General features: G+C 41.5%; 1 protein-coding gene and 4 long non-coding RNA genes across 6 annotated transcripts; all 5 read right to left on the bottom strand.

Annotated features, from left to right (window-relative positions):
• Positions 1 to 42,798: 42,798 nt before the first annotated feature.
• Positions 42,799 to 44,433, bottom strand: LOC306806237. 2 transcript variants are annotated; one of them, XR_013775426.1, is made up of 3 exons: positions 44,354 to 44,433; positions 43,796 to 43,903; positions 42,799 to 43,081 (listed from the first exon to the last, which is right to left on the bottom strand). It is a non-coding gene; the product is annotated as an uncharacterized lncRNA (long non-coding RNA). The 2 variants fall into 2 exon arrangements; XR_013775427.1 differs by having other exon boundaries at positions 44,243 to 44,421.
• Positions 44,434 to 45,233: 800 nt separating this feature from the next.
• LOC306806240 lies at positions 45,234 to 47,743 on the bottom strand. Its single transcript, XR_013775431.1, has 3 exons — positions 47,708 to 47,743; positions 45,911 to 45,982; positions 45,234 to 45,345 (listed from the first exon to the last, which is right to left on the bottom strand). It is a non-coding gene; the product is annotated as an uncharacterized lncRNA (long non-coding RNA).
• A 3,633-nt stretch (positions 47,744 to 51,376) lies between these two features.
• On the bottom strand, positions 51,377 to 56,523 carry LOC306806238. Its single transcript, XR_013775428.1, has 3 exons — positions 56,403 to 56,523; positions 53,322 to 53,376; positions 51,377 to 51,562 (listed from the first exon to the last, which is right to left on the bottom strand). It is a non-coding gene; the product is annotated as an uncharacterized lncRNA (long non-coding RNA).
• A 9,698-nt stretch (positions 56,524 to 66,221) lies between these two features.
• LOC306806188 lies at positions 66,222 to 70,256 on the bottom strand. Its single transcript, XR_013775417.1, has 3 exons — positions 69,988 to 70,256; positions 68,846 to 68,901; positions 66,222 to 67,795 (listed from the first exon to the last, which is right to left on the bottom strand). It is a non-coding gene; the product is annotated as an uncharacterized lncRNA (long non-coding RNA).
• A 1,255-nt stretch (positions 70,257 to 71,511) lies between these two features.
• Positions 71,512 to 119,964, bottom strand: IRS1 (insulin receptor substrate 1). The gene is made up of 2 exons (XM_079314671.1): positions 115,395 to 119,964; positions 71,512 to 72,587 (listed from the first exon to the last, which is right to left on the bottom strand). Exon 1 carries the CDS (start codon positions 118,949 to 118,951, stop codon positions 115,418 to 115,420), a length of 3,534 nt encoding a protein of 1,177 aa, XP_079170797.1. The 5' UTR covers positions 118,952 to 119,964; the 3' UTR covers positions 71,512 to 72,587; positions 115,395 to 115,417.
• Positions 119,965 to 144,179: the final 24,215 nt, after the last annotated feature.

Genomic DNA, 144,179 nt, shown 5'->3' with positions numbered 1-144,179 from the left:
CTTCAGTACTGCCACAATGCTAATGGTTTTCCAAGCACCCAAACTAAAAAAATACTCGATTTTTTTTTCCCCCCAAAATTAACATTGCCCATTCTTTCTCACTGAGAACTATGAAACAGAGGCCTAAGTCTCCAGATTCTGCTACTAATTAGTTTTGGGCATTAAAAATAATCATTTTTAACACATGATGACACTAGGGAGGAAGAGGCATCACATTCAAAAAAATCTCCAAATACATTAAACTTAAAAAAACAGACATTAAAAATATCAGTAAGGAAGTTCAGAAGTCTAGCATATGGAGAGCAGATCCTTTTTTCCTCATTTAAGATCTTCAAAGAATATTTTATAATGCTACTTGTGCTATAAATTCTTTTAATGCCCCTCATCACATGTGTTATCTCATATATATTGTTATACCAACAGAGATAAAACCATAGTTTACAATAATCCCTGCACACCTTAGAACTGGATATGTTCAAGTAAGCAATTCTCCATGGCTTAAATATATACATAGAAAACAATCTTAGAACTCCTTCTTAATTCTGTATTAGATCTTTCTCTTTAATTCATTCAGACATCTAAGAATAGCATAAGGGATAAAGAGATTCAAATGTATGCAAATGTATATACACATATTTACACAAATACAGCTGAGGTTGAATAGATGTGATCCAGCAGAATGAATAGGAAACAAAATATAGTTGCCAGCTTCCCCTACAGTAACAGTTCCCCATGGAATGGGAAAAACACAAACTAGTGCCATCATCTCCAAATTGTGAGCATTGTTTCTGGGGATATGACCCTGAAAACTCTTTTTTCAGTGCCAGGACAATCACTGCACTGCTATCAGTATCAAGTTTTATGTTGTTTAAGGAATTTCTTGTCTTTTAGAAGAAAGATGAAATAATTTTTTTGAGTGGTATGTTTTTACAGTGTTGCTCATTAAGTTCATTCTTTTGGTTGCCAGGGGGACAAGGTACACCAACTAAGAGCACAGGAATTACCAAGGCTTGATCATGGCTTGTGTGATGACCTGCTAGCAAAGGAAAGATGCAGTTCAGAAACTGCCTAAAACCTAGGGGAAGACACCATTGCTCTCACATATCTGCCACAGGCTTATTTTCTGGCATCCCTCACAACAACAGCTTTGTTTTGTTTTCTTCTGCATTTCATTCCTTTACTGCTGCTTTTCAGATGGGCCGTCTAGGGGATCCCTTCTTTACCACTCTTATAATGCTTCCAAAGTCATTCTGAAATCAGTCATTCTGGAGTCAAAATTATTCAGATATAGTCTTTTTATTATTATTTCTAAGCTGGTTACCTAAACAGCAGACAAAAGCCCTTGCCTCTAAGACCCACTGCTCTTTGGAGTGTGTCATGCAGTATAGCTCATCCCAGATGATTATGAGAGATCTTCTCACAGGATTGGTCCATGACTGTTGAGACGCATGTGCCAATAAGCAAAATAAAGGAAATGCCAAACCACTTGCCACTTAATTTCTGAATGAAAAACCATGATTGAAAGAAGGATAAATATTTGCATCCCCTGCTTACCTTCTCCCAAACCTCAGCAAATTTTTCACAAGCAGAAACAGCGGTGACACTAATTCTGTGAGCACAAACACACTGAGTCAGCAAAACCTGGTACAAAACCTCTTTCTTTTCCATGTTGTTTAGAATCAAACAAAGGAGAAGGAGGCACTTGTCCTTTCCAAAGGACACCTTCTGTTAGCAGTAAACAAAGCTCTTAATATTAAACAAAGCTACTGAAGAACAAGAAGTAGTAACTCCTTACATACCTCTCAGCAAAGACGTAGAAGCAGGAGGCAAAAAGGTGCCATTCCCCCTTTCCCAGAAAGGGATCCTGCTCTTTCTGCCCTTTTCTAGCCAAGCCCACAGGTCTCTATTGTATGGCAGATGAAAGGCTGTCCCTGCATGTGACTTTCCAGGACACTGAAGGACTGCTCTGCCCCAATGGAATCTGTCCACAGTGCCAGGACTGACTATTGAGACTCAGCTTTGCTGAAGCACTTGAACAACACAACCCTTTGGCCATCTCAGCCAGCTGGTCACAGCCCCTCAGACCCCAGGAGCCATGAGGCAATGGTGCCTCTCAGAAGAGCAGCAGCAGCAGCACCTTCTCATTTTCTTGGCTTTACAAAGTGTCATTTTGTATTACAAAAGGGCTTTAGAGCAGGTAGACTTGCCTAGGCACATGGTGATCTCTAGAACCCGTCCTTGCTGTTACAAAGCACAGGGTCATAAATTACCATACGCAAAAAATTAAGGGAAATTTGAAGAAAAGGATGAGACTGTGCTGAAACTGGAAAAGTTGTAAATTCATTCCTTAAACTGCTTTTTCCATAAAAGCCAACAAACAGCTTCGCTCTGCTCTCAACACACCTTCTAACAGACCTGCTCACTGGCAAAAAGAAGCTGCTTTTAATCATGTGAATCCAGAGCTTTGTTGCTCCATGAGAAACAACACTAAATGACTTTCAAACCTATGAAAGAAAATTGATGCAGGAGTCACCTTTGCCTTCAAGTCCCACTACAAATTCCTGCAAGTGCAAAACTAAGTAAGGAAATTAAGGAAATTAAATTTTATTGAAAAGTTTAATTAAAAAAAAATTAGGTGACTATTAAATGGTGGAATTCAAGATCTGTGGGGAAGCTAGGAAGGCACACAACAAGCTCTCTGTCCTGGACTTCAGGAGAGCAAATTTTTCACTCTTCAGGCATCTGCCTAGTAAGAGTACCACAGAAAAAAAGCCCTGAAGGGAAGAAAGACCCAAGAAAGTTGGTTGATATTCAAGAATCACCTTTTCCAAACACAGGAGGGAAGCATCCCGACAAAGAGGGAGTCATGTAAAAATGCCAGGTCTGTGTAGATGAACAAGGAGCTACTGGACAAACTCAAACACAAAAAGGAAGCCTACAGAGGGTGGGAAAAAGGACAAAGGGCCTGGTAGGAATACAAAGAAATTGTCCAAGCAGTCAGGGACTTTTTAAAAGTATTATTCTCAATAAGTGCTTCTTGTGAGCTCCAAAGCACCAGAGAGCCATCATCAAGATTCCACCAGAAATGCAGTTCAGAATCACAGGGAAGATTAATATTTATTGTGAACCCTGTCTTGACAAAAACATTTTTCCCTGTTCTCTAATCCTTTTTACAGTCCCCTAGCACATGTCCTGACAACCTTTGGGGCACGCTAGAGCACAAGCATTTACCACTGTTACAACACCACTTTATAGCTCCCTGTTTAGACTGCAAATATAATTTTGTTGATGCTGCATGAGCTGCATTTTAAGGCTAGTGGATACTGGCACATACTTAATCACATATTAGATCAGACAGTTGCATGCTCCCATCTGTGCCACAGAAGATTCTAATCTTTCTTGGGTAGGTAACAGTTTTATCTGACAAATATTTTCAGAACAAAGCAGCTGAGCTACCATTTATTACCATTTCCCAAGAGGGATTTGACCTTAGGACCTCCTGACATTCTGCAGCAGGTCCTATTTCTACACATCCTGCTTCAGTCGTGAACAGTGTCACAGAACTGACTTCTGAGAGAAATTTACCTCGCAGTGTTTCCAAAATCATAGGAATGCTACTGGAAGATACAACTGTCAATTTTAAATCAGTGTGTTTAAGATGTTAGTTATAGTTATTATAGTACTATATATTTCCATGTAGTTCAAAGCACAACCATATGCAATAATTTTCAAGGAATAGAAATGCATCCAAGGAATCAAAAAAGCAGGCATTAAAGTCAAGTATACTACTGCTGGAGCAAGAGGAGTGGGAATCAGGAATACACCAGCCTTGATTTTTAGTGGGGTTTTTATCACTGCAGTATCAATGACCTTGATGACAGAGAAGAGCAGTTCTGGGGCATTACTACAGACACAATCTCAGGTTAACTTACATGGAAAGTCCAACATTTAATATCTTTCTCTTGGTTTCCTCAGCTGTGGAGGAAACAAAAATAGGCAAAATTTGGCAAAATAGGTATTAAATTTCTTATCTATCTCCAGAATGTGTTTAGTAATGCCAGTCTTATCAAAGACAAAGTATTTCTTTCCTCTCTCCCTGACAGATAGCTCTACCCAGTTCTGACCCTCACACTTCTGTCTCCTTACTCACTCACTGAAATCTCACCAGATTACATTTTAAAATAATTTATACTTCAACTGGACATTATTAACATTTTCTTATTGTCACCCAATGACAACCTCTTGTGCTGCAGTTCTAGTGTCTGTATGGAATTTTCTGAAATAATATATAACTGCTTTTGAGATGTAAACTGTCTACCTCCTGCTTTTTTAAGGCCAGAACTTGTAGCTTCTGGGCAGAAGGCCCACTGGAAGATTTTGCATTTCCTATGTACATTAGTTGGTTGATACCAGCTCCCATGCTGGGAATTAATAGTGCACTGAGACCGCTGGGCCTACACTCTTCACAGAGCAATCTAAGGCTCCTGTGGGTATGATAGTAGGTTCAGTTCTGCAATTTCCTGTGCTTCCTAAGTGCATCTGGGCCACAATTATATCAGGAGCTCTCTCTTTTCTAGTTTGTTTTGTTATGTTTTTCTTACACCTTGAGTTACAGCCTTAGTAAGTACAGGTTGGTGTAGATAACCAAGTCAGTGAAAAATATTCATAAAAATACAACTCAAACATTAGCACTTTTTTTTTAATTTTTGTAAAAAAAATCTTCAGCCAGAGATGGGCAGGTAGATCATTATTAACTAATATCACCTGGTCCAACCACTTCTTGTTCATGTACTATTTGATCCTTATTTTTGAGGGAGAGACAACAGTATTATTCTTACATTTCATATAAACCTTCCCTGAACAAGGGTGGAAGCTTTCAGTCACTTTTCATTCCTGATAAACTCAAAAGGCAGCACAGCACCTGACTGACTAGCTCAACAAGCCTACTTTCCAGGGATACAATTAAATGGTGTTGAAAAATCACATCAGTAGGAACTACTAGGTACATTGGAGTTCTTGAGTTTGAGCCAAAGACTGTCCTTGACTTCCATAACATTTACAGTGGATTCCTCATGAACAAGGATTCAGGACCCCAGATTTAAACATCTCTGCTCTTTAAAGTCTTGGGCTATATCTTTCCCTTAATCCATTTCTCTTTGCTTACAGAGCTGGTGTGAAAACCTTATGGCATGTCTACACTATACAATGTGGAAATCCCTGCACCAGCTGGTGTGAGTACCCAGCATAGCACCATGCTGAGCCATTAGCCTGGGTCCTGGGAGCAGTATAGATATATTAGCATGGCATTATGCCCAGGCTAATGAGCTCAGGCTAGCTCTGCATTATACTGCTTTGATCCAGAACGAGCTCCTCTGCAGCTCCCGCAGCCCCTCACTGCACAGAGCTCGCTTGTCTCTGCACTGCTGAATGTTATCAGTTCCACACATCACAGGCCTGCTCCTGCAGACCCACTGCCTCCGAGTGCCAAGGCTGCCTGAATTCTAAACACTCCAGTATGCAAAAATGTCTATTCCTAAACTGAAACTTATTTATCTATCCACACATTGCAATCTACAAATAAACAGAGCACCTGCATCTCGCCACGTTTCCTATTCAACACTGACTGCATCACGTGCTTATATTGTGACTGAAATATGGAGCTTTAAATGAATCCCAGTAATTATCTGTTAGCTTTTTTGCCTTTAGTTTTGTGTGGAGAGGAAAGAATTCTGCATTTTAGTTTCATCATCCAGGTCTAAACATCGCTTCTTAAACCAAAACTTACGTTCTCTCTCTCTGTTGGCAGAATCTCATATATTGAATATGAGATAAGAGATCACTGAAATAGAAAAAAACATCATTGGTGAGACAGGTTGACTGACAGCCATTGCAATTAACCGCAATATTTCAACTGCAAAGTATTTCTGTGTCATGGGCAACAGTAATGATTAGAAGGACCTGCACATATATGTATGTAACTGTATTTGTTACTTAGCAGTTATACCATGTCATCACTCTTAAGAGACTTCTTTCCTCCTGCTTACCTATTCAGAACGACCAAACATATGTCTTTGATCTGCCTGAAAGGATAAGTATCTTACCAAGGGTATGAGCACATGAATAGCTAAGTAAAGCTCCTGACACAGCAGAATGCATTTGCACACACCTACAACAAAGGCTAAATGCTGAAATGGAACAATCAGAATAAAAAACACTGAAAGGAGCAAACTTGTAATTACCAACACAAGCGACATCCTTTCCTCATCAATCCTCAGGCATGCTTATATTAAGCCATGAAGGGTCAGACAGTTCTGGAGGGATAGTCTTTCAGGGTTTTTTTGTTCAATGCTTTGGAGCTAAATCATGCTTTCCTTTCCCAGGGGTGCACAAGACAAAGAAGAGGCCAGATGGAGCCCAGCTCCCCTCCCCAGCACACCTGGGCAGGGGCCAGCCCCAGCGCAGCGCCCAGGGGAGCGCACGGAGCTCTGGCAGCAGCTCCCGTCAGCTCCCTCGCCCACGGGCGGGGATGGCAGCGGGTCAATGTTCGCTCTGCAGCAGGGCACCCCCGCCCTCGCTGCAGCGCTGAGCGCACCCAGGGGCCGCAATCCATGCCCCGGGAGCGCTGACACCCCTGCATGCCGCAGGCAGCCGCTGCCCGGCCCCATCCCCAGAGCCAGTCCCGCCTGCAGGCACAAGCGGCGAGCGGGCTGTGCCGAGGGAGGGCAGGAACCGGAGCTGCCGAAGCAGCAGCGCTGCCGCCGTGCTGTGCTGCCCAGGGACGGGCCGCAGCTACCCGGCAGGACACTTCAGAGCAGCAGCCAGCAGCTGGAAGCACTTCAGAGGCACACCCGTGAGACAGGGACGGCACTTGCAAGGGAAGCACACGAGACGGGCTTCAGGGCTGCACAAGAGCTCCCTGGAGCCCTAATAAACAAACCCATTCAGGTTTATTCTGCTGCGCGGCGCAGCTGCAGAAGCGGCGGCACACTGCAGGGCTGACAGGAGCAAAGGGGGCTCGGCGCCGGGGGACAGCCCGCTCCCACCACAGCCTGGCTGCAGTGACAAAGGCGCTCCCAGAGCCAGCCCTGCGCTCCTCATCGTGATGGAGCCCGTGAGGGATCGTACGTGGAAGCGACCCACGCGGGTAACAGGGTCAAACCCACGCTACTGAGGAGAGCACCCCGGAGCACAGCACAGAGCGGCACTGCCCGGGCGGGCAGGCACAGCAGCCACGACACATCACACGGCACTGGAAGGCGACACACCCGGTCCCAGGCAGAGCCAGCCAGACCCAGTGCCTGCTGCGCCTGGTGACGCCCGAGACCCCTCAGGACCACCAGAAGCACTCTGGTCAAAGCACAAATGTGAGCAGCTCTCAGGAGGAGAAAGACTTCTTACACCAATCAGACTTAGAAAGAAACCAAAATATGGAGAAGAATAAAGGAAAAGGTAGAAAGGGCTACAATATTTCATGTCATTAATTGTATTTTCTCATTTTGTTTTGTTTTCATGGCACATAACAGAGATGCTACTTTAAGCCTAGAGGAGAATCTCAGAATCAGTACTGACAGTAAGAGAATAAAGGCACCCTGTACCTTTGCCCTCATTTTGTCACTGATTTCACTAATCACATTATTCTCAGCACTGTAAAGTGGCTGAGGCAAAGTTACTTGGTGCAGCTAGTCTCTGTTGCAGAAGAGGATACAGCTACTGTCCAGATTCTTTCTCGTGGGAGTACTTCAGGAGCATTATATTTTACATCTAAAGCAGAGCAGGGCTAGCATACACTTTTCCTTGAGAGAAAAAGTCCTCTGACAGTCACTGCAGCGTGCACTAGCAAGAACCAGCACCTCACACCACAGCTATAAAATGCCCACCTGTTCCTCCTGCACTGCAGCATTGGTAGAGCCTGGAGGGTACCATCCCAGGGCTTTCATAAAGACCCTGTTCCACTGTTGATTCCTCTAGAGAAGACAACTAAACCTAAAGTACAAAACACTTCACAGGAGAGAGCCATAGATCTCCAGCTTGACACAGATTGGAAAGTTCCCATCTGTATGGCAAATTCTTAATCCTCTTCAATTGTATTCAGATATTTTGTTCACACTGCCACAGCAGGAATTTCACCTATATGGAGCTCATTACAGGTTCTGCATGGGCATACTTAACCCCCCCTCTTTCCTTTCTAGTCCTAAAACCTTCGCACCTTTAACAAAAGTTGTGTCAGCATAGCCTGTATAATCTGTGCAGACTCTAAGGACAGGAGCCCAGCACACTGCACCTCTCAGGTGTGTCACCCACACAACAACCACACTGCCTGCATTCCTACACCGCTGCAAGGCTGCAGCCCTGCTGAAGGTGAGCAAATCCCACTGCTGCCAGCCACAGCTCCTCATGCTCTGCACCTTGATCTAGGTCTGTGCTCACTGAAAGGAGTCTGACAGTCAGCCAACCCATCAGCATTTCTGAAGGCTGCCCCAAACCAGTGGCTAAGCCAGTCCCCATGAAGGGAGCTGCTCACGTGCAATTTGCAGAGGAGGAAACAATCTCAGAAGCAGTAAGTTGTGGGACAAACCTCTGCCCACTCTACCAAATCACATGCCACCCTCACATGCACAATGCAAGAACACATTTGACTGTTAAGTGTTTTTTGGGGAAGAAGATGAACATGTAAAGATGATAAAATTCTGCCCACCCAGTGTTCACTGAAGCATTTTGTTCATTGCTTTATTTATCAAAATTCAAAAATAAATGTTTTCTCAGTGGTAACAGCATCATAATAATTTCCTATCCCCCTTCCCCAAAACCCTTAATAGCAAAGGTATTTCACAGGCAAACATTTCTTTTTTAAAAAGGCACAGCTCATCTTATTTTAGAATCCAGCATCTATGCCAAGACTTCACACTGTGCTGAATGCATTACAACATCTACCAAAAGTGCAAAATACATTTTAAAAATGGCCAGGCAATACACTGAATAGTTGTGGTTTCTGAACACTTGCCAGTTTTAGTTAGAGGTTTTTTTACCATGTGTAACTTATGGGCACATTGAGAAAGATATGTGTAACATGCTTGCAATCTACCATATCACAGCAAGGAGATTTGCAAATGCTTTTGTTCACTGAAGCACAGCACATCCAGAACTACCCCTGTATTTCCCTTCCCATCATGTGGTATTACTCTTTTTCAACATGAAATACTGTATAAAGAAATTGCCTTTGGCAGTTGCAAACACCCAAAGTCTACGGTACATTCTGGCTATTTGTGGGAATAAGATGCTGATAAGATGCTGTGGCAACCAGGGTAAAAGTTACTAATTTTTTATTAAGTTGAAAACCAAGATAAGTTAGGCCCTCAAAAAAAAAAAAAAAAAAAATAGGAATCACCAGGTGCAAAATCTTAGCCTATGATGAGTCAGATAAATGAATGGTTTGCTTGCTAGAACTGCTTGTGAATATGGTACTGCAAGAACCAATCAGACAGAGGATGCAGGATTTCAGACTCATATCCAGATCTCATATGAAATCATGATCTGAAACTTTGCCAAATGTCAGCATAATCCTGATTCAAGTTTCAAATAGGCTGAGGTGATTCTTGTCCCATTACACTTTAGTTATGGATACTTCTGGGGAAAAAATGAACAGAGGAAAAAGCCAGCAAACCAGCAGGCAGCCTCTGTGAAAGACTGAAACAGGATCAGGATTCTCCCTAAAAAGAGGAAAATATCTGCAGATGAGTAAGAGAGAAAGCAGAGGGCAGCTTAAAAGTCTTTTAAAAGCAAAGCAGCAAGAACTACTGGAACCCTGATTTCATTAAGCAGGTCAGATGAGAGGGTGTGAAACCAGAATTTGTTGATCCTTTTCTGTTTTTCAAAATGTCAGTTAGTTGAAACCAAAGCTTTTGGCAGAAATATACACACTAAGTTTTGTCTGGAACATTTTCTTGGGTACAAGATGGCATTTCTGACCAGAGAAATCACATCCCAAGAGCAGCCAACAACCCTTGTCACTAGGCCAGTGCCCTGGAATAGCACTGCAATCCCTGCACCAATGGTGAGGGAATCCCAGGCTAATAGTGACCCTGGATAGTGAGTGTACCTGACCTCACACAGCAGTCTGGGCATACACCAGAGAGCTTCATTCTGCATCCAAATTAATAAACCCACCTTCTTCTGATGTAGCTGGATCACTTTCACAAAAGACTCACACCAGCTCTGTCCAGTGTCTCTGCACCTTCCAGGAGGAACTACCTTGACTGTGTCTGCACCCAAATCACACCCAAGCCACTGCCATTGTCATGGGTATTCTATAGGTCCAGAAAAATCCACACATCTTAATATCACTAATAGATTTGTTTAAATTTCATCATTTCATTTTGAGATGTAACTAAAATGCAAATATATTCATATATTCTCTTATCCACAAAAAATTCATTCAAATCCATATAAACAAAAACAAAGCTGAAGAAAACATCTTCTCACGACTGAAAAAGAAAACCAATATGAGGTTTTACTTCATTTGCTCATTCAACATTTTGTTCAAACCCATATATTCATGTAAATGCTTCTCAGGCATGGAATATAATAATTCTCTGCTCTCCAGTGGAAAGATGTCCCATCTGAGCTGTACAAGTTGAAATGTAGTCTATGGCCATGCCACAGATATGTTTTTATCTTCTCTGCATATTTTTATTTTCTGTGGTTTTCAATATCTTTTATCTTTCCTTCCAGTTGTCTGGGGAGCTCTACTAACAAATCTTATGAAGTTCCTGTGAACAGGAGACAAGACACTGCTCCTAGGAAAGAGGAGACTGCATGTTCAGTTCCAAAAATAGCTCCAGGTGCATACAAACCTCAGGAAACTCTTGGTGTATGTATAGAGAACAAACACCTGCAGATTTCTACCTTAGCTAATCAAAAGTGCCTGGCTGCCATGATTCTCCAAAAGGTAAAATTTCTGAAGATTCACGTGCCCTGAGCTAATTTTAGGTCTTGGAACAATGACTGCATCACCAACTTTCTTCAGTATAGAAATGAATACAGCTACTAATTTTGAGAACAGCATTAGTCACTCCTGAAACTGAGCATGCTAGTTATTTACAGCACAATTTACAGCTTGACCATTAGTCAGCTGTTAAATTATGCCTTGTGATAAAAGTTTAGATCTACTTCCTGAACAAATATGATCAAGCCTGCAAAAAGTGAAAGCAGATGGGAAGTTCTATTGCAAAATTACTGCAGAAACAAAAAAGGGGCGGGGGGGGGGGGGGGGGGAAGTCAATGGTGAAATATTGATGAAAATAAAATTCAGATGGAATGAGATAATGTGCAAATCACTTGGTGAAAAATACATCTCCAAATATGATTTAAGAGACATTTCAGTTCCATGGTTACACATTTAATTTTCCAAACCATGAAATGTTCCATTATTGTAATAGCTTTGATTGGCTGTGATTCTGCCAGCAAAACTACTACAGTATTGTTATAATGATAAATTTTGCTGCAAAAAAGGGCTATTATATAAGAATTACTCTTTCAGATATTTATAGAAAGAGTTTTTATTTCTTTATTTTAAGAGGCTATAACAAGAGAGGATGGACTGAAAACAAAGAAAGAAAATCAGGGCCAATCAATATAATGTTTTCAATTAGTCCAAGTTTTTCATATTTTAAATTGTTTCAAAGCTTCAGAAAACCACAGATGGAATCCACAGCTTTCAATTTTTTATTTTTTTTTTTAAGATTAGTGCTTTCACCTCTCTGTTATGACTATTCACTGATTCCTTCCTTCCTGTCTCCTGTCCCCACTTTTCACCCACACAATAGTTTGGAATTGAAAATATATTTTCCTGTTATCTTTCTATTTCTTTTCCATGACTATTCAGATAGGACAACAACTGTCCAGAAACAAATCATAAATATATTTATATTCAGCTAGCTAGCTACTCAACCATGTATACAGATAAATATTGAATAAATGTGTGAATCTGAGGCAAAATTAATGACAAAGGTCAAGAAATACCACAAAATCCCACCATAATAAGCCTCAGAAAGAGTATCCAATTATTGTAATAATACATTTGAAGTATAATAAAAATTTAATATAGGGACTCATTTTCATTTAAATTTCACAAGTGTTATGGGAAATACCTTTCATCACCACTCCTGAAACCTGAGAGCAAAACCACCATTTAGTGCTAGTAAGTTCAAGTGTAAATTTGAAAAATAAATCATCTTCTGTCCTTTGGGGGTAAACTAGATTAGCAGACAAAAGCAGGAGAAGTAAAAATACAGCTACAAGCACACTGAGCAACAAATAAAGGCAACCAACAGGAAGGTGAATGGTGCAAGCAAAAGTCTGGTAAAATTATGTTTTGGGTTTTTTTACTAATTCTGAACTTTTTGCTTGTATTTAAGTCCATTAGTGAATAAGTTAATGGATTTGTGACAATCCCAAAGAACAGTCTGCTTCTGCTGGTATTTTGTATTCTCAAAGAATGTGCCTACCTTCAATATCCAAAGGGAGACTCTACCTAGCCCAGAGCAGCAACAGAAGTCAGACATGAACCCAGCAACTCTTAGTGCTCTTCCTTTAGAGGCCAGGAAAAGAGAAACACACCCTCACAGCTTTTACTGACTTCTCCGCATTGCAAGGCCTCTCAAGGCACAGCTGAGCATACAAATACAGTGTAATTGGTGAAAGTTAAACTTGCTCTACAGACCTGTGTCTAAGTAAGTTTCCTTCTGCAGCTTTCCCATTGTGGGGTGGCATGTTAAGGAGGAAGCTGGTAAAAGGTACTGCCAGAGCAGCAACCCAAGTGGTCCTCACACCACAGGAGCCTATGCCTCAGGGATAAACCACCAATGTCTGCAGTGTACAAACACACAGCCCAAGCCTCAAGTCAGAGTCCTGGGCAAGTCCTACTGCTCCTGCTTTTTCCAAGTCACTAAGCCATTAAATTGTCACCAAACAGTCAAAGGCACAAGCCTTTTTGTCACAGCTTTGCCACATTTCACAGGGCACTCACTTCCAGACTGCAGCAAGCTCCCATTTGTGTCAGTGGGGGGATGCCCACATCTCCAGTACCAAACTCACTGGACTGAGCCCATCTGTTGTTGCCTCCATAATGTGGCTGTTGGGAGCCTGGACAGACAGCTTGTAGTGCCTCTCAAAATACTGTGTAGGCAACACCACGGTCTGCAGGGCCAGGACCAGATTTCTAACACCATCACCATATGTCTTCTGTCAGAGCATATAGCATGGATGTCAAGTCCAAGGAAGAGCTCTCTCGTTAGACATTTTCAGGCTCCTCTGAGGCCATTTGGACATGCTCTTATGGCTCCCACCAGGTATCATGCAGAGCCAGGCTCATGGCAACAAAGTCCTTGCATTCACAAGTGAATGAGCGTGGAAATTGTTTCATTAATGGCTCTGCACAAACCAAACTACCTCAACAATAATATGCTACCAGTTTTTCATCTCACAGAGGGCTTGAATAAATGAATGTGCATCCCACCTCTGTATTGTAGTCACAACCTACTTGGCTGAAGTAGTTACCTAAACTCCTCACTGAACATCTCCTACTACAACTGCACACAGAGCTGACTCAACATCACTCTCAGTGCCACACTCAGCAAGGCAGTGCCGTGGGACCTTGGAGGATGATGGTGTTCTGCACTAGAGGCTTTGAGAGTAAGATGATTCAGAATGAGTGATTCCAAAAGAGCCTCTAGATTCATTCCCATCTGCCCTACTCCCACACCACACTCCATGTGTTTCTTCCCACTCACTAATAACAGCTCTTGCCTCCTACATGCTATCAACACCTGACTGTCTTTTCTCACTGCTAGAGAGTAAAGCAGTTATAATGCATTCAAAGCACAATTTTGTCTGACACGTTTGTTTTAGCTAATTCTCTTAAGGGTTTTTTTTTCCCCTGCTAGAGCCGTTTCATTTGTAGGAGCAAATAAGCCCGAATGTCTCCTGCCACATCTGCTATCATCCCCTTATTCAATATGCTGCTAAAGGTTACACTTCACACTACTGGATTGCCTTTTCCCCACACACACTGAACCTGATGAGAAAATCATGACCAGGCAGGTATAGAAGGGATGAATGGAGAGGTACCTATCAGATATGCTGTGGCAAGCAAAAAGCTAGGAAATTATTCCTATGTGGGCAGTTCTGCCTTTTCTAGCCTTGCAAACAAAATACACCAATCCCAGGCAATGCTCCACCTTGGAATATTTCCATGTCTTTCTCTTATGCTTAAGCCTTTACAGATCTTATAGCCCCCTTATAATTTAACAGACTGGGTTCAAGTGAAAAAATAAAATTGAGAGAACACAGTTAACACTCTCCCTGACCATGCTTAACAGGACACAGCCCTGCTCCCAGATGTAGAGCATGTTTTCTTTCTCAAGTAAGATGATCGTGGTGATTGGGACTCCTGGCAGGTCACAAGGGAATCTATCTAGCCAGAAGGCTTTAATGCTGGTTTAGAACCATAATGAATCAAAATGTTCTGCCAACATTGAGTTTTTTATAAAAGAAAATAAATAAATCTAGCCAGCAACATTTATATGCTGGCTCCTCTATTTTTAAAGTGTTCACTTTTCCCACCTAATGATTAAACTCACCAAGGAAAAATGAGAGAAGATAGAGAACCTAAGTTCAAAAGATTTCAGCATATGGAATAAAAAGTTTCCAAAAGCTCAGGCTGACTAACACCATCATGCTAGAAAAATTGAGAGAGAAATACAGGCCAGCATGAACTCTAACCTTAATATTACTGCAATTTTATCCACATATTTTACCATGGTTTCCTAAAAAACTAGGCTCACACAGTCACATAAAGTCAGCTTGTCTGTGTCTGATTATAAATTCCCTCTCCTCCAGTAAATTCTGGAGCCATTGGCCAATTTTAACCAACTTTGCCAGAAAAGCAGAGGTCTAAGAAACAAACATCTCCTATTTCTAACATGAAGAGAAGAGACATCCTCTGAAGAGCGGGACCTTACTTTTCATATGTTCTGGAAATGTGGGAGCAGTTTTATATTATCTGTTTCACAGAATTCAGATGGGGGAACACAATGCTGGCACAAACAGCAGCTGCAACAGGCACTCACATGGTATCACACACAGCACCCTCAGTTACAGGGAAACCAAAGTGAGGGATAAGAGCAAGAAAGACATCCAGTCTGGTAAGGCCAGCAAAAAACTGCAATTATCTCACCAAGCTGGGTACAATGGACCTTCAGCAATACAGTGAACAACTCCATCCACTTTCCAAGGCACATCAGAGCTGCATGCTCTTGCATCAAGCTTCTCAAAGCTGCCTTAATTTGGTTCCATGCTGTTCTGCAGCACAAAGTCAGCAAGTGCACTTTCTAAGCATGACATCTGTGCTTGCAGAAAAGGGAAGACAGCACCCCAATAGACACAGGTGTTCATGTTGTAAAGCATGTGTCCAGAAAGCTGAGTGTACAAAAAGAGAAGTGTCCTTTGTGCACTCTTTTGGGAGCTGGAAGCCACATAAACAGCTGCACAATGGGAGGAGAGTAAGCAAGATCAGATAGGTCAATTAGATGCAGAAGTAAATGGGAAACCTCAGCTACAAATTTTCTGTAGAACCTAAGTTCTGCAGAAGCACAGCAACTCACCAGTCTCACTATTTATTTTGAATTATGCAGGTTTTCCACAACTAGGATTTTCCAGCTCTCCTATAACCAGTGTACTGTGCACTCTGATGAGCCAGTTGTTTCCTGCTTGGTTAAACAAGCTCACTACTTACTGTAAATCCCACATGTTTGCAACTATAATCAGCTGATCTTAACCCTGCAGAGTTTTATTAGGTGTAAGAATTAACAGGATCTACACCCCCATACACAAGGGAGAGGCAATACCGAGATGAGCACCTTCCATCCCCACCTTCTCACCACATGAAACACACTCACACACCTGTGCCAGACAGCACAGGGCATCCCAGGCCCTGCTGGGCCAGGGTCTCCTCTCCAGCACAGCCCTGGCAGGTGGGAGCAGGGCTGGCCAGGGTGCTGCCCTGCACCAGGCATGGCAGGGAACCACAGTGATGGCAGCACAAGTATTCCCCAGCATAACTTCATTTGGGCCTCTGAGCAAGGCTGAATCTCCTATGGGATAAAAACTATCCAAACTCCTTCTCAATATGTTGCAAGGCAGACTGGTATTTCTAAAACTGTTTAGAATTTTCTTCCATCCTGTACATATTTCTCTAAGCAAATAGTTACTTAACTGACTAAAGTATTAGAGATAATCACTATAATTTTATTTAAATACATAATGTCAATTTCCACTTAAAACCACTTTATTAGTTCACCATTTAAGACATACTCAGCTGAAGCATCATGTCAAATCGCTAGTGTAGAAGCAAATGTTTTATTTTAAAAATTGCCAAGTAACACTGATTCATGATCCAGATACATCAAATAAAGAGTGGAAGTTAGTAGTTTCAATGTTTTTGGCATGCTTTCTTAGCAACAAAATTGGTTTTATTCCAAAATCTAAAAATTGACAAGTATTAATCTTAGATAAAATGGGATTTTTTCATTTCTCAAACTTTTTCCATGTGTGAGAATTTTTACCTAGTATTTCAAAACAATCATGTCTCTTCCACAAATATCAATAGCACTGCACAAAAAGTCAACTTTGCCTTTGAATTTATTCACAGAAGTTATACAAACCCGGAAGAATCTCTGCTTCAATACACCTGAGTCTCAGTGGCACTTCCAGCATTTCCTAGGATAGCCACAGCTGGTACCACAGAACTAGAAGCCTCTTAATTTTCAGGAACTATTCCAGTATAAAAGACTAACATGCTGTAATTGCACTTGGTTGAAGGATTCAGAGAAGAGAGACAAATGAAGAGCAAGTGAAAGAAACTGATTCCTATCAACCCAAGAAAATGCCAATTCATTGGATATTCACAGATCTGCTCAGTGGGAGGAAAGAAAACAGCATCACAGAAACATGCATTTTCAAAAGGAATTTTAAGTCACAGAAGCCAATGATACAAGGCTCCAAAACTACAGGAGGAAAGGCAGCTGATTATACTAAGGAGTTAATTTAAAATATGACAAGTTATTTACCTGAGCTCTTTTAACTCAGTACCACAAGGAGTAGGATCATGGAGTATTACTCTGTCAGGAGATATATTAGGTCAAGAAATTTGTTAGTATTTTACACCTAAAGCCTCAGTTTGGAGGACTGCTCTCTTCAGCATCTTGTAAAGTAATGAATATAATGAAGCTCAGAATTTTACTTAAAAAATATTTTATAAAAATTACAAGAAAATCTACTATGTGATTTTAAAAAAGAGCTAAACATCTCTGCTGCAAGCATGTACTAAAGAGCAAGGTGTTGAATGGGGTCTGCTGAGATTGCAAAAGTAACAATCAAATAGTTCAAGAATCTTTTAACCTTCATTTAGCTCAAAGAAAATACAAGGCATGTCTTAACAATTTCAGTGGGCATAGGGCAGGGATTGCAAACAACAAACTTGGCCTTGTAGTAAACCTTCTTAGGAAACACTGGCCTTTTTCCCAGAAGAGCCTCATCATAGTTTAGTCCCTCAGTTTCATTCTGTTTTCCAAAGCTAAAGCAAGACCTTCAGTGAGGATCAGGTGCTTAAAAAACCAGTAAATATTCTAAGAACTGATACTTGGTTGAAAAAACAACTTTAGCAGAAAATACTTCATCCACCTCCCAGTAATACTGAAGCACTCAGTCACACTCAAAAGTTGTGCAAAACCAAGGAGAAGTTGAACTAATTACACTCAGTACAAATCCTCAGCGAGGGTCCCAAATCCTGCAGTCCCTAAAGGTGCTCTGGAGTAATAATGCCAAGACAGACTAAAATGGCACCATCACCAGTCCTTTACTAAAAGCTTTTCATGCCTTCTTTCAGGTAACTCTGAATCCTTTCCTCATTAACTGCTTCACACAGCACTGACTCCTTCTCTCCTCTCTGCAAGTTTCATTCTTCCTAACCCAATCTGTCCCTCACACAGCATCTCCTTACCTTGTCTGTCCATTACATGACCACTTATCCCTTCCTCCTCACAGCACAGCCAGCAGGCTCCATCCCAAACTGCAGCAGGCTCTGAGTCTCCAACTCCAGCTGTAACTTGTGGCCAGCTAGCCCACTCTTTTATAATACCCACCCTCATGGGGCAGGCAAGGCTGTCTCCACTTCTCGGCAATCAGTACAGCTGTAATTCATTAAGGAAAACTGCCTTCTGCATTATCCTTACAAATTATCTTCACACAGTGCTGTATATGCAGTATGAATTAAAACCACAGATTTATTTGCATTTCTAAAGTTGAGGTTGTATACACACCTTTGCCATGTGAGAGGATCACCTGGAGTAAACATGCATCCATTCCAAAAAGGTGGACTCGACAGTTGAGCCTTGAAAACATGTGAGCACAGTAAAGTGAAAAAAAGTGCTCTCCTGTCAGTGATTTTTTTTTTTTCTTAAAAAAGTTCAATAAAAGTGTTGATAACACCACCTACATCCCCAAAAAGCTCATTCAGAACTGTTGGAATAGCTGTCCATAAAACAGTACAAAATCACCCCAAGCAGAAGCAGATGGAACTTAACTGAAATGGTGGCAAGTGCATCTTACACAGCACTTACAGCACGTTTTGCCTCAGGGTTTATACATTTGCTCATACAGATCCTACCATAAACATCTGAATGGGTTGTAAAGATACAGGATGAACTAGATAATTTCATTTCAATCATACCAATCTTCCTCTGCTTAATTTTGGCTCCTTTCTCTCAAACTTGTCAAGTTTAAGCATTTTTTAATACCTATAGAATACAAACAGCCCTTTTAGGTAAGAAATATGTTCTTCAAATCCCAATCTCAGTGTTTCAACCTATACAATCCTAAGGGCTTGACCCTACAAAGGACTCCATGCTATATGCTTCAAGAATTCTACTGCTTCTTAAGGAGTCCTTAAAAATGTTTTCATTGTTTAAAATACCTTTTTCCTCAAATCCCAGCTTCTTTACCATGCTACTGCTCTCTCTGCTCCTCTGCCAGTGGTGTGGAACCTGCAACAATTAGCAGTTTATGCTTGTCTCTGCTCTGCCTTGTTCTTTACTCCCCTGCCAGTTGCTGCTTATAAATTAGATACCTGTCCAATGATTAAAACAGTTACTCAAAAATAATTAAGTGCTATTTTTTAATGGGCATTCATTTGAAGGAAGAAAAATCATTGCATTCTAACGTGTTTCATGCAAAGCAAAGCAAAAGCATTTTAATAAATAATTCATATCAACAGAACACAAAATTTACTGGCCTAATACTTCTAGAATCACAAATACAAGATAAGATGTACATACACACACACACACTCAGCTGTGCTGTAATTTCAGATTCCCATTTTTACAATAGTCCTTATCATCTCTGATACATGCAAGTTCCTGTCTGCAACAAGGTAGAAGAGAGATTTCTTGCTAATGCATGTCTCAATAAATTAGCAAGAAAAAGCAGAAGAGACCATAACATTTACCCCTCACTCAGTAACTTGGTCAGTTATGCAAATACAAGTAACATCAAAAAGTAAACACTTCAGAAGAATTATCATCAGCAGGTCTCTTTCTTTTTAATTTATGCTGAAAAAATTAGGATTCATGGAAACAGATTTGCAGCAGTCTACATTTGTATATACATGTCCAGGCAAAACCTGCAAGTTTTCTATATGGCTACAGTTCCCACACACTGTCCAAGAAAAAATGTTGAAATAGAAGCAGTCCACAAATGTTCCTAGCACAAGCAAGGGTCCTTGCAACCCACAAAATGCAGAAGCATTTTATAGCATTTAAAAATCATAGTGATAAAATGCTTTATTTGTGGAAGGATAAGTCAGTCCCTGGGCACCACTTGAATTCTGATGTTGAGCAGTAAGATAAGCAGCACCCACAGGCAAAACAAGCGTGCAGAGAAGAGTGAACATGGGCCTGGGAACAGGCTGTGCACACTGAGCATGGTGCTTTGAAATCCTCAAGATGCTGCTGAGGCGTGAAGCACATGCACTCTACTCCCTACCCCCAAAACAGACTCATTCCTAGTATTCACTTGGCCAGTGACCTCAGTGAGAAAAGCATTAAGTCCCTGTTGAAAATGCAGATTTGCTACAGAAACTCTATAAAAAGTAAATCAAATTAAAAAAAAAAATCTCTAAAAAGCAAGTGTTTCTTTCATCTGTTCCTGACTTCCTTATTATTTCAGTGTTGGATGTAGAAGAGTAAATAAATCTCATTTTATATCTGTGACACAATTCCCAGCTGTGGTTTCCTCAAGTCCTTCCAAAGCAGCTTTTTGGCAAGGAAAAATGATTTGGCACAATCACAGTCACAGAAAATATATTTTATTCCTAAAAGGATTATTCAAAGTTTAACGGGCTGTAAGAGCATCACATCCACTGAAACTCTCAGAAACCAGAGAGAACTGATTCTCTACTGCCTGGTGTACACCCCTCACACCTTATGAAAATCTCCTCCAATATCCTCTCTTACTGCCAACTTTATTTCAAAAACCAGAGATGCAGCAATAGGTATTGTGGCAATGTTCATGGGTGTTCATGGAAACTCTTCTAAAACTCTGTTTTCAAGTCTCACTTAGGCTCAACAGCCATAATTCAGCTCTGAGTTTGGACCCTCCTGTGCTGAACCCAAACCTCTGCTGTGGGGTAAAATCCATTAAAATCCTCCAACAGCTTTCCCATTGAGATTGTGACACAAAAGTGTTTCCATTTCAGTATCTCCTGAATAAGAATCATTTATTTTTACAGCGCGCCTCCAGCATTTCCCACACACTTACCAGCTGAAGAGAAAAATCCTCAACCTCATTCTGAATTTATCATCACAACACCTGCTCTCTGTCACAGCTCACTAAGGACCCCAAACAAACCATCCTCAATGGGCCTCCAATCACTCTGCAATTTCATGTTGCTTTTCAGCATGCCAGGCATATCCCAAACAGCCTAACCCACAACCAGATGGTCAATACACAGGGGAAGACACCCACAGACTTTAAAAACAAACAAACAAATAAATCAAAATTACCAGTATTTAGTGTCTGTCTGTGTTGCAGCACTTAGGCCAGGACTTTTTAAAAGTGCCTGAGAGCACATTCACAATGTAGGAACCCACTCCCAACCTAGACTTTATTTCTGCCAACAGGTTGAGTGGGGAGCAGAGGGGGGGAATAAATCTAAAAAGCACTTCCTCTCCCCCCTGTTCCACAAATGCATTATTCATAAAAGCCAGGGATTTTTTTTATTACCTGGGGATTTCACTTTTATTATGTTCAAAGGACTGTTTCAGAGAGCACTCACTCCCCTGCAGGCAAATATGCAGGTTTTTTTTACACAGCAGTATAAATTACAGTGAATATCTAAATAATACCGGCAAAACCTCAACAAAATCAAATAGCCAAAAACATTAGGGACAAATTGCCCTTGCACAATTTATTCCATTGTTTGGTGGAACTCCACAGAGAATCTGAGGCCCCTAGTATACTGGATCTAAATTGATTTATTCTTACTATCACAGGGGAAGTCAATAAACTACTTCTTTGTGTAAGTTATACCGACATTAAAAAAAATCTTAAAAGACTACAAAAATGCCTATTTTTCCATAACTCCTGAGCTTCTACAAAGAGCTGAGCAACATAAAGATATATGTTGTTATTCTAATAAACCTGATTAGTGAAGACAAGGCATAACCACAGCTTAAAACAGAGAGAGAGAAAAAGAAAAAACAATGCTTTTTTTCACTCTCAACAGAACATATTTCAGATGCTACCTCTGCTTGTTGTAATTACATTTCCAGTCTGAATCACAAATACTCCAGAAATCTATCTTGCTCTGAAGAGCCAAAATATTTATTTTTATTTGACCTCCTACTAGGTGCATTCATGGGAAAACAAATGGATTCTACTCGGGGCATGTCCATTTGTGCCTGTATCCCAGAAACCTGAAACCAAGCCAGCATTCTTCTGATTGAATAAAGCTGAGTTGTCTGGGTTAAATCTGTTGTCAATATGCCTCGCTTATACAGTGAAATAGTTTCTTGTTAAGCAAGACAGAGATTTACTGTAAGCAAGATACAGACTTCAAATGCATCAGCATGGAAGGGCAGGATAGAAATGTATTAATTCTTCAAGAAACACTGGATAAATATACTGTATACCTTAGCAGGAAGCTCTTTTTCTATGGATAATCATGGTCTTGAGTCAACAGACTTTGCCTACTTAAGCTATCTCTTGCATCAGAATCCAATTATAGCAAAGCCTACAGAAAACAGGTTTGGCACACTTTAATATTTTGGTATTGATCTAATTTAGCTCTGGTTTCAATTACAATAGGGAGCATTTTATCAAGAGATAGATTTTGTTTGTTGGACCCTAAATTGCTTTTTTTCCTTATTGTCTCTGATCTCACTATGTGGGTATTTTTTTCACGCCTATTGCTGCACTTTCAGAGGTTTCACCCATTTTATTATGAACTTTTTTACAGGAAAGAAATCAAATCCAGCTTTTCTAAGTAATAAGGAGTGAACTCAATACGTTTAAAAATTGGGCTGGGGTTTCTGTAGCAACCATTCCTCAGTGATGGGACTGAATTTGACATCAAAGAATAAATGTATCAAGTCATCCTGACAACTGAAATGCTTTAAGAAGAATGCCTACATATATCTGGAACAAAGAGGGATTATCCTAAGTAAAATAAGTATTTTATTTAGTAATATATGTTTACCGTATCATCCTACTTGAGGCATGTTTTTTTCCCATCAATGTGCATAACTGCCACAAAAACTAGCTGAAATTATCCACAGAAACAGAGAATAGACCTTTCTATTCAGTTTTCAGATGTATGGGAGAATTATCTCATTTTCCATTTAATGACATACAGAAGATATATGGAAGTAATTTTCTTTCTTCCTGCTGAATTTGGCTTTAAACTGTGCAGCTTTATGTCTCACATTCATTGAAGGGAATGTCATCTCTACAACCCAAAATAGTTACACATATTTATAAACTCCATCTAAGAAATTACCCCTGGTTAACAATGTGTACATCTCAGCAACAAAGCCCAAACCCTGACAACAGGAAAATTTTGCTGCACTGTGCTCTCCCAAAATACAAATCACATATGTTGATAATCTGGAATGTTTGCTGAATTAAAGGATTATGAAATCATATCAGTGATTAGAATCATACACTGCTGAAGGCAGATAGCTGGAGTGTTGAAATTTCTAAAAAGGAAGCTGTCAAATAGTAGGAAGCAATTTGCAATGATCCATAGCTTTGTGAATAAAATCACAAACCTAGTGCTCTCTTAAGCTCCAAGAAGTGATAAAATTTGAATTCAGAGTTTATAATTCCAAAATGAAGTCCATTTCATGGGCTGCCACAATTTCTAGAAAAACATAAGACTTCACAGAGATAAAGGAACATTAGAAACTCGCTGGAACTGAGACAGAGTTCCTAGTGTTTCTTCGAGCATGAAAAGGCATAACACTCAGGATAGACTGCTATACAAACTCCCTGTTGGTATGGCTGGATGTGAGATACAACTATTCAGCCCTAAAGAGAAACGTGCAGTCCATCCCTCTCCAGCTGAGCAGCAGCAGGAACTGTGCAATTCTTTTCCCACAAGGTAAAATGCTTCTACCTGAAACTTCCTTCTGAGATGGAAGAAGAGCACAGCTGAAAATTGCAGCTTGTGCTCCTTAGACTATTTTAGAAAGAAACCTGTTTAAAAACAATTCAGGTGCTTTTCAAGTGTCATTAAAATAAAAAATTTGTTTAGGCTGCAATATGTCAAAGGCTTTCACACCTACTCCTGTATAACCAGTGCACCTGCCCTTAAGGTTATAGTTCTTCCAAAACAAGTTCCTGTAGTTAGATGCCAGAGGATCATTACTTGAAAAGAAAAAGCTTGTTCTTAACAATGGTCGTTTGTGTACAGGCTTCTGATGAGAGACACCACTTAAAGATTCAACGTTAGTTTTAGCATTCCTGCCTCTTGAACAAGGAAACGCCTTTAATTTTGACACTGAAACTTAAGAACTCAAGCAGCAGTATTGAAAGTGCCTCAACCGCACATGCAAGGCTTCACCCAATAAGCAGTTCTTTCCCGAGAGCAGGTACAAGCTGTGGTGTGGAGAAGTAGCAAGAGGCCAGCAAACACTCTGCAGCCAAGGTTCTGACTCCGTTTTTACTATTATACACCAGCCCTGGCAGCTGCTCTTTCTCAGCTGCCCAGTTTGACTCAAGGTGGGCACTCCTGCCTCGGTGCCATTAGCGAGGGCTGGGGAGCTCCTGTGAGTCTGTCCTGGTCACAGGGAATTACCCGGCATCAGGAACGTGTCAGTGCCTGTTTGTGCCCGATTCGGCCCGCAGGCTCGGATCTGCAAGGGAAACCAGGATCCTGCAAGGTCTCAGGCAGTCCCAGAGCTGCGAAGGGGCATCCCCAGCACCCGGCTGGCTCCGTTACAATTGGTGCGGTTGTATCTGTACAAGGAGGGATTTGCCAAGTTTCCTTGTGTTCACGTTTATTGCTGCTGTGCCCCGGGTAATGCGAACGGCAGATAATTTGAGCATTTCTGTCCTTATTAGTTTGTGTTCCATAGGATTTCCTCGGCACGGCTGACATCTTGGGCAGGCCTGCTTCATGCACAGACTTTACAGCCAGCGCAGCACCGCGGTGAGGGCATTTAGATATCCCCGAACATCCCCAGCGCGGCGGGGGCCGGTGGCAGGCCCGCAGGCTGCGCTGGCCGGCGCCGCCGGAACGGGAAAGCCCTCATCGCTCCCGATTGTTTTCCTGAATGCCTCTGCGAACAAGGGCGAGAGGAAACATCAGGGCCTGGCCGGCGGCCAGCTCGCGGCGGCGGCCGAGCCAAGCACGCTCCGCCTGCGCCGCCTCAGCCGCGGGTGCCGGCCCGGGGGAACTCCTCGCCCCTCAGAGCACTGTTCCGCTTGGAACCAAACCTGCCCGCAGCCCCGGAGCAGAGAAATCAAAGCGGTTTCCTCCCGCACAGGTGTGGTGGGGCTATGAGGAACACCGGGCCTCCCCGGCGGAGCCACCATGAGCCCTATTGCCCAGCTCCGCCAGGCTCCGAGCCTGGGAAAGGCTCCACAGCAGCCTAGAGGGCGGGGAGAGGAGATGAGGGGCGGCCAGAGGTGCGCGGTGAGCCGCCGCTCTCACACGCCCTGTGCCCGTGCAGGCGCTCGAGGCTGCAGGCTGCCCCGCGGCTCCCCAAGAGCCGGGTCCTGCTCTCCGCCCAGCTGCCCGAGCGGCCGCGCCAGGCTAGGATTTCTCCTTTTGAGATGGGAGCACATGTGAAAGCAGTTAACTGTGCAGTTACTTGGTCACAGGAATTTACATGCTCAGCTGCTGAAGCAGGAGGCTCTATGGTTAACGGGAGATGTTTAATAGATTTGTAGCAATGGGTGGTGGGGCTTTCAAGTCCAGCAATCTGTTCAGCCCTAGACCATGAAACAGACCAAGTTCGTACCTCTAAACTCATTCCCTTCAGAGCAAGGACAGAGGGGTGAAATCCAACACAGAGCAGAGACAGGACCAGCCATGCTTTACTCTCAAATCGTCATCTGTGGGATCAGAACAGCACGTGGGACCACAGCTGACATGCTGCCGGGAGATCACTTCCTCCCACTTTCCAGGCTCCACAGGCAAAGTTTGGGAATCACCATTTTACAAGTATCAATAACTTGAAAGAAATTTTTTAAGCTCTACCAACAACATGTTTTGAGTTTGCAAGAAGCTCCATTACAGAGAGCTCTTTAAAATATAAAAATTAGTGAGATCAAGATAAGAAAATAAATACTGCTGACCTAACATTCCTTTGCTGGGGTGAAACACGAGGCAAATCGGGCATTTCCTACAGCTCTTTGCAAACATTGCTGCTTTGGCAGCGGGATGGAGCAGTGGTCTAGGGCTCAGGACACCTGGGCTTCATTTCCAGCTGTGTCACTTATCTGCTGAGTAACCTTGGGATATTGCTGTAAAATGACACTCAAAGAATCTATGAATGAGAAGTGCTGCACAGGATCCTGGATCTTCTGCCATCTTCCCACAGCACTGACACACAATCCTATGTCACAGCTGGCATTTCTGTCACAGCTTGCTTACAGTCCTAATCCTACAAAGAGTTCTCTGTGGAAGGAGCTTCTAATGGAGCAGTTCTGTTTGCAAGAAATGAGTCCAAAAGAGTTATGTGAAGCCAGAAGGACACTTCTACCTGTATTTTAAATAGAGTTAAAATCCAGGTTACAAAATAAAGTCCACGGACAAAGAGAACATTTCAATTTCAGGTATGTACTCTGTGACAATGGCATTATTGCCTGTATTTTTTTGTCCCATTCACAACTGCAGCAATAGAAAAAAAAAAAACCAATAATGGTAGGTGATAACTAGATCTGTTCAGTCAGACAAAAGTACTAGTCAGATTCAGTTTTTGTAGACCACTAGGATTTTATGCCATTTGGAACAGTATCCATATGGCTGTAACAGTTTTGCATACTCTCTGGTAAAAGCTTCACAGAAACCAAAATAAGGTGGAATCTGTTTTAATCCTGCCCTGTTTACACACTAGAGGACACCTGTTTTCAAGTAAATCCTTAGTAGAACCCACTGAATCAGTGTGCCTTATCCTGTAGACTGAGGCCTACGTTTTAAAATCTTTACAGGATACTTAACTGAGCTTTATCATCAGGAGAGGATCAGTTTAATGTCTGAATCTCCCAGGAGCCATATACATGATTTATCTGTCTGAAGGTTGAGAATCTCATCCAACCTAGGAAACAGAACCTTGGACAGACCACCAGACATTTATTTTACCTTAAGGTTTAGATACCCAATGCCAAGCTGAATATTGAGCTTCAAACAGATTAGTCAGGAAAACCTAAGAATCACTCTTATCTGATCCAGTAATATCAAATCCTTCATGATATCTACCAGAGTGAAATAAACAAACTCTCTTGTAATAAAACCTTTTTATTTTCTATTCTGAAACAAATTCAAGTTTTTCATAGGTTTGGAAAGTGTGGTTCTGGCCAAGGCAGATAAGTGACTAAAACAGCAATGAGTGGTTAAAAATACAAATATATTGCTTTGTAGATAATTTTATCTATTTGCACCAAGTTACTTATTAGCTGAACATCACTGGCATGTACAAATTGGCTCCAACCAAATCATTTGACTCTTTATTCTGTGTTTGCCATTGTCCACACATTGCAAAATTCTCAGATGTACCATGAAAGACCTTACAGGCCTACACCTCAAACAGCAAAAAGTCAAAATTATATCAGATATGTGTCTTCAGGTGCAGCTTCTTCACTGTAAGAGACAATGGTTGCACTCGCATTGGGTTGGTAAGTTAAACAAGCCTTTCATTCAAAAACAAACATGATGACTAATATGGCTCACAGAACACAAATTCTAAAATATATGCATTCACTGGTAAAATTCCAAGTCACAATTACTCTTTATATAAATGTCTGTCCTGGTGGAATCTGAAGAACCAAGCACAAAGAAGGTAGGTAGTCCTGTAGGAGTAGAAACGTGCTCAGTTCCTTGAGCATGACTCTGACAAAGAATATACTCACACATGAGGCTGAGTTTCTGGATTCTGAGACACCTGTCTCCAAAGCTGGAAAAGGCACCAAACACAAGGAACCCCTCCCAGAACACATTGCCTGGGTGGGCTCTGTGGAGTTCTCAAAGTCTCCTGATGCAGGGCAGGCCACTGTCAGTCAGCCTGAGATCTGAGACTCCAAGAGGCATTGGGATCACGTTTCCAAGGCAGCCATATGCCAGATGCAAGATTATATTCTCTAGCAAGGCTGCAGCAATTCAGCAAAAATGCATGTAATTCCAAATATTTCAGCCTCAACAGATCTATGTTTGCAGACCTTGGCATCACTGGAACATTTCCAGACAGTTGCACTCCCATCAGCTCCATTTGTCCTGAATGTCTGGATGGTGCTACACCTCAGACACACAGGTACACACGAGATAAAGAGAACACTTTGGAATGAGATTCCTACCCAAAGCTTCAGGGGCATAAAAAATGGGTGTAAATTATTAGATCAGACTTGGATCCACCTATGATGTTCAACAGGTCCTGGCTGACAGATTCTGCTGGGAAATGATAATAGGCAAAAGCAAAGGGAATGGAAGGAGAAGAAGAAATTAACAGACTCCTTAATAAATTCATCCCTGTTGAGGTCATGGACAAATCACCAAGCCCCACCCTGTTTGTGGCATATCTAGAGACATCTAAAACAAGATGATATGGAAAAGGCTAAGATAGAAAGAGTTTGTATTTTATTTGGAGAGTAGTTACTTATAAAAACAGAATAAACAGACAAAGGGCCTTGTGCATCTGCTGATCAGCTCTGCCTGTCAAATTAAAAAGGAGTTGTGGGTATTTCCAGAGGAGTTTAAGAAACAACTTTACCTTGAGGCATCAGTGTTTAGCCCCAACAGGGCATTTCAAGTGCTCCTTATTCGCCAGTATGAAAAGGAAAAGATAATGTTGAGAACAGATGGGGGGTTGGTTTTACATCCCATTATGGAGCAAACTATATAATCCTTACTCAGGTGGGAGCACAGGCTTTAATTCTGTACATTACAGTAGAATGTGGTGCAGTAAAGTAGGACATTCCTGCATTATTTTGAAATCACAGTCTGGACCCCATTTGATATAAGAGGAAAGGATGATTAAATAAACAAATTTTAAAAGATTGTGAAGTAACTCTACCACTTGTCTACTAGAAGATAAAAAGGCTGCATATTACACTGTAAGTAGTACTGCATCTAATAAGAAGCTGTGCTGTTAGCCCACAAATACAGAGGACAGCATGGAGAAACAATTTGTTTGACTTGCCAGAGTAAGTAACAAGGAATAGAAAGGAGAGCATTCTCAACAACTGTTTCCTTCTGTCAGTGCAGGAGAGGAAGAATTACCCAAGGCAGGGATATTTCCTGGTATGGCATAGGGACTTTGATAGCCAGCTGGTAATACATTTACCAGCTATCTAGTTTTCCCAGAAGTGTCTTGACCTGAGCTGACTCATCTGTGTCCCAGGAGGCCGACTAATCATTCTGATTTATTATGCTGTGGCCTGCTAGCCATTTCAGCTCTGTTTACATTGGTGCCAGTACAAAATTTTATACAGGGCAAACTAGGTTCTATATAGGCATAGTTATTTAAACTAGATTCAAAACCCAAGAAGAATTTATCACCAAGCATCCACAAAATTAAAGTAAGTACAAAATGACCCTCTGCTGAGCAACATCTGGGAAAAAAAAGCTGAAAATGTAAAGGGCAGGCAGAGTTACAAGGCAAGCTAATAAGCCAATTAAGCCTGAAGTTAACTGGTAATTGTAGGCATCTTCCAATGAAATTACAAAATCCTGAGGACTGCTTGTAATCTACAAAAAACCCACATGATTATTTTTAACAAGGAAGCAATGGGGTACTGTGTTATGGGAAACAATCTTAATCCTATTGAATTAATAGCTCTTGGTGGTGAGCATGTATAAACCATGGTGTGGAAACCAGCAAAAAAGCCTCTTGGAAAAGCCAGTATGGACCCATATGTCTTCATTTGCACCAAAAACTTGTTCTAAATTAAGCTCTACCCCAAAAAAACATACTTGGAATGGGCATAACTGGGCTTTGTGTGATACTATCACCTGAAGACAGCAGTCAAGGAAACTTCCGCTCATGAGATCTAAAGTAGATTCAGCAGAAGACTCAGCAAAGCATGAAGAAAAAAAGAGAAGGATAGCACAGCTGGCAAAGAGTATTTTCCAAAAGCAATCTCAAACCCCCATGCTCAGACACACAGTAGTACCTCACTAGTACAGTAGTTTGCCTATTCCCACCAGTATTGCATTTGAGATTCCACACTGCTTGTATCTTACTGATTTGCATATAAATTGTGCTCAATTTGTTTTATTTTGCTTGCTTTGGAAGCTCAGCTTGGGCTCTGAGATTCACTCTGACAAACAGCTTTCTCCATCTCAACCCATACTAACACATTGTGGGACAAATAAAGGCACTTATAGGTTCTCTGCCCCATAATTTTGTATTGGGATCAAATGGAGAAGAAGTGAATACTACACTGTTTCTCAAAGCCAGGCTCTGAACACTTCCTATAGAAATGTCACCATCTTGAGTTTCATAAAATTTAAAATACAAAGATGGGATACTGGATTATTGAAAAAAGAAGGTGTATGCCCAGTGGAAACAAGGTCTTATTTTCTTAGCAGATCTCTTGTTTATAAATTAGTGTTTAAAGAGAAAAATCATTTATTTAAAGTGCCCAAAACTTTTAATTACACTCATTTCTGTGAGAAGTGTATTGCTTACAGTGGCCTTCGCTTAAAAAAATACTGATGCCAACAAATGCCTGCCAGGTGTGCATGATAAACACTCTTAATTACACTGAACTTTGTAATATTAGTGATGTTTCCAATAGACATCCTCAGCCACTGATAAAAAATAGGTTGTATTTTTCAACTCACATGAAATGGTTGTTTGAAGTGGATCTGTCATTGTAGTTTCCTGGATTTCTTCAGTCTTGTCAGAAAGCTTGTAAATTCCCATGGCTGATAGCAAGCTAAGGAAGGAAATAAAAAATAGTAAATACCACTTCAGTGGTGTAAGTCCTTTTCTGCTCTTTTTTGGCTGAGAGTTCATTTCAGGAGATTATTATCTGCTTTTACACAAACTTCAAAACAGTTCCATCTGGGAATCCATCTCTATGTCCATTTTGCACCCTCAATTGAACTCCCTTCCACCAAATCAGGCTTCACTACACATATATACTGGTAGATTAGTATTTGGCTGAATTAAGTGAGTCTGGGTTGCTAATTTATTTTACAGGACCACTTGACAGTATCAATGCAATAAATGGATGAAGCAACTGGATGAAAAATTACTCTTTAATATCATATTACTTCCTACAGCTACAGAGGAAAATATGTGAAAGAAACAGTAAGATAAATCAGATTATCTTTTTCAATGTGCAGTCACTGGATATTTAATATCTGCTAATTTTTAATTATATTTCTGAAAATGAAGATGTTTTAAACTGAAAACAAAATGCATATAGAATATATTTACCAGAGAGGAATGTCAGCAGATCAGCTTTCTGAAGTTACAGCTCTTTTTGCACTCAGATCATGTACTAAAATTGCTTGTGCTGCTTACTGCTTATATTGTTGCAGATGAGACCAGAATGCAGCCCAGCACAGCTGCAGAGAGCATGAAATACACAGCAAGGATTATTAGTTACCGACTCCAGTTTACTTTTCAGAAAACATCTAACTGTCCCATATGATGTAAACAATCCCATGACTCCTGGAGAACATGAATAATAGTGAAAGAATCACGCCTTCTCAACAGAAGATTGCAGATTTTCCTGCTGTTGTTCCAAGAGAAGACATAGAAAGAAATTCTGAGTAGCATAATGCTGTTAGAGGAATATTGACACTGCCTTGACCCAGTGACAGCACTCAGAGCTGATGAAGATATTTAAATGGTGCATTCTGGTGAGGGGTTCAAAAGTCAGAAGTCATAACCCAAAATAATTGTGTATACCGGAAATTCAAACTATTTCACTCAGGGTCAGAATAATGAACTCATGGAATTAGTTGCCAACTAAGAACATGGAAACACTGCAGTCTAAGTGGTTTGGAGATATCTTGGCACTTTTATGGAGAGAGAAAGGATTAAAGGATCTAGTGACAAAACAGAAAAGTGGGGGTTAAGAAAAACTTATGGATGGACAAGCCTCTGAGGTCAAGTGGCATTTTCCTCCCCAGACGTCATTTCCTCTCTTTTATGTCACTCTTCCCAAAGACATCATGTCACAATCACTAAAGCTTAGATGAGGAATGGACTCCTACTGGATAGAAACAGGGATGAAGCACCACTATCTTTTCCTCTGCTCCATAATAGAAGCTGTTAACCAACAGACTTCTTTATCTATATCCAATGCCATGCCTTTGATCCACTCAATCTAATATAGCACATGAGGTTTTTCTCATATCAGCCTCTTCTGTAACCTTATCTTCCCCAGTCCCATCAGAATGCTACAACTGACCAGATAACAGAATTAAACTGCAATAGCCTAATGTCACAACAGAACACAAGGCAACACAACACAACACAACTGGCTAATGTTGGCTAATTGGTGACACACTTCTTCATCTGTACTGCACAAAACATTTGCAGTATTAGCATGGGCATACCATTTGCAATTGCAAGATGTATATGGAGCTACTTATCAATGTTTTAAGCATTAATTAAATTACAAAGAACTCATAAAGGCACTATTTTAGACATTTTTTTTCTTCTTGCCTTCACTCGTCTTGTTTTAGAAGGAAACCTGTTCCCATGAAGAGGTTGCATCAGATAGAAAAACATTTCCATTGGAAACTACAAACTTACATAAGAAGCATATTCAAAAGAAGGAGCATTTTTAATTTGTCAGGTAATAAACCAATACTGTATTAAAATTTCTTACTGTTTGACTCTTCCAGAAATGGTTCCTACAGGTTAACTTTTACACTGCAGCTGCTTTTCTTTGCCTCTTCTGTGATTTGGCACCTACTGTACCATTTGAGGCCCACAGGGCTTCTCCAACCAGCTTGGTCCTGATCTGTCCCCAGGACATGTGGGATACTCAGATATTCTAGAACTAGCTCACTGCATTGTGCTATATCCTACTTTGTTGAGTTAGGCTCCAATCTCTTGGTCTCCAATGTACCTGTAAAAACAAGATCTAAGAAGGAGAGTAGGTAGATTATGCCAGGGGTGATGCTCATAGAATTATGAATACACTGATAAAACTTGAAACCTGACTTTTCTCAACAGCATAAACCAAATCACATTTTCCAGAGCCAGGATATATATCAGCATAAAATCACCCAGGTGTTTCTTTTTCAAAAGGTGGGGGAGGGGATCCGTTTTGTGGAGCATGCAGCTGTGTCTCAGCAGATTCAGTAATGCTTACCTGGGTTGTCTCTGAATCTTGCTTGCTGATGGGCTTCCTCACAGGGAGAGGCACTGAACAGATTTTCTACCTTTCTAATCCTAAGGAAAGTCCCTGGGTGTGCCTGATCCATTGCAGCAGCCTGCCAGGCCAGCCAGCCAGAGATCCTCCAAGCACTACAGGAGAGCTGGAGTGGAGCTGATTCAGATCAGCAATAAGCCAAAGCAAGAGAGCATGGGGCAGGCCTGCATTCAGGCAAGGGGATTTGTCCAGAGATAAAAAAGAAAATTTTCAATAGTTTTCTGAATTGCAGGGGGCCTAAATGGAGCTAATTTTTGAACATTTGGAACATTTACCAGTGGCTCAGTTATTTTTTACATACAGCAGAAAAAAAGCTTGTGTCTTATGCATTTTACATAGGAAGCAGCTTTGTCAGCTCACATCCTGAGATGTGGCATTAAAGAACATTCCTCTGATTCTACCCACACAGACAGCTCAATTTTCCCAAATCCCTCAGCTTTCAGTTACCACTAAAAACAGATGTCAAAATCTTTGCAGACTGTATTATTAAAACAGGTAAACATTTGTTTGGTTTTTTTTATCTCTCATCTTCTTAAAAATTCTGTAGAATCACACTTTCTTAAAGCATCTCTGAGGTACCCTAGAATTTCAGCTAACCTACATTTGCTTCTATCCAGTGTCAGTCTGACACCTCTACCTGTCTCTGCAGAATTCCACAGTACTATGTAATATGCCTCCAAAACTTATCTAGGTTTCATGTAATAGAGATATTTTATACTTGGGGACTGAGAAAAGGATAATTCAAATTATAATTATAACAATTTTCTCCATGTAACACTTACTCCTTATAGCATAAAGCCATTTTTTCAAATTTGAATTTGATTTTGTTAAACCTAACAAGTGGCTTCTAATTTAATCTGCAATTAATTACTTTCAAAATTAGGAGATCTGAAAGCATTGAAGCTCCCTCTTAGCTAAAAAGAACAATTAATTATAGCTTAGTAATCAATTAGAAGCTATGCATTAGTAATATTTTGCATTCTGAGATAGAGCAGTTACACAGACAGAAATGCATTTGTAGCTGGATACCTTAGAAAAGTAGATGTAAGTCAGAGTTCACCTGTCTAGAGCTCTACAGCCCTGATTCTAAAACAAAATTAGACAGGGACTCAGCAGGTTGAAAAAGGCCAAGTAAGATCTTGATCTCCTTCTGCTTTTCTTTTTACCTTTCCTACTTGCTCCATTTTGCCATTTTGGCCCACGATTCTGTTTGCCATGTAAAGATTTGTCTTTAACAGAACAATTCTCACGAGCATTTGTATGTGTAGAGATTAGTGCTTAAACAAAACAAGTCACCATCTCCTCTGAATCCTCTCATGCCATTGTGATGTTAAAGTGATTTATAACAAAGAATTTATACCTCATTATTCAATAATGGGTGTCGTTCAGATTTTAGATTCTATCTGGCTCCATTAATTACATGTCAACAATTCCCTCCTTTTCCAACAGAAAAATAAGGTGCTGCCAGAGCAGTCTGCCTGCAAGGTTCGAATGTCAGGGCAGCAGTTTTGAATCAAATGGCTCTGACTCAACCAATGTGAGAATGAAAACAGCTATTAGAGATTCCCTGACAAGTTGCTGTGACAGGGAAAAGCCTAGAAGTGCTTTTCACCCACTTGCCTCTATGACTTTGGCTCTGTCCTGAATGGTACAGGACAAAATGCAACACCAGGAGAATAAATAACCTGTCCTGAAACCTCTGTGGCTTTTCCTAAGGCTGGCACTAAGGGTTCCTCCTTTCCCTTCTCAGATAAGGGAATGACAAGGGCAGTTTTGCAGTTTAGAGGGCAGTACTGCAAGTTACACTGCAGCAGGGCATGGGGGCCAGAACAGGGCTCAAGCTTCCTCTGAGCAAGTTTTAAACTTGTTTAAAACTTTCTAGCTTCTGACAACCCAGCCTTTTATCTGATTTCAGTACCATTTTATATTTATCTTCTACATGAGTTCTACCCGGACAGGCTTTTTCTTGTCCTGGTTACATAAAATTAAATTTCAAACACAGGAATGATTTTGCTCTGCATAGTTAAGGCCACTTCTGGTTTGCTACTTTTGGCTATCAATAAAGGTCTGAGGAAGAATTCCTTCTTATCCCTCCTGGAGGCTCAGGGACATACCAGGAAAGCAAGCAGAAATGGGAAAAAAATAGAAGAAGACCCCCTCCAGGAAAAAAAAAAAAACAAAAAAAAAAAACCCACCAACAAAAAAACAAAACCACCAAACATGCTGGAAATAGAGAGAGCAAAGTCTTTAAATTCAATTCAATAACATAAAACTTCAAGCCATACAACTTTTCCCATACATTAAATAAGTGTCCCATAGCATTTTATTTACAACATTTCAGGAAAGTACAATAGAGGAAGTATCTCCTGGGGGGCCAATTCACCTCTTAAACATGTTCATCTTTTTCAGCATCACTTTTATCTGCAAATTTATGAGAATATGTACCTGACCTGCCTCCAGAGACCACAATTTGCAAAATATGAGGTGGCTACTTTTGATGGGTAGGAGAGAAGGGGTGAGGCACAACTCCTCTGGTACAACAAGCAGCCTCTAAAGGATTCCTAGAGAAACTTCTGTTCAGGTAGAGCAAATAGCACAGAGTGATTGGGACTTTAAAATTCTTGGAGAAGTCTGCCCCAGAAGAGGGATATTTAAAATAAGGGCGTCTGTATTCTCTCCCTCCTCTCTCAGGGACAATGACATCAGCAGGTAGGAAAGAGGCTGATTCTTCTTCAGATCTATGTGTGTCTTCACTATAGCAACTGGTAACTAAATATTCTTGAATTAAAACCAGAGCTGGAGAGGTTAGGTCCTAATAAACACAACACAGTTTGCTGTTTAGCAATTTTGTCAGCCACTTCATATTTCCTCAATACCTCACTCACAGGCTAAGCACCAAAAAATAAATATGAATCATTCAAATTGCTTAAAGGTTTCCTGGGGAAAGTATCTGACTGCATGAGACCAGCTCATGTGTCCAGAACTGCCACATGTATAAAGAAGGTCCTTTAAACATTGAAAGGCTGCATCCTGTCCTCCCTTTGCATTTTCCTGATCTTAGAGGAAGTTGCCTTCCTCTATTCGTATGCATCTGTTTGCCATTTGCCATTACCAAAATTCTTTCTCCAACAATGTTTGCAGTTCTCCTGAAATCTTTCAAGACTTTTGCTCTGGCCAAGCTGTCACGTTAACCTGGCCCCTCTGAAGGCGCTGCTGGCTGCTAAATCCGTGCAGAAAAGCCACCAGCCTGGAGAAACAGCAGGGGAGGTTCAATTAAAGACAGCACAGGAGATAAGTTTCCGGTGTGACCTCTCTCCTGCTCTCGAATGACACATCAGTCTCCTTGATCATTCCTACAGATAACAGCAAAAACAACAAATGACACAAGAGAAAAGGACTTGTCAAAGTAGGTGGTGAACTGTGCCACCACTTTCTCTATTAAAGGGGTGGTTTTGTTTCTTATTGGCACTTGTTTTCTGCTGGAGATGTATCAAGCCTTGGAATTTTCAATCTATTTCTGTTGTCAGTCACTAGATCACTCTTTAAACATCTATTTCTGTGGTGGGATAAAAGATTAAACATAAAATTAATCACCAAATACTTTTGCCACTTGAAAGGACAAAATTTCCTATTGAATATATAAGATCTTTGATTTACACCTCATGATCACAAATGTGTTTTCTGCTTATCTCATTTGGGTATCTTCAGGCTTTTCCAGGTTCTTTTTTCCCTGTTCTTTTTTATCCTATATTTACACAAGGAGAGCAACTTAACACTGTTGCCATAAAGATGAAAGCCCTAAAAGAGTGGCACATTTAACACCTTTCAACCAATGGAAAGAGTGTGAGAAGATGAAGAGAGAACTCATTATCAACGCTTTTTCTTGGTGTGTAAGGAAAATCACCTAATGACTGTCAGCCTTTAGGCTTATTTGCTTTGGTTGCAGGCTTATGCCACTGCTAAGTCAATGTGGTCTGAATTAAATTCCAGGTAAAACAGTCAGAATCTTTCTGCATCCTTACATGGTCTGACTGTCCCAAAGGGGACAGCCTCTATCTGCTCACCCAAACAGATTCCCGGCACTTGGCTCTGTACCCAGAGTCGTAAGAAAGTCATTTCAGGAACTGTGTTCTAGGTTTCCTAAACAAACAATATACATTGGAATACTTACTGCCAAGGATTAAAATAATGCCTAAGTGATTTTTTCCAGGCACTCCACAATACAGTAATTTTTTCATCCAACAGCCTTTCATGTGACATTTTTATATAAAAATGTTTAGAGGAAATAGCAAACTTTCCTTTCGTTCTTTAGGTTACATATACCCCCATAAAATGCAAATGCTGAGTGAAGTCATTGAACTACCTGACACTTAAAAATGAACACATCTAAGTATCCTGCTTAAGATCAAATGATGGCTCCCAGCAGCTAAACGAGTATTTCAAACACTGGATAACTGATTCTTTCCTGGCCTCCAACTGCCACTTTTAATGGGGAGCTACACAGTGAATCTTTATTAGCAAAGACGGTGGGCCTTAGGGGGTCAAGCAAAGGCAGTTTCCATTTGCACTTTGTGCAGTGTGATGCTCAAGCCTTTACCATTGTGCAGACTTCTAAAATTCTAAATGAGGACTGAGGTCTGTCACAGAGACAAAACATCCAGGAAGACACAGTCTCGCAGCACACCAGAGTCTATGCACTTTGTAGCAGACCTGTAGGAAAGCTGGCAACAGCTGCTGGGAAATGCCAGCCAAAATCCCAGAATACACTTCTGCAAAGACTTTTCCAAAGAAATGGAAATGTTTCAAATCACTTAAAAACTTCCAGTATTCTCTTTCATCAGAATAGTTCAATAATGATACAAAAATGTCAGTTGAATGCAGTTTTTCTTTTCTCCTATCCTTCCCCCAAAGTTTTAGCGGGAGTGTTTTACCACAAAAGTGAAAGCCAAAAAGCCTCAAAACCAATTAATGCCTTTACCAGTAGCACAGACAGAGAGAGGCACACTGAGCTTCTGGCACAACAAACATGAAGTTCCCAAAGCTGAACTCAATGGACATGGGCTTGTGACTCCTACAATTTCAGTGGGAGATGCTTTGGCTATTCCCCTGCTGGGCAAAAGACAACAATTCAGCCTCCAGCTGAATGGGAGTGACTCATAGGAAGCAGCAAAGCTTTCCTAAAATGGACCTTCCTCTTTCATTCTTCTGGAGAGATGTCAAGGCCTTTCATCTCTTCCCTCTGTCCTTCCTTGCATATATTTCAATCAAATTATTATGTCACAGTCTTCTTTCCTCTCTAAAGAGAAGCATCCCAATTCAGCATTCCAATTTCAATCACCTGCAAAAACAATGAACAAGAGCAACACAGCACGTGTGGTGCTGCTTGGCCAACAGGTGGGAAGGATCCCTTCCCATGGGCTGCATTGGCTGCCCAGGGTGTGTGCTGTGAGTGGGGCTTTATGCTCATGGCTGCTCCACCAGCAGCTCACCATGCCAGGGACACAGGTGCAGCTGCTTGTGAGGCAGTGTGTCCTGGCTCTGTGACATGCCAGCTCAAAACCCAGGAACAATCTGTTGGAGCAGGAATTTCTTACATGTCCTTTGCTAGTAGAAGAAGTCAATCACAAAGATATACACTGGGTAAAAAGGAGCTTCAGGCTCTCTTCATATCTTCTCCCTCACTGCCAGCTTTGGGAAGAGAGCAGTTGCTACTAAAGAAAAAGGGCTTCATATTTTGCTATGTTCGTTGTCATGGGTTTTTTCCCCCTAAGGCCTTATCCCAGTTATTACAGAAGTAAATTGGCAGACAAGAAATGCTGGCAGTTAGGAGTCCTATTGCCACGGGGCTGCTTTGTCTCTCAGTGTGAATAGTCAGTGTATTTCTAGTTTATGTTTACCATCAGAGCTGCACTCAGTCACAGAAGATGCAGTTCCAGCCTTGCAGCTGCAAGGGGAGATACCACAGTCTGCACAGAGGTGACTTTCTGGAGGGGATGCTCTTGTGTCTCCATGAGCACACCCAGGGACAATCCAAGGGTTTTGGGCAGCTAGGACAGAGTCTGGTTCTTCTGCACAACAAATCCAATTGACCAGCAGTATTAGCATTTTAAATTGTCAGAATTTACTCAAAGAAAATGCTGTTTATTTGAAACATCTTGTTTCAAACCTTCTGCAGGTCAGAATCTGGACCCAGCCTGGATTACCACTTCAAAGCTGATGATCCTAAAAATTTAAATTCAAAACCAAATTAAAAACCACCAACAATGAAATTTTCTACAACTAAGGATCTGTTTTACACCCACCTTGGAATATGTTTCGTTGAATGCAAAAAGGAGAATCTTGGCAAAGATAGCAGAATTTTATCACTTGCTTTTTCCAAAGGATTTACTACCTGCATGGGATGAGCATAATGGAACTTATTGTAATGCTCCATACAGAAGAGAGTTCATGAAAAATAAGAACATGTCTTTTAATGAGTGGAACCGCGAGAAAGGTGACTGAGACTTGGCCAGTTCAACTTTTTTAAAAGCTTATCCCTTTGCAGTCATTGTAAACTTCATTTCCTCACACTCAGGACACACACCTGACAATCTGACCACACAACTCCACTGGACTTTGATGTGAGGGTGAGCCTGCAGGCAAACAAACAAATTGCTTCAGCTCACATCTCTCTTTCTGGCATTTTTGTCTTTCTTCAAGAATCAACTTGGATAAAAGCAAATCTCTTGAGAGGAAAAATATGCTTCCATTTAGTGAGGGGCCATCCTTTATCCATCCTCAGACTGAGAAAGGAGTAGCATTGAGCTGTAGGACAAGAAAAGGAATGCACATATGTTGGACTAGCTGATGAGCAGCATTTCTGTCGGAACAAAGGAAGAGGAGAGTTTCAAAGAAACATTTTGGTTTATTTGAAAAGGTGTACACATTTTGGGTGTACAACAGGAAAATTATAACTGTTTGGAGATGATTCCCAAGAAAACTTACAGCTGTTTAGAGGCAGAAGTATCACTGGGGGAAGAAGCACCGTGGGTTATAGGAGAGATTCAGAGAAGGCAGCCAGGCTCCCCGGATTCACGGAGGCACTGTCACATAAAGTCACATATAGAAAACTGGCCTCCCAGCCTCCACTCCCAGATAGAAATAGACCTCTGGGATGTAACAGGGGAGGGGGCAAACCAAAAAGGAGGAATTACCCTCCCCCTGGCCTCTGCTAGATTTGTCTGCAGGCACAAGCAGTCACGGGGGCTGTGAAGCAATAAGATAACGTGACATGGCAGAGCTTAAAAATAACATTGCTGATTGGAAAACATCAGTGTCTATTACATGAGACAAACTCCTGGGGCTACATGCAAAAAATGTTTTCCAAAGTTCTCTGTGATAGGAGTCCAGATCTTGAAAGGTAGATAACAACAGCAAATAACTTGTGGGGAAAAGACAACTCCCAGGTTTATTCAGTCATCCAGAGGTTACTCTGAAACCTCCTGTTACATCAGGCTCCAAAGCAAGGAAACTCTGCATTTCTACAGGTAATAAGACTTTACTAAAGTACTTCTCTATATAACAAAGGAGATCAGGAGAGTCTGGGTGTTAGGGATTAAACGTGTTTCAGGTATGGATATAGCTGAAAGTTATAGCTGAAGGAAAAGCTGTTTCTACACAACCCACAATAAGTTGTAATAAAATAGTATAGGGTTGCTTTGCATGCACTGAATAATGGGTAATTTCACATCTTCCAATACCCATACTTTAAACAAGCTTTTACAAACCAGATTCAATGAGTTCTGCTCAAGGGACTCTTGCAACACTGTGGAGCCTGCAATATTCACAGGTATTGCAACATCTAATTGCAAAATAAAGGTTGTTTGCTTCCAAATCTCCTCATCTCTCCTTCCAGCCAATGGTGACAATGTTACATGGGGATAATTTTCTTTTGGGTTTGTGAGCTGAATCAGTAGTCATCTGACAGCCCCCAACACACCCAAGTCAAGGAAGGTAGCAGAACTGCAAGGCCAGGAGCTAAGAAGGGGAGCAAGACCTCCCCTGCCTGTAATGCTTAACTATTAGCACAGCTGCTTCTGGCACTGCAGTGCTGCTCACAAGCTGTTCAGCTGTCCCCTAGGTTAGAGGCAAGAGTTCTGCAAGTCACTTCTGTGCCAGGGTGCTCCAATCTGGACAGGAAATCAATGCTGCACCCTCCACATATTGTGGCTACACCTCGACAGAATCAGGGAGAAGCAAAGTTGTCATGAACATTTATTGGTGCAGAAAAAACATCCCAATTATCTGTGGCTGACAAGCTAACAAAGGGAGGTTTTAAATACTCAGATTCAGAAATCAAGTACAGCAGTACCACTGACCACAGAACAGTGGGTATCTTGAAACAAGTCAGACAATGCCAGGTTTGCTGGTACCTCTTTCCTTTCCTTTTTGTTCTTAACTGATCCCTATACTCTGACCATGTTGCACTGTTCACTCCCTGTTTTTCCTCTATATATCCTAGCCAACTTCTGCTTTTCCCTCAAACTTCCAGACCAGAATTATTGGGAGGAGAACATCACTGTGCCTTCTTATAGAGAGTAAAAACACAGCACCGAACCAATTCATGTGACGAAATGAACACAGCTTCTGGTGATTGAAAGAGAAAACCAGTATCTTCAAGAAGTGTTCAGAGTGTGACCCAGCTGAAGGACAGAGAGCTCTGGAGGAGCCCTGAGTGTGGCTCAGTGACACAGCCAGACTGACCTGCTGGCTGGGAGCTGCACATGGAGGACTTCTGTTCCTAAATAATGTTATTCCTCTCTCCCCTGTGCCTCCTGCTCCAGGTGCCACCTGTGCAGCCCCACTCCTTCAGCACTGCTAACTATCCAGTTCAGCTCCTGGGCATGGCAGAGCACTTAATTTCAGTTGTGAAATCTTACAAATTAAATAAATAGGTCTGCTACAAATGGAACAAGACATGATGGACCAGAGCTGATGTGGGGAAAGCAGTGGGGAACAGGAAGGTGGAAGGAACAGGATTGGTCTCTCTCACCTGAAAAACTGAGAATCATCAAACTGTGTGACTTCTGGTGGAGACTATACTGGGTCTGTCTTTGAATCTCTGCATGATTCTGTCATTGGGCACTCAGACACTCTCAAGAATGACTGAGAGGAAGAGGTTACCTGATCAATCAAGTATTTCCTTCAGCTGCAGCTCTTTTTCCTACAGGAAGCCCTGGCTTGTATAAACCACTCAAGAAGGAAACATCAAAGGACTCCTCTATCACTTAGTCAGGATAATAGACTGTACTTGAACTCTACTCAGTGAAGTGAAACTTCTTAAACTGAGAGCTGGAGTTTAATTTGTTATTCCTGGCAAACTGCCCAAGAGGAAATGGATCCAGGGCAGAAGTTTGTTTGTTAGATAGCAGTGAGAGATTGACACTTTTATAATAAGCCACAAAAACAGAGAGAATAGAAAGAGCTGCTGAAACTACTGATTATTCTAAGATCTGCTCTTGATGCTGCATCAGTAACAAATCTCCTTTTAGTAATTTTCAAATAATGGAAATAAGAGACCATGAAACATCAGTAAGAAGGATTTTGAGCAGACATACTACACATGAAGCTGATTCAAAAGTAAGTAGCAGACTGGAATCCTCCCCTAAAGACACAAGATACTGACTGCCAGTCCTGTCCACACTTTCAGTGTATTGTATGTCCATAGCATGTCCACCAGTGTCAAAAATGTGATGCAAGCCGCTCTCAGTTGTTTGATAAGGTAGGCTCAGCCCAGCCAGGATCCCACTCCAGTGTGTTGTCCTGCAGCTCTGTTGCCTCTGTGCCTCAAGATACAGAAGCTCATGGACCCTCTGCCTTACTGTGGCACAGCCTCAGTCACACCAAGCCCCAGAAAGCCAACAGAAAAGATGGCCTGTGGTGAGCAGACAGCAAAATGGTTTCACTGCACTGAAATTCTTTAGTATGTTTTTCAAAACAACCAACTGCACCTGACAGACACACCTTAGCAAAAACATCACATGAACTTTACCCAGTGATCTCTCAGGTGATCTCAATTAAGATATCATCTTCTAAATAAGAAATCTGAAGTTGCTTTCTCACTTCAGGATATATGAGAGTTACCTCTTTATTATAAATTAATAGTAAAAGTGTTCCATGGTAACACAAGCCATTTTGGAATCTCCTTTACTGTCAGTAATTTACAAGCTACATTAAGACAGACAACTCAAACTAATAAAGGCTCCTAATAAGAGCAAAGCAGTGCATTTACCATAAATACTGAGAGACTTCATCCCTTCAGGCAATTTTTTTAATATTTCTTTCCACTTTACTATGCCTGGAGCACAGTTTAAGGAGCTGATTAGGTATATAGATTTAAGAACAACTACAAATATTAAAAAATGCTACTGGGCACATGTGGTAGTAACTCTCTGAAGTTCCTTGCACAGATTTTGCAATGTGGAAGAATTCTAAATATTGTTATACCCATTTCCTTGACTTTTTTTCCTTTGGTAAAGCATTTTATTTGGAAAGGCTTTGCCTAAAGGTTAAACAATCCCTATGCAGTCTCTGAATGAAGCAGAAAAGCATGTTTGGATGTCTGGTCCCAACTGCCAGTGTCCCATACCTATCAAAACTTCCAGTCTGTGTGGACAGTGGCAGCTCCCAGAGTATCTTTGCCACCAAATCCTGTCCTTCCACGTGGACAAGGCAGATGTGGATCCAGCCTCAGACCCTGCAGAGATACAGCAGAGAGTTTTCAGCTGTGTGGGCCATGAATGCTATTACAGACATTCCACATTGTTCAAATAACAAATAGTAACACACATGGAAGCATCCTGTGGATCAATCTGAGGCCATGAGCTGCCAAGCTGACCCATAATGGGTCTGCCATACACCACAACAAAAAATACAATGTGAACATTGTCCAAATACATTTCCTGTAGTTTCTGCCTGGGTCTTGGTGAGATTGTCTCTTGGGAAGGAAAAATTCATCAATAAGCATTCATCCATAATGAAGCAAACAGGCTATAGAAAAAACTTTATAGCAAATAACTAATAATGATTTTCATACCATAAGAAGACAAAAGGAGGAACAGGAAAGCATGAAATCATATTCTGGCTTTCTGCACAAGAACCACAGAATAAATCATATGCTGTTGATACATTGCTTTCAGATTCTCACCCAATAGCTATTATGACCAAATCTACAGCAACTTTGTATGTAAAAACAGAGGAATGAGGCTGGTGGAAACTGTTGGGTTCTCAAAGCAATATAGCTGTAAACAGGTAACATCTTTACCTTTAAATTAACAGTTTTAGCTAATTGGTCTGACACTTTCCCATCTGCAAACCACTAAGTATTTGCCTCCTGAGCTTAGTGAAAAGTCCTCCAGAGACTGTGAGTCAGTGAATGAAAACTGTTTTGGGTCCCATGGCAAAGAAAGTCCTTTGCTCTCAAAAATAGATACATTTCTTGTGGGAAAAACAGCCCAGCTCCTTCCTCTCCCATAGATAACAATGTAAAATGTCAGACACCTCCCAGGCTCTGTTCCCAGGAGATCAATAGCATTGCAGTCATTACTTTGGTGGGTTTTTTTCCTTAAAGGTTAATTCATATCTAACCTAAAATTGTGACCCAACAGTTCACTGTGTATGGGAGCATGAGGTGTGGAATGTCAGGCTGCCAGTAGTGTTGAACTGCTACAGCTGTGAAAAGCTACAGCAGGATTTGGCCACTTGGAGACACAAAACTGGGGTGGGAGACAGGTAAAGATGGGATGCAGGGGATTAGGCAGGGCCTAAGGGTAAAAATAAGGGTAAAATAAGGGTAAAAATTGTTCCATGTGCACCTTTTTAATGCAAAGGCAGAGGGTTCGGTGACTGCAGCACTGGATAAATTCAACACCAAAAAGCCAGGAAAAAAAAAAGAAAAAACTCCCAGACAGGCAGTTAAAGTGACCCCCAGGCTGTGCAGTACCACAGCCGGCTCCACAAAGCTCGTGCAGTCCCAGGGGAGTAAGAAAAGGGGGAGGAAACATCACAAGAGATGGCTTTGCTTACTCACATCATTGGTGCAGACACACTTGTTTACATTTGATTGGCCTCATCTAAACTTTGCTGGAGGTTGACCATAATATTTACAAGCTGAAAGAACAATTATGTAGCTGAGAGCAGCTAAATGGAACAAAACAAAACCAGAGACACAGAAATCATGTCATTAGCTGAAGTCAAAAAAACAAACTAAGCCATCAGACCACACATCTGCCTCATGCTATATAAATTTACACCATGGTACTGTTTGTGCAGCTTTACTGCAATATGGATGTTCTTTGAGTTTATAAACACTTACAGTGCTTATGTGCTCCATGTACTTATTTGTACCATAAAAATTTATGTGGAAGGATATTTCCTATGCCTCGTCTGTTTGTTTACAGAGTCCACCTTTAAAAGACCAATATTCTTCCCTCTGGGGCCTGTTTACAGTCTGCACCTGTGATGGTTTCTTCAGTTTCAACCTCATGGGCTGTATTTCTTACATAACTGTTTTCCTTCTTTCAGACACCATTAATCATCCCTCTGTCAAGATCTTCTTCCCACACCAGGCTTTACTGTACATTCCTTGCGTTTTCGTACCATGATGTCAGTCCAGAATGGAACAAAGATAAGAATTGCTCAAGATTTTCCTTCAAATGATCCCATTTCTACAAAGCTATATATAAAATAAAACTGTCACACTCACCATGGAATTTGGAAAGGGCCAGACTTGGGGAGTTGTGATTTTCTCATATTCCATATCCTTATTTCTTGAAAACTAAATGCAAAATTATTTTGTAAAAATTATTGCAGAAGTATGGGGACCAAAGCAAGCACTACACAGCTTTGTAATCAATGGTAGAGCAACTAGGAAAGTATGTAAATTACACTGCAAATGTTTTGAAAATAGTTTGTCAGTCATGCTTGAAAAATTATGATTTTTTTTAACACTTTTCAATGTTAGGGAAAGTGAGATTGTTGCATGCATTTAACACCTTTTCACCACTGCAAATGATTTAGAATAGCAAGAAAAAAAATGTACTGAGATGCTACTTCCATTCATTTGCATGTTTCAGAGGTAGGATGGACTCCAAGTTTTTAATTATCATTTCCCTTGTATGAAAGAAAGCAAACTATTAATCTGTCAGATTCTGGGTAAACATTCACCCTGCCTTGGTTTTATTGGACTCAAGAGTAGGTGGCTCCAAATAAGTAAAGATCTCTGCCTTATTTTGTTGTAACACCAGCACTGTAAAGAGTAAAGATTCCATGTAACATCACAGCAAAGCATCAAAGGAGCAGTGTTGTAACATATCTGGCTGTCAACCATCAGCCTATAAAAATACCCAGGCAGCTCTGTTCTCTTAGTGAAGAAGAGAGCTGTTCAGGCAGAACAATATTTGTTTTATTGACAGATTTTACTGTTATCTGTTACCCACCAGTGGGCTCCATTTGCAGTTTTCATCATGGAGTAATTGCTTATTAGAGACATTAGCAGGTTGTTTATTTGAAAACTATTATGCTAATAAGGAACAATAATATTAGCAAGGTGTGCTCTTTACAACTTTATTTGTTTATCCTCAGGGACTGAACTTCTGAAACCTCAAATCTTTTGTTACATGCTGAAAGATTTGGAAGTAAAATATCTGAAGTTTTTTCATGTCTGAGAAATTTGTCCAATAATAATCAGTAGTTTTATTGCTATCATAAATAACAGGAGCTGCCTCTAACAGAAGGATGCTCACAGGATTGAAGGCTATTCTGTACACGACCATTTACTTGCTAAGCAGTCTGGAAAAATTGTGTTGTAGCATATTTTCTTATTATAAATGTTACCATAGCTATAACATACCAACTTTAGTATATTATTAAGGCCAAAGGGAAGGAAGAAACAGCAGCATAGCTTTCAAGTAAAGCATCTGTTTCCCTTATCCCAATAAACTCCCTTCATGATAGGATCATAGATAGGATCAGTTATATTTACAGATCCCAAGATTTCTAACAAACCAACAAGTACTTACAGCACAATTTCACTCCTGTAAGAAATGCTTTCACCATTGGCACAGCTGTATTTTTTGCTATGCTGCTGCTGTTCATTGTTTTGCAGTGCTGGAGGTATTTGCATTAAACCCAGTATCACTTTCAGGCAAAAATTAAGAAAAGCAGTCATGCAATGGGTAGAGCCCACAAGCAGAGTAGAGTTGCAGATTCTAGCCTGACTGCATACCAAAACAACAAGGCATTATTATGTATATTCCAGTAGCACACAGACCCAAATTTGGGATCACAGCCCAACATGATTAGGTGCAATGTAAACACGTAGGTAAAGAACACCCCAAACCGAGAGGATCATATGTAAAATGATGACCAAAAAAACAAAACAAACAAAACAAAACAAAAATCAGGGAAAAAGACCAAACTAAACAAGCAAACCACAGAGTAGGAGAAGAAAAAAAGGAAAGAACAACTTGCATGGGGACTGACTAAACACAACTCAGCTCACCTCTCGCCTGTGGCTCACTTTGGCAGCCATCAAGTGGAGGATGTGGCTTTGGATTAAGTAATCAGACAAGTCTGTGTAAAAATGGAAACAGAACAGACTGGATTTTGTTATGCAAATATATAGATACTAAGCACTCTAAATATCCTAGTGTATTTCCCTTCTCCCTGTTTCTATGTACATACAGACCTGCATGCGTGCTCATATAATAAAGTTAATTTAACCTTATTGCAGTGAAAGTGAAATGCTGAAAGAGGAGGTAACAATGCAGGGAGTCAGACATGTTATACCAAAATTTCATGTGTCTGTGGGCTGGAGTCCAAAGCCAGCAATGCTGGTACATTTCGGAAACTTGTACTCTTGAAACTGAATGAACAATTCAATTTCAAGATACACCCAGATAACTACCTGAACTTTCACTTCACTGACTTCATATGTGTAAACAAGGGCAGAAGGAGATGAACTCTTATACCAAAACTAAAACTTCTTGCAGTAGTGTCTATAACTCTGTAGAGACAAACTGTAATAGCAAAGGAAAGAGAAATACATAAAAGGCACAATGTTTTGAAGCCTCGGCCACTCCTCAGGAAGGAGACCTATCACTTTACACGATACTTTACAAATCAGTGCTTCCTTCAAAACATGGGAAATCTTGCTTCAGTGCTGGCTTTATGCCAGAAAATCTGAGTAAGGGCTGCTTCACTTCATAGCATGTGCAGAGTTCCTAGGGCTGAAATCTCAGCTCAGTGTCTGTGACTGGGTGCCCTTCCAGCCAAGCCCCTGCTCTGCCTGGTACTCAGCCCCTGCTCAGTGATGCCAGAGGATCCCATCTGTGCCAAAGGACTCCCCTGCATTTGGAGTGGCAGGATAAAAGCAGGTCTTAGACAGCTGACAGCACACTAAACTATGTGATGTAGTTCCATAGTTGAAGAGATCATTTCAGCAACTCCTTTAAACAGGCCTGTGCCCAGTAAGGCTCACCCTGGAAGTCTTCAGTGTAAATTGCAGTGTGCACTGTTCTCATGTGTGCCTCAGCAGAATGCCAGGCTCACAACACCTGATCCAGCAGAGCCAGGAGTGGCACAGTCCCTTCTGCTTACCTTTGCCTGCCCTGGATTTCACAGGCTGCTCCTTTTACCCTGCCAACACACAAGGATGGCAGCCTTGGGGTGACAGCTTTCCAACCTCTTCCTCAGCTACTTACAGCAGCTGGCAGAAATTCTTCAGAGATGGCAAGAGGGCTAGATATTTACAAGTGGTGTTTATTTTTCTGGAATAACATATGCAGCCAGCTGCATGTTCTCTTCATCAAAAAAAGTCCTGTGATCTGAATACCCTTAAGCCACTCTCCTGTGTCTCTTGTCCCTCTTGATCAGCTTTTAAAAATAAAAAAAGAACACTCTGCCACTTCATGGTGTACTCTTACAAGCACGGTCTTGTTTGTTAGCACATAGAGTATGGAATGGCTTTGAGAAGAGCTCTCTGTTCCAGCAGGTTTATATTTGAAGGTGACAGTAATGAATGGGATCAGCCTGTTTCTCTCTTGCAGGGGCTGAGCCTCAGGCTGGATGGGCAGTGCAGCAAGGCAGATTTGTGTCCAGCTGTGCTCGAGCACCACAGCTTTAAGGCCCTTCTCTCAGACTCACCTTCACTCCAGGTCGTTGGGAAAGGAACTTGCATGTGAGCTTTGTCTTGGTTTCCAGTCTAAAATCTACTGACTGTAGCTCTGGTCACAGTCTAGCTTAGGAAGAGAATCCTGTGCTGGCTTCACACACAAGTGACTACAAGTGAAAAAATATCAGCGAAGCCACAGTAGACAGGAACAGATGAGCTGAGACCTCATAATGCCCAGGAACACCTGAGGGAAGTGGAGCCAGGATCAGGCAGCTCCAAAGCCCCACTCTGCACTCCTGTCACTCCCCATGCAGCTGCACTGCCTGGGCCCTGCTGCTTCTGCACAGGATGTGACAGGAGGGGACACCCTCCAGCTCACAGGCAGGGTGACAGCACCTCCTCACTCCTCTGCCTCAGCCCTGTGCAGCTGCTGGATGGGGAGGCAGAGGCACTGCCAGCCCGACTGGGAGGTTCCAGGTGTAGAGGGGAATGAGAGCACCACATCTCTAACTGCAATGAGCCATCATGGCTCAAAATTGCCATTTCAATTCTTGCCCAGCAAAGCAACGCTTGAACAGAATGCATTGCTGAAAATAACTTTTTTTTCCTCTGCTCTTTCCAATCTCTTTTTTAATCCCAGTTTTGTTTGATTTCATTTTTAGGCTGGTTTTAGTGTCCAGCAAGAACACTAGAGGAGCAGAGAAGGTGGGGATTTTTCTCTCTGTTCAATGGGACTGAGCAGCCACAAACCTCTCAACTACAGCTTTGCATTACTGCCCCTTCCTCTTGGGGATCAATTCAGCAGCACTGTTTGGGTTTGTGCTGGATATAGACTTAGTTTTCCTGAATCCTGCTGTTCCTGCAACTCCATTAAATTTCCACTGAGTATTTGAAAACAACATTATATATGTATATACACACATACACACAGACACATAAAACAGAGCTCTTAAAAAGAGTTTACATCCTGGGAGGAAGCCAGCATTGATTTCTTTAAATTCAGAATAACTCCTGACTTCTGAAGGAGTTCATGTGTCTGAGAAGCAGCAGTGGAAATTTGTCTTTCAGTGTTTCTGCTTATCATTCATCAGGGTTCTGGAGTACATTCAGATCTTTGCAAGAGCCTGAAGAAGCTTCACTAAAAAGCCTTGTTGCCATTAGCAAATCTGTGAAATTGTCTGAGGAACTGACATGTGGGGCTACAGATAGCTGTACCACAGCTCCCCAGCTGCAGCACTCAGCTCCCATACAGCACCACTGCTGCAAAAGCCTCAGTATTTTATCCACTCGTTCGCTTGTCACAAGGCAGAATAGGTCTGGGAAGTATTAATATTTTTATGCAAACACAGGAGCTCCCAGGATTAAGGAGGAATCCAGCATAGATGAGACAAGACAGTTTGGGTGATGACCTGAGTGGTGAGAAGCTCAGGTAGTGAACACACTGCAAACCTGCAAACATGCTGCTAATGTCACAGGAGAAAAGGCTGCTGCTATAAATCATCTTGTCTGTAAAAATATCCGGAAATTACAGCATCAGCCTCTATATTTGAGGGATAAACTATCCAGTTTCTTTAGCCTCTCTCAAACTTTATCACAGACACAAAGAAAAGGGAAAGATAACAAAGCCATTTATTTTTATCAGCCTGGACCTCTGGGACACAGTTCATGCAATTTCTCCTCTGCACCATTCCCCTTCTTGGAGTCATCACACTTATCTAATTTTAGTAATTGGCAAAAAATTGGCAACTTCTGTATTTCTGAAAGAGTCAAATACGGTATTAGGCTAAGGCACAATCTGGCACCCAGGTCAAGTTGGGATTTTTTTCAGGATCAGAATTGCCTAAAGACAGCCCTCAGAGATGGAGCACAGATACTTGACTTGAATAAACTAGCTATGGAAGAAATATATTCAAAATGAATGAGGTGGTTGATAAACTCCCAGGACAGAAATGTCCTTTGCTCTTTGCATTAAGAACAAAAAGGCAGGAACACAAAGACATTTATATACAGTGGGTGATGAGACACAAAAGCAATTAGAAAGTTGGGATTTACCTTTACTTTTTTCTATTGTTGCCTATAATTATCAGAGTTTCAGAGGAGGGGGGATCCTTGTTCTGTTGTCTCAAATATCTGGAGGCTCATGACTAAGAACTCTGCATGTTGTGCTCAGCACCAGGGTGGTTTTCCATGCTCCACACTGAAGTCTTCCCCAGGGCAACCTCTGGCCACCATTTCTGCTTCCACCTGCCAGGAAAGTATCAGCCCTGCAGAAACTTCTGCAAACAAACTCTCTCAAACAGCCACAAGTGAGAGTATTATAAATGGTAAAGGAGCACTGAAAAGTTCTTTTCTAACCCAAAAAAGGCTGCTGTCAAGTGATTTCATTTCCCTGCTAAATTGTATAGTAAAAAAGAAATTGCATGTAAAGACCATGTGACTGGGAACGAAAAGCCTCTCATTGAAAGCTTTCATTTGCCCTTTATCACACTGTTTTGCTTCATATTCTATAAATAGCTCATGTGCACTGTTTTTCCTTTTGGCCTCATAACTATGAACTGGTTCCTCGCTGGCTTCAGAGAGTCTGAAGAAAATCTCTGGAGAATGCTGTAAGCATATTTGATAGGAGCTTGCAAGTGGATTAATTTCAAAACAGGGCTCAGTTGGCACATTTAAAAATATATAATTATCAGACCTTTGTGTAATAGATTCATCTCCTTCTGTAGCAGAAATCAGGAATCAGAGTAGCTTGGTTTCTGCAATCTGATTTTAGTTACAGTTAGGCTGCAATTTATTTTTAGTAACAAACTGTTTCCCGAGACAGATTCGGCTGCTCATTAGCATTGGAGTCTTCTCTACAAAAAATACATTGTGAAATTTCCTTTTAGCTTTGACTAGACCCACCTATTTAAACATAAACTCCATTCTTCAAAGACAGAGAAGATTTGATTATCCATCTTGTCATTGACAGATGATAAAAATAGTGAAAATAAATTGTCCCTCTTCCTTAAATTGTTTACTTAGTATCACCACATAGTTTCCCTTTAAAAAGGCAGGGAAATCTGTTAATCTGCATTATGAGCTTAATGAAAAGAAGCATAATTGAAAAATTGTTGTAGAGAATAAAATACCAGTTGTGTTCGATTTGTTATTTTATACCACTTAACTGCTTCATCAAAACATTGGCTGGGGGAATCCTCCACAATGACTCCTCTAGAGGGGTTAATTGGCAGGTTGGGATCCAAATCATTGCCTTCACCAACTGATCTTTCCAGAGAATTTAATCTGCTTTGCTTCCCATTTTGCCACTGGTGTCAGCCCATGCTGCTGCAGTAGCAGCCTGGTTTTACTCATTAATCAGTATTTTCCAAGCCATTTTTTCTGCTACACCCACCCAGGTAACCTCCAGGCACACAGACCCCTAACATTCCCATTTCCAGCATCAGAAGTGCCAGCTTTGGTCAGGCCAAGGGGCCCTCCAGCTTCCCTGCAGCAGAAGGAGAGTTTTAACCTTTTAACCATCCTTTTAACCATCTGAGGCTGTAGTGATGGCTATGAATGCCTGTTCTCCAGATGTGCTTAGCTGGGCTTATTGAGGGTTACCCACAGCAAGCAGATTTACTTCAGCTCACCCCCATGGATGATGAAAACACCTCCCCTGCAGCACACCACACACCAGGAGATGGTGAATCTGACACAGAACAACCTCTCAGTCTTGCTCCTGCAAAGCACAGCTCCCTGCTGCACCCCACATCCTGGGGTGAAAGTAAACTTGCTTCTGCAAAATATTGGCTTTTCTAGAGATGAACTCTGCCAGGTGCTCAAAGGAGCTAATTCCAAAACTATCAATGTCAGAGTTCAGATGTGCCATATGGCAGATTTGGAGCACTGTGGGTTTGGGGTTTTTTATTTCTTTAGCTCCTTTAGCTGCTATTAATGAGGTGTTATGGTTCATTTAAATTATTTTCAAAATAGACAAGCAACTGGAGTGGATTGCAATCAGTACCTCCCTAAAGCTTCAATCACTGCGATGTCCTGACGGTTCAAATGTTACACAGAACCTGTAAAATTAAAAGATCACTTATTTCAACTTCTTTGAATTACCAAAGGACATAGTACATTTCCATACAATTTTCCAGAAAAATAAACCTTTTCTGTAAGAACACTGTTTATTAATGTTATTTCAACCAATATTTTCATATCTAATTAACAAGAAATAAACCCCACTTTAAAAATATGAATACAGTCTTAGCAGTTAATTGTCATGGCATTACAAAAATACCACTGAAATGGGTCTGAAAATTGCTCAGAGCAACTGATAGAGCCTTCTCATAAGCCAGGGAGTGCAACAACTCCTCCAATTCATACATGTTTACACACAGAGCTTTCACATACTTACTTGATTTTAGAAATTATGTCAACTGGAGAAACATAATTTCCTGATGTAAATTACTCAGACTTCATAGATTTTTTTTTTTTTACTGAAATCACAGCAGCTGATTCAAAAATTCTTAACTCCCTTCTTGTCACTAACCTTGACCGTTTGACCCCGAGAGGTTTAACAGCTAATTGCCTCTTTGAGGGAGGGGTCTGAAACCGGTGGATTTCAAAGAAAAACAGGGCCCATTTTCTCTTTGACATTAGCGGTCACGCAGGCAGGGCAGCCGTGTGCTCTGGGCTCCCGTTTGAGCGGCTGTTGTTGGAGCAGCAGCGCGGTGCTGCCCGGCCGGTGATGGGATCCGCAGCGCCACAAACGGCCCCGCATTCTTGGCATATTTGGTGGCCTGCATCAGCCCCGCTCGGAACAAAAGCTCTTGTTTTGGACACATCACTGCAGACTGCTGCCTGATCCAAACTGTCTGCTTCCTTCTGAACTTCTAAGCAGAAATGACAGATCCGTTTGTAGTTTTTTAACAGATCTAGCCTCAGAAAACCTATTTGACACTGTCTAAAGTGGAGCTGCCTTTTGCATCCAGGTTTGTTTTCAATTTACAGCACGTTCTCCAGCTTAATACCCAAAAGACAAAGACAATTTAGACATAAACTCTGGCTATGTGAGGATTTTACTTGAAACAAAATTCAAATATGCAGTGAACTCAGGTGTAAGCCCTATTTGAAGGACCATTGCAAATGCTAATTAGGAAGCTGCATTCAGAAGCGCACACAGCAGTTTTGCTGGCATGTCTGGATATTCAGAAGAGCCCTAGCATCTCCTGCAAAGAAAGAACATCTCTGTCTCCCCATCCACAAACTGCAGTGGGGTGAAGGTTAGCTCCCACGGATCCCCTGTCACAGGCAAAAGGGAACAGAAAGGTGAAAACCTCAGATGCAGGGCTGGCTCTTTCCCTGCTTGCTAGACAGACAGTTTTGGTAGGAACAGAGTAGCAATTCTATTTTGAGCAGTAAATGAATAAATTTAATCTGCAACTATCAAGGCAAAGCATTCCTTCTCAGGAGAAAAAAAGATCTTTGAAGAAATCAGATAGGGACATTGCAAGGTCCCAAAGTAATAACAACCATCTCCATGTCCTTTCTGAGAGGTATTTCCCTCACCTGCCCTTTAACATCATCACAGATGTCATAATCATCCAAGCAAACTTTTCCAGTACTTGGTATCCCTGATTTGGATAGTTGTTGTTTTGGGTTTTTTTCCCTTTATTTCAATGCCTTTGGATATTTTCTGCTGCAATTTACTTCACTAATTCCTGTTCCATCTTCTGCAGGGATTGAACTCTCTTAGCATCATACTGCTCTTCTTTACAGCAGCCTTTTCTGTATTTGAAGACTTTTGTAATTTTTCTTCTGGTCTTTTATTCCCTACACTATCCAAATTGTTTCAGGCTGCCTTCTAGGTTTGTTTCCTATTTGTTTGATCATTCCCACTTTGGAATCTCTCCAATCAGCCCACATCATTCTCAAACCAACCAATCATCTTGGGATGTCCTCTTGGGACATTATTACCACATATGAAACCACATTTTCCCAGACAGGTTTTAAAATGACATCTATTAAGCTGAGAGTTGTGTCTTCAGTGCACAGTTAACTTGAGTTATTTGCACTTGAGTTAATACCTCCCCAGTCAGCCTCATATCAGAGTCCCAGGAACAGAGAAACAAAAGAAATCACAGGAAATCATCATCCATATCCCACCTCTGAGGCACAATCAGGTACAATACATCTCCAGTCTTTTTGAAACACCCCAGCAGCAACGTTATCATGACCTCCCTGAGCATCTCCACATGAAAAATTCTAAATCCCCATTTACCCCTTTCTAAATCCCAAAATACCAATTTACCCACAACTGCCTCAGTCAGTTGTGTGCCCACCTTACCACATAAACCCAGCAGAGTTTGCCTTCAGGAATGTCATATGGGATGGTGTCCTGGCTTATTTTTGCAACCAGGTTCTACCAAATCTCCTATGCACAAATACAGAGTGGCACCATGATAATTATTTATTTGTAAGGACAAGAAATATTTTTAAAGTATCAACTAATGCTTTATGCCATTATTAATTTTTAATCCTAAATAAGCATTAAGGTTCTTTAAATTCTCTATGGCTTCCTCCCTCTCAGCTGCCCTTGCATTTTCAAAACACAGGTAATGCATTTGTCTTCTTGACATCACCAGGAGACTCCACATTTCTTACAGAGAATGGCAGATAAGTAGGCATTTGCAAATTTTTCATATTTTAGGATATTGTATCGAGTCCTGCTGACTTGCATAATCTTTCTTATCTATCAAGTACACCTGACCTGTTCCTTTTTAGTCCTGCTTTTATTAAAATTAACTGACTTAAGCATCTGGTCATAATTCACCTTTTCTGTGGTGGTTGGAAGAAGAAAGACATCAAAGAGATGACCTATTATTTGCTCATTTCCATATTAAGCAATAAACTTCTACTTTCCTCCCCTTTGGTAACTTAAGTATTTTCTTGCTACTCTTTCTTCTTCAGCAGTTGCAGTTCAGTTTTAGCCTGAGCTTTCCAGCTCTCCCTTATTGATCTGCTTTACAAATGGAAAATACTGAGAAGCTAATGTGAATAGGAACAAGTTGCAAGAAATGTTCTGTAACCTTAAATTAAGTACCTAAGAGCATGGCAGGCATCTTGCTGGTAGTTCTGCATAGCTCCTACAGTCATACAATCCTAGCAGCTTCAGTGGGAAGGAAAATGAAATCCTCCAGTCCTTAGGGAAAAGTCACAGTTTATCTCTAGAAAGCATGAAGCTGCAAATCTGAAAAGATGCCAAAGTTGACAGTTAACTGCCACATACTACTGAAGTCTTTTTTTCCGCCTTCTTCTTAAGCTCTTTCTTCCATTCCCAGGCCAGACTCGAGTTTGGAAGTCAGTGAATGAATTCCACAAGTACTACAGTTTGTACTTTCCCCAACAGCTCAAAAGCGGAGGTATCAGATTTCACAGCCCTGTGAGGAGGCTGGCACGGCTTCAAAGCATTCTGAAATACCTCTCACTTTATCCCGAGGAGACAATGGGCTCTCGGCAGGGAGCTGCGACAGCCCTTCCCTCCCAGGGCCATGCCACAGCCGCGGCTCCTGCCGAGAAACACCTGCAGGAACTCGCCTGTGCCGAGGCACAACTTACCTGTGCAGTCTGAACCGAATCCTGCATGCGACCTCAACATTTGTAAAGATGGCTTGGGCCTGTCATGATTCAAAAATGGGCAGGATTCAGGTCCCATATTGGCTTCAATGTGCTAGTCCTGGTGGAAAGCAAGTGCTTTCGACAAGCTCTTTTAGTTACCAAATATAGCTTTGTACTACATTATCAAAACGACACAGTCTTTAATCTTTCTCTTGACTGCAGTTAAATTTTAAAGAGACAAATGGATCAATTCCAGAATTTATAAAGACAGGTTTCATAAAATCTTCCTGTCCTGAATTATTTCAGAGACAGCCATTTTTGAAAGCCATCATTTTCTCCTTTCTCCTTTGATATTGAGAAAAGTCAACTTTCCCTAGTTCTCTGCATAGATAGAACGTGCAGGATTTTGTATAGTTTTGCCAATCCATTTACAAGCAAAAACTTTCACTCCATCTCAGGAATGGTTGCAAATATCACCTCAATAGAGACAAGGGCATGCCAGAGAAATGGATTTTTACTAGGAATAGCAAAATGAAATAAGAAATAGGAACATAAGAAGAAATACAAATAGATACATAAAAGATAAATAGATATAAATATATAAAGATCTGCAAAACTAAGTAAATACTGCACTGAAAATATCCTTCTAAGCTCCAGGTCAATGGAAAATTTTAATTTATAACTGTATCATGTGCAACAGAGCTGCAATTCCAAACATGACAACTGGATGATATATGGCATTTCCCGTGTACTTATACATCCTAGTATTTCAGTTATTAAATGACAAGCTGAGAAACAGTAACACAGAGACAAGAGACAATAAAGCTGGTGAAAAGATTAGTCAAAATTTGTCAAAGTGTGAAAGAAAATATGGGAAGAACAAAACACGAGCAGCATTGGTGCTTGGAAAAAAACAAAAGTCAAGCCACCTGAGAATTTGAGCCAAGGTCAAAATGAAACACTAGACACATTCATGAGGCAAGATGGGACATATTTGGATGATCCTGAATAGAAAAGCTTGGAAAGGGAAAGGGAAAGAGAAAGGGAAAGGGAAAGGGAAAGGGAAAGGGAAAGGGAAAGGGAAAGGGAAAGGGAAAGGGAAAGGGAAAGGGAAAGGGAAAGGGAAAGGGAAAGGCCAGCTGAAAGCACGGCAGTCGAGTGCCCCATTCATCCCCTCTCCCTCTTCAGAACCTGCTGGAACAAACTCTGTACAGGCAAGAAACAATCTCAGCATTGCTACTCAGCCATGGGTCTCCTCACTAAATTGCAAGGAGAAACAACTGCCAAGTTTCCAGGTTTTCCAGGAAAAAGAATTTACTCTGATTACTTAATCCCCTTTCATCCTGTTAATCTGGTGCTCTGCCCCTGCACTAGTTCAGTCCAGCCCCTGGGTGATGAACAGTTCTCATGGCTTTGCTGCTGCACTGTCCTCACAGCACTGCCTCACTGGGTGATCCATGCTGGTAAATCCAACATCCAGTGCATCTCCTTCCACTTCCTTTCCAATAATCTCATTTTGAAACCTTTATGTTTTTCTAACTTCCAATGCCACAATGCTGTTTCAAGCCAAAACACCCAAACACTGTAAAGTCAAAAATCAGCTGCATGTTCCTTGAGGCAGAACAGTCACAAAATTCAAAGGCAAAATGAAAGAAGAATCTTTGAGGATACAGTTTGCTTTCTCTAATGAGTCCTCAAAAACAGCAATGGGGAAGGCAAGGTTAAAAAAGAAATTATTTTGAGATAACATTTTAAAAGCATAAAAAAGTAGAATTTGAAAGCAGCATGTAACAAAGATCAGCCACAAGCCATAGTACTGGCTGCAGTTTCAACTTACTTAAACTAAAGTATGCTGTCTCTTTTCCAACATAGGCTCTATGAGCCCATATATTGTTGAGTAAACTTTTTCCCATGAAACCATTCCCACTCCAGTTCAGAGATAGGCATTATGGTCAAGCCATGTTTTTAACAATAATGTTTGGTTTGGCAAGGTGTAGTGTGGTTATCTTGGCAAACAGATGCTTTAGCCTATGCCGTTTATTTGGTCCCAGTACATTCCAAATTATTTTGATGAAGCTTCAAGTGCGATATGAAGGGAAAGTCATAGCTAGTAAATCACCTGGAAAGACCCATAAAGGACAGGTCTTGATGGTCTCACCCTGCCAAAGAAACACTGGAATTCCGATCTGTTACAAATTGGAAATGTTTACAGTAAAAGCAGGGGTTCTTTTTACTGCAAGAAGTCAAGGAAATATATGCAGCACAAAGAATAGTAATATGACCCTCCAGCAATGCTCACCCTACAACAGAAGGATCATAACTCTGAAGAGCAGTCAGCACTTAAGTTCATAAAGTTACTGAGGCAGTTGTCACAGAATTCTCCCATCTTTGTAAATTGTTATTTATGTGCATACACATGCATGTGCACAGAAACACACTTTTAAATATGTGGATTATTAACTTAAAGGTGAGAGTTCACATCAAGCAGGAGAAGGAAAGAGTTGTTTCTTTATCAGCACAATCTCACTTCAACAGAACAGAACAGAAAAAACACTACAAATGACAATAAAACAAAAAAAAAAAGATATTGAAGTCCTGAAATGATGCATGATAGTTCATGCAAACATGTTTTCCTTGTGGTGTTCTTGATAGGTTTGATGCTCTTGCTTTGCTCTTGCTTTGATGCTGAAACAATTGCTTTTCCCTCAAATAAAACTTTTTTTTCCAAACAATTTACAGTATTTGCAAATTATATAATTACTTTTTATAGACCTGAATACCTTAAGAAGCTAGTTTCAGAAGTAGGAGCAAATGGCTTCGTTTTCAGAAATGTGCCATAATCTCAGAGCCCAATGTAAAAGACAGCATCTGTCAGTGTCTTGCACTTGTGGAAACCAGGCCAAGTCCAAAAGCTGCAAATAAAGATACTTCCCGTGTCTGACCCATTAAAGTAATTTCCAACGACTTTATAAAAATCTCACTTGCTTTTGAAACAAGAAATAGAAAAAAATCATAGTGCTTAGTTCCAATTTCTATTCACACAGTTCTTCCCTACAAATGTTCAGATTCACCTCTGCACCTTTAAGCTGTCCTTAATAAGAAACACAGACAACAGAATTGAAATCCCAACTTCCCATCTTCCCCCAACCCAAATGCTGACTGCTCAGGAGTTAAGAATAGCAGCAGCAAGCTGATGGAAAACTGGGAAAAGGAGAGCATTTGAAAATTAATGCTGGGATTCACAGCATTATCAGGATAGGCTGACTGACAGCTAATCTTAGATACATCTATAGGAAATTTCATTATTTAATTTCTTTCATTGCACATGGAACAGGAAGTATTACACAATGACTACAGCTAAATGTAAATATACGGCCTCTTAATTTCACAGACATTCCTCAGATATCATCTAAACAGGTAGGCAGATTTATATGTATTTGTCTTTCCCAGAAGACATCCCTCAAATCAAACATTAAGAAGAGGATTACCTAATTTCCTGAGCAGCCTGCTACAGAAACAAAAACCATACACAGACCTCTCTCACAAGGACAGAGGTCCAGGTGAGCTTTCACCTGCAGGAAAGCAACTCCAAAGTTACCTTGGTCCAACAGAAACTGTGGAACTGTAGCCCACCTCACAGGGGTGGGCTATTGAGTCCTGGGTGAATATTCAACATCCTCTGAAACACAAACAGTTCAATAGATGAATATCCACAGGACACGTGCATCTTAACAGAAATCAAACCATAACTTGAAGCCCACAGAAAACCCATCCCATCATGTAATGCACTAATGAATAAATACCTACAAAATATAGATGTTAACACTGTTGTGGGATAAAAATAGAACTGACTTTTGGTAAGTTGCAGTTGGTGCTGTTGGAGCATTTACTGGTTTTACACATATACTTTCATACACACAGACTTTCTCAGAAAGTCACTCTGATGCTTTCCCAATTTCCTCTTTCCTTATCTTCTACAGTTTCACCTAATTCCCTTCTTTCTTCTTTTTCTCTTGAATCAGAACACACCTATACAATAATGTATTTTAGGTCCTTCAAGAAAGAATAAATAAACACAAATAATTTGCACTACTCTCCACACAGACAAACACACTGCTATGGACACCGTCTTTTCCTTCCAGCACATCAATTTCCTTCAACAATCTACACTCCAGCAAAGGTCTGGAAAATCACATCTTAAAAGCAAATTAATTAGCTTCCTACAAATTAATTTTTTCCTTTCTGTATCCCTAAAGCTTTTATCTACGATTTCCTCTTTTACTCTTAACAATAAAATTGATTAAAGGCAAATTTCATTTCTGCAGGCATTGATTTGCTAAAGCTTTTGATAGAGCCCATTCCGGATGCATTATCCGATCCACGGATCCTGCCTGGGAAGCTGCCACGGACTCCAGGCAGCGTTTGAAGCGCAGTTATGCAGTGGATGCCACAATGCCCGAGCAGGCAAATGACGGTGCTTCAGCAGGGAGCCTTCGGTGCTGAGCCGCTCCCGGGCTCCGAGCCGGGCTCTGTGCGGAGCCTGCAGCTCAGGGTGTGCTCAGAGCTGCTGCACAGCCACCGCTAAAGTGGTCATTGGGAGTGGTTCAAAACGCTTCACAGGAATGCTTTGATGCTATCCAGAGCAGTGCTACTGGCCGGTAGCTAAACTATAATTATGCTGGCTGGATCAGAAAGTCAGGGTTGAGTTGCAAGAATTCCCTTCTCGGCTCACCCGTTCCAGACCTTGATCAAGGCCAATGTAGTTTTGGGAAAGTTTAGTTCCAGTGAAAATGTAAGCCTGCAGCCGAAAACCTCCTGGGTTCAGTTTTTGTTTTAAAATCTAGGTCAAGTCATTCTCGTAGCAGTGGCAGACTTTCCATGCAGGTGGGGATACTCTGTACACAAGAAGGTACAAACAAAGAAATGTTTACAAAAATCTAACAGTCTTAGAAAAAACCCAAATTAGCATCAGTTCACTATAAGCTTTGTCTCTGGCCTGACTACCAGCTGTGATGGGGATTTTGTTATGCAGTGAAACAAGAGCAAGATAGAGCTTTAAACAATTGCCTCGAACACACAAGTCCTATGTTTATTCCTAGGTACATATTCATAAATCATAAAACTGAAGGAGCACCACTTTGACTGTGTGGACTGCAGGAAATTACTTCATCATGGCATGTTCTGACTGCTCTGTGACCAGCCTAATTCCCACTTGTTTTGTTCAGATCCATAGTCACTCTGCACCTGAGCAGTGGCACTGAGCTCGGTGTGTCAGGGATGAGTGATCATCAGCACTGAGATTTCCCAGCACTGCCTGGGTCTGAAATGTGCTCCTGCTCCAGAGGCAGGGCCATGGGCAGGGGCAGGACAGCACTGACCCCTGGCTGAGCCCTCCTCTGAGGTCACTTCTGCTTAGCAGACACCAGGTAAGGCCAGAACCACTGAGTGAAGTTAAATTCAGCATCCACGCTTCTCTTGGATCATACCAATTCCCTGGGCAAAGGCTGCAGCTGTGGACTTTGTTAGGCTTTCCCCAAACCTTGTTGTGTGTTTTTTACCCCACTGCATCCCTCCATACACACGTGTCCAAGCTTGAGCCTAGCACCCAGCTTTCACCTCCTTCAAATTCTGCTGGTGGGAGGAAGGGTGACATCTGCTTTCTAAACTGGATCTAAAACAGGGCACCAACTAAACAATAATTACAACCACCAATGTGTTTATTTGCTGTGTGCCTCAGGACACTGGTTTATGGAAGCCTGTGCACAACATACTCTCACACCAACCCCATTTTCAGACAAAAAACCTGGCAGGTAATCACAAATTTTTTCCCCTCACCCCCAAAGAATCTTTATGATAGTGAACTTCCTTTAAGCAGCCTCATTTTAAGTCTTACCATTAAAAGAAACACAGCACAAAACAATACACTAATATCTTATGGACTGCTTCATATGGTAAAGAATTATTTTGTTAATTCAGCCACCTCTCAGAAATTAATACTTTTTTTTCTTGTCTTAGGAAGTCAGGGTACCTTATTGTGTTCGTGTATTTCAGTTCACTCGGCCATACATTACCCTGATTAATTCTGGCAGTGACAAAGCTGGAGAAGTAATTTAAAATCATGATCATAAAGAGGCATTGCACTTTCCTGCAGCAAAATCAGCATTCCTATTTAACTCTCCTGACCCTTCATTTCCTATGAAGGAGCACAGGAGGTAAAACCTGTTTCTGAAGGCACTGCCTTAAGAGTTCTCACAAGTTTGTTTTTGAATTATTTTTCCTCACAACCAATGAAAATGCATTCAGTATTATACCTAGAGAGACCACAGTACTGCAATGACACCAAACAGCAACACCACAGGTGGAATTAGGCTAAAACACCAAGGCTATTCAACCAAGCAAAGTCAATCTAAATTTATCTTTGTCAACCTTTGAGAACAACAGAGAAGAAACCATGAAATGCAAATGTTAGGGATAAGAAATCTGACTTGTTTGCTGGGTAGTTTGCTTTGAATGAATATGTGGAAATACTGAAAACAACAAAACATGCAAAGATGACAAAGGGAGAATTTAAGCACGTTGGACTTGTAATTTGTTTCCTTTGAGTTTCACTTCTTGTTTCCTTCTAATTATAGCTCCTGAAATATTTTTAGGGAATAATTATAATATAATGACAGTTATCTATGTCAATTGTAAGTCATAGATAGCTTAACTCCTCTTTTTAAGAATTGGCCTTAACTACTTTCAGACCAAGCACGTACTTCCTGTAACTGCTCAAAATAACATTTGGCAATCACTGGAACTAGAAGAGCTGCTGCTTGCTGGAAAGGGACACTTGCAATGTCTACACAAAGATCGAATGTAAATTTATCAGAAAGCACCTATCTGAATGTCTGTAACGATGCTGGCAGTCATTGATTCTTCACTGACAAGCTACTGAAAAGCACTTCTCTGCACACACACAAACCTAATAAGCAGCAAAAGAATCTCAAGTAAACAAAGAAAAAACACCTCAAAAAGCCATTAAATTCTTATAGGTTTGAGCACAGCTCCTCTCAAAAAATCTCACCTATTCAGCATCAATTTATATTACTGTTAAGCATGCCAAACATCCTGCTTAAAATAACAAGGCTGTTATTTTAAGCAAATGGACTGATAAACCCACATCACAGTTACGACATTATCTGCTTAGCAATGATATGTAATTATTTTACAGTGATGGAAGTTTCATCAATGGAAGTTTTCCATTGCACTGTCAGACAGCAAGGTGTGTAACACATACTGTGAGAAAGAGACTATGATCTGCACACCAAGTTCATTTGGGAACCCACCAAAAAGAAAGTCACATATTCTCTGAGTTTAATAGGATGCTACCTCACACTGGAAAGTTATGCTTTTTGAGTAATGCTATTACCTGTGCAACCATGTTCTAAATTGTATTTATTTAATGATGTTTAAATAAAAACAAACAGCGAGTTCATTTTTATTTCAAGTGAAATCATTCCACATATCTAGTCAGGAAAAAAATTACTCAAATAGGTAAAACCCTCCCAGTATTCTATCAGGCCTTCATTTCCAGCTGGAGATACCAGAGAAGACCAAATCTTTTAAAATCAAAATAATTCTATTATGTGGAAAAATAATCTTATTTCCCCCCCCTCCCTCCATATTTATGCTATAAGTCATTTACTCACAGTAAAACTGATGAGCCTGTGGTTTCAGGACCCACTGCCCACTATGGCAATTTCAAGTAAAGGATTTCACACTTTTCTCTGTTCTTGGGTCATTTAAGTCCAAGCCATTGCTGCTCCCAGGATGTCTCCAGAAAGTTCTGCTGGCTTGCTGTTTTACTAAAACAGCACTGTCCTCAGTCAGCATATGGCAGCCAAAGAACATTCAGATGCTAAAAGTGCTTCACAGAAAAGAGGAAAGCAAAGGAAAAGTTTAAAAGGCACCAGGACCTCACTGGTAAGGTGAAGAGGTGAGGAGCTCAACAATAAGAAGTTCCCTCCTTGAAGCATCCAAGGGAAGAGGTACTAGGAGCAGGAAAATTTGCTGACTGTGACCTTAAAAGAGATTTCTGTTTTGACAGGGAGAATCATAGGCATCATATCTTCAAGGAAGCTTTGAAGATCTGCATTTCATAGAGCTCCATCTCTCACATTGAGACTGCTGGAATAACAAACCCAGGCTCCCCAAAGCACTTATGTATCTGTAGAGCCATTCTTAATTTAAGGATACACTTGCTTTAAGCTTCTGTATTTAGTTTGCAGGCTTTGTTTAGTAGAGATCACTTTGATGAACCTTTAGCAGGCATTGGACTGGTCTTCCTGAATAGCAGCAGCCTTCTGAGTCAGGGATAAGTTTGACTTCCACTAACAGATTAAAATAAGGGGGTTGAGAACTGCAGGCCAGGCTTGAACTGCTTCTCTTCTGGTGAGAACACCTTGGCTGCGCAAGAGTTAGAATGAAACTCAAGAGTGGAAGGGACTAAACACAGAAGGAACCTTCCAGAACCTGAGCTTTCTGAGCAAGATGGCATTAAACAGAACAGAGAAGCACTGAAGTGGACACTGAAATCTGGAGAGACAAAAAGGGCTGGACAGTACTACAGATCTGCAAGGACACAGCTTACACAGCTCCCTTACCAGCATTTCTTTGTTAGCCAACACTACAGGAGTTAAGTACTTCTTACTCATTACTTAATCCTCCATGAAGAAGGTAAAAACCAGTTTTGCTTTGCATAGACAAAACTAATGTAATAATACCAAATTATTTATTCACATTCATATAATGCTTTGGAAGAGGCAAAACTAAGCTCACTCATATCTCATTGTTAGCTCTAATTTTAAAAAGAACACAGCAGGCAGCAGTCTCTCGATCTTTCTCGTCCATGTGTCACGTTCAGGCTCTTATCTTTCACCTCAGGTGACAGGCCTCAGGAGTACCCACATGACTGGAGGCTGGTGACGAGCCAACACATTACCAGGCCACTTCACACAGGGGAGGAATCCAGGCATTTTGCCTCCTGGCAGATTTAGGAAAGAGAATTTCAGCTTACCTTTCCCTGATCCCGCAGAGGTGGCAGCAGGCTGGAATGAACGCAGAGGATGGCAGTGGTGACATGGCAGGAGGAGGCACGGCGCTGCCAGGAGCCTGAGGAAAGGCAGACCTTGAGGGAAAAGGGCAGCGAGTGCTCGGGAGGAGGAGCGGGCCCGCGGCCCGTGCACAGGGCAGCTCCCGAGGAACCAGAACCAAACCCTACTGCCGAAACCACACCGTGTCCCAGCACACCATTTACTGCTAGAAGACAAGCTTCTCTCTGAAATTAGTCATTTGAAGGACAAAAGATGACTTTTTAGCCCTGCATGTTTTGGACTGAGACCGCAACCACAGGAGCTGGAACTCACCTTATTTGCATCAGCCTTTTAAAAACAAAAGCCAACCTGGCCTGACTTCAAAAGAAACAGCCTGAGCAAGAAACAGTGACAAGTCTGCCTTGCACCCAGCTCAGCTGACTGCAGAATCAGGATGTGCCAGAAATTTGGGGTTGTTTTGCTCTCAAACTCCTGCCTTAATCAAATTTCTAAACAGGTTAAAGAAACACAAACTGCTGTTTTAAATTCACAAGCTGAAAGTGAAACAGTAAATTGAAAGATTGTTAAAATTACAATTTCTTCTTTCAGTACATCTTCCAAAAGGTGGAAAAATAAAGACCTACCACTGCAGTGATAAAATTGAGCAGGACAGTAGCCGTGTCCACAATAACCTGAGGAAAAAAACCCTGACATTTCAGCTTTATTGTACTTAATATTGACAGTGAGTAATTCACAATGAAACTGACATTTTATTCAATCTTATAATTAGTTATTACAATTAAAAAAAAAAAAACAAACACAAGCAAATAAGAGGAAAAAGAGCTCTTACTTCCTAGTCTGAGAGTTGGACCCTGGGAAAAGCCCCATGAGCAGAGCCATGTGCAGCAGGAGGGACTTTCTCCCTGTTGATATTCCAGGAGGGTTCAGCCACAACATCCAACAGCCAAATGGTGCCAGACTGGTTTTGAAATTAAAAAAGTAAAAAAGAAAGGCACATATTGTGACAGCCATATACAACGCCACAAGGCTTTGGATGGATAGACAGGAGAAGAGCTGGTAGTCACAACTTTTCCTCTTCAAAAAAAATTACTGGTAAAAATATAAAAGACATCTGATTGTTTTAGCTTTCATCAGTTCTGGAGCAGCATTGCTGCTCTAATGGTTTTTCCTTGCAATGCTCTATCCTCTACAAACACTGTTGGCGAGTTCTCCACTCAGCCAATTTTCCTCAAATTAACCAGCACTTCAATTTCTAGACAGAAGTAGAGTCCAAGACTGGTTGAAAAAGCAGAACCATTTTATCAGGCCGTGACACAGCATAGCTCCACTTTCACCTGTTCTGATTCAATACAGTTTATCTGCCTACAGACACTGATTGCTCTGAGAGGTATTCAACATCTACAGAAGGCAAATTGGTTTTATTTTACTGGTGTCCATCTCCAAAGACAATTGTCAAGTATCCTAATACAGCAGAAATATGAGTTTTGGGGATCCTACCAAGCAGAGCCTTTCCATAGGCTGTAGAGTGTTAGGGGGACTTCCCACCACTTTCTTTTCTGTGCCCCTTCAGTAATGTTAAGTTCCAATTTTCAAACCATCCATCAATTCAGATCAGGAATCCAGAATGGCACAGAACCTTTTACCAAAAACCTGTCCCCAGCAAGCTTCACAAGGCAGAGAGTGAGCTCTCCCTCCATCCTTCCCTCTTGAGGCCTCGCACCCAGCCTAACTCTGTCTACAGCAGACATGCAGAGTTCTTGGGCTGTTTCTGAGACATCCAAGCCTGGCCAGTGCAGGCACACATTAACATTATCCTGTTACTGCTATTCCAAATGCTTCCAGCATGAAAATATTTAGATGAAGAAGTCAGCATAACAACTGCTTCCTCAAGTAGTCCTTGACTGGCCTCCACTTTCTCCTCTTACATATAAATGTTCTTTCAACATACATCTGGAAATCAGAGATTCCACATTTCATCTTTTTTGAGATTAGCATCACCTTAAAGATGCAAAAACAAAATAAAAGTTTTTCTTCAAAGTCTTGAGCTTTTTTCTGCTTTCATTCTTTTTCTTTTTTTATGGGGATCTGCTAAGTTTACAATTATATTACAGTATCTTCAAAGTCACATCTCAATGAAAATACCGATAGGCATATAAATACAAGGTGAACTGGACAAAGGTGAATACTGTCACTTTGCAGTATTTACACTTCCCTGTCACCAGTGAACTAGCCTCAAAGTTTGCAGGCTGAAAAAATCAGACAAACAAAATATCAACCCAAAAAACCCCAAAATCATCTGCACCCAAAGATGGCTTGTAAGCCACACAGGAGAGATGGGCAAAAATTTGCTGTAACTTCTTTATTTTCAGTATTGTTTCTTTAAACTGAACTAGCCCAGGTGAATGAAACTGCAGAACAAGTGCTCCAGGTTGATTCAATGCTGGACTCACGCTGCTCCCAAGCACTGGAGGCAGAGCAGGATAAGCACTGCAGGAGCAGGATAAGCACTGCACTGGAGGCAGAGCAGGATAAGCACTGCAGGAGCAGGATAAGCACTGCACTGGAGGCAGAGCAGGATAAGCACTGCAGGAGCAGGATAAGCACTGCACTGGAGGCAGAGCAGGATAAGCACTGCAGGAGCAGGATAAGCACTGCACTGGAGGCAGAGCAGGATAAGCACTGCAGGAGCAGGATAAGCACTGCACTGGAGGCAGAGCAGGATAAGCACTGCAGGAGCAGGATAAGCACTGCACTGGAGGCAGAGCAGGATAAGCACTGCAGGAAGAGCTGGAGGCTGCTCCAGCTGCTGCACTCAGCTGTGCTGTGCTCACACAGCTCAATCCAGGCACAGCCAGGGCACCACTCAGGAACACTGCTCATGACCCGGCCCTGCAGTGAAACTGAGGGCATGAAAACAGCTTCAGCTCAAAGTCAGCTGGGAGGAGCAAGATGGACAGGGCTTGGTTCTTACAAAAGCACAAAGTAAGGCGACAGCACCAGAACATGCCTGAGTTCTCTTTTTGCTTTCTGAATTTGTACTTTTACTGAAAAAAAACCCCAAACAACACTATGGAAGACATGATATTTTAAATTCTAAGTAAAGAGGTTAATATCAAATACCAGAAGGACAAAAATTTATTTAGAGTTTCACAATATACACATCAACTCAGAATCAAACTGAGCTTGAACACAGCAATCTTTGCCAAAACCCAAGTGTGTAAATGCTTGTGCTCCTGGAGACTGCTTCAAATGGTTTTTCCAAGCTCTCTCATTTTCAACCAATAGCACTAATAAAATGCATTCAGTACAGAGTTTTTGAACACTGAAGCTGTGCCAGTAACAGAGTCAGAAATGAAGTCAAATAATAACCAGAAACTTCCACTTGAAAAAAATTAAAAGCAAAATAAACTGCCGAGCATCTGAGTTTTACCAGCTGATCTAGGACTGATCCCATGTGCTCATTTCAAACTTAGAGAAAGGACAATCTGTCCTGTGGCAGACAGCGCAAAATAATTCATAAAAGGATAAGATAGCACAGCACTGTATTTTTGAGGCATTTATGCTTTAATTTAAAAGGGTTTAGTTCATAATCGTCTATTTATTAAAGTTTGTAATTCATAAGAATAAAAATCTATGCAATAATCAAGAGTTTTAAGTTTAGTTATGAATGCACTTTGTTGCAAAAATCTTTTCAAAACATTTGCTGAACAGGCATCTTTAATTTTACTTAGGAAAAAATAATGATTAACATAAGCCCCATGCACATTAATATCTTTAACCAGCTCCTTCTCCACCTATGTGTTATCATTAAGATGAATGGAAACCCACCAGATGAGTTCTATCCCCCTGCCATCCCTAATGACCACTGTCAATTCCCACATTTTTGTAGAATTCATTTTGTTTTATGAACAAAATTTGCTCACAGAGGTGTAACTGTGAAATATTCCTACCAACATTAAATGAACTCACTGGTACCTTTTAAACCTTAACAGTAGCTTCCAGCACCTCCAAACTTGTGATTTTAATAACTGCCAGATTCTGCAAATTACCTGGAACAATGCAAAGCACAATGGACATTAAATGCTTTTCTATGCAAGGCACTTAAACATCAACACAGGTTAATATTTAGCAACCAAATCAATACAGTGAACATTTAATTTAATTGACTAAGATGACTGGGCAAAGGAGTTAAGGGTGAGTTGTTCTTATGTTTTTACATCAGTATATATGCAAGCTTACATTGCAAATAAGAAAGGCTTAAGACAAAATGGGTACATTGGAAATTTAAATACTGGTCTGATGTATGTGGCTTCCTTGTTAAAGCAAGTGCTGCCTTCTTAGGTATTAATGGTTCTTTGGAAAAATCCACATCACTGCTCATCAAGGGTAACAGATGACCTAGTCCAGATCCATTTGCCCCTTCCTACATAAAAAAGCAGCAAAGCCTCTGGTCTGCTACTGCTCAGTATCAGAACCTTTGGGAGGAGACTGATCTGTCAGCAAAGGCCAAGATTTCCCAAGGCAGCACTTGGGCAGGCATAGGCCTCTCAGGCTGCAGCCTCCTCGTGCACCAGCACCCTCACTCTGCCAGCACCACCACTGCTGCAGTTGTTCCCAGTAAATCTGGAATGATTTAAGCATTCTTAAGCTAGAAGTCCTTTCTTAAGTGAATATTCTGACTTCACAGAGTCAAAGCAGAGCTAAGGGCCTGGTAAGCCTCCAGCAAAAGCAGAGGTGAAGAGCAGCTGTGCAATGGCCCCTTCATCTACACTGCAGTCAGAAGTGGACACTGCACTAACCACAGTCTAATCCCAGACATCATAAACATCTCAAGGAGAAGAAACCCCTTCTTTGAGGGCTGACAGCCTTCCTGCAGGGAGAGCTGCTGCTGTGCCTGCCTGCTTTTCCCTGATAACAAGAATTCTTTTGAATGTGCACTAGTCCATGGAGTTGCTTCGTGGAAGCAGGAGGCACCAACAGGGACCTGACATGGCTTCAAATTCAATTATCGCAACACCACTTTACTTGAAAATCCATGATCTCAGTATTTTTCCAGTCCCCAAAAGAATAAAGACTCTGCAAATGCTATACACAAAATTTTCATCTGCATAGAATCAGCAGACGAGTCACAGAAGAATTTTTCCTTCGTGCCTCTTGCACTGATTTCCAGACAATCATCTGAGCTGTGCTTTTTAAATTTTATGCTGAAGTCTTGCTGTGGCTTCCAAGTGATTTTGCATGCTGTGAACCCTTCCCCTGAATTCAGTGGAAGGAAAACTGTATCCTGAAAAGTCCAGAAAACTGAAACAAGGGCTTTAGTGAAATAATGCAAGGAAGCATACTCCCTGCTCCACCTAATTACACTTCATTCTTAAGATACAGTGGTCCACAGCCATTCTCAATGATGAACCATGGAAACATCACAGGAACCTGGTAGGACAATTTCAGATATTTGAGACAGCTTACCAAGAAAATAAAAGAGATCCAAAACCCACTACAGCAGATAAAACAGTATCTAGTTTATTACATATAGAAAGAGATTTCCAGAATTTACAAACACCCACATTTTCATTCCAGGGAAAGAGTAAATTTAAAAAGTTCACCCTTTTTTGTTTCCATTTTGCTTTGTGGCTTCCCGTTGGTTGGTTGTTGTTTTTTTTTTTGTTTTTCTTCTTTACAATATATACAATGGAAGACTTTGATTTCTTTTTTCTGATTTTTTTTGTCAGTTACTGTGCAATTGATGAATTCAAGTTGACACTTGTAAATAGCCATGAACGGTAATGTTTGTCTTCATTGCAGTTAATACAGACTATTATTTTACAAGGAGTACAAAATTATTTTTCTTTTGGAAAGAATTCAGCTCAACATCAGGGTTATCTTACAACTGATAGTATCAGTAAATATGACTGTACAATCAAGGCCCAGGGACCAATGACTCGTATTATATTATTTTCTGAATTACAATCTTAAAACAAGAATAGTACCCTACTCTATTCTTAGAAGCCTTGTTTTAAGCAGGTTCCCCACTCTGTTTACAACAGAATATAGTATACCTCAGTTCCACATCAAAAAAGATGTGCTGTAGGAAAAGTTACATTTTAATTAAAAAAGTACATGTATAAATCAAAACCTATGTTAAATATTTAATACTCTTCAACCAACATTAAGTTTTGTATGTAATAATTTACAATGATGATTTGTCATACAGGTTTTCAGCAGCAAATGAAGTTGTGTAAATGTGCTAGTAAAATACCCATTCTCACCATGATGTAGTGGTGGGCACATCAGTTCATGTGGCCAGCTAAGTCCTTATGGTAGAGGATGAAGTAAGAGAGACTTGTTGTCCAGGTGTCACAGTGCTTCTGCTTGGCACAACACAGGATGTGCAGCTCAGTCAACAACTCCTGAGGATTGTGTAAAGTAAACAAACTGAACTGGATGCATCGTACCCATTTACAGAGGAAGAGGAGGAGGAGGAGGTGAGGTCCTAGTTGTGATAGCATGAAACATACATAGTCTTGATACCCATGAGTTTAAAAGAAGGATTTGTTGAGGTTGTGTAGGTCATCATTCTGAAATTGAAAGAGAAAGAAAATCAGCATCATGAGCACTTCAAAACTTTTCTGCAAATATTTCCCACCCCCTCATTTTTTTTCTTCTCTTTGAAAGAGTTATCATTCAAACTGAAAGTGTTAGCACCCTGAAAAATTATGGCACAGTTGAACTGTACTCAGGCATGTGAATCCCAAAAGCATTTAAAACAGATGTTGGCAATAAAATTCAAAGCACTCAGAAACACATTTAAAACTTGCAAGAGATTCACCTAAGCAGAAACAATTTAAGTGTCCATACTGATTAACTCTGACAAGCTTCTGTAACAAGAGAAAGGAAAGCTCTAAACACCAGCCTGCTGTTGGCATTTTTACCAGCTTCAAGGAAAGATCCACTGCATGTCAGGCACTACAAGAGGCTTTCTGGGCCACCTGCAAACACCATGGCTGGCCTGGGAAGGATGACCAAGGAATGGAGCATTCAGGGTGCAGCATTACCACTCCCTATTTGACATGTAAGTTCTAAAAAAAAAAACATTGTAGAAAATCCTGGTGAAGTCCATAAATTTATCTACATTATGCTACCCTCTGAGAGAGGGCTGGGTGAATAAGAAGGTCCTGCAACCCCAAAAATGCACAGCTCAGGTTTAGAGAGGAGTGAATGCCAAGAGCTGCCTTTGACCCTGTCCCCCACTCCTCCTCATCTGCTGCAGCCTCCCTGACCCAGCACACAGCACACCAGTCTGGGTCAGCAAGTCCTCTGGACTCTGCCTTTCTGCTGGCTGACCCCAGGCAGGCTGTCACTCCCAGCCCTGGTCAGGAGCAGGGCAGTGCCAGCAGGATGCACTCGGGGCTGGATGGCCTCGTGTCCTGCTGGCAGCTGCTCCAGCCCCTGTGGGGAGCACGGTCCCTGCTGGGGGACACAGAGCTGAGGTCACACACACAGGCCTGGTGTCTCTCACTGCCCACCACCCCTGGGCCTCCCACCCCCCAGCCCTGCTGCTCTCTGCACAACACTGACATGCAGCCAGATCCACTGGGGACTGAACCATGCAGCACTGAAACGAATACAGTTTGACTTTAACTGGGGTTAGAGGACTACCAGCATTTACATTTCAGTAGTTTCACTAAAATCTGCTGAAGCAAAACTCACATTTTACATAAAAGTGTGTCTATTTCCATGTTCAATATTAACTGTGCTCCTGAAAAGACAGGTAAACAGTACATTTTCCTCAGTACAAATAAAGGCTTCCCATAGACACGTTGAAGTGAAAAAACTGAAAAGACCTCCTGTCCTACATTCTTTAATTGCACAAGAAACAAAATTTACTTTGTGTGGTCCTTCAAGTGAAAGGAAAGCCTATCCCTGTAAATGATGTGTGGTATGCTGTGAAAACTCCCTGGAGAATTATCTCACAGATCTCTTATTTACTTTCAACTTTCTTCTGCACTCACATTGCAATCTACTGGAATGTTCCTACCCAAGTATCTATACACAGCTTCATATAAGATATGCAGCTTTCAATTACATTTGACCTAAAATTAGCCAGTAATACCATACTTTATTAATAAAGACAAGCAACAAAGGAGAAATGGCTTCATTTCAATGAAGGAGCAAAGTGTGCATGATGTGTGTGCTGCATATCCAAGGTGGGTGTTCCACACCCAGATCCCATCCAGGAGGCCAGAGGAACAGCTGGGTGCCCCCAGCAGGCCCCAAAGGTCTGACCTGCCCTGCACCAACAGGGCAAGGGCAAGGACAGCAAGAAACTGCTTTTCTACATGGCCAGACTTGATTCTGCTAAGAGATTTTAAGAGCATAAATAATACATGATTTGCAGTATCAGGGTCAAGTTCTATGCCTCTTCACCAGTATTCAGGTCACCTAAACTCCAATACATCATGTATTGAACAAAATGGCCTGTCCCATCCAATTCCATCAATACAGCCAAGAAGTTATCTCAACCACTACTGGAGGCCCTTTATTCCTGGATTCCAAAGTGAGAAGAGCAGAGGAAGAAAGAGAATAACAAGTCAATTGGAAAAACAAAACACTTTGTAGAGTAATTCACTTAGAAAAGAAAACCAAAGAGACCCACAGTTACAGACACCCAAACACTTGTACCTTATAGTCCTGCACATGTGTAAAAAGAGTGAAAAATCACAGAAGCCTGAAATATCCAAGAGTTGGAGACAGGATGAAGAGCCAGAATCATGCAGGAATAACCTGGCATATGCTGAATTTCATACAAACATCAGCTGCAGGTACGACAGGATACAGGGGAATGGAGCAGTTTCAAGCCTGTACTTAACATCTCCAGATCTTCAGCAGTACAGCATGGAAATCTGTCTGTCACCCTTTCCTAAAGATATATTGATAGCTTTTGTTTTCTTTTAATTTTGGGAAGGGAAAAAAAATCAACTAGGATCTTTGCTAAGGGCCAGCTGAAGCTATTGATTGCAATTACTGGCTTTCATACCCAACTCCTCTGACCAATCTCTTTCAACAAAACATGAATTGAGTAACCAAGAATGACAGTCCACACTACTGTTACAGTACAGTGGTGCCTTTTCTGTCTGAATACACAAAGATGTGTAGGAAACAGACAATCTGAGGGCAAAGCTGCTCCTCTGAGGTCACTGAAAATATATTCAACCTATAAATCTTGAATCCATTATTTGTGCCTCATGCACAGCTAAAAGAACTGTCCTCAGTTTTAGCATTCAAACATTCTTTGCTGGACTTCAAAAAGAGTATTTCCCAAATTTTTGACAAAACAATCTGAATCTCCTCTCTCCTCAGTGAGCTATAGCAATGTGCTTTAAGGTGAAAGAACCTTATTTGGAAATGAAGTAATGGGCTGGATACTTCCAGCCATCAGCATTTCCTTAACAACACACAAAACAGTGCAGAAGACAAGTGTTTTAATAGAGAGTGCGAGGACAGCAGCGAGCTGAGGTAAGGACCATTAAAACTACTGACATCACTGTTGGCAACCAGAGAAAAGGGAAAACCTGTGTTTAATCTATTTCCTATTCACCACAAGTTTCAGCCGGAGTCCCCAATAATGCAGTTTGTGGTTGACTTTATGGAAAAAGTCAGCGATGCAAGAAAAATGTACTGGAACAAACAAGAATCTTTAAAAGTTCCTACAAGGCACCTCTGACAAGTAGTCTGCTCAACATCTGTTACAACACACATGCAGATAACACTGACACACATTCCAGCTGGCAAGGCTTCCTTCTCAAATCTCTCAGTCCTGGATGGATACAGCACAGCTAGCTGCAGTTCCTATTACAGCTGAAATCCCATTCTTAAATCCAGTAACTAAAAATAAGATGATATTTCATTTTATTTCCATTATTGGGGAGCTGGAGAAGAAGAGTACTTAAATTTTGAACTAAAGAGCAGAGTGTCTAGACAGTTTAATATATCTTTTCTGAGGTTAAACAGAATTTTCATCCATAACATAGATGTGTTGCTAAACTACACTTAAAGTGTAATCCTTACTCCTTCCTTACCCTCCATTCTCTTTGAAAGTAACCAAGGAGGAAAAAAAAACCCAAAGCAAACAAAAGTGAAAACTCAAGCAATGTTCCAGCAAAAGGCTTTCCAGTAGCCAATTTAAACTTCCATTTGCTATTAAGGGCCAATAATATGTCTTGTCCCTAAAACACCAGTAGAAATGCCCTTCCAAAGAGTCATTTAATTTCGAAACAGTCCAATAACATGAAGTTGCTGTTGAAGTTCCACCATCATGTCAGCAAATAAATGCAACTCCTTTGTCACTGATTAACACAGAAGGGCAAAACACAGCTCCCTAACATCAGACCTGCTCAATACACTGTGACACCTTTCCATGTCAGCTGGCATCTGTTTAGGAAACAACTCCACAGGTGACAGAGCCAGGTCAATGAAAAGATTTTCTTTTTGACTGAAGAAAATGCAGTTTTTTTCTGAATCTACCAAATGAAGCTATTTTGCAGCTCTGCCATTAACCTTGTTAATCCAAACACATTCTCCAGAACTGCGCATATCCCATCAAGGCCTCATTTGAAACCATGAGCAAGGACTAGCTGAACACTCCCTGCCACAGTTACTAGTTATAAATAAAAGGTTTTATAAGTGCATTTGTTGTTTACTTTAGGATCATATCGATCACCTTATCCTGTGTAGATTAAACAGCGGCTTCCCGCATAATAGACAAATGTAGCTCATAAAAAATGAAAAGCTCATGAACAAAACTGAAGGAGAGCCATTATGAACATTCTCGGAGGACTCAGGCAGGATCCCACCAGCCGAGGTCTCCGCGCAGCCTGTCCTTTGCCCGGACAGGTAAAACGGGGTGTCTTTAGAGAGCCCATACAAAGTAAACACATTAAGAAGTCTTGAAAAACTCATTAACAGCTCGTCTTGGTGACATGTGCATGAGTCACCAGCTAATTATAACCAAACGGTGCGCGCCTGCCCACGAACCGAATCCATCCCCGTTTCCGCGCTCCGCACACGGATGAGCACAAGCAGCGCCTGTTTACATTTTTCCCGGCATTACTAACGTGCACACAGGCACGGGAAGCATCTCCTTCGGATAAATTAAAATATCGACCAAAATTAAAGCTAGCTCAAGTAACTCCTTTTCAAAGAGATGCAAATGAGCTGCAGAGCTCCCCCACTCCCAGCGACGCCGAAGGAGCCAAGGAATGCAGGCAGGAACAATGGCTGCTCCAGTGTGTTAATTGCAGCCCGGGTCTAACAAAAGCAATTCCAAACAGAACCAAACAAAGTAATTACAACATTGCTATTTAACTTGACAGGCTGTAATCTACATTTAATAGATAAGCTTTTCTTCCTTGTACCCCAAAATGTCTATTTCAGCTTTCCCGTGGATGTCCTGAATGGGGAATTACTGAAGATTCTGTTTCACCAATATAAGGCAGAATACTGAATTTGGTGTTTTCCTATAAAGCAGAATAATGAATTTGGTGTTTTCATCCGGTTTTGTCTTTATAGAGGTCATTCACTGCTGGAGCAAGGAACCTAAAGACCACGTACAGATGATACCGTCCTTCTGCTGTTGGTTCAGAATAAGTTCATGCACAGCACTGGGAAAAAAAAAACAACAAAAAACCCCAAAAAAACCCCCAACAAAACAAAACAAAACAAAACAAAACCCAAAAAAACAAACAAACAAAAAAAACAAACAAAAAAACCAAAAAAAGCCATCCACACTACAGCAGAAAATTGAGTATTTTCCTATTTTCTCCAGAAAGAGAAGATGGTGAATAAACAACAACTGTGAGACTTTAAAAATGAGATGAAGAGTATAACCAGGTTTTTACATTTAAGAACCCATTTCCTGGGATGAAAGTACAGTGGGAAAGCACAAACTAAAAACCACACACATTCTTTGGATGAGCTTCTGCCCAGCAAAGAATTTGTATGTTTGATTTCAGCTTCACAGCACGTCAATCTGATTTAAACTCATTGAAGAGAAAACTCAACCCATCACTGAGGTCAGCGAGAAAGGCTGCCACAGACACAGAGCCATGCCCCGAGCACCTGGCATGGGAGAGAGTGAAGCTGCTGGAGGTCAGATTTGCCTGGTTCCACCAATAAAGAGGACATCAGCCAGCTCTCTGCACTGGTATAAAACATCCAGGAAAAAGGAAATCACAGATTTTCTATGTAGAAAAAGTACTGAAGGGACCTCCTGCTCTATTATACAAAATCAGTAGCAGTTAAGGGTTTGAACAAGACTGATGACCCAAATACTGAATTTCTGATTAAATATTTAACCTTTTCAATTTTGGAGAAAAAAGTTATGGAGTTTTTGGGCTTTTTGAAGACTAAAAGAAACAAAATACAATTAAATTTAGAAAGAAAGTGCTTAAATTCAATACGCTTTGTAAACAAATTCTACAACTTTTCTTGTGGTGGCACAGCTAAGCAAGCCATAGAACAAAACAAGTGTCCAGCAGTTGCAAGTTACAAAAATCCAAGATGCAGCCTGTACATTTGTGGTTGGTTGGTTTCTATTAAATGAAAAATATGGGCAGAGACTTTCTCATTAAAAGGCGTGATCTTATAAATGGGATTCTCATGTTTGTGTCTTCCAATTTTGTAAAGACTGAAGATCTGGATCTTTCCCTTCCTTTACTAATAAATCTGAGTAAACAGCTAAAGGTTGAGTCTGGCTTACAATGGAAAGAAAAAATACCTTTGTTTCAGGACTGAAAATAATGATGTTACTATGAAGCCAGGGATCTCAGGAGATCAATACTTCCAAGTTCATCCCAAATCTTCTCATAATGCTCTTCTAATATACTTGGCAGCACTGTTTGTGTTTGATATCCTTCAGATTAACCCACTGCTGGCCCAAGGTCTTCTCCACAGAATGCAATAATGAGAGCAAACCCTAAATGTGCACCACGTAGTTAAGAGCTTCAGTCCTCACAGGGCAACACTGCTTGTGTCTTTAAGATTCAAATAAACTTGCAAATTCAACAACTGGGATTGTTCATAATTTTGGAATTTGTACTGTTCAGCTCACCAAGTCTGCAGAGTCTAACCTTGAAGAATTTGTGGCATTCATGCCTCTCATGATGACCCAATAATCCACACCCAGTTCAAGAAAGCACTGGTTAAATACACTTTTTATGGCTGTATCCTTCAAAAGAAAACACTGCTCAGTTTCTATCTTTATCAAAGATATAACCATGTATCAACAATATTAACAAGGGGAACCCAGAAACAACTTCATTATGTAATTTGTTCTTCAAAGGAGCTTTCTTAGAACTTTTAGTTTTCAAATTAAATTACTTTCATGGCAGTTTCGAATTCAACAAACTCATCAATGCTGGGAATCATTTCAGCTGCTCTGACTGTAGGGAAGCAGATGACCTGGGTGCCTTCAGATGTACTCACACCCCTTCAGCTCGTCAGCAATTTAAACACACACAATTAATTTTGATCAAAATTGAGTGCACTGAAGCTGTGCTCATATTATATCAACTAAATTACATCAGCAGTGGAGCTCAGCAACACATAACACCCAGGGTAGCTACCACAGAATCAGAATATATCCCAGCTGCTGAATATTCATTCACATGCCTTTCTGGCACTCTGGGCTCCAAACCAGAAACCAAACCTCACCACTTTCTCCTGTGACTTTTTGACACAACTTTATAATGCTCTTTTTCTGACAGATTTACTTTTTTCTGACAACATGTTAAAACTCCTAAATAAATAGTCTAAACTGCCTTGAAACTGTTTTCATGATACATGCTAAATTGTGAGAGTTACAGCTTAAAGCAAAGAAGGAGTCACACCATTCAACTCTGCTGGAGTCATTTTCCTCCCAATGGACAAGTAAGTGGAAAATGCAGAACAGACAGAAGAAAAATGGCATTTAGGAAGGGATACAGAAGCCCCATGTGGGGATAACCTGGCCAGCTGACCTTCACTTTGAAATTTTGCCAGTGCAAATTAAGTAGCTAGTCTGCAGCACGTCTGGGCAGCAGCGTGGGAAGGAAGTTCTGCAGTGAATTTGGATGAAACACTTCCTCAATTCAAAACAACAGTGCATTAAATATCAAAAAAGGTTAATAAGGAGGTACTGGAAAACACATTGTGAGAAGCATGCCAAGAAAACAAAGCAGGGAAGGGATAAGAACAAATGAAATATCATAAAGCTGACAAAATTGTACCAAAGAGTTTGGAAAGCCAAGGTAGAATGAAAGAATCCATTATTTTGAAACCATCTGCTACTCCATAATATAAAAACTACCATACAGCAGAAACAGCTCAAAACAAATTAAGAGATTGTGCTTTAAAAAAGGGAAAGGAGAAGGCCTTTAGTAAACAGCAAAAAGCAACAGCCAAGTTTGGACTAGGAAACAATAGTTTAACCACAGATTGTTTTTCACCAAGATACCACCATCAGTCTGACATTAAATGAATTACATTAACTGCTTTGACACGTTGTTTTCTGCTTTGTAGACCAAGATAAGAAATCCTAGAAAACTACTGGCATAACATAATTTGTTTCACTATAATTGCATTTTTCATGTACATCCACATACACTCACAATTTATTTCTAGTAATTTGCACTCATTTGACCTGACCTTTTTACTTCCCCTCTCCGCCATAAATTGCAAAACTTCTCTAAGAGTAACATGGCATCTTCCTCTTCCCAGCACCTCAAACCCAGTGTCCAGATTCCTTTGACACTCAAGCTAGTAACTGAAATTCAAAGCATCAGCCATATTCAAAAGCTGCCAGCAGTAAAGTGCTGTGGTTGAGGTATATATAGTGTAGGTTGGTAGGTCCAACCTACAGCCAGTTGGACAAGCACACAACCACATGCAGAAAGACCTGAAATCTAATTCTGTCCTTGGTTTGATTTGCTTTGTAGTTACTCTGTCTTACTCTCAAGGAAAATATAAAACCCCATATATTTTCTACATGAAGTTTATCGTGAGGAGGAGGAAGTCATGAAGTCTCAAACATGCACAGTCACTAGAATATCTAGGGAATCATTTTTCTGCCCTGATCTTCCTGTGTCTCAGTGTGTTGCCTGTGAGCTGAGAACTGCTGCCTTGCAGCAGAGTTCAGACTGTGCCAGGGGCAGACTGCAGGGTGAGAATGTCTTGACAGTGCCCACATGAAGACAGACGCAGGGCAGCATCTGGACAAGGTGCTATAAATAAAACGTTGGGCAGCCACACGCTGCCGAGAATAAAAAGAACTGAAAAAATGCCTCATTCCTGGATCACTCCTACAAACTGAAGAATCCATTCTATGTGGGAAATGTACGTTTTTTGCTACGTAGTCTGAAACTACAACAACCCATATGCACGAGGGTGGGAGGCAAAAGTATCAATGCTTACAAAAATAAATAACATTTGAGTGTGACCACATACAGTCAAGCATTATTCCACATTAAAACAGATTTATAAAATTAAGCAAACTCTACATGCAACAGAATTATTAGCTCGAGAGAAAAAAAAAAAAAGAAAGACAACAAAATTCCAATATCAGAAACAAGCCTTTACTGGTAAAGCAAGAGCTGTACCCTTCTCCTCCCACTGAATTAGCAATCAGTGTACCCAGGACTGCAATGGGATTAACCTCAATAACAATGCTGAGCACTTTAATGAGCTCTGAGATAGTCCACAGCTAAAGTCTTCATTGCACCATTTAAACACTGAAAAACTTGTTTGTATATAGATTAGGTTTTCAAAACAACTGTCATCTAATTTATTTCCTGAAACCATGGTAACAAGAAAATAGTAAATACAGGGTGATGAAAGGGCACAAAGGAAATACAATCTCATTCAAAACAATGAAGGTATCTCAAGTTTGAAGTACAAGAGCAGAGGAGGCAGCACCTGGCAGGCACTTAGGGAGGGGGGAGCCCTATTTGGATACAGCTGTGAATTAAATCTAAATTATAAAGACCAATTAGACAAATCAAGTACTTTACTGCTGTTTCTTTTGAGTTTCATTCAGCAAACTCTTAAAAGCCTGAATAACTGTCAATATTGTATTTTAAAGCTGCTAACAGCCTAAAAGGACTAACCTTCACTTGTTCGGTTGCCACAATTTCAAATGGGAAACCAATCAATAGTCACATTAGCTATTTAATTGCAACACCAATCTAACATTATGAAAATGCATAATTACACAAGCAAAAGTCAAACTAGGTGAAAGTTTTTCTCATCTCAGAATTTTCAGTCAGATATTTTAAACGTTTTAAAACAAAATGTCACATTAATTTCTTTCCATATAATGAAAGTTGTTCACAAGAATATCAGTAAGAATCTCACTAGATGATAGACACTGTATTATTGTCACATGTAAATCTTCCATGAGTTGTCAAATCCAGCATTAAGGATAACCCTTTAGAAGCTATTAGTATAAGTCAATTGAAAATTAAAAGCATATAGCAGCACAGATTAAAGGCTTAGCATACACACTAAAGGATCTGTACATAATACCACATATTATTAAGATGTCTTAGTTAATCAGTGACTGAAAACATCCTCTAGAGATTAACCTTGACAAAATATATGAAAATCCAGCCTTATCATGCTGTATCACTGCACTTAATAATCTCATAAAACTGTAAATTCTCTATTCTTAAAACCTACCACACAAACTTGTACCACTGGCCACCCAGTCCTCTTAACCATGAGAATATGTACCTAACTTGGCCAGTTGATAGTGATCTCAGTGATTACAAAAGTAACTGATGGTACAATTGAAACTCTCCCCAAAATGAAGAGGAGAGCAGGGTGGTCAGACCAATGCTCAGCCCTGCACCCATCCCCTTATCAGCCCAGCACTGCTGGTCAGATATTCCAGAGAAGCTGCAGAGGGGAAATAGCCAGTTAATATATGAGAAAAATCTATAGGAAACACAGCTTCATTAGCTCCACTGCTCACAGATCAGCTGTTTGTATAAGCAGTTTTGCTTGGAGCAGTGTTTTGTCAGTATTATTACTGTTATGTTATGCAAAGAATGTATTAAATTCTTAAATATTACATGAGATTTAATGGATTGTGCATCGCATGTGGGAGGTCAAACAAGGAGGGTAATGTTCCATTCAGCCTTATAGATGTAACTTAAAAAACAGAAGCTTGCATTATACTTCAGGGAGCAAGTGCAACTCAAAGATATGGCTGAGATGGAAGAAGGCAGTCTGAAATGTAGAGGGAAATTATAAACTAAAATTTTAAATATAATTTTTAAAATAATGGCTTGTGACAAGCAGTAGTGCAGTTTTCAAGAAATTGTACAGCTCAGTCCCTTTTAAAACAATTTCTGCTTTCAGAGGGTACCTATAAATTCTTCCTGCATTCCCCCCTTATACAACAGAATATTGCATTGTTTTTTTTAAGTTTTGCATACCTTTGGAAACTCCCTGTACCTTCAGTGGTAAAGATTGTAAATGATCAAGCTATAGTAAAGAGGACACATGAAGAATGGCACAGTATTCCAGTTTCTACTTTCCATCTGTATCTTCATGCCAGACCGAAAAATACCCTAATTTAAGGTCCAGTTCTCTTAAGTGAAGGTTTTAATTAGGATAAAGCTAGTATTTTTGTTATAAAACCTCAACTTTCATGGTCTTTTGGGGTACAAAAAGTATACAGCACAACAACTAAAGAGATCTCAGTCAGTATTATTTTGTACATCTCTTTCCAGCAACAGAACATTTTTCATATTATTAAAGCTTTTCTGAAGTTATGTTTCATCATTTAAAACACTTAAGGAACAAAAGAAAACTCTGCAAATATCTTATACGAAACATAAATTTTGCAGTTTAAAATTCTATCAGAAGGTATGCTGCCTATCACATTGTTCCATAACATGTATTTTCTATTTATCACATGTACAAAAGCTACGAGTGTAACACCACTGCCTGTAAATGTGTGTATAAACAGAAAGGAGCTAAAATAGGCTATGGTAGCATGAAAAAAGTAGTTCAATTGCATTACTGGACAAAAAAAGCTCTCCAAAACCAGGACAGTTCCCTGCCTCAAAAAAAAAAAAAAAAAAACCTGCTCCCCCAAACCCCTGCATTGTCAGACAAAATTTATGATTCCCAGTTCAAATTCTGAGGACTGTTAGAAATAAGAATTATCATAGAAGGAGAAGGGAAAAACTAACTACAATTATTTTCTACAGATAAATACATCCTATATTGGTAACAACTGTTTTTCTATTACATGTTCTCCATTCTCAATAATTGCATATTCATGTCTCTCTATTACCAACTATGCATAAGGTTTAATGCAATGTTTAATTTGAATTAAGAATCATGACAACTAAAAGTCAGGAGTTTCTGTAGCATCAGTAGGCATTTGTTCTACAGAGACAATATGATGAAATACAAACACAGGAACCTTTTCTTTCACTCGAAGTCCTGGTATTTCAGCAAGATTCCTTTCAAACTCATTTCTGTCTGTGATTCTCTCCCAGTTTGCAGTCTTGGTTGCTAAGAGAAAAGCACCATCAGGGTCTGTGGAAAGGTAGGACATGGTAGGAGCCACAGGTTTTCCAAATAATACCTGAAGGTGTAGCAAGTTCTACTGTAAGTGCAACTTGGTATTTCTCAGCTACTCAGAATATTGACATAACAAAGTATGGCTTTAAGGCAAATACACCCCCTGAAATGGAGGAATTGTTTCCTTCCAAACTTCAAGGTCACTTAAAAATCTGCAAAACATCAGTACTGTCTGAAGCAGTGGTTGGAAGGGATGAAAAAGGAATGGTGTTCTCACTCACTGAAGATGGTTAAGCTTTTTCAGCTAAAGCTTTCCAGCAAATTTCAACTGGAGGGAGACTAGTAACAAGCATGGGAAATTTCTGCCTGAAGCACTGAAAGTTGTCAAAAATAGGAGCAAATTAGATGTTCTGCTATTTTACCATGCAAAATATAGACAAAACAGACATTCATATGACTTTTTAAGTGAAAAATCTTTTTGTAATATACATTTTCAAAAGAATAAGCAATTTAACTAAAATATCCTGAACTTCCTTGTAGGGCAAATGAAACAATTATTTTAAAGTTAACTCATCTCAAACCATCAGATTTTTGCATAATTGTAAACACAGACTTTTTAATAAAAAGATCCATGAACCTCCCATTTTTTCTACTTTTTTATTTGTCAGGTTTCTTCCACATGGGCTTAGGAATGATATTCATGCTTCCATACTCTTATTTTCACTTCTGCTCAGATGACTCCTTTACTGCTGCTTGAAGTGTACTGCCAGCTTAGACATTCAAGAGAGGACTAAATAACCAAATTCTTCTGCATCATTCTTGCAGTCAGAGCAATCATATATCAACTAACAGTAAAAATACATGTGGTAAGATTTAAAAGCTGTGGATTTTACATGTTTAAGTGGCCACTACATTTACATGATGTATTTGAGATTCAGAAAATAATAAACCAATTCATTCAACAAAGCTGTGCTTCATTGAAAAGAATGGAAATGTAAGAAAGGGAAACAGGAGTTTGGAAATATCCCACAGCTGCAATTTAGATGTAGTATTAAACCAGGGAAGTACACAGATGTCTACTGACATTTTACTTTAAAACACTTAAAGAAGAAGACTTTCTCTTAAGGGTTTGCAAATCAGATTCAGTTAAAGGAAAACAATGCTGTAATCTTCATTTATAACAAATCTTAAACTTAGTAGGCAGAAATCATTAGTAGTAGCAAACAGATTTGAGCATAAAGAGAGGCAATATCTGAGCTATGGGAAAGGCACTGCAGAAAGTAGAGGCTTTCCATTCCCACTTCTGGATACCAGCTGCATCTTTGGACTTCCAGGACTGTCTCAGTGCAATCATTTCTACAAACCACTATTGCTTTTCTTTATTTTATTTAGGAAACCAATATGCAACTATAAACTATGTTTATAAAATTATAATCTATATTCTGTAATATGTAAACAAGTGTCCATTACTTAGAAGCCACAGATGAGCATAATATTAGATTGTAATAGAAAACAGATGCATTTTCCTTTTCCAATTGTTTATATTGCCAAAGCATCCAGTCTTTAAGATACTCTCCATACAAATCAAAACATGTGCCTTACTGAAGGACAAAACAACAGTAGCTTTAAAGCACTGCATTCCCTGTAATACTTTGCCAACTCAACTGCAGCCCGAGCAGACGGGGCACTCCAAAGGGTGCAGCAACTACAGAGCTTCTGCTGCCAGGTGGCCGGGACAAAAAAAGGACATTTTACTTTATTGCACATCACCCCTTCCACCACTAATATTGCAGTCATTTAGATCTGTGTTCTTATGTGACTTATCCCACTTTTTGCCTCCATTTGCCCAAACTGGTTTTATCTCCCCCTCCCTTCACATACACAGGTACACACAGACTGATACACATAAGTATCTATATTTATGCACACAACACATTCAAGCACTCTTAGTTGGTTGATACAAGTAAGCATAAAGCAAAATTTATTTCAGCATTTCCTTCAAATGTCTACACCATGTGCTATGGTTCAGCTCCAGGTAAAAATTATGTGCAGATTTATCAATTGTTAGAAAACTATGAGCTCAAAACATGACCCAGAAGCTTGTGAAGGTCACATCACTCTTTGTCCTGAAGCTGCCTGCAGGTTCAGCTTTTGAAAGGCAAAACAGGAACACTGGAGTCAGTTCACAGTTAAGGGACAGCCTTTCAGTGTTTCAGTACTTTGAGCAGGAAGTATTTTAAAGTACCACCTTTTGCCTTCACCTGCAACAAAGCAGTTCAAGTACAGTTGTAACCTGAATTACAGCCATAGCCAAAAGAAGCTAGGCTAGGCAAGGAGCTAAGAGGGGGAAACGGCTTACAGAGAGGCTTGGGTGTCTTGTGAGAATATACCTTCATTTTTATTTTCACTGATTTGAACATTTACCAGAAAAAAAGCTTGCAAAGGGTCTGGTATACACAATACAGAAATCAAACTATGTTAACAAGCAATGTTTAGCCTTCCTATGGTTTTAAACCACTCTCTGCACTTGGTGGTGGTTGTTTCCGTGAAGATTCCGTGAAGATCAAATAAAATATTAGCACCCATATATGCACACGTAAAATAAAATACAAATTAATATTGTGTCTATACACCTAAATAACTCCCAAAGTTTCAAGTCCCTCCATCTTACAGGCTGTAAAGACAACATGAAAACAGAAGTATTTTATAAATCAGTACACCACTGGTTTACCAAGAGGAAACTCATTACTTGGTTTGACTTAGAAAAGAATTTATCTGTTCTTCAGATTAAGTTACAGCAGGAGAGGCCTCCCCCAGCCCCTCTTCACCTAAGGATTTGGCCCCTTTTTGGCTCAGGAAATTAACTGTACTCCCTGCCCCACAACGTGCAGCTCCTTCTGCAGCTGGTACTTCATTTTTAAACCTCTCAGCTGGGTGGTGGGAAGGCAAAAATATAGGAATGGATTGTTTCATTTTGAATTATATTATCATTTATGAAAACTACTAACTATCATTTTGAAAAGCCACTACTAAGCACTTTCTATTCACGGAGAAGAGCATCTCTGACAGGCCCTGTGTCTGCTTTTTCCTTTAATTTCATGCATACCTTTCTTTTGGCAAAAGCAGAATCTCAGGTTCAAGCCCCAGGCTATAATAATACCAAGTTAAAGGGGGTGGGTGTGCACATGTGCCTGGCACAGATTCCAGCAGCTGCAAACAGCTGGACACATCAACCCTGCACAGCAGCTGCAGCACATGCAATTCAGAAACCTTGCTGCACCTCCTGCACGGTGTGCTATGCACTAACAAGTATTTCTACACTCCAAGTGAACAAGCATCACGTAGGGAGTGCAGCTAAGCCAGACAGCTCTTCAAAGGAAGAATTACATCAATACTAGACACCCATAGCACTGGGGTTTCTAACATAGTGTGCCATGATAAATGTGGGAGGGTTCTTTGGGAAAGAAAGTGAAAAGATGGTGTTCATTTTGTTTCATGTACAGCGAGATATCCATAGTACCCACATGTAATAACAGCAAGCAAGAGTATCATACATGTCACTAATATTATAATTATGCTGCAATTTTTCTGGTTACCACAAGTATGCAAACATTTGCATGAAGTGCACTAAGAGCTCTGAGTTCTATTAAGATAAAATGTTCACATCACAATGAAACAAAGCATCAAGTAATCCACACCAGATAAGTACCTGATGCCCAAGTATCTTAACTCTCATTTTACTCAAAAAGTCTAAGGCAATTACACTGTCATTATTACTATGTCATTACACTGCTTTCTTCTATAATTAGAAGGTACAATATAGGAGGAACAGACGACCCCAAGGCAGGCTGTGGCCACAGCACAGGATGTGTGTGCTCTTCAGCACAGCTGTGTGGGTCCCTCTCAGCAGAGCTCCCAGGACAGCCACCACCACCTCCAGGTTTCACTGCCACCTGGCTGTGTGAAACCAAAGCCAGAGCCAAGCTGAGCACCATCAGCAGTGGGCTGAGGTGTCAAGACAAGTGTGTGGCCAAGTGAGAAGATGCAGAGAGAGCTTCATACCATTCTCACAGAAGTAAGGAAATAAAGGAAGTCAATTGAAGAGTTATGCCAACAAATCTTACTCTGCACAGCAGATTCTGAGATGACAGAAAGACAGACGCATGTTTTTAAGAAACATGAAATGCAGGCGTGTTTCCTGAGCAGTCAGCTACCCTTCTATAAGCAGCCCCAAAGCCAATTATAGCAGACAATTTGAGCTAAATATAAAACCCCACAAATTTCACAGTTTTAGATAACATCCAAGAAGGTGTTAAAGTTAACTTTGAAACTATGCAACAAGACTTCAGCTTTCTCATAACGAACATGGCAACCACATCCGTCAAAGCACCCCGTGATTTGTGGGAACAGAGGCTGAAGAGATTATGTGGATACTTCACATATTTCTCCAAGAGTAACAGATGGAATTTTTCTGCTCACAGAACTTCAGAGATGAGAAGTTGACTGTGCAAAATATCAATGGCCAGACTTCAGTTTGTAGCTTCAGTAATCTCCACATGTGATCAGGCTACAGTGAGTCCTAACTGCAGCAGTTGGATTAGTGAGGCTGTCATGGGAATACCAAGATAGCTGACATCCTGCAACAGGGAGAAAACAGGGATCCAGCCTGCACATGGACCTGTAGCCTCAAAAACTTCATCTTTTTACTAAAATAATTCCTCCATTCTCACCTCAAATGCAAAAGTAGGCTGCCACCCCTGCACCAGCCAGAACTCAGGACCTGGCTTATTTGACAGATTATCAAATGTCTTTTCCCTTCCTAGGAAGGCTGCTCCTCCCTAAGATACAACCAAACTGCATCTTTTCTGTTCATAGTACCAGTGCAGCTGTCCACTCTTTCCAGCTGGTTTGAACCTGAATGTTTTCCACTGCCTCTCCTCCATCTCTAGCTGCCCAGGAAGCTTTTCCCACACGCTGTGATATGGTCATTTACCTCATCATCAGGGAAGAGTGTTTCACACAGCCTTTGTCAACCTCTTCAAGGCTAAATAGCCAAGGAAAGCTTCAAATACAGCTGCCAACAAAAATACATATAGATTAGGAAGTTGATTGAATTTCAGTTTCTGCTCTGCAAGCATAGTTGTAGAAAAAAACCAACTTCCATAGAAACAGAGAAACTGAAGAAAGTTGTGACAGTTTTCTAGGCTGTGCTTCAGCTCTCTTCCTTCAGTGGCCATCAGGCTGTAATACTATCCGTACTCATCCATCTGCAGAACAGCACTATGCATGCTTTAAGGAGCAAAGTCACTTGAATGGACACTGAGAGCACCAAATTCAAGATTGCTGGTATGCAGCTCACAGCTTTATTCAGCCACAGAGGGAACCTCAGCATCTTGCAACTCCTCTTCTGCAGCATTTGTTAAATTCTCCCTCAGCAGACTCAGACACACTTCTCAAAAAAGACACCGACGTTCATCCCTGAGTACCTGTACACAAAACAGTGTGTCAGCTGGCCCCTGCACACTTCCCTGTGCTGGAGGTGGCTCCATGTGTCCCTCAGAGCTTGGCCAGCCAGCACCAGTACCCTGTCTCTGCATAGACCAAGTTGCAGCAATTATGTATTTCAAGGAGTGGAGGACTACCCAATGGATCAGCAAAGCAATCTAAGGAGCTTTACACTGTGGCTTTGCATAAAACAACCAAACAGGTTTGAGGCAGACTTCATTATCTACCACTTCCTTCACTCTTTACAGCTGATGATTTGTAGGAAGCAAAAAGAAGTCACCATCCTCCTCCTCCTCCTCCCACCATTAGAGCACTAAGATGGTCAGAAGGTGGGAAGATCAATTTCTAGAGTGTCCTAGGGTGGCTTTATGATGCTTGTATCCCAAATCATCTGCTCTGTTTATACTGGACATTGAGTTCTTCACCTTCAAGACTGGTTCTGAGAGCAAAGGGGGAGAAGAAGAGCAGTTTGTTACCAGAGACTGCCCTTGCTCCCCACATTTCTGCTCCTGGACTGGGCTGTCTGCAGCAGGGACAGCAGGAGAGAGCTCTCCTTTGCTTTGAGTTAGTTTTTTTTTTAGCTAGCTGAGGCCCAGAAGTTCCCTGGACTGTGGCTGTTCTTTTTCTTGGAACTGTTCAGCCCTGCTCTGGACTGGAAACCCAGAAGAACATCGGGAGCTCACACCTGTGGCCCACCAGGGCTGGGATGTGGCACTTTCCAGCAGGAGGGACTGATAAGGGACTGAGCAAGCCGAGCTACACCCCATGACAAGGACTCTCTGAATTTGCCATCTCTTCAAAACAAGAGGTTCCATTGTTTAATATTATTCATTTTGCCATGTTTGTGAATACTTTGCTTGTTAAAGAAAAAGTTTTTTCCACTTTTCTTGAAGGAGATTTGTATCTCCCAAACTCTTTTTGTATTCTTCCAGTGCTTTTTTTTTCCAGCCACCAGGAATGCCTTTTAGATCACCTCACCAAACCCATTTAATGCAAATTAGAAGATTATTTTGATGACTAAATACAGTGTTAACATTTAATATATTCAGTGTATTGAGTAGAAACACTAGGCACTCTCAAAACTGAACAAAAAAAAAAAAAAAGCTACAGAGCTGCTTCAAATAGTAAATGTTTAAGACTGTTCACGTAATAGTAAATATTGACACTTTTGATGTATTTCATAACAGTAAGAAAGCATTCTCTTGATCAAAGAAGAAAAGCTGGGGAGGTTTTTGGCTGGTTGGTTCTGAACTTATTGAGGAAGCTTTACTTTATACACTTCTGTTCAGTATTTAGAAAAAAAATAAAAAGAAGTCCCCTTTCTTCCATAAACAGAGGCACCCTTTCTGTATTCTAAGAAGTGTATTGCTGAGATTTACAGTCTCATTCAAGGAAGGACTGCTATAACTCAGGATTAATTTACACTTTGAGCTATCAAATTTTACTGCAATTGTGGAAAGAGAAAGTGGGGACGAGGAAGGAAGGAGGAAGAAAGCAGGACAAGCTCTCAAAGGGCTGACAGTCTTCTTCCAAGACAACTGTGCCCCAGCAAGGAGAAGTCATATTTATATATCCACATGAATACTCCTGCTCACACAGCCTTCAGTGATGGATTCTACAGCAGCTTGACATTAGGCTGTGATGAAGCTTGACAGTGTCCAGATTTAGACATAATCTAGCTCTTTCCATTAATTAAGTTTTCCTCCAGGATAAAAACCATTGTAGAGCATTACATTCAAAATGGGGCATTTATTTCCCTGTTGTAAGACATTGATGGTAAAAGTAAAACAAAATGCCACCACCTTTGAAAGGAATGCCCTCACGTTTTTCAGCTTTGCAGTCTCTCCACTATTAACATTATGCAAAAACCTCCAAATTCTTTTTATTAACCTCTTTTATGTTAAGTCTATCCAAGTTAAATCTAAAAATACGGACAGTAGGACTAGGCTCACTGTCTTCTAGTTACCAATGGTTACCACCCTACAAGGCACTGCTGAAGTCAACTTTGTTAAGGAGGATTTTTTAAAAATTACTTGAAAATATTGTAATATTCTATCCTACTCTCTAGCAAAAGAATTACTCACATCCTTCAGATTCAATGAGTTCTAGGTGAGGGTTTTACTCTAGCTCCTGAGCATTGAAAACTGTGGGATGAGGCAGGGACTGAGTAACTCCCAATTCTCAGAGCACACTGGGTCATAAACAAATACCAGGGAGTGTGTCCCTCTAATGGAGTAATAAAAAGTGTGTTTAGAGTCTTGTTGCATAAACACCAGTGTAGCTGCTCACCACTACAACTGAAAGCTATGTCTAAATCTTATCACTAGTATCTGAGTACTATCCCAAACCTCTCCTTGGAATCTGAGGGGAAAATTATGACTGTGACCTGGATGAATCACATTCCCAGATGGACTTCCCAGAACTTTTTCCTGGCTAGAAAGAAGGAAACTTTTTCCAGCTTATTAAGAAGCAACAGCCATATCAGCTTGTAGCACTGATGAATTTAACAATTAGATCCAAGAGTCTCCCTTGGAGGTGCAGCTTACTTAACATACAAAATAAGAAAATAAAAGAGAGGCTTCATGCCTTCCATCTAAAGATCCTACTCAGCCTGAGAGCTCAGGAAGGCTAGAAACACCCAGCTGGGTCAGACTGATGGTTCATCTAGTCCAGAATTCATCTCCAACAAGGCAGAAAAGGTGCTATTTAGAGAGAACCAATAGCCCATGTCCTGTGGTCTACTCCCCTCACACTCTCTTCGCTGACCATGAACTCTTCTAACCCTGCTTTGAACCTGCCTACTCAGCCTGTTTTCAAAACATCCTCTGGCTGCAAGTTGCATAAATTCACTACCTGCTATGTAAACATTTTCTTCTTTCATCTGTCTTAAACTGATTCCCAACCAGTTTCATCAAGTGTCCTGGCACTGCAAGCTTTCTGTCAACAAGAGCTTGGCGTTCACCCTTCCACCAGCTCATGATTTTGTAAACCTTGAACCCTCTGCCCCTCTCAGCTGCCCACCTTCCAAATCAAACCTTTTAAATTATGCAACTCCACATGAAGCAGCAATACCACCCCCCTGGACTGAGGGCTGCCCTCCTCTGTACCTTCCCTGAGCTAAAGGCACTAATTCTACCTTCTTTAGGTGTGGGCACAAAAACCAGACCCCCTGCACAAAATGTGGTGAGCACACCAGGGTTTTAAATATCAACAAAAGGTATTTTCTTGTCCTCAGTACCGTTTCCTGATGATGCAAGAGGCACACACTGCCCAGGTTTTTCTGGATTGTTTTGGCTGCTGCTACTCCACATTGCTGACAATTGTCCTGGAAAACTGTCAATGACAACCACAAAACCTCTTTTCCAAGTTGCAACCGTCAGTTCTGAGTTCAGCACCACACAAACATGGTTGAGAATAATTTTTTCCTAACTGGAAAAAAATTCTGTTTAAAAACCTATGTTTACCTATGCTGGCATTAGTCTACCATATTCTTGCCCACTGAAGTTATGGGATGGCCTTCTGGAATTCCTCTGCACTTAGACAGCATCTAGCTACCCAAAAGTAACAGTACTATTATTTTTCATTAAAACTGGAATTATTCTGAGGATGGTGCAAGGTAACAAATCAAGCTGTTGGTTTGAGTGATGTCTAGAAGCCACAGGGAAGGCAAGTGAGATCAATCAAGATACCAGAGCTAGTTTTATCATTGTGAGAAAATTACCAGATACAGGAGATTTATTGAACAGGACAGAAATTGGGTGCAAAACAACAAAACTGAAAAAAGACCCCCAACCCACACATTGCACCTCCATGGCTGATGATGGCAAACACAACCTGCAATGGATTGTCCACAGAATTGTAGACTATCCATGGATGCAACAACTTGAACATTACTGTGGAGGAAATGAGATCTTGTAACACCAACTCTGGTGATACTCTAGCATGACAGACAGATACCAGGCTTCCCAATGTCATTTTATATCTGCCAGCTATCAGTCCTCACTTTTATCTTGCAAAGAAAAATGACTGTCAAGAAGAATCTTCAAAACTACTTTTAAAGAAGTTAATGTAAAATCCAAGTAATGTTGGAGAAAAAAAAATCTAATTAAAAAACATACTGAGGACTGAAGCAAGATTCTTCTGCTAAAGAATTCTGATTTTGGGCAAGCTGAATCACCACAGTACTAACAGAAATTATATAAAAACTTACCCAAATTACAGGGCTACAGCAGCTTATCGCACAAGAAAACTAACCAGCAACTGTAAACAAATGCCTTAAGAACTTCTCTGATTAATGTGAGATCTTAAGAAAACAGATATCTTGGCTCTCACCAGCATCCTGAGCACTGTTAAACCACCATAGAAATCATCATTTATCATGTGCAGAATTGCCAAGAGCTGCCCCCTAATATGTACTACAGGAACTTCATGTAGTAGAAGTAGCAGATCCAAAGTTTAAAAAAAATACTGGTAATTTCCATTTTTGGATATGATTGCAGTTTGCTCTGTGAAAGAAAATAAAAAAACCCAAATGCACAATACCTTTATTCAAACTCAAAAGTTAATTTAAATTTAAATTTAAATTAACTATCAAAGCTCCATTCCCCTTTTTCTCAGCAAAAGCAATCAGAGAATTCTGTTCTCTTGAACATCAAGTAATTTCAGACAAAAAAAATCCCCAATTTTAATGGGACTCTGTTGCAGGTTTGTGGGCACAGGCTGCTTCTTAACAAATACAAACGTCATATTCATTTTGAATTTTTCATCTGCAAAGATGATTATACATTGCAAGTAATAATTAGCATATCATACTTACTGAAAAAAATGCCATAACTCACTGACCCCCCCAAAAAAGAGCCCCACTAACTTCCAGATTCCAGAGTACAAATTAATTCAACATATTTGAAATCTATTTGCACTGTCTTCCCCCAAATGTGTGCTGGGATTTTCTGAATGCTTGTTCAGTGTATCTGTTTTCAGAAGCCCCTACTCTCTAAAAATAAATTCTATTTGGGATCTGCTGATGGACAGGTACTGACTTTCTTGTCCTGAAATTCTGATTACTAAGGCACTTGGTAGCAGCCTAGAGTAAGTCCATTCTAGTAATCCATGTAATTTATAATCTGTTTAAAACAGGGCAAGGCTACGTGTCAAACATTACAGGTCATCTCCCTCCTCTTAACAACTCCCTCTCTATGCATTAGATCCCATGTTTTGGTTTTTCTAATCTGCATTCACCATTAAAAAATTCATTTTTTAAATCTCTCTAAATCACAGAAAACTTAACAGGAAAAAACTGAGGTGCTGACAAATGAAATTAAGATACTGCCTTAAAGCTGCAGTTATAAATTTGATAATTTTTGTTTTATACCGCTAACTTCAGTGGGAAAGAAACAGTCACAGTCATTTTAAAGGCTTTAAAAAGGTTGTCCCAGTAGCATTTGAGCTGAACACCATCCTCCTGCCCATCTTCAGAGGTCACTTTTCAGCAGTCAAACTAGCTTCAAATCACAGACTAAACATCAGAATGAAAGGCTGATTTACCCTCAGCTGACTAGTAGTGTTTATGTGTTTTCACTTTCATGGCTGCTCTATTCCCTTGGACCAACTATTATTGAGGTTCCCTGGATTGGAACTTTCATCTTGTAAGATACCAAGTTAAGGAAGATGAAGCACATGATGACAGGTTAGCGCATCTTACAATGATTATCTGTTATCCTGCATCCTCTTTGAATTGGTCATGGGTGATTACAAGGTGATAGACACATTACAGAGGAGGAAACTTAATATTTATTCATTCAAGATTTTAACAAGACCAAACTCCACCATTCAGTCAATTCTTTAGGAGTATCTCTAACGTAATTCATAATGGTTTTACTGATAGATCAATTTCTTTCTGAAATTCTATGCTAATTTTACTCTCTGAACTTCTTTCCCAAGGCAAAGACACGCAGCAAACTTCCACTGGAAAACTACCCTGTCTCTTCTGCATGGCAGAGCACAGCTGTGGAATAAAAGGGTGTGCTCTCTTTGAAGTTTCATTATTAGCACTTGTATCTAGTAAATTTAGCTCTCCCTCCTGCACAGCTCGAGTGATCATGCTGTGTGTTCGATGCCTCTTGCTTGTCTGTACCAGTTGTCTGGCTGGTGCTCTCTCTCATGTGCCCCAAAGGAGGAACCTCCCAAGCTATCTGGTTTCATCAACCCTGAAATCACAGAAGATTTAAATTTAGATGACTGTGGTCATAAAATTAAAGGCTTGGAAGCTGTTTCTCTCCTCTCCAAAGTGCTCCAGTTCCAAGCTGTTTCACAGGGAGTGACCCCGTTGGTCTCACCTCTGCTGCACATAGCAGCAGCCACACGTGCAGCTCACTCCAGGCACACAGAGCCTTCCACACAAGCTACCCAACAACTGTGGGCAGGGAAGAAGACACATCACCTGTCATCTGTTTTCCAACCAAGTATCACTTGATATTAAAAAGGATCCAATTCCTATTAAAAAATACAAGATGTGCCTTTTAAGACTGCCATTATTCCCAAAAGCTAATCAGCCAAGTAGAAACAGCAAGACAGATTACAGAGCAATGAAAGCAATCACACATAGGACTCAATGTTAAAAACAATTAACAGGAAAGGAAGCTGGTGTACACATCAAATTCCTGGTTACAGCCTTAATGAGGCAGGCTTGAAAAACATCCCACTGCACTTCTGGACAGAAACAGCCGCCAGCATGGAGGAAGGGGAGTAAGTTTAACAACTCAAGTTTTGTGAACAAGGTGAGGATTATTGATTTGGGGTTTATGAAGACTTTGAAACTCGACATGTTACACATTTAGCCAGGGCCCAGCCTGTGCAGAACTGCAGGGATAAGGAGTGATAAGCAGTGGTAATGATCACTGGCATCGTCTGCACTGCGACCACGCACAGCAGCTCCAGCCACAGCTCACAGCCTTGCTTTCCTGGCTGCTGCACAAACACAGTAAAATTACAGTCCCTGCCCCAGCAGATCCACATGGAAAGAAAAAAGAGACCAATAGATACATCAGGGCACAGGGAAGTGACATCAGAGTGCTTCTCAACGTGTGGTGACACTCGTACAACTCACCAAAGGCCACAGACATGCCACTCCTCATTAATGAATGAACATATGGCTGCAATTGCACAACTATTCAACATCCTCTCTACACCCACATCTGAGAACTTCCATCCAAAGGGTGAGACTTCTTACTTTTAGCAGACTAGTGCAGGACACTCAACATTAAAAGAGAGAGTGCTGTTCATCTCAAGGAATACATCCTCACTATTATGACTCACTATATTATCATTTGGATGGTGAGAAGATGAGCAGCAGGTTACAGTGGTGTGGCTTCTATCAATTCCTTCATGGCCAGAGGCCTCAGATTACAAATTTATTTCTTTCAAACTCAGCCCACTGAGCCCACAGCAAAGGTCATCCATCATGTATTCCACACATGAATTTTTAGGTTTCTTCTTTTTAAGTAAAAATTTCATTAACTAATTTTGGTCTTTGAGTTCTGCTTTTAATTTGGCATTTCATGAAAAGATGCAGAAAGTTTTTCTTTGAAGCTCATTAGTGTCCCTCTCCTTTATCTTTCTAGTTCTGAAATATGAGGGAAAAAAAAAAAAAATCCTTATTTCTCCTTCTTTGGAAGAATGTCTTAAGCTTTAATCATTTAATCATTGTTGGAAAAAAAAAAAAAAAAAAGCTCACATCTGTTCCTAATTTTCAAACAAACAGTAAGATGGCAAAGATTTCAAATCAAAATGCTTGCAAATCTGAGGAACAAAACCTAAAACCTACCTTGTAGCACAAAATGCATTCTCTTCTAGCACTTAACAGCTCAGTCAACTACTGATCTATGCTTGCACATCCAAGTGAAATAGTGGGTAAGGTAAACTCTCAGTTCACCTGCTGTTGGTACTCTGACTCTCAGTCACCGTGTTTTTTCTCTTGCCTAACTGCTACAGAGAGTTCCCAGTGACACATTTCCCAAGGAGCAAGAGCTTGTATGGTTCCATAAGCACAGAGAGAGCACACAGAAAGCCTTTCAGGAAAGCTATTCAAGAGTAAACAAACCAAAACAAGAACAAACCCCTCACTTCACTACATTCAGCACAATTACTCCCATTTCTATTAAGAACTGGAAATCTTATTTTTAAAAATCCAGAAAATTCTGCGTAGCTGAAGGACAGAAAAAATTATTGTAGTAATTAACACTCCTAAGAAGACATTCAGGTTTTTAACAAGAGGTGTTCAGTGCTGGTTTGGTATCCCTGACTTAGCAGGTATGAGACAAGTCCATGTAAGGAGATGCAGCCTTCTGCAGCTGGGGCTGAAAGCTAAACAAGGAGTGCAGTAGCTTCTAAAAAAACGCATTAGACTAACCATAAAGGATGAGATTTGGCTGCTTAACATCAAATGGGTTTATACAAAAACAAAACAAAAGAACCTTTGTGCATAAGGCTCACTTCCAGCCATTAGACTTAGAAAGTTTCTATGAACCTAATGTAGGAAAAAGGACAAGTCCCTTCTGCTTCATTATTGCCCTGGCCAATGAAATAAACACTTTGGAAAATGAATGAAAATGTTGTGAGGAGATGATGATCACTGTTTCGTGTCTACCTGAAGCCTGTACAAGCCTGTCCTCTTGTTGCCATAAATGTTCCCACACATAGCATCCTCTCCCTTGCCCTGTCACCAGGGTCTATAGCAGTACAATGAAATTAATCTGAATTCTGATGTCTGCCCTTCCTAAACCAGGTTACTTTTAGCCTGGATTAGGTCCCTGAGGTAGCTCCCTGGCTGAGCTAATGACAGGAATCCATAGGCAAGGAGGTGTCAGCATGGGAGCCAGGGTAAGAATCCTTCTTCAATATGACAGTCTAAAAAGCAGCAGTGAAAGCATGCCCAAAGCTTCCCTCGTGCAGCCACTCGTGTACAAGTCCCATTCATGCTCTGAACTGACAGAGCACAAACTCTCCCTTGTCCAGAGGCTGTTCAGAGGCACGGCTGTAACCACACCTGCCCCAGTAACCCCCCTTCTTCTTCCTGGGAAGAGGAGGCCCAAATGAGACAGCAACTTCAGCTCAGCAGCCTGATTGAACACAGGAATACAGTCATACACTGCATCCAAGACATAAGGGACTCACAGCAAGCGGGGAAATCTGCTTTAGTCAATTGGAAGTTGAGCTGATGACTGAACCTTGAATAGCCACGCATACCTGTGGTCCACATGAGCAAACAAAGTCACTGAACTTACCCTGGTTAAAATTATACCCAGCTGTAAAACAAAAACCTTAAATAACCCTGATCTGGTATGAAATGTCTCTATGTCTACCCCAAAGGTCTAAATGAATCTTTCACTCTATGCTGTCGCATTCATTTGCCCAGAGGAGCCACTACTGTGCATGGTATTGAAACACTTGTATTAAAATACTGTGTTCCTTAATTCACACTTTTTGTAACTCTCTGTAAGTTTGTATGTAGGCCAGCCTTTAGTAATTTTTTTCATGCTTAATCAAAGCCTTGTGTGTGAGGACACTGCCACACAATAACTTGGTACTATTCAGCCAAATCAGAACACCCTGTGTTCAGCAAACAGAAGTATATGAAACAGATTTTACAAATCTATGACATACACGTCAGAAATATTTCACAAGTGATTTTAATTTCAAATTTTTGATTATCCTTTTTCTCTGGAAAACAATGCTCTTGACCAGATTGAATTCAACAGCCCAGAGCACAGAATTCACTGTAATGCACAGAAACACTTCCGCAGGAAAGAAAGAATTAGAGTTCAATAGCATTCACTATCAGCTTTTACATACTGATAAAGAGCCCTTGGAAAAGAACATTTCCGCACATACAGCAGTTCTACCGCACTGCAAACCCTACACCCCCAAGTGCTCTGAGGAAACTTCACTCTCACGAAGTCAATGGATGTTTTGTTACCTATTGTTAAATGACAAAATACCTCCAACAGGCATTGCTCTCTTCCATTTTTTTTAAACATCCAAGACACACCTCTGTATTTGAAAAGAGGGGAAAGAATTAAAGTTCTCTCACTTCCTCACTCAGAAAATACTCACTGCTTGGATTAGCCACTAAATTAACTTCAGCTGTAGAGAAAATGACTCATTAAACAGAACAATCAAAAATTTCACTGGAGAGAAAGGGAGGAGGTAAGGAGAACTTTAACCTTCCTCCTCTCTTGCCAAATAAATGACACAGTAGTTTGAAAAAATAAGCAGAATGTAGTAACACTTCTCAATAAATAAGGCACAAAAGAAATAGTTAGAAAACTGAAGCAAAGGAAAAAACCAAAGCCAAGCTACAGACAACTGTAGTAGCTTTTGAAGCACTTTAAAGTTATAAGTGTGCCCAAATACATCTAGAAATTTTGCATAGAGCAGCAGAAAGGCTGAGTTGTCTTTAAGAGGTTACTTCTTAATGCAGATCACAATGTCAGAAGTCGAACAAATAGTTACACAAAGTTTTGTTTGTACAATCACACATCTGCCGGACAACAGACATCCAGTTTTGTAATACACCACTGGGGAAAAACATGCAAGAGATGTTTTAATAAAAGAACAAAAGTCTTCTTCCACAAACTCATCTGAATTTCTGTGAGACCAATAGGAAATGTTTTAGGGAAGCTGATGTTTCCTTCTATCACAGCCACTTACTTACTGAACGTTGGAGTCAGTTACCTATTGAATCCTCCTATAATCACTAAATTTGACCAAGAATTGGGGGCAGAAAGGTGGGAATCCTGCCTGTTTCCCATATGACACCTTGATTAACTATACCAGAAGGTCTGTAAGACAGCTGTATGAAGTAATTACATATATTTTTCATTTTCACCTGAAAATATTTTCCACATATATATGACCTTATCTAAAATTGATTTGTCAGTGTGGATTTGGGTTTTGGCAGAAAATGCTTGTTTGACAACATGACTAACATTGACAGCTAAACTACCATGAATACTAAAGCAGCAAGCACAGGTTTGGCAGTATAAGATGTCTCAGACACAGACTATCTAAACCAAAACAAGCCATAATTGAGAAGCGGGGTTTTTTTTCTAAGAGCATAAATACACTTATCCTACACTCCTACTTCAAAGTAGCAGCTCCAGGGTGAGTGAAGAAGCAAACTCACTTCCATAAACCCTCTGAGACTCTCACCCAGCACACCTGCAAAGACTCCCTGGGCTGAAGGACTGGTGCCGCAGCTGGTCAGGATCCCAACTCACTAAAGGCACAGTTTCACAGCAGCCCTGTGGACAATCTCAGCCACAGCTCCTGCAGCAGGCAGGAGCAGCAGTACTGCAGGCCAAGACAAGTGTGGTTTCAAGGGCAGTGTAAGGCACTAATCACATAAGGTATTCTTCTTGAAGATGTACTGCCTGAAAGAATATAGCAGAGGTTTCGCAGTTGGTTTTAACTAAACTAGGAGCTAGCTGTTGTGTAGAGAAATAGTTCCAAATTTCCACCTAAATATGTTCCTAAGTGTTCCCCAGGTGATGCCAAACTCTCCAGAGGAATACATGTCCAAGGAGACCGAAACAACAGCATGATCTTCCATTTCCTTAAAATGATGGTAAACCTGTGTCCTGCATTCTGCTTCTGAAGGGCAGTGATTGCCTGTACTTACTGCAGCTCTTACTGGCCTTAATTCTGTCAGATGTACCTGCATGAACTAAGCCTAAGGAATCAGAACAGAGAAAGTCACAATAATGGTAAAAGCTGCAAGTATCAGCCAAGGATATGCAGATAAAGCCAAGGACAGTGACAGTAACTTGTATCACCCTTTTGACTTCCTGAAACCAAAGCAAAACATTTAAAAAAGTTACAGTGAAGAACAGTAAACTACTACAAGAGTGCATCAGTTAAAAACACAGATTGAAAAGTCCTAAAAATAACAGGAGTCCTGTAATGCAAAGGCTACCATTACATGTTCCGTATTCCTCTTTTTTTCCCTATATATAAAGCAATCCTGTTAATAGTCTTTTCTGCTTACTTGTTCCTTCAACCCAAAAGCAAATGTTGAAATGTGACCCAAATCTATGATTAACATCACATGAGTTATTTGATAAAGGAATAAAAGTTGATGAGCTACTCTAAGAAACACAGACGTAAACAAGCTTGAATCAAGACAGATCAAACATCTCACCAATCTTCAGGAGAACTAGTTTTGGAAAAGATGAAATAACTGAGGTAGGAGATAAACTACACGTTGAATTACAGGTAATTTTGTAGCCCTTTTGAGCTAACTCATTACTATAGCTAATTAAAATTAATAGGTTTTCAGTATTAATTCAAAGAGAACAGTGTAGTAGTAACAGCTTCCAGAAAAAGAAGGAAAGAAAGAACAACCGTTAAAGGGACACATTCTCAATTGAGGCATGCTGCCCTAATCCCACCAAGCCCAAGTAGGTACAGAAATTTAAATTAATTGGAGATTCCTCCCCTTCCACACCTAGGTGAAGAATAATTCATAACCCATTCGTGCAGAAGGATCATTCAAACCTTCCTCCAAAATATGTCTACACAAAACTTACAAACACATTACATGTTAAGAGGAATTTTTTCCTCTAACAATTCTTGGCACATCAACACTTTCCATTGCTGCAATCCCACAATGTTATCAGCACAGGGCTTCATTCATACCTATGTTTAAAATTTTATAACAGCCTATCAAGCTAAGAGATTATGAATCATTCAAGCCATTAAAGTCCAATTACATCAACTGAAATCTGAGCTTCCCGGCATTATTCCAATTTCTCTTTCTGCTCACTCAGCCCCTTCCTACACAACTTTCCCTTCTCTAACCCTGTGAAACTTCTCTTACAGAAGACCAGGAGCTGGCCAACTTACACAGCATGCCTGTCACTCTTACCCTTCAATACATTTAACCACCACTCTTCTGGACTTGTGGTTTTGTCCTCTCCTCTCCCCCATGCAGCTTCCTATCATTTCACGGACTGCTCCTCTGGGTCAGACTATATCCTGTATCCAGGTCCTTTCTGCGCCTACCCTTCATTTCTGCAGCATTATATCAGTTCAAATAAGTTTAATTATCGTGTTCATACTGACACTTAGCTTCACGGTGGATTAATTCAAATTAAAGTGATTAAAATAATCAAATTTAGATTAGCAAATGAGGAAACTTTTTTTTTTTAATGTCCTTAATGGTCATTCTCAAACACCAATAACCACTAAATCATGATGATCTGCAATATAACCTTTTAATTTAGCATTTAATATAGTCCCTGGTTAGACAATAGTATTAGTGTCTATTTATGCAGATTCTTGACATGAAATTAATGACCAACACATGTCACTATTTAGTAGCTGGTTAAATTTTATATTATGACTTTTCAAGCTCTGATTGAATAAACAAAAGGATGAAAATCCCTGAACACCTAATGAAGTTACTTAACAAAATAAATGCTGCATTAAAAAACTTTTTTTTTTTCTTTTCTTTAAGCCTCATCTCTCTTCAGAAGGTAAAATTAAATGAACTGGTCTACTGCAAAATTTTGTAGAGTTCTTTGGGTTTTTTACTAAAAAACTTAAGAAATGAAAGCTGTTCCCCCATCTTTTCTGTTGATCTCATTCAGTTTTGAAAAACATTAGGCTACTTACACTAGAATGAAAATAAATTTATCTGGGTATCTACTGAAGCAGCTGCTGTTCTCAGAAATGAGGTTATAGCACTTCAAACCCCACTCATGTTTACTAGAGCAACGGGTTTATTTCCTCTAAACATTTGGTAGTGGCATTGAGTGAAAGTTCTGTCTTAACTTAGATAGCATTAATATATTACAGCATACTTAATCCTGAATACAGGTTCATTTTTGAGACAGCAAGACAAAAATTACTTCAACCTGAACCACCCCACTTTCTCAACCTCAGCTTGCCTTCCCCAGGGTTGTGCTACCACCACCTCAGGGTCAAAAGAGAATTTAAAAGAAATATAAATATTTGCTTTCTTCCTGGGAAAGCACTACATAGGGAAGAGGGGAAAAAGAGGGGATGTTCATATGGGGAATTGCATCAGTATAATTAGAGAGTTTTAGCAAGCTGGTAAATGTCTATGTAGGCAATCCCTTCACTCTAAAGGGTTATTTCCTAATTAAAAATATGCACCCCATTTTCCAGAGCCTTCCTACTGAAGAAATGTCTCACCACTGCTGCCCAATTAGATCAAATTGGGTGGCTGGCTCTTTTTGTTGTGTGCATGATAATACAAAGACTCTCCAAGTTCCTGCTCAACAAAAGCTTGTGTGAAACAGGCTTTGAAGACACAATAACATTCCTCTTGCGAGTTTCAAGCCCGGAGGCTAAAAGCACCAAGTAACTATTCATTCTTCCATCTTGAGACACATTCCTAACCTAGTTCAAAGGCCTGAAAAAACATGCCCTAGCTACATGCCTGCACACCTTCAGCAGGGCTTTTCCCTTTTCTATCAGAGCTTGCTGGAGAAAAATTTCATACAGAAACAATTAAGTATATTTGAGAGTTTTGGTTCACTTTTAAGAACTCTTAAATTGTTTAAAGGATTCAAAACTGCCTTGCATATGAATTGATCAGCTATATTAATCCATTAAAGAGTAATGTTCACCATTTACATGTTTAAAGTACAATGTTCCTGCACAGTGCACCCGTTCTTCAATTTCTGCTCCCAAGAAGCAGCTGTGGGAGCAGAGTGAGCACAGCAGCTGGAAAAAGGATGATGTTGAGCTGTTTGGTTTCTATCACTGCTCTTCTGGTTTCATCTGCCTCTGTTTTGATGTCAGATTGGTAAGATAGATGTAAATCACACATGGCTATCCACCCAAATCAAGATATCCAAGGCATTCAAGAACATTATGCATCATGTTCAGAAGATGATGATAAAGTCAACAAAATACAAGATTATTTCCAAAATTCTGACAACTAGAACAAATATTAACCTTCAATAAGAAATAATATTTACAGTTTTCAACATACAGCTTCCTAAACAAACTAAATTCCTCTTTATACATTTTGTTTTGCTGTTTCTCAGAAATCTGAATGCCATTATGTGTGAAACGAGGAAATATAAACACTTACTAAAGAATGGGCTAACCTAACTACAGTTACCATTTCATGGTAGGGGAACCAGCAGACAGAACAGTGGAGCAGGCAGATGGGAGTGAAGGCAGCCTTTGCAGGAAAGCAAGCTGATCACATCTGCCCAAAGCTCCTGCAGGACCCTGCCCCAGATGTGCCAGCCAGCCTGCATTTTGGAATTACTGAACCACAACAGTTTTCAGCACACCTAAACTAAGGTTTCCTTACTTGTATTTCATTTTGTATCTGCAATCAAGCAATTAACTATCCCATGAAGGGATGGTACAGCGTGTCCATGCTTTGCAAGCAAAGAAGTCAAAAAGAGAAACAGGGTAAATGTAACAGGTTAAAGAGAGGTGTTTTTTTAAAATTTTAACAATGCTGTTTCCACATGTCCAAAATATATTTTGGTTCTTCTAAAGATTTCAATTAGTCAAATTACCTTTCCCCAAATGAAAATGGTTCCGTTTGAATTTACCATCACTGCAAAAAGCTGAGTATTGCTCATTTTCCCCTTCATGTAGCCATGGTACAGATCTTCATTCTCATCAAAACAAGGAATGCATTACCTTACTGACATCTAAGAGTCATTTTGAATCCTGTGGCAAGCTGAGCTGCCCTACCTCTTTCAAGGACAGCACAGCTGAGCTATCTACTGTTGGTCAATTCCAGAAAATATAACTGTACTATGAAAGGAAAATGTTTGTGGATAAATTCCAAAATAGAAAAAAAAGTAAGATAATATTGTCTTAGCCTCAACTAAGTAAACAACTTGTTAGTTTATGTCCTCATTATTATATAACATTCTGCTCCATAAATGGCCCATTTGCTATTTTGAAGTAACAAGCAATTCAGAAATTGTGATCAGGAATTGCAGGAGAGGAATCACGAATTACGACAGCACAAACTTTCTTGAGAAAATGAGAATCAATTCAGTTTTCCAGAGATCACTCAGCCAATGCCACCATCGCTTACCTACAGTGCCTGCACGAGTCAGAAGTGGAACAAGCACCATGGTTTCAGCAAAGCACCCAACCTTTATTTCTCTGGATATCCCCACAGAGACTAAGCACCATGAAAAAGCACACTGTACCATGCAGGGAAGGCTGCAGACTTCACAGCCCTATGAGATGGCAGGCACAGCAAAGGACATTCTGTTACATATGTGCCTTCTCCAGTAAAGAGAGAAGTTCTGTATATCTCCTATTTTAATATCTATGTGAAGCCTCTAGGATCACAGCTGACAGTGAATGCCCAAACACCTTGTCAATCACTTGCACAGGAACCATCAAACCAAACTGGGAATTACTGGAACACCACTGTCTCCCTGCTCTAGCAATTTCCAAGGTATTTCAGCAAAGTGCCTAAGCATCACTTACTTGGACATGCATGCCCCAGCAGCACATGCAGAAGGCTTCCAAGCTCAGAGTTTGTCTCTGAAGACAAAACGTCTCCGCTGTAACTCATTTCCTGTTCTCTAGGGGTTAAAATTCTCTTTTCTAACACAGCAATCTTCTCTTCACAAAGAAGGCCTGCTGGCTGAAGATTAATTACCATCCAGTGTTTTAATCTGAAAGATTCCCTCACTGACACACATCAGCTGTCACTTGAGGTGTCTTTAAATCTCTCACTTAGCTCAGGGCATGGGAAGCTCAGGTCAGACCTGAGACAAGTCACAGCACCAGCCATAATGTTTCAAGCTCCCCACCTCCTTTCCATTCCTTTGCCAGTCACTTACAAATTGATAAGCAGAAGACCCCAGCTGAGATGTGCTGCAAGAGGAGAAACAAACTCAATCTATCTCCCATGTGCTCTTCTTGAGGTTCTTTTACTCTCCCAATGAAGACATACACAATTCTCTGCACAGCATTTACATGAATATTACTGGTGATGTACAGACATGCAGTGTCTTGTGAAGAGGATGATGGGAGGGTTTGTTTTGGTTTGGTTTTAATTCCACAGCTCAGTGAAGTAAGGACAGAAGGAACCCATACAATCTGAGTGGCTTAGACTCCTCCACTCCAGCTTCAAGCTCTTTATTACTTCATGGAACTGTGCCACTGAAGGAAAGCTCCTGTGCACAAACTAGTTAAGCATTTTACTGACTGGCAAATCCAGCTTATGGAGTTCCTACCCTATAGTTATGTCTTAAACATTTGTGCACCACACTGAAAGCCGGACTGCTGAAACTAGACAGGAACCAAGGCTGCTAGTTAATTCCCACTTTTTCTATTCACACAGATTCTGTGTTTCAAAGGAAGCATATGCAATCTTTAGGTGCCTTAGTGGTTAAAAATGTCCCAACCTATACAGGCTGGAGGGGATGGGCTGAGGCAGAAGAAACACAGTCAATTAAAACTGTAGATGTTCCCAGACTCTACATCCCTCCATTATATAATGCATATCACCAGAGAGTTCAAATGTGCAAGTACACTTCAACAGCTCTACTAGCTGTAAAGTGCACCACGTTCTCCCAAAGCACATCTTACTTGAAAATTTAACAGGTCATTTCTTCCACATTCCCAGTTTCCAAAAAAAAAATAGAATTTTACAACAGTTGACAAAATCTATACAGGTAAATCTTCTGTGATACACCACAGAACAGTACATTTCACCTTCCAGCTGAGGTGGCTGACACCAGATCTTCTAACTAGACTGCCAAATTATTACAGGCACTTGAACACACACAAACTTCCATTGTCTCATCTACCTGATCAAAAATTACTCTGAAGAAAATACACTTCACAATTACCCAAGGTTAAATCTCTAATAATAGTCTTCAGAGAACATGACCTAGATATGTCAAACAGGATCAGAGAGACATATATCAAGACATCCTTCAGATAGTTAAGAGTTCCAGGCTTATTTAAATCTGCTTTATCTGTTCACACCTTGGCTTTTGTTAAATTTTGCATCATTTCTGCAAGCAGAGAGTAAAGCTGTTAAACTTGTGAATCTTTTTTTTAAGTTACCAATGTCTCTCCTTTACTATCTCTATTTCATGTAGTCAAAATAATAATCACCATTTATCAAAGCCACAGAAATATGCAAAAATAGAATAATGCTATTCACTTTTATGAGCAGGTACTCTTAACACATCAGATCATGTACAGATGACCAAAAGCCAGCTTCTACCACTCCGACAAGTTGGGAATTTAGACATATTTGTCAGTGATAATATATTTGTGTTGCAGCTCTTACCACAAAATGAAAACCACATCTGCTGTAACAAGCCACAACAGCTTTGTCATTTGAAATTTTCCTCTATAATATATTCTTTAAATTTAAAAAAACAAGAGAATCTATACTTACTAATCCAAAAGGCAAATTATTAAATAATTAACCCAAATCAGATTTGTAACTATCCAAGCAGTAGAGTGAAAAGAAGAAAAATGCTGCAGTTAAAAAACCTGTGTGACTATAGTCCTCCTTTTATTGTATGCCTTTTATAAAATCTAGTGATTTGAATGTTAAAATTCACTCATTCTTACTTATCTTGTACGTAATTCAGATTTGTATCTGTGCTTTACTGCTGTGGTTGTGCCAGGAATACTACAAGACAGAGAATTCAGGAAAGAAGAGCTGGAGGTAAATTCTGCTTGCATTATTAAGCAAATCATCCTGTTAAGGTCAGCAGAATATTCAAATACTATTAAAAATTTTAAAAATCCAATAACAAATAAGGAATACATGTACTTCCTAAGTAGAGTGTCCATCCCTGTAATAAAGGTCTAAAAGAAAAAAAAAAAAAAATAGAAAGAAAAACACCTTCAGAAAACTGCACTGCCATGCAAAATGAGCACCTCTAGAACAAACCCTTTGAGTATATCCAGACTCTCCACATTTCTCTGTACTCATCCTCAAACTTTCAAGTATCACCATCCCAGTTGCCTTCAGATCACAAACACCTTGCAATTCCCTCTATTTAGATCATCCTGCCATGGTTTCTGTGTCCCCCAAGTAACTTCTCTCTCGTTTCCATCTCCTTCCCATACAGTGTTCCTCAGCCTATACCTCAAGTTCCCCATTCTTATGTCACCATCCCTCAGTCTTCTCCTAGTCACAGCACAGGTCATATGAACAGCTTTCCCCTCCTTTTTCCTCTGTCTCTTAAAAGTATTTCATAATTCTGTCAATCCAACACAACAATTAGCTTTCATTGAAACTTGGCACAGAGGTTAAACCTAAAATCAAATTCATTTCAGAAAATAATATCTATTTCTCTTCCATATCATTGGACACCAAAATTATTTTTAAAGCTTATGTGACTTTATTCACATAATAATCAGTACTGAACAGATTCATTTTCAGAGCTTCAATAAACTGGGAAAAAACCTCCACTTTTTTCATAAACAAGCTATTATACAGTTACTTGTTCAAAAGAATATTCAAGTACATTTACTTTCAGTACTTGTATTTAGTACTCATGTATTTAGGAAGTCATGAAAATTGTACAGTCCTAATGAATATAAAATTTTAACCATCATAAAGTAATCCTAAAACAATGCAATATACTGAAGATATTGGTCAAATAACATTCTCATCCCACAGCTGCTTGCTGCATTTTATTTAAGAGATGTAATTCTCTATTTACAAGTCTTATCTAAGGAAATTTATGATCTCCTTACAGCTGCTATCAAAAATCAGCATTGTCCTCACCCTGCAATGTCCTGTTTCATTTTCAAATTTAAAGCACATTCAAAAACCAGTTTAAACATTAACTGAACATGAAAGGCATGTGCTAAAGATGTCCAGGTAGTACCTCATAATCATATGAATTTGTTTATAAATCATTCTGTTTCAGTTTTTAAGCCAGGAAAACAAAAGAGAAACACCTAAACCCATTAATTGTAAGCTTGTGGTCTTGTTAAACAGGAGAACAGCAAATATGCAAGTATGTGGAGACACAGGCTCAATTTTGGCAAATAATTAGGTATGGGGAAAAACTGGTGTGTGCATACAGCAAGAAATGTACTGTTTTGTCTACAGTAATAACCATAAAGCATGAAAAACTTTCATAACATGCTGGTATTTACCTTGGTGCTGACCCAAAACTACAGAAACTTCTGTTCTTCAGTCTGGAAAACACACCCCTAGAAACATACCCTTAATTTAACTGTACAAGTCTTGTTTTGGCACCCTTGTGGGTCTCTTCTAACTCAGGATATTCTATGATTTTATGAATTGCTGCGTTTCTGTTGTCCCACCTTCAGTTTCAACTTGAGAAAAAGAACACAACTACTGAAAACTATGAAAGAAATTAATTTAAAGGGCAAGCAGTGTCCCAATAAATATAAAACCCAGGTATATACTATAAGAATGACATAGTAATTTTCTGTTTACTATCGTGTATTTTCATGAGAACCGCACAAAAGTTTAGTTCTACCCTTGGAAGCGTTTTGCTTCAACTGAATACAGGCAGGTTAATAACCCTATAGATGCCCTTGTGCTGAATTCTCATTGTACTGTTTTCCATTTTCTTACATCACCAAAAAACCCCAAACCACCCATGCAGTGGGTGAAACAGTCAGCATCAAAGCTAGAGTGAGCCAAGTTACCACTTGCTTATACTACACATATTCTATTCTGTGTTATTAGCACTTACACATTCAGGAGTTCTCAGAGTCATCAACAAAATGGAAATGAAGCTTTGAAGCTTTGGAGATCAAAGCAAGATAGCTGGATTCATTCTACTATCCTGCTACAGCATTTCCTGTTTCTCCAGAGCCTAAATCTAATGGTTTCCTTTTTGGAATACTTTTTGACTATATACTCAGAACACAAGCTACCAGCAATTCATCTTCAAAACCCCTGCTCACTTGAGGAGCCTCCTCACAGCAACCCCAAAAGCAGGATCCACAGCAAATCCACAGCATCTGCTCACCTGCTGTCCTGGGTTTGTGTGCAGGGTTTTGGAAGCAGGGGGCCACAGGGGGGGTTCCTCTGAGAAGCTGCTGGAAGCTTCCCCCATGTGCGACAGAGGCAGAGCCAGTGAGCTCCAACATGGACCTGCTGCTGGCCAAGGCCAAGCAGTGCCACTGACAGCAGCAGACCTCCAGGATACAGGAAAAAAACCTGCACAACTGCAGTCAGAGAGAGAGTGAGGATATCTGAGGCCACTGTGGATATAGGAAACTAATCTGCAGAGGAAGCAGCAGCAGGGACAACATGCAGTGAGAGCTGGCCAAAACTCCCATTCTCATACTCCTGTGCTGCTGTGGGGAAGAGGCAGAGAAATGGGGAGTAAAGCTAAGCTCAGGAAGAAGGGAGGGGTGGGGGGAAAGTGTTTTAAGATTTAGTTTTATTTCTTGTTATCCTACTGTGATTTGACTGGTAATAAATGAAACTGATCTGTCCAAGTTGAGTCTGTTTTGCCCATGACAGTAACAGGTGAGTGATCTCTCCCTGCCCTTATCTTGACTCATGAGCCTTTTGTTATACTTCTTTCTCCCCTATCCATCTGAGGAGGAGAGTGATAGAGTAGATCTGGTGGGCACTTGGTGTCTAACCAGAACTAACCCACCACAAATGTCTATGCAAAACTCCAAACAGGAGCAAAATGCCTTAGGGCACCCTCAATTTTTCCATGTCATGGGCTGGTGTTTCCCAGCACAACTTGGCAACTGCAGCAATGTGGCCTTCCAGCTACAGAATAAAAGGCCACTCATCAGAGGATCCAAGCACCAAAGAGTCACTGGACACACACAAAAGTACCCAGTTCTCTAAAGCAGAGGCAAAAGTTTGGGCAGGAGAGCATACAGCACTGCACCAAAACTACAGCACTTCCAAACAGGAAAAAAGAAGAGAGCCAGGGCAGGGCCAGCTGTTTGGAAACAGCCAAGAACATATGACAAGGAAGGCAATGGGATTGGAGAGTACAGAGGAATGCTGTGGGTGAGAGAGAAATGTTTTTCAATTAAATTTGGAAAATAGCATGTTTTTTTTCAGACAGTATCGTTAATGCTAGAAGAAATAATTACATTTGAAAGAGATGAAAAATACTAAAGAATCTAATGCCTGAATTACTTGGAGGCAGCTGGCAGAGAAGGACAGGGGAGCAGGGAAAAGGACAGGAGCTAGTTTGCATCAAAGCATCAACAATCATTTTACCCAGTAAGAGATGAATAGCCAGCATTTGGGGTCATTTTCTTGATGGCAACAAGAAAATTCCAGAATGGATAAAACAAGCATTATCCAGATAGTTTTGGCCTTTCAGATGGGGTGGAATATTGTTCTATGGAGAAAAAAAAAAAAGAAAAAAGCATGTGCAGTCCCTTTGCCACTTCTGAGATTAAAAGTGTAAATAATAACCCATGAAAGAGAGGGAGAGTAAAGAAAGAGTACTTAGTGCAGCCTTCCCTAGCTCTTGTTCTGATACCTGCAGCTTCACTTTTCCCTTCCCAGCTCCACATGTTTTCTCCTCTCTGCAGTACCTGCAAACACACTGAGTAGCTTTTCCTTCACCTTTCACTTGCTCAGACACCAAGAGGAGAAACCACAACCACAACCTCCCCACTCTCAGCTGCAGCCTGAACAGGCTCCTTGGCCAGAAGGAGCACAGGGAAAGCTGGCCAAGGAGGCACAGCCCACTCTGCTGCTCACAGCAAAGTCACACAAAGCTTTGGGGAACTGGAGCACCCTTACTGCATGTAGTTTTCAGGTGAATGGTTTGGCTGAAGGTGCTCAACACCTTTTTCAGGCATGTGCAAACACTCCCATAAATCACTCAGTTCCAGGCAGGTTTTCTTAGGAATGGAATAAGGTACAACCTACATGGAACAAGTCTCCTGCCAAACCTAAGTTTTACCTTTAAAGTAAAAAAAGTACAAGCACGTATCAAAAAATAGCTATAAAAACGGTTTAGTATGAACGAAACACTGTTTGATTTCTTTCCTTAGCACTCTCAAGAGATGAGTCAGGCTGAATTTTGCAAGGGAAGCTTCAGTTGATAGCAAGAAATCTATCCTGGGAAATAAAGAGTCCTGAGGGTTAACGTCTGAGAAGGCTACAAGCAACCAACAAAGCTTTATAGTGGGAAGGGAGAAGGAACAGTCATGGTTCAAACTCCCCATATAATTACAACCCGATTCTTCCCTTGACTCCCAGAAGAAGCTGTGCCTCCTCAATCCAATCCCAATTCTGGGAAATAAGAACCAACTTCAAACAATTACTCTATGACATTGTATTTTACACAATGCTGCCCTTAAAAACATCTGCATAGTATTTTTCAGCCAGTTCTTATACCAGGTCTTCCACATCCTAATCTTTCACTTAACAGCATAATCACAGCAGGTATCTACCTAAACCACCATGGGCAGCATTGGCACAGCTTTTATGTTAAAGATGACACACAGTTCAATTAAACAAGTTGTCCACAACCAAAAGAAAGCAGTGCATTTGAAAAAAAAAATGTGTAAGGAAACAGTTATGACATTGCTCCTCACCAGATCTGCCTTCTCATACCCTTCACATATTCTTTATTTACCCACACACTGACCAAGAATCTTCTCTCACAGTTACTCCCCAGTCTCAGCACCTCACAGGTGGGAGGGAACAGTTATGCTCCCAATAAAGTGAGTTAACTGCAGAACATGTTGCATCCTCTGGCACAAATCCCCTCCTGAAGAATTCACAACACCAACACTGTCCTAAGCAGATAAGGATTCCAGGGTAACAAGAGCCATCTGCAAAAACAGGGCCCTTGCACATGCCAAAACTGAGAAAACGTGTGGCTGTGTAAATTTGTGTACATTTAGTCACAAATAATGTATGGTGACACTCAGCACAGTCCTGTCAGCCACAAAAATTGCCATTTCCTACCAGATACCACTTGAACCAGACTGGTAATGTTTGCACTGATCTTATGTCCTACCTCGAACTTTCAAATTAACCTGATATTCATTGGTCACATAAGACTAAGACTTAATATTGCTTTGCTCTAATGGGCAACAGCAGCAAGTGCCAAGCAGCAAACGTGACAAGACTGTTTTGCTTTTGCTCAGGTTATAAGGATGCAAAACATCTAAAAATGAAAAACATACGATCCCAGGCATCACACCAACACCAGCCCTCAATGTTCCCTTCAGCACAGCCAACAGGCGACACAAATACTGAGATGATGTAAACAGCAGGATGAGATTCACCCCCCCAAGTCATTGTATATATTCATAGTAACTGTTTAAACTACTGTGACTGCTGCTGCTCAGGTATGTAGGAAACTCTTAAAATCGAGTGATAAAATTTACTAGATAACTATCTGCCAGTACTTGCCTGCACCAAAACAAAACACTCTTCACCTTCCATGAGAGGACTTACACAGGTGCGCTGTACTTTGTGAGCTCTTAACAAGATCCATTGTTCCATGCTGCATGAAGTTCCCACTCAACAGAAACATCACACCGCTTCCAATAAGACTCCTACTCATCTTACATGTCTGTAATCAACATGCAACAGCTTGGCACAAGTTTCTCCCTAATTAAAAATTAAAGGCTTCAGGAAGAAACAGAGCACATTAGTCAACGCCAAAAACACAGTTCATAGGGCTCATTGTGCTGCCCTTGTGCTGTTTGTAACACAGGTGAGGGACAGCCACACACTATCAATACAGTATCAACACGTGTGATAGATATAATACTCTAAAGGCTTCGACGTCAGTTTTCAAACTGAAAGCTCCTTCCAACAAAATTGAATTAACAGTGGTCACAGCCCCGTGAGGTAGATGCCCTTTAGGCGTACACGTGTTAGCACAGATCACTGCTCTACTCCTGGCCACAAGCGTGATGATTACTGACCCAACCAGGATTACACGGGGAGTTTCCTGTTTCCAGCCCAATGCTAGAAGCGACTCTCTTTCACACCCCTCTCCCACACACTTCTGAAGCACAGCTAATTCTGGAAAGCAAAAAAAAAACCGTAGCAACACGGTAAGCACAACACTGTAACCCCGGCTGAACAGGAGCGTCCAAAGCTGCTTTGGAAACACTTCCCAGCCCGTGCAGGTGCGGGCCAGCGGCGGGACACCCGCAGGGATTCAGCACTCCTGGACGCTTCTGCCACTAAAAGATGCTGCAGTGAGACCAAAAGGCGCCAAGAAAACCAATCCAAGACGTGGCTGCCCCGCGTTAAGGCCTCGACCCCCGGCCCAGCCCCCTCCCCGAGCGGAGCCGCGCCCCGTCCCGCCCCGGCTCACCTTCCCCGACGGGCGCCCGGCTCCTACATCTCCTCCCGCTTCTGGAAGCTGATGCTGGCGTACGCGCTCAGATCCTCGCCACAGTGGCCACTCCCGCGCTGCTGGCCCGGGGGCTTCGGCGGCAGCGGCTGCTTCGCCTCGGCGGGGGCGTGCGGATGGTGGTGGCGGCGGTGGCCGCAGTCCCTCACCAAGTCCAGGTCAATGTAGTTGAGCCCGTTCTCCAGGGCGGGCGCGGTCCCCGGGTCCCGGCGGGCGGCCGCCTCCCCCGCGCCGGGCCGCAGCCACACGTTCTCGAAGGATGCCGAGCTGTGCCGCTTCACCTCCTCGGCGCCCCCCGCGCCGCCGCACGGGAAGGGGGCCCCGAGCCCACCCGCCGCTCCGCGGGCCGCGCTCGGCGTGGAGGAGAAGGTCTCGGAGCTGTGCCGCCGCCGGCCGCCCTGCGGGTCGGCGCGGATCACCTTGGCGCTCTGGTTGCGGCCGGGGCTGAGGCTGACCCGGGTGAAGGCGCTGCCCGCGCCCAGGCCCCCCAGGAGGGAGGAGGAGCGCGGCGGCGCCGCCGACAGCTCGGTCGGCGGCCGCGGCAGCTCCGGGGACGCAGCGGTAGCGGCCGCCGGCGGGGGCTTTTCGGGGCCCGCGCGGCCCCCCCGCACCTCGGCGTAGCTGAGCAGGCGGGCGGGCGAGCCGGGGGAAGGGCTGTCCGCGTAGTCCGAGCAGGAGCCCCCGCCGGCCGCGGCGCCCCCCCGCTGCATCGCCACGTAGTCCCGGCCGAGCCGGGCCGCCCGCGCGGTGGCGAAGCCGGGCGGGCAGGGGGCCCGCGGCGGGCCCGGCTCCATGTTCATGTACTCCTCGGCGGCCTCGCTGCCCGGCGGCGGCAGGGCCATGCTCAGGGCAGCCGAGGGGAAGGGCGGCTTGTCGCCGGCGATGAATTCGATATTCACGTACTCGCCGGGGCTCTTTGGCTCCGGAGGCAGCAGCACCGGGGGCTGCTCCCGGGCTCGCGGCAGGGTGCTGGCCTTGGGGCCACCCAGCGACAGCCGCGTGGGGCGCGCCAGGCGGCCCTTGGTCTGCACGGCCGTGTCCACCTTGCGCGGGGGCTGCGCCTGAGGCGGGGGGCCGCCCTCGGGGCCGCCGCCGCCGCCCAGGCTGTCGCTGCTGGTGGAGGAGGACGAGTCCTCGGCCGCGTACAGGAGGCGGCTGGAGCCGAGCGCGATGCGGGGCTGAGGGCTGCCCTCCTCGGCTGCCCCCGCCGGCCTGCTGCCGCCCCGCCGGTGCACGTGCTTGAAGGAGCGTGGCAGCGAGAAGTAGGAGTAGATGGGTTTGTGGTGCGCTACGGTGGCCGCCTCCTCGCCCCCCGGCTGTCCCGCAGCCCCGAAGTAGCAGTCGGGCGGAGTGCTGGTGGTGGAGCCGCTGGCTGGGGACATGTTGATATAGTCGCTGCCGCCGCAGGGGAGCTTCCCTTCGTTGCTCTCCACTGACAGTTTCGGGTGGTGGCCGGCACCATTTGTCCAGATCTTGCCGTAGCCCGCAGAGCTGCTGTCGGGGGAGTAGCTGCCACTGGGGGACATCATCATGTAGCCATTAGAGTCCACTGTGGCTGGAGGGTGGCGGCCACCCCTGCCAGGGTTGATGATCTGCTGTGGGGCCGACACACTCTTAGGACTCATGGGCATATAGTCACCACCCTTAGGGGGCCCCCCACCGCTGGGCACAGGGGCGACACCAGGTGACATGGGCATGTAGCCATCATCCGTGTGTGGGGCGGAGTTGGTCCGATGATGGCCACTGTCCATGTGGTGCATCTCCAGGCACTCCTCTGGGTAGGAGTGAGTGGGCACAAAGGCTGAGTGGCGGTAGGAGGGCAGCCTGCTGCTGCCACAGGGGTAAGAAGGCAGCATCTCCGTGTACTCCTCAATAGAAGCCACCGAAGACTGTGAGGGTGTCTTCTGGTGGGAGATGGTGGGCGAAGTGCCTGCAGAGTGAGTCCGCTTTCTGAATGCCTTCTCCAAGTCAGCAACATCCTCACTACCACCTCGAGGACAGCAGGGTGTACTAGGATAACGGGGCTGCTGCTGAGGATGGCAGGTGCGTGGGATGAAATGGCCATTGGGAGCTGCCAGGCTGCAGCAGGAAGAGGTAGCCTTCCCTCCCATGCAGATGTAATTGAGGTCTTCATCGCCCCGGGCAGGGGGGGTGTGTCCCAATGAATCAGGGGTTACACTGCGAAAAGAGCTGCGAAAGTCACACGGGCTTGAACCATACTCATCAGAAGAAATAAATCCACCATCACTAGGGGAGCCAGAAACTGAAGCACTAGACCTTCGTGGAAACAGGCAGTCTGAGGTGGAGCCGTGGCCACTAGTGCTGCTGGATGACAGGCTGACTGGGCTGGTGGCTGAAGGAGAGCAGCGTGAGGAAGGCATTGGGATGGACCGGCTGTGGTTGAGTGGAGGATGGAGCCTGGAATTGCCACGGTGTCTGTGTGAATGAGTCCGGTTAGCACTGGGACTAACTGGGCTACCATCCACAGAGGCAGGTCTTGACATTGTGCCTTCCCCATCACTCGATGCTCGAACCCGGAAAGAGCTGGGTTTGCCACCTGTACCTCCACCACCAGCAGGAGAGGTGGCGGTGACACTCTCAGTCCTGGAGCGCCGGCTGAGCCCCACTTGGCTCGGTGGAGGGTTGTTGACGTGGTGCCTGCGAAGGGGCACAGAGATTGGGTTGGAACAGTTTGAGGAGGACTGGCTCTTGCTGCGGGGCCGGAATTCCTCACTCATGGCTCGCATGGCCTCCAGGATAGTTTCATGCATGTTCTGTGCCACCACTGAGTCATCCACTTGCATCCAGAACTCACCGGGTCCGGTGACAGCTGAGCGTCCCACCTCAATGAAGAAGAAGTTTTCAGAGTGACCACAGCGGCGGATATTGAGCAGCTGCAGCACCACAGCAGCCGCATCTGAATTCAGCTTTACAAAGCTGATGGTCTTGTTAGTCAGGCACAGGCGGTAGATGCCAATCAGGTTCTTTGTCTGGCCTAGGCCCTTAGGCTTCAGAATTACTTGCCAAACTTCCTTAAAAGCTGGACCAGGGGCTACCTCACCATAGCTGTCCTCACCTGCTTCCCCCAGTCCTGTGCTGCTGCCTCCAAAAGTGACATCACTGTGGTGATGGTGGTGGTGGTGATGGAGGTGGTGGTGGCTCTTGGCCCTGTTGTGCAACTGCAGCAGTGCTTGGTACCAGCTCTCCTGCTCAGGTTCGCTGTCAGCTGCAATGGCAAAGTGCTCGTCCTTAGTGTAGAGGGCCACCAGGTGCTTGTTCTTGGAGTCAGCCCGTTTGTTGATGTTGAAGCAGCTTTCTAGTGGGATGGAGCGCTTGGGGGCCCCTGACTTGTGTCTCCATTTCTTCTCATTCTCGTAATACTCTAGCCGGGCGGGTCCAGACTCACTGGCTGCCCTCAGCACAAAAAATCGTTTATGCATGCTCTTGGGTTTGCGCAAGTAACCCACCTTTCTGACATCTGAGAAAAAGCCCTCGTTATTATCCGTGGGGCTGGCCATGATGAGAAGTGGTGGAGCTGTTACTGCAGCTCACAGTCTGCAAGACCCCAAAACTGCCAAGCCAGCCAGGAAAGGCAACCACCTAAAATAAAATTCATAAAAAAAAAAAAAAAAAAAAAAATAGATCAGGATCCTCTTTTGAGAACGGGACGGGGAGGTACAGAAGCAGGGTGAGAGCAGCTGTTCAGAGGCAGAGGCAGCTTCCAGCACCAAATCAGAGTTTGTGTTGCTGTTTATGCCCAAATCGCGCTTAGACGGGTAAGCTCGTCCTTAAAAAGTCCAATCCCGATCAGTCCAGACGAGTCTCGTCCCAAAATGAGCCGCCGAGAATGAAAAATGCATCTTCCCTTGCAGGGGTCGGGCTCCGACGGAGCCGGGAGCGGGGCGGGGGTCCCTTTCCTCCGCTCCCTGCACCCCTTCCCCGGCTCAAGTTTGCCTCCGCGAGCAGCGATCTCTGTTGCAGATTAAATATCCTTTCGGGGGCGGAGATTGTTTTGCAAAGTCCGGGGTTTGCACCCAAAAATACACGCTGCTTTCCCCTCTCTCGTCCTTCCCCCAAAACAGAGAAAATTTAAAAAAAAAATGCCGCCCACAATACAATCCCCCTTCCCCAAATATCAGCGCCGAGGCTGCTGCTCCCGCTCGTGCGTGCGGAGGAGGCTGGCGACCCCATTCAGTCCCATCTCGTTAGGCAGAGAAAGTGCCATTTCCACACGCGGCGCAGCCCGGCAGCGGCGGGAGGGGAGGCAAGCCCGAGTGCCGAAGGAACATCCTCTCTTCCTCCTCCTCTTCATTCCAGGCGGCAGCGCCTCAGCGGCCGGCGGCGCGGCCCCCTCCCGTGCCCCAGCCCGCCGGGGGAGCGGGCACCGCCGCGGCGGCTCCTTCTCCGCCGGCTTCTCCTCGGAGTTTCCCGGCGCCCCGCACCAAAACAGGCGGCGGGGGCCGCGCTCGCCAGTCCAGCCCCCTCCGCCCGCCGCCGCGGCTCAGGCTCACTCCAAGGAGAACAACACGTGACAGCGCCAGTGCGTGGACCATCCCCGGAGCCGCCGCCGGGCTCCCGGCCAGCGCCGCCGCTCCGCCCTCCGCCCTGCCCTCATTCAGCGCGGCCGCGGGGCCGCCGCCGCCGCGCCCCCATTGGTCCCGCCGCCCGTCCGTCACGGCGGCGGCGGCGCCCGGCCGGGCTGGGGCGCGGCGCGTAGTAAAGAGGCGTAGACGCCATTCAGCGCCGTGTTATTTATACCCGCCGCCGGCGGCCTCTGCAGTGTGGCGGCTCCCGAGCCCGGCTGGGAGGGGAACTGCTCCCGCCTACCCGCAGCCCTTGCCGCCGGCCTCGTGGGGAGGGGAGCGGGGAGCGCCGTGGCTGCGGCCGTGGCTGTGCCCGCGGCTGTGCCCGCCCCGCCCGCAGCTCGTTTCGCTCCTCGGGCTCAGACGCGGCCCCGGCGCTGCCAGCGCGGCCGGTCCCCAACAGGGCCCTGGCGGGAGCGGGGGCTCGGCACGGCGCCGCCTCCACGTCGGGCTCGGCCGGGCCGCAGCAGCGCTCCCGGCTGTGCAGCGGGTCCCCCGTCTCCCCGCGTCACTCCGTGCTGAATTAAACAGAGCGTGCAGCGGGAGCGGCCGTGCCGGGGCTGGACGCGCCGCGCCCGCAGCTCTGCCCTGGGCCGGGAACAAGTGCGGGAGCGCTGCGGCCGCATCCGCTGCTCAATGCTGCCCTCTGCGGGACAGCGGCCGCGCGGGGGGCGGGCTGTGGCGGGGGGATTCGGGGGTGCTTTGGTGTTCCCTGCTGCCAGTCGCGATGGGTGACCCCGGACACCCTGGGAGGGCAGCGCGGCTCCAATCGCCCTGAGCTGGCACTGCCCAACCCGAACAGACTGACTGCTGCTGGGCAGATGTGAAAGCGCCACAGCACGGCTCTCATTTACTCTTCAGGTTGAAATGAAATACAAAATTACACTCTCGTTTGGATTTGTGTAGGTTCCAAACACGGGATAAATAAGTTGGAGGCTTTTCTAATGCATTTGCATTACAAAGTTTTCTGCTGCACAGATCATGGCCGCACAGTTATTTGAGAGGAGCAGTTACTTGGTCAAAAGGTGAAAGATTCCCCTGAAACACTTAAAACATAAGGAGAACCCAGAAAGGACAATAGGTAGCAGCATAAACCATCCTTGCATATTATCCTGTAGAAAGCACCATAAAGCACAGAATTAAGGGTATTTGCCAAACACAAGATGACCATTTCTAATGCAAGAGCAGAGTCTAGCTGGTAAGGAGTGAGAAAAAAAGACAATCCATGCTGTAACAATAAGCCATGTCATCACCTCATTCTTTTGTCTGCAGTGTAACTCATCATGACAAACCCAGATATTTGTATTGAAAATAAATCTGTTATACATACCTGGAGATCAAGATGAAAACAAATCAAGTGTATTTCTGTCTTCCAACAAGTAGGACAGGAAATTGCTTCCCCCAGCCCACACCATGGAGCTGTGGGATAGAATTGCAGCCCCAAGGCATATTAAGATCAGCTATCATGGCTGTCATTAATGACGAGGTATGTTTTGTGAGAAGAGGACACCATCCTCATACATCTATGGCTAAAAGGTCCTGTGGCAGGAGGATAACTCCTAAACCTCCCTGCCCCTTCACAAGCATTGGAATGCATGTTTGTGCACAGAATATATGTGCTACTTTTTAAATTAAACAATTTGCACATAGTAGGTAAGGTTATTAATATTAAGTCATAACTTTTATTTGCTCTGGCCCATTCTTTCTCTTGGCAGGTGTTCCACTGTTGTGCACATGTAAGTGGAACGATCTCATGATGGAGAACCACCATCTGACTTGTGTTGCACCAGGGAACATGGATTTGAGAGTTAAAGCAGGAGAGAGTCCTCTAATCATGGAATTTCTTGATCAAGGCCAAGTCCCTACTCCTCACAGGACTACCCAAAACTAAACCATATGATGAAGAGCATTGTCCAGACTCTCCTTGAACTCAGACTTGGTGTCCTGACCACTTCCCTGGGGAGCATGTTCCAGTGACTGAGCCTTTTCCTAACATCCAATCAACTTTCCTTAACAGTTTCATTCAGTTCATACCATGTCCTCCTAGCCACAGCTTGTGGGCAGACAGTATATTTAAATGTGCTCCATTCATCCTGGGAACATTCTCTTCAATAATAGCTGATTTTGCAAATAAAATAAAATCTGGTTGTTCTTATCTTGTTATCAAGGGGATTCATTAAATGTCCCAGAAGTGTTTTCAAACTTTATTTATAGATTCATGTCCTTTGCCCAGCAGAAATAACAGGCAATAATATACTTCCAGCATATTCTGAAAACTATTTTTTAAAGTCAGTTTGCATCGTGCCAGACCACATTTTAGTATTGTTTTCTTGCTCTTTGTGTTCCAAAACTCTGAAGTACTGTGGTTCTCTGTGAGGTACTTAAATGTGCACACCAGAGAGAAGAATATACCCTTACTCTTTCTATTTAAACACTCCCCCTGCCTTGACCATGAGTGACTGAGAATTCAGACTTTTTAACTAATTCCAAAGGGATTCAAACCAAGACATTTAATTCCCTGCATAAATACCTATAGCTATCACATTACACCATCTCTCTATACAAGAAATTCAGCTTCAATAAACAAGAACAAAATTGAGGTTGCTTTTTTAGCACCCATGTCCAAATCCTAAATTTCATTTCTGCAGTACCCTTTGAGCATCCCCTATTCTGATCACACACCTCAGAATACATATACACGCATATATATTTATGCATACATGTATATCCATATCCAATCTCTTGGAGACAACATGATTATTTAATACAGAGAAGGGAAAGGAGTATAATAGAACAGATAAGGATCAAAGTTTCTAACTTTTATCTGCCCTAGTAAGTGGCTGAAAGATTAATTTAGCACAGGGTAATCTCACGAGGCATAAAGTGCTTGAGACAATTAGTTCTCACAGTGAACTGTTCTCTCTGCTGAACCTAGCAGAGCAGACCAGCAAGGACTGGGAGATAATCAAGAACTTGTTCTTTGGTAATGGTCTGTTGGTGAAATGGCATCCCAGGAAGAAAACTGGAAGGGTCCAAACAGTAACTGAAGAGGTAGTGCTGCTCTAAATTACAATGAAGAGTGGCTTCTCTTGAAGTCACCTTTACCTGTTCACATATCAATTATCAGCTATCTGCAAAAATGAGTAAAAGTAGAAGACTCAACATGCAGTAAAGAAATAAAACATTGCTCAAAAAAATCTCTCAAGGATGCAAGCCAAACTAAAACATTCCCCAAAGGTAAAGATACATCACTGTAAGTCTCTAAGAAGAGCAGAAAGACCCTTGTTCACCATCTCCCCCCAATCACCTTGCAGACACAATTGACCTACAAGTCAATTCTAACCCCAACTCTAACCCCAACTCCCAGTTGCTCCTAAAATGCTTGTTTTAATTTTCCACACCCAACTCTTTAGTTTAAACAAAACTATTTCTATGCAGAATATCATGGCAGAAAAAAAAAAAACAGATCAGGAGATCAAAACTTTCTGAACATTATTTTATTTCGTTTCCTACTGAGTTGGAATCAAGTTCTCCAGGAACAGGAAGAATGAGCTGCTCTCCCAGGGAAGGGGAGCCAGGTGCCAAGGGGCAGTGACCCCCCAGTTGCAGCCCATTCCTATTTTATCTATATAAGGTGAGCAGGGAACCCTAGTGCTTTTTTAATGTAAAGTTTCTCTTCCATATAAATCAAATTTCCTATATTTCAGTTTGTGGCCGTTGCCTTTCATCCTGACACTGGGCACTACAGAGAAGAGCCCAGCTCTGTGTCCATCACACTAACACATATATGCTCTGGGCCTCATCCCAGGGTTGAGATTATTTATTGTAAACTCATTTGTAGTATTTATTTTTCTACAATCAGCAGTAAGGGTGACATTTGCATAACTCCTCCTTCAAATATAGTGTGGCTGTCTCTAAACTAGTTAAATCATTACTTAAGTAAACAAGATGTTTAATTCTTTGTTAAAGGAATGGTAGTAATATCATGATTTTGTATTCTGTATTCCTGACTTTTACTGTCATCTCTTTGAAGCAAACCAAGAACATATGGAATGACTAATTAGAATCTTCAAGTGTATTTTATTAAATTGTTGACAGCTATATTCCATTGCATCACAATAACAAGAACTAGAAAAGTTCAGGACATCTTTTCTATATTTCACTTATTTGGAATTTTTCTATCCTGTATTTTCCAGTTCATGTGTAAAACAGCATTTAGAGCACATTAATGATATGAAATATTTATGTTCTAGTGATCAAAATTAATTAATAAGATTATTTTTTTTGTACATTAGTACCTCCCTATATGGCTTCATGTGTCTTTGTTTAAAGAAGCCAGAAAAGATAAAACATCATTCCTAGGCTTTCCACTGGGGAGTATGAATATCTCAACTGAAGTATCACTAAACTAACAGGAAGCTCAGTAAGACTTTTGGACAATCCCCAGACTACCTTGATCAACCTTCAGCTCTGCATCTATTATCTTTATATTTCCATGCTGTAATAGGTTAAAAAACTGTAGTGATGCTTCACAGATTTTTTTTTTTTTTTTGTGCTTTAATTCTGTCTCCTTCACCACAGACAAAATTGCCTGGAGCATGAATTTCAAAGGGCAAGTTACAGAATCTTCTATCTAATTTATAATAAGTTTTGTCTGTGCATAGCTTAAAGCAATGGTCTCAAGCAGTTTTTCACTGAGAAAGGGAGTTTCATAGGTCCACAGGGGTTTGGTTTGGGTTTTTTACCACTGTGGAAAAGTCCACAGAGGTATGAAAATTAAAGCCAAATACAAGGTTTTACCCATGGTTACTTGGTGACAGCAGCAGTCTGGGTCTTGCTCAGTCAGCTGTATTTCATCTAGGAGGTGTCAGTGTTTAACCCTGAATGACAGATAAAGCAGAAGGTAATGTGCCTGCTGCTGCCCACAGTGCCATTTAACAGCTACAGAGGAAAAGGAGGAAACAAATCCCTCCAGGACCCCACGGGGGAGATGCTTGTGAGGCAAGAAGCAGTTGCTGGAGAGGAGTGGAGGGAGCTGGGCTGTGCTGAACCCCTGCTCCAGCCACACTGCAGAGGTGGGCTGGGTGGGCTCTGGGCTCCCCTGGCAGAAGCACTGGTAGCTCATGGCCTGGAGTGCCAGCCCTGCCCTGGCCACCAGGACACTGCTGGCACCAGCTGCCTTTGCTGCTGGCCTTGCACTCAGGCTGGCCTCTGGGCTGGTTACTTCTAAGCAGGATGCACTGCAGGTGTTTGAACATGACTGATTCCTCAGTTGTGTTTGTCAGGGGTGAGAGACTGAAAAATGGGATAACAGAGCAAAAGACTAAGCAATGGTTTCTACAGAAAAAGGAGGTTTACTCTGGTTTTCTTCAAAGAGTTAAGCAGTGGAGCTTTTCTAAAGACCTGACTTATGTCCAGTGATAGTGGACAAAATTTATTGATTTTTATCAGCCTGAGAAGACATGGACTCATTTCACAGTCTCCAGCTGTGATTCAAAATTCCTTGAGCTTTCCCTTGTTGATATGATCAAGCTTAATCATGGCCTGCTGATTGTAAATGGAACATACTTCCTTGGTCTCTGCTCTTTCAAAGAATTACTGAAGGTTCAAAGAGTTGCAGAAAAGCCTCCTTGCTCAATCTGATGCTGGGCAATAAAATATTGAGCTTAAATGCATGCAGGAAAAAGCAATTCTGACTTTACATATTTAGTGACGTGCTCCAAGTTAGTTACAGCTACTTTTGAAGATCATCTTGGAATTTTAAGAGTTAGCTCTTTACAAACATCAGCTCAACACTTTTGCAGTCAAAAAGCAAACAGAAGATTAGAAATTATCTTGTAAAGGAAGAGAAAATAGAGAACTCTTTTTTTTTTTTTTTTAACATGTGCAACCTATTGTGCATCTTATCCTTGCCTACTGTGGAAAAATTCTACCTTCTGGACTTGAAAACAATAATAAAGAATTGGAAAAAGATAATAGTAAATGGTTAAAGGCAGTGAAAGCTGAGCTAGCAGAAGATTTTTCAGCCTGAATAAAGAGTGTCTGAAAACAGATGTGATAGATACCTAGAAATATCATTACTGGCATGGCGAAGGTGAAAAGGATTGATTGTTCCAATACAAAAGATAAAGAACATGGACTCAAACTAGAAGGTTCAAAACAAAGTTACTTTGTTAATGTCAATGAACCTGTGAAATCATTGCCACAGGGTGCTGTGGCTTGAAAAATCAGTGGGCAAGTACTTGGGAAGATCTGTCCATGCAGTAGAAAGACACAACAGCCAGCTCCAGGACTGCAGAAGATACAGAAACTGGGAGTATTCCAAGGGAAGTGCCACTGTTTATGGATCTTACTCCTGTATGTGTCTTTGACACCAAGGAGCACCTAGATGGACCTTGGTATGATGCAGCACACATGCTTATGCTTTTAAGATTAATTTCACTTAGTCCTGTAAAAGTTCTTTGATAACTCTTGATACTTTCTGTGTTTGAATCCATAGCCTGGGCAATTCTATTTAAGAAACAAGGCTCTACACAATGATGTTAGTTCAGCATTATTTAAACAGGAATATTTAGGTACCTGCCAACTATCCTATTCAGTTACTGCAGTAAGAATTTCAATGATTTTTCTTTAAAAAGGCTGTTGGACAGAGAATGATTCAATGACTTGCTTAGAGTCCCACACCTCTCCTAAACTATAATACCACAGCAGTTTCTGGGACAAGGCCCAGAGAATATCCATATGCTCATGTTTGATGCAAGCAGCACTGGGTAGTAGTTTCCCTATTTATACACTGGTTTTCATTACACCTTTCACACAAAATGCCTTTGCATGTTGGAATAAATCTCCCAGAGAAGGTAATTGGGACATCCTCCATAGCAAAGGACTTTTCTGGGATGGTCTAAACTGGACTCATCTTTAAATCACCTTAACTTGAAGTAGTTGTTACCAGACTTCCTCTGTCATCACTTCCATTTTGCAGATTTCTGCTGAACATTTTTAACCACTACCCCCACGGGGAGGCCGTATGAAGGTGTATGGTAAAATACTCAGGGACAAGTTACCATCCAAAGCTTGTTTTCCCTTGATTTCTAGATGCACCTGCAGCTGATTCAAGAGCAGGTCATCAGATGCAGGTTTTCAGAGAGCCCCTTTAAATTTTAAATATAAAAATATGGCATAATCACACTTAGGATAAGTGCTTTATGTTTTAGTTCTCCTCAGTTGCCAGAAGGTTTTATCTGCATTTGGGGAGGATTTGCAGGGTGGATGGAAGGGGGGTGTGTATGAAACACTAAAAATATTTACTTTCATATATGCCCACTGATGAGTAAGTATTCCAGCAAGTTCATACATTTTGATATGCAAAGGAAGGCACTAAGATGATTTAAAACTCATTTTCGTATTATTTAATTTTCTTCATACTTTCAAGATTCAACATTTTCTTGACTGATGTCAGACAAAAAACAAATTTAGCAAATCTTGGACAAAATCATATCAATTTTGTTTTGAGTTCTGTCGGCACAAAAGAGCAACCCAATTTTTTTAACACTATTCAAATTTTTCCCTTTTCTAGCCTGTTCTGAATTGTCTAGTCAAAATCCATTAATTTCTCTCAATTTCTACCTCTACTTACTGCAGGTTTGCTATTTAAAATTAAAGGCACTCTATGCATTTAAAATGTTACCACAGCAATTACTACTCAAACAATACATGCCATATTAGAATAGTCATTTTTAGCGACATCACTGAAAAAATTGTTTTCAGCCTAATGGAAGTTAATAACTGCTACTGACCTGGAACATCATTACTATTGTTGATTAAATAAGGTCACATTTAATTAGTAAGTCATGAGCAAGAATATTCTTCAAAATGCCTGATCCTGGCTGCTGTGACTATCTTATAGACTCAGTTGAAGGTGCAAACCAGCAGAAGGAGGGAGGTCTTTCATGGGCTGGGGATGCTTCCCACTGGTCCTGTGCAAACCCTTCAGATGTGTGGGCACCTCAAAGGGCTGCAGTCACTCAGAGCTGCCCACCTGCTCCATAACATTTGAATGTCTTGGTCACTCCAAAGAGCTGAGAAATTAACACTGATTTCTCAGATTAGAAATACCAACCTGATTCAAGGGACAGAACAGCTGATTGTATATTAAGTATTGAGTTTTAAGGTTTTGAAGATCAGGAAGGCCAAACAATGTGGATTGTGTTTCCATAAATATATGTATTAATGCAGCTGAAACCAATGGGGATCTGCTCTTTTCAGTGGAAGATTTAGTAATGGTAGTAGCAACTTCAAAAAACAATGAGGAAGAAAACACCACATGAAGAAATCTTAAGCTTTTCTGCCTTCTTAAAACATTATTTGTCTATTTTTAATAGGTCAGATAACTTAGAATTGAGCAAGACACTAGTCCCAGAAAGCCAGTGGTTTGGCCCTGTAAGCTACAATTTACTTATGGGGTTTGTTAGGGTGTTTTGTTTTGTTTTTTTCCAATTAGTGTAGAATTTTACATAGATTAAATTACTGAAATATGCAGAGTTTGGTTTACTATGTCTAATATGTGCCTGGCTCTAACCAGACTGTGATAAAATAATGGGGTTTGGTTTTCATCTTCTTTCCTCCATCTGATGTGATTTGAATTAGAAATTACTTTAGGACTACCATAAAAAGGTCCAATTTTTGTCTTCTAGGAGCAAAGCAAACAACTTGAATGTAAGCAACTAAAAGCTGTTTACCAAACCAGTATGTGTGTTTATCCCTAAATAAATCTGTCACAGGGCTGTTAGATAATTTGTTTCTAGTGAGTACTTTGAAAAATTGCTATTTAACAGATACTGGAACTTCCTTCCAAAAATTATCTCAACAAAAATTGTTGAGATTTTTGTGAACTTAATAGAGAAATATCTCCTGTCTGAATATGAGAAATAAGAAGATAGGAAACAGTCTGCCATCCCAGTACAATGTTTATCTGGCCACAAAACAGTTATTCAGCTAATTTTTAATTTTTTTTTAAATAATATCAGTCAAAATTCTGTTTCATTAGTAAACTGGAGAGATCTGAGTTAATTCCAGGGACAAGGTAAACTGTTCCTGTTCACAGTGAAAATATGCCAGCAGAAAGAAAAGAGTATACATAGAAAGAAAAGGAAATACTAATGTATGCATATACACTTATATAGAAAATCTGTTTTAGTTGAAATAAGGAAATCTCCTTGAGTGGAATGAGACAAAAACCACTGAGAACAAACATTACAAATGAAACATTCAGCCAGGAGTTTAATTTTTTCAATTCTGATAGCTCCTTCAGAAGACATTGACCATGCCATGTCCAATTGACACAGCCTCTGAAGTTACCTAACAGGGATCAAGGGCTCTGCTCTTTCTGTGTGGGAGTCCTCTGGCTCTTCTGCTTCTCAGCCAGGATCTGTACCCACCCCAAGAACTGCATCTTTGCAGACCCTACACCTACAAATAAAAAACCATCTGACTAGCTGTTAGCATTGCCAATCAGAGCCACTTCTCTCTAAAATTAAGCCAAATTATGGAAATTACATGACATCTGGTCTCCTTCATGTGTATGCTAATACTAGAAAAAAACTATTTGCTGCTCCAGTACTGCACAGAGAATGACACAGGTAATAGAAACAGAGCAGGATTTCCATCTCTTTCAGACTGCTCCTATCTATTGAAATTTTAAAAATGATCTGCCACAATTTGTCTTAAAATTGTATTTTTTGTCAATTTTGGACATCAAAAATCAGACTTTTAAAGAAATGCAGGTATCTATCTTCAAGTTCATAGAGAACAAAGAAAGTTTGTTTCCAGAAAGATCGTCCATAAAAATGCTAATATTCATTAAAGAATAATTAATTTTGCTATGTACTTACATGCCAGCACACCCAAGTATTAATAATATTCATACATTTGTATTAAATACAACATATTACTTGAGTTACTGCTATCAAGTGGTTTTCTAGTACTGACAATTATTTTGTATCTACTTGGCATGCACAGAGCTACAGCAGCTCCAGCCATTTCCCAGTCTCTGCTGACAAACAGGAGAAGGTCTCCACACCTATTATTCACTGCTGACTTTCCTAACCACTTTAATGCATTAATTCTTGAGGATGTTTTAGCTGATTTACATAAATACATCCTCCCCTCCTATTATGTTATTAAATGCATTAGATTATTTTTTACAAAGCATTACTGGGGATTATTTGCAGCCAGCAAATGCTGTCCTTGCCACACAGTCCAGAAAAACAGAGTTGTCAACCACCCTGTTTCCATGGTCTCCCTGTACAGACTGACACGTTGATGTTCACAAAGTACAGGATGCTTCTCAAAGGGGAGAGAGAAAGTGGTAAAATAGATTGCTTATACTTGTTTGATTTTCAGGGTTTCCCTTCATGTAACCCCAGTGTGATCAGATGTGCTGCTCAGCCAACTGCAGAGATGGCAGGGCCACACTCTTGACTTCCCAACCTGTATTTGCAGAAATCTTTAGAGCTAAAGCCCCAAATCTCAAGAACTGAGTTGCAGAACACAAAGCTGAGGTTTCCTCATTCTATTGAGGTTTTTACATATGAAGCTGCAGCAGTCTTATCTTTGCTCTTTTCTTTAAGGACCAGATTTCAAGTAGTAAATTTGGAGTAGTTTCACTTATTTTCACACCCAAGATCTCCCCAGGTTTGCAGCAATTAGATTTATCTAGCTGTTTGGATCACTTCTGTATTTATTGTTAGATGTTACAAGTACAAAACTAGTGTAAATACCATGAAGTAAAAAAATTGGCTTTATTTGGTATGTTTTGCACTCTCTCATTTCCTTGTTGTTACTGTCAGCATTCAGAGACTGTTTCCAGACACCCATTCTGTGCCCATTTACGGTTCCTCTGCCTCTCAGAGAGAAATCTTTAAGGATCACACAACTTTCCAATTCTAATGTTTTCACCAAAAAGAAAATGTGAACATGCTACTAAGCATATTCTAGTTCGTACAGATTGCTACAATTGCCTTACTTATCCCCCTTTCATAGGATTAAACTATAAATATTAATATAGTTACTAGAATGATTTGTCTGGTTTTTCTGCTATTTCCAAAAATAGCACCCAGGAGATAGGAACAAATGAATTTGGTATTTCATCCAGGGACAGGATACCTCTTGGGCTTTTTAAGTCTTTAAAAATTATTTAGCAGTGATGACAGATGCAAGACTGACATCTTAGTACAATGAAAACTTCAATTTATCCATGCTATCAGCAAGGCTCCAGTTATTGCACGATTCTATAGCTACACAGTTTGTTACTGAATTAAATCCTTCCTATAGGATAGTGATTAATAATCCCTGCTTTTGTTGTTTAAAACAGATGTTTCAGGCCACAGAATGACAAAGATCAACTTAAATACATGAAGAGAGTATAAATGCCTTCCTGAGTCTGCAGAACAACCTGAAAAAATGTAATGGAGAGGTCTGCTTCCCCCTAATCACCTGAAAGGGTTGTCACGTCTGGAATGGAAAGATAAGTTACAGCATTGCTCTCAGTAATTATTTCTAGATGGAGAATTTCAGCAGAAGCATCCAGCTTTTGTTCTTAACCTCCAGTCCAAAAGCTGGCCATGCAGTATAAAAAGTAATAAAAATAGTATCTCAGAGGAATTCATTCTCATTATGAAACAGTTTCATATTTAACTAACTTTAAATGTCTTCACATTAATTAAGCTATTGTAGAATACCAGCTTCTTCTGCTGCATCAGAGTTCTGTAGGAAATTTGGTGTAAAACATGGGTCCAGTTTGCAAAATTACATGAATGTCCTAAACACACATGCACTAAGGTCCTGCAGGTTTGTGCTACAGCAAAGCACAGAATCACCAACCAGCACAGTCGTGCTCTGGGTTTGGCAGGAATTCCCCTCACTGCTTTTCTTTTAGTGGCAGAGGGAACTTGAAAACCAAGGTGTGAAAAGGTACATCAGGCCCTTCTTCTCAGCTGATCCTGGCATCAGCCACTTCAGAAAGAGAATAAACCAGCAGGTACTTCTTTGATGTTTTTTAAATGAGGATTTCAGCTGATTGATTGCAGCTTCTATGCAGCTCGAGATTCTTGCAGCACTTCTTGTCCCAGCAGAGTCGTGGCACAACATGGATGCCTTTCCCATGGTTTATAAATCCTGTATTTTATATCCATGACCTTTGCAAATCAAGTTTCAAAGAGAAAGCATAGCCTATATAAAATAAGTTTATACTTTGAAGACTTAAGACTTGCAAGTGAAATATATCTGTTTAGAGGAGCAAAGTCTTCACCAAAAGTAGAAGCTTCTCAGGCAAGTAGAAGCTGTCTCTGTGAAAGCAGCATTAAAGAGCCATTTTCTTTTAATCTGTGATGACAAAATTCCTCAGCAGCTGCAATCCTCAGAAATGAAGTGACCAAACTCCTGGGTGAAACTCCTACTGGCTTGAGACTTCTCATATACATGAAATAAGGACCACAAATTTAGGTATAAGTGCTGAAGTAATTCAACTGTGCTTTCCCACAGCAATAGTTAATATGAATAAAGGATAGAATACAAAGCAAAAGTGAAATAGGAACTAAGGCATTCAGAAAGCAGCCTAAAAACAGGCATGGGAAAAATCTGGCCCGTATGTGTGCCTCCCCTTCCCTTCTGAATAGGAGACATCCACTGAGTTCTGCAGTTTCAGCACCTAAGAACTGGGATATTATGTTAATAGCTGTGATGATAACATTTTATGTGGATTTCCAGATCATTAAGGGTCATCCACTGAAGGAACACACAATTCCCACTGAAGACACCTCACTGGAAGGTCAGATATTATTCAATGTAAAAAACAAGCCCTCTCTTTTGCATACCTGCCTTATTCAGGATGAGTTGCATAGTGAGGACTGCAAAGGGCATGAGTCCACTGGCCAGCTCCTGGCTAAATCCTTTCCCACAGCTGCATGAAAGGTAAGTAGCTTCAGGGGAATCAGCAATGAGTTTACTGGTGCAATATTCAGTAAATGTTGTCTCTAGTGCACAGTGTGAGAGACAGATCTGTTGCCATTGACCTTAATACTACCGATTACTGTGCAGTTTGTTGAGTAAGCACTGTGTAAGTGAGCAAGTCAGAAGCACAGCCTCTGAATAAAGATAACATTACATCAATATTGTGTTATTTTAAGCTTATATTAGCAACCCAAAAGTATTTGTTAAACTAACAGGAACTGTGCCATGGGAAGCCCTCTTTCACTCCAGTTCTAATGCAAAAATACCCTGCAGAATAATCTCACAAGCTAAGAGTGCAGAAGCATATCAAAGCAACAGGGAACAGTTAGGGTTTGCATGCACATTTTTAACCTTGTTATTCTCAGACCTTGATTTTATTCTTTATTTATTTTTTAGTTCTTAAAAAATTTCTGATCATGTTTATTTTTAGTCCACTAACACCTATGCCTTTTCAGGAACTACTGTCTCTTATGAATGCATCCTCTTCAAAGCCAAAAATTTTGCACTGGTATAGAAGCAGGGAACTTTGATAAGAATGCTGAATTAAATAGTTGTAAGTGATTTTACAGGAAGAAAAAAATATGTGGCAAATTACTATTCCCAGTTTTAATTTGTATATGCAAAAGTAATGATCCAACATGACCTAAATGGGGAGTGCCACTTTCTGTTCACCAAAAATGCAAATGGTGAAGGACCTTGAAAAGTGGTGCTCCTTGCAGAGGTCACCTGGCTGGTCTGTTATCAAAGCTTGCATAATGAAGTGGATGACACAGCCATTAACTTGCATATGGGCTTGTATATGTCAAAGCAGACCAGCTTAATCTAAAGGTGAATTCAATAATGTTATGCTGAATTGCAGTACAAAAAAGCCTGCAAAAGCCTATGATTAAGGGTCAGCACATCTGGCTTCTGATTTGATGTCAGCTGCTAACCCTTCTTTGACCTCATCCCCTGCAGACTTTCTAACTGCCTATTACTAAGGATATTTTACAATGTCATCTTGCTGACTCTCACTGTGCACTGAGAAATACCATGTATCTTCACCTCTGCTAAGTTAATTTCCAAAGCTCTTCAGTACACATGGAAAACTAACATTTAATTTCCTAAACCTGCAGTAAATTGTCATCACATATTGGGAGATAGTGAGTGAAAATTGTAGGAAAGCTTATTTCTCCTTCCAAAATAACCATTCTGTCCATTAGCCAGTGTGATCTCTCAAATTCATAACAGCATTGGTGACAAAAACTTATTATCCTTAGTGTAGCTGTGTGAAACAAACAGCAGAAAAAAACTTGCTTATGCTATATGGGAAATCATTCACACCACATGGTATTTCCTACTTTACTGACTTTCATTGTTCTTCCATTTATTAATTTCCCTGTATATGGCATGTTGGTGTCCCATTTCTGTTGTTGATAAGCTGAGGCATGTTTACACTTTTGAGTAGGGCAGTGCAATTCTGCCAAAAAATAAGGACAAAGCCTGTTGAGAGGCTGCATTCTTCTGCATAAAAAAGAGAAACCTCTCTCAACTTGGCTTTCTCTTTGCATCAGAAAACAATATTTTCATTAGAAACAGTTCATAATCTTAAATGTTTTTCTAAGATCCATACCAACTGATTCTCATTTCAAAACAAACAAAAATTACAATTTACAAAACTGAAAGGTAGATAATTACAGCAGAACACTCAGTTATTAGATAATTTCCAAGTATACAAAAGGAAGGAAATGAATGGTTTGTGAACATCCATATGCAATAGCAGGCATTTCTCAGTGAGAAGAAATGAAAAGTTTTTCAGTACAATGGATGCTCCAAGGCACCACAAAAATTTACTTCATAGATGTAAAAAAGATACATTAATTTGATACCTAAATATTTTAGGAACACAAATCAGTTGGAACACACCTTGCATTTATTACTCAATTTTGAGAAAACTGTGCTATAGGCTGACATGCAGGAAAAAAGAATTCCACTACTTCAAATAATACACCAGCATTCATAAGTATTTTTTAATCTATTCAGATTTACAAAAGCTTCAAAAAAAAAGCATCTATTCAATACTTGGGTTGTTACATGTATTAAGATACATAACATAAAAGATTTCGTTTAGAATTCTACCAGTGATCAGCATTTCTCACTTATTTTACCCTTTCCAGCACATTTAGGGAAAATGGGGCTTAATTATGGAAGCCAGCAGCTGTTGTAGCTCCATAATGCATATAAATAAAACACCAAAAGACTGCAGGGCCTCCTTTTGGGGTTACTATTTTAATGAATCAGTATCACAGTTCTAGCTCATTGCACCCTTTCCACAGTGCAAATCAGCAGTAAATCTCATCGACTGCACACTGCATCACTGAATTAAAGATAGAACCTATTGGGATGGAGCTGAAACCAATGGGAATTTAGAGCTACACCACACATAGCAGGGAATGCGCTCATTGCCCACATCATGGCCTTATCAAAGTATCAAGAAAATAATAAAGATAAAAAAATAAAGTCCAATAACTTCATTATCAGTGTGACTAAACACAGCTTTCATAAACATATCAGGTCTATGCCTGCAAAGCCTTATAGTCACTTTTTCCTTTATTCCTCTCAGCCAAAAAGCAAACTTTCATTATCACTTAGAGTCCACCTGGTTTTCCAAACAGCAATTACACCTGCACTGACATCCCACACTAGAGCAAATTTAGTCCCACTTCACTGGCATTTCTGCTGGACTGTAGCTGCCACCCAGTCTATCTGCCTCTCATTAGCAAGGCAGACCCCAGTAATTAGCAAAAGGACTCCTCATATACAGCAAAGAGGCAGGGAAGGCATTTGATGGATGCCTCTGACTCCATGTCCATGCTGGCAATGCAAGCCTTCCCTGAGCCCCAGTAACTGCACGTGCATGGAATACGTTTCCCCTGCTTCCCAGGCAGGTTGGGGTTGGCACATGCAGCCATCTCATTCTGTTTGTGTGAAAGTTTCATATTTTTCCCCATTATGAGCCTCCACAGCCCAGATTGATAGTAGACCCAGCTGTCCTTTATAATTACATTTTAATGACTTAGGATGGTTGTTTGCATTTTGGCAACTTGTTTAATAGTGATGACATTTAAATTGTCACAACTAGGCTTCAACGTTATCAATTTATTAGATGATCAGGAAACTTCACACCTATGGTGGTGAGATTTTTTGGCTGCAAATTCAGTACTCCATTGGCACACTGATTTATATAATGAGGGTTATTTCATAGGGGTATGCTTTAGTTAATTCAGCCCTGAAAGGGATTTACTTGAACGAATTTAAAAGGCTCTGTTTACTTATTTATTACTTTAGATTGACAGATACTCTAAAAACACACATATTGTGTTTTGTTTTCTCTTGCTTTTTCATTTCAGTACATTGACTTTTTGTGCACATATCCATTTATTTCTTCTCCTTGTGCAAATGAACCTGGGATTTGCAGAATCACATATGATTCCTTCAGAGAAACACTTCTCTGATGCAGCAACAGAAGCACTCGAATATTGCATAGTTTATATTCTCAGTAGATTTTTTTGCTAAGTATTTCAACACCCATCCCCCAATGGTTCATTGAAACAGTTGTCCAACTCCTTATAGACATAGAAGTCATGAATATCAGAAAAATTAACCCTGATTGTGTGGTCTGAATATCACATTTAATCATAGTTCTATCAGCTGCCTGGCATATTCCCTACACACTGCTTGTTTACCCCTCAGGTTCCCTGCTTCCCATTTCCAATCCAAGGGTTTCAAGTCTCCCTGAAGTTTCCCACCCAGCCCTATTTGACCTGCTGTTTAGAAAAAAACCAGCACATGGTAGGGGGCAGGTAAAGCTCACGAGTTTCCTCACAAAACCACTGCTGCACAGCCCCAGTAGCTGCACAGCTACAAGTGAGCAGTTCTGGGCAGGCTTTTTAGAACAAATTGGTATCCTGCCATGTCTCCAGAACAGGGGCTCAGCTCTGGGACTGGCAAGCACACCCCAGTAGTTCCCATGAGTGGCACAGAGCAGCTCCCCTCACCAGGCAGGCTGACCACGGATGGCAGCAGCAGGAGGTGGTGGGGCTGCAGCCCACAAGCAACACACACTTCAGGCAGAGGAGACTGACACTGGTCAGTTGATTCCAAAGTTACTGGAAGAGAGGCATGCAGGTAAAATTCTCACACTTTGATTTTTAGGAAATCAACTAAAACATGCTCATACACATGATTGGTGATTGATATCATCGGGGATATGCCAGTCACCATGAAGGAAAGTAGCTCTGGGAGGCGCAGAGGGGGATTTACTGCTCACTGCCAAGTCCCTGATGTACAAATGGCACTGCTGACAGGCACCATGCAGATGCAAGCGAACATCCTGTGAGCTCCCACCTACCTCAGGGACTCAGCCCAGCATAGGGTGTGCCATATAATCTTCCTTTCAAGAGAGAACTGGCTGTAATGCATAAGTAGGAGAAAAAAACCCAAACTAATGAATGTACTTCTCTTGACAATTTTGACTGCCTTTTCCACCTTATCAGTGGTATTACCTTCATGCAAGCAATCATTAAGTAAACAGATCTCAAAGAAAAGTCATTTCAAGTACAGATTTCTTCCACTAAACTCCCTGGAGTGCCTACTCTGTAGCCCTTGGGCAAAATCCAGCATGAATTTATCTCAAGTATAGGCCAATGCTCATTAATCAAGCAAAGGCCTGGCTGAAATCCTCACAGGCGGCTGCGCAGAACGCCAAGTCACCTTGTTGTAACTGATCTAGGTACTCTGCAGTGCCAAAAGCCAGAAAGCTGCCAGAGACCATTATATTACAGATGGAAAGCCAGTGAAGAGAACAAGGAAAGTAATTAAAAAAATATATTTCTCAAGCTCATTGGACATAGACCAAAATTCAGACAGAGAATGAATAATCAAAATGAATGTGACAGGTAGCAGAAATACACATTAGTGAGCTGCTGAAAGAAAAAGCTTCAAATAGACTCTCACAAGATTTTAGAAGAGGAGGAAGAGGTGCCCAGGGCAATCCCCATGGGAAATTCTTTGACTCTGGGAAGTGGGAGGATTCATCTAACTAATGGTTGAAAAACTTGCCCTTCTACCTAGAAAGCTGGAAGATCCCCAGAAAGCTGAACAAGTCCTAGAAAGTTTGCATAAACCCCCCTGCAGATGGCTGAGCACTATCTTTATGCCCTTGCTGGTGCTCATTCCTTGCCAATCACAAGGCCTCTGCCCTGACCTCTGCTCTGTTTCCAGGGGGGCCTTTGAAGTGGGTGATTCCTGAAGTGGAGACGGCTTGTGGGACAGGGCACCCAGGGCTGTTACCTGCTCTAGCCGGGAGCTGTGCTGGCTCCCAGCATATGCAGAGCACCATGTGAATCCTCCTGCTCCAGCCCCACCCAGCCCCTGGAGAAAGTCAACCCGATCGCAAGCACCTCGTTGATTTTGTTTTAAGAAGATTAGAGAGCACTATCAGCAGAGAACTGACAGGCAATTATCCTCAGCAGAGTGAAAAATAAACTGGAGTAGTAAGACAGCAACCTGTTGCAGCTGTTTGCTCAGTGAGTGCACCGCCTCAGAGCATTTCCCAGCTGCATGTCACGACAAGCAGTCAGGGGAGGACAGCACGGAGCCATCTCCTGCTGCTGCTCCAGGTCTGAAGGAAAGCTTCCACCTGTTTTTCTTGGTCTGACATGAAACAACACATCTGTCTTTGTCCTGAGGCAATCATTATGGCCATAGCAGCACTACCACAAAAATGGGGGTGAAAGCTGCCATTCGAAACCAAGGTAAAGACTGAGGCTTATTTCCTGTACATACACAGCAAAAAGCATCATCCCCAGCAGGCTCACCAGTTATTTCCACCAGCTGCTATCAGTAGTTTCCAGTGCTCCAAAGGCAGTTAAAAAATACACCTCAATTTTTATTGAGCTTTGAAGACTACTGTGAGGTAAATAGGTTCAGCAGCCATAAAATTAAGGGTTACAAATAGTTTTAAAAGTTGTCCCCTCTGTTAAAATGTTAAGCAACTTACTGTTCTTGATATGTTCTGTATCCCCAAGTTGGCCATCTGTTTGTACTTTCCCAAACAATCCCAGTTCTAGTTCAATCACTTGCTACTTCTGCCCTGTCCCTCACTTCGCTTCCGGCCGCCTGCTGCTGCCCCCTGTCAATCAAAAGACACTGCCCCATATGCAAAGTTTCCAGAGTTCCCAAGAAACACCTCTTCAGTGGAAGTCCTAACTACCCATGAACTAAGGAGCTGTTGAGAAGAATGGCACCCCTGGACCAACGAGCCCCAAAAGAGTTCTGGACGTGCCTGTGAGGTTGGAACTCCCTTTCCTGTCCTCGGACAGGACTGCACGGGAACCTCCTTCCAGCGTCGCCTAAGCAAGCAGCAGCAGGTGTCGGTCCCTGACGAACCCCCCCCAATTCTTCAATAAAAGAACTGCTATTTAATAAAGGCTTTGGCCCTGCTCCGTTTATTACAATTATTTGGGGGCTCGACCGGGAGGAGCCACGCCCAGAAGAGGACATCGGAGGGGAAGGTGCCACCCCGAAGAGACCCTCTGGGCCAGCTGACCACCCCGGAGCAGCGCGGGAGCAGGATAACGCTGGGAGCGCCGGTAAGGAGAGCGGCGGCGGGCACGGGAGGCGAGCGAGTGTGGTGTGGATGAGACGGGGACTGGCAGCTCAGACCCCGAAGCGAGTGTGGACCCCTGAGTACCGCGCTTCCAGAGTCCCGCGAGGGGGCCAGCCGGGAAAAGGGGGAAGCGAGTGAGGTCTACTAAGGCCGAGTGTGAAAGAGGCGTCTTCTTGGGGCTTAGGCCCAAAGCTGAGGAAGGGGGGGAGACCCTCGCTAGGACCCAGGACTTGGTTGGGGAAGCGGGGGAGACCCTCCCTAGGACCCGACATTGTGTAAGAAGGGGGGTGCAGGAAGGGGCAGCCGGAGCCCCGCTGGGACCGAGCCCCCAGGGACGAGGGTTTAGAAAGGGGTATCCGGGCCCCGCTGGGATCTTACCCAACTCCCACTGACAACTGGGAAGAGTAGAGGGAGGGGGCGACCGGGGCCCGGCTAGAGACTGGCTCTATCCCAGTTTAACCTTGTTAGGGAAGGGGACCGCGATCCTCGCTAGGACCTGACCAGCTTTGAACTGCCACTTTCAGATTCACTGCCTTGAAGACTGTACTCCCAACTTCTTTACTCTGGAACAACTTCTGTGAAGGGGACCCAGCCCCAAGGTACCTGAGCAAGGGGGCAGGAAAGATCCAGGGACAGCAGCTGGTTCAGCCAAGAGTCCAAAACACAAGGCAGCCATAAAGACATGGTAGGGCAAAGACATGGGCAGGAAGGCAAAACCAGGCATTGCACCTGGATGGAGCTGTTAGGAGACAGAACCATCAGCGAAGGGCCCATAACCAGGGCAAGGCTGGGGGCCACTGGAGACCAACCCTGGTCCTGGCCTGCTTAGGGAAGGGCATAAAGCTTTAAGGCTGACCTTAAAAGGGGCTCGGGACCCATGAGGAGGGAGTGTGGTGGGGGAGACCCAGGTGAGGCTGGTCAGGGACTATTAAGGCTGATCAATGCACTCAGAGCTGTGATAGATGCCTTTATTAGACTTAGTTTTGTTAAATAAAAACATGTTAAAGACAGCTTTAGGAAGTTGAAACCAACAAACAAAAACCCCAAACAAATAATAATGCCCATTTCAATATGATGGATATTATTAATATTATGGCATACTATGTCTCCTCACAACTTCTGGGGTTCAAACTCCAAGAAAAATGAAGCTTACCTTTTTGAAAGAAAACAAATAAAAAGACCAAATTGTGAAGTAAAATTTATGAAGTGGTCTTCTGCCAGTATCAGCTCCTCTTCCAAATGCTTTCTTGCCTCTGCCTCTCAGCCTCTCTGCAGGGTAAAGAAGTCAGGCTAGTGAGCACATAGGATGTAGGACCAGGGTTAGCATAAAAGACAAAAACATGTAAAGCATGAATTCTACTCACACATCCAGAAGAAAATATAGAGAAAGAAAAGACTTCCAAGAAGGAGCTTAAATGTAATTTCTGGTGAAATTACTGTACTATCTTTGACAAATCCTTCTTTACAAGGAGTGCCATATAAAGCCCTCTGGTATTGCCTCTGGATTAGCCCAACTTTGAGAGCTGGGAACCTAGGAGTACAGCAAATGGACATTTCATCTCCTTGGAAAAGGACACTGCTTCCACTCTCCTGGCATCCTGCAGGTCAATGGAGCACACAAATGGCACCAGAACACTGACACATCCTGGTTATAAAGTAGTTCAAATTTCATAAAAAATTGGATCAAAACACGTTTCCGTAACAGAAAACATTATGTGAATGCTTTATAGAAATGGGAAATAATCACAAAATTCTCACAGCTAGAGTATTAAGAAAAATTCCTGCCAGCAGCAGAATATACTTTAACTTCATGATTTTTATAAACTGTGAATGATGAGATGTAAATTATGCTGCCACTGAAGAAAAAAACAAACCCAAACAACTGTATTCAACAGAATATTTTCTGCCTACAGTATTGTTATGAGTAACAACTTCTTGAGTGTTATTCCTGTGGTTCAAGCAAAAGGAAGATAAATGTTTATGTATACAGCTTTTAAAATCAGTACTCTTTTGTTACTTCATACCCAAGAAATTTGTCATTATAGTTTGTTTTCATCAGTGATGTCACATCCTATTCTCTTTGCTTTCGACACCATTTTTAGAAAAGGTGCCCTTCAGTTGCATGGAAGGATTGCCTGGTAACATCTTCTTGGCATAATTCACACATTCATTTTCTTAGCACTGCCTTTTGGTCTACTGGCTTCTCATTACATACAGCAGCTCATGCTTTTTGAGATTTTCAAAATGCTGTGGCTTAACTGAAGTGACTCACTGCAGCATGGAAGTATCCAGATAAGCAGGAGGTGACTGATCATCTGATCAGACACCTTTGGCTGTATGTGTTGGGAAACCTTTTTGATGTTGGCCTGTTTCTTCCAGCCCACATTAAGAACAAGACACTCTTTTACTTTCCATCCAGTTGTTTCATCTATGTCTTCTGGGAGTCTGTGTGAACAAATCAAGAACCTCCAGGATATATTCTGTTTTATCTCTTTAAGTTGTAGAGAAAACATCTCTATTTTTCCCTCCATTTGGCCATATTGTATTATAAAGTTACTGTGTTAGTGATGCTGGCCTGGACAAAGTAACCTGCCAGCAAAGAAGTAGTTAGTAAAGGTGGACAACATAGTAAAAACAGAGTTAATGTCAGATCAAAGACTCTGGAAGAGTAAGCCCTGAATTCATACAAAACATTCACTATCAGATCTTATTTTCATCTGTCTCTCTCAGAAGGGCTTGCCTCCACAGTTTCCAAGGCACAATGCTGTTTTCAGAACCAGAATGGTAGCAGCAGCACAACAGCTGTATATAAACTAATAACATGTTTGAACTGATCCTTTGATCATCTGTATTTTGTGAATTTTATGACAGACTCATAATATTCGGTGTATCAAATTCTGAGTTACTGCTTTTCTCTTCTGCTTTTTGTAAACACTGTCACGTACTGACAGTCTAGGAAAGCCACAGTTCCTTTACCATAACTGCACTCTGACATTCTTCTTACATTTGCAGGCTAGTCCTAACTAGTTCCTTCAAGATTAACATAAACAGTGTTTCAAATGTGCTGCTATCAGATTCCCAGCATTAATTAGAAAAATAACCTTCAGATATGGATTTAATTTGCATCCATGCATACATAACAGGATGTTTCTTTGCAATTTGTTACATGCTGAACAGCCCCCTCTATAACCCTGAGAAAAAGTGAGTATTCTGAGATCTGCTCTGTTGCTTCTAAAACATGTTTAAAGCTTGTATTATTAAGCAAAGATCTCAAAGTCACTTTTTCATTATGGGTCAACATATGACTAAGCTGTATGTTTACACTGATAATAGCTGTATGATAAATATTTACATGGATTATATAGTTAGCAGTAAGGCGTAAGCAGTGCTGACCATATGCGTCACTCCTGTACCAGGAGTACACAGGTTATGAAAGTGATAGTTTTGGTTTTTTCTTCTTTATTTTCCTTCCAAGGTATAATTCTCTTTCTAATCAGGCCAGACATAACATGGAAACAGAACCTATACTGCTAATAGTTGCTTAAATGGAACGGGATATTGTCTTAAATTAATTCAACCCACCTTTTATGTGTCAGCCCTTCAGTTACTCTTACTTAAGAACATTTTTCATGTTGAAGAAAGCTGAGTAATAGCTTGTATGGCACATGTATATCAAATGTAGAATTTGTAAAAACAAATTGTAATATGTGAACAGTGTTTCTCATTTCATTCAATTTTATTGGTAAGAAAAATTAACACTCAGACAAAAAAGTAAAAGAAATCCATGAGGTAAATGGTGGCGTGAGATTAAAGAAAGAGAGCAGCAGGTGTTCCTTTTATTTCTTCTAACAAGCTATTTATATAAGTATAAACTAACCCAGAAGATCTGGCAGGATATTAGTAAAATTTGTGTAGAACAAGGAAAAAAAACCCCAACTTTTAAGAACTTAATGGGTATTAAGTCCCACACTTGGGTAAAGAGTATAAGAACAATGGTTTAAAACCTAGCAACATATGTGTCCCATTAATTATAGCATTAGAATATATTATTCATTTCCTTAACCTCTCATTTTTCCTGTGGCTTTTGTTATCCCTGTCATATCATTAAGAATCTGAAAAGAGAGAATAGTAATATACAATTGTTTAGATTGACCCATGATGGGAACTACAATCTTCTAGGTCCCAGAAAGGAACCACAACCTCAGGACTTGCACATCCAGTAATAAGATCTGGGCCTGTATTGAGGCAATAAATATGGCATTTTTAAGAATTATGGACTGAAGTTATGGTCGCCTGAAAATGGAGTATGCTGTTAGAGGAAATGGTGCCAATTGTAGAAAACCTGGTGTATGATTAAAAAAAATCTATCAGTTCAGGCACTTTTAACTCTCACATCCTGTGATTTCTATGAATTATTATGATTAGCATTAATTGAGGTAACAGATCTAAATGTGCCAAAAGTAAGGAGCTTAAGGTAATGTGTCTAAATGGTGGCACACACTGAGC

The sequence above is a fragment of the Erithacus rubecula genome (assembly GCF_903797595.1).
Source record: "Erithacus rubecula genome assembly, chromosome: 11".
Classification (NCBI taxonomy): Eukaryota; Metazoa; Chordata; class Aves; order Passeriformes; family Muscicapidae; genus Erithacus; species Erithacus rubecula.
This window is presented reverse-complemented; position numbering and strand designations above follow the sequence as displayed.

Coding starts and splice junctions, on each gene's coding strand:
- IRS1 (XM_079314671.1), bottom strand. CDS start 118,951: ATGGCCAGCCCCACGGATAATAACGAGGGCTTTTTCTCAGATGTCAGA.